Below are 127,896 nucleotides of genomic sequence, written 5' to 3'. Positions count from 1 at the left end.
GTTGTTGTCATACCGATCTTGTTATAAAGATCCAAATGTTAATCCAATAGGACTAACATTGATGCAAATTTCATCCCCATCGGAAGACATTGGTGTTAAAATTTGGTTTACTTGCCTGAAATCCTCCATAAAAATAAATTAATATAAAATATAATTTAAAATCTTCCGTTTCTACTCAGATATACAAAACTATATGTGACAGTTTTCTCAACTAATCTAGAGAAATTAAGATTATAGATTCATACAGTGAAAAATGTGCACTTTTAAATAGGATATTTAAAAATGGTCATAGTTCTAGCTCGTTTATAGCAATAGCTTAGGTATGTTAATAGTGCGAACCCGAAAAATTACCAATTCTTCAAAAGTAAAAACAAGTTAAAGTTGAATTTAATAATTTAAAATATGTATAATTTTTTAATTTTTAAAAGTTCTCTTAACAAAAATAAAATATATTGCATATTTTAGGGCACAACGTATAAATTAGATCATTTAGATTTTAATGCCTTTTAAGTCAATCCAATTAGAATTTTTTACCCCAGCCCACAGTCAATGAATGAATTTTATGCATTTGTTTTTATAAATTAAAACTAATTGAAACACTTTTATTGTGTAAATATTGCGGTCTAATTAAAATAAAAAAACGACAAATATTTACAAAGCATCAACACACTTAAGTTACTTCATTTATTAATAAAAAAAAATACAAACAACCTTAATTGTTAATATGCTAAACATCTAATTTTTGTGTTAAAAGCAGACACTTTACAAATCAACATTTTCTTTCAATTGCATTTAAATTAACTGAATTGAATGCAATGTAAAATAAAAATAAATGAAATATACTGCAATGAAATAAATATTTATAAAATATTTTTTAACAATAAAGAAGTAAAAAAAAGAAAACATAAAAATTACACAATTAAGTAGCAGTCATGTAAAAAAAAACAGAAACAATAACAACAAATATTATATATTAAATGAATAAATAGTAAGTAGTATTATTAATGAAATAAATACTAAAAATAAATAGAAAATAAATGTGTGTTTAAATGAACAAATTACTAAGCCACACGGATAGACGGACGGATAGACAGACAAACAAACAAACACGCAGTCGTACATAATACATACATGACTGATATATGAAATGTAATTTAAAAAAAAATTTACAAAAAGTACTTTTTTCGCTTAAAAGGTACTTAACTTAGGGACCGTACAAGAAATTAATAATTTTTTTATCTTATAAAGACAAAAGCTCTTTCGATCACTGTAGCTATAACTTGTCCTTAGAACTTTGGGGAGATTCATAAAGCTTTGAAAAAACAATTTGTTTATTAAAAAAATTTCAAGCTTTTAAAGAAATTTAGATTATTATTAAAATGTACCATAAAATGTACATTTTTAACAAATTTTGTATCTCTGATATATGTATATCAATCACACAAATACGTACAGACAAATTTAGATTTGCAAGTCTTCACTCATACGAAATTTAAAACACAACAACACCTGTGCCGCTGTTGTTGTCGATGTTACATCTCACATCAAAAGAAACGTTTTAAATTTCAACAAATAGGAATGTGTAGTCCGTTATTGGCGACCATATGATTCCCCTACATTTCGAATTTTAACTCAATACTAATATGTATATCTTAAAGGCCATTTATTGATCAAATATATACGATGTGTATCTGATTATACAAGAATATCATTCTACTGAATTCAAATTTAAACTGATTTTTTCAAATATTTAATGACCATAAAATTTAAAAAAATTCAATAGTCGAAAAGTTAATTTGCAACTTAGCTTTTAACACACATCGTAACACATCGAAATATTGGTCATAGACCCCCAAGAATGTATATATTCTGGGTCCTTATTAAATTCTAAGACGATCTAGCCATGTCTGTCAGTCTGTTGAAAGCACGATAGAGTCCGAACGGAATGAGCTAGAGGATTGAAATTTTCCAAAAATATTTTCTATAGGTAAGGTTTGTTTGGTAATGATCGTTTTCGGTTCACGTTTTCGGATAGCCCACATACAAGTAGATACCCGAGTATAGCGATGAAATTCGACATAAATAAGTTTAATATGATCCAAAATTTCCCTACCAAATTTTATGAGGAACCGTCCATATTTGACCCTACCCCCCATATAAGGTCCCTTTCATAAAGTGACTATAACGTTTATTACTGGCTTAAAAATACGAGTATAGTGATGAAATTTGACACAGATAAGTTTCAATGAAGCAAAAATCTCTCTATCAAAATTTATGTGGATTGGTTCATAATTTACCCTACCCCCCATATAAGCTCCACTTCAAAAAATGAATTTAACGATCATTACTGGCTTAAAAATACGAGTATAGCGATGAAATTTGACATAAGTAAGTCTCTTACGAGCCAAAACCTCTCTACCAAATTTTATGTGGATCGGTTCATAATTGACTCTACACCCCATATAAAGTCCCCTTCAGAAAATGACTTTAACGCACATTACTGGCTTAATAATACAAGTAAAGCGATGAAATTCTACCCAAGTAAGTTCCTTCCGAAGCAAAATCTCTTATCCAAATTGTATGTGGATTGGTCCATAATTGACCTTACCCCCCTATAAGATCCCCTTCAGATAATTAATTTAATGCTCGTTACTGCCTTAAAAGTACGAGTATAGAGATGAAATTCGATATAAGTAAGTTTCTTACGGTTCTCATAAAAGTAAGAACCTCTCATAAAAGTAAGAGGTTCTCATAAAAGTAAGAACCTCTCTACTTACTTTTATGAGAACCTGCATATGATTGACCCCTATATAAGCTACCCTTCAGAAAATGACTTTAAAGCTCATTACTGGCTTAAAAATACGAGACAAGCGATGAAATTTGACACACATATGTTATATACGAGTTAAAATCTCTTTACCAAATTTATTGAGGATCGGTCCAAAATTATTTTAACGATCAATGCTGGCTTAAAAATATGTAAACAGTTATGAAATCTGATATAAGAAACATTCATAGGAACGTAAATTTTGCTACCGAATTTCATGCGAAAAGTGTCGGGAAGTTATATTCGAAGTAAAGATGTTTTATATGAACCAAAATTAGTCTAAAAAAATTTATGAAACTTTATAAATGGGGTATTAATTATGAACTTATTTTTGTGGAATAAATCGAATTTTGAAAATTTAGATCGAATTTTGCGCCAACTAGACAGAAAGCTTCAGAAAGTAATTTTAAACAATTTGTTGTATTGTAATAGTTTCACTGTTACAAATCTCATCAAAAATGCATAAACACTCTATGGAGTTGTAGCGTAATTAAACCAAAGAAAGTAAGAGAAAAAAATAAAGTAAAATTTCATTAATTTTTGCCCAAACGAAAAAGAAACAAAAACGATTTTAATGATTTTTGACAAACTAATTTATTTGGGATTTTTTGCATTTTAACTCGTAACAAATTCAAATTAAACACTTAAGATTTTGTAATATAATTTAATGTACTTATGGATATTGAAATAAAAAAGTTAATGCATATGTAAAAGCAGCTTAGGGGGGAAAAAGTTTTAAAATATTTTTGTAAATTTGTAAGTTTTATATAATAAAATGTAAAAATTTATTGAGTTTCGGAAAGTTACCTTTTAATAGGAAATAAACAGTGAAATCTTTGAAAAAAACTTACATAGTTGGACTTGTATCTATAATATAAAATGTCTTTTTTACTACCACAAATAACTGCTTACTTGTCAGCTACAATGTAATTGATGCTTTTATAAGAAATGCAATTAGTTTAAGGGAAAAATAAAATTGTTTAAGCTTAAAATCGTAAGATAAATTTCACTCATTTGCTATATAATTTAAACTATTTTTCAATTTCATCATTTAGTTACTTCATCCACTGTTTTCGCAAATAAGACTGATTAGTGGTTTAAAGAAAAATCTACAAATTCATACTTAATATTTTGACTTGTATTGTAAAATTTCGTAGTTTTTTTATTTTCAATTAAAATTTTTAATAACTTTAACATTTCAACAACCGAACATTTCTTTGCCCCATACCACTGCTCATATGCGGGAATTCAATTGCAAATGAGATTTTATTGCAATAAAAAACACGATGGTCAGTTTTGATAAAAACTAAAAAAGAAATAAAATAAAAATTTAAATGAACGAAACACAGTAGTTGTGAAGTGTTTGTAGTAGCAATTGGCCAATTGAATATTAAACAATAAACAAGAAGAAAAAAAAAGTTATTCAAATAAATACAAAACGTACATAGTGCAGCAATTCGAAAACATGTATTTTTATTTTGTTCAGACGTTAATATAAAATGTCAGGGGTTCTCAAATAAATTTTATTTTCTTCCTTTTCACTTTTAGCCGTCATATTTTAAAATCCTTTACCGTTTCAAATAAATCAAACTTCATTTATATAATTTAAATTTTTTATTGTTAATTTTTACTACAATAAAACATTTTTTTTTCTTTTTTTATGTTCACTTTATTAATTATAATTATTAATTCTTAATAAATTGTGTTTTTTTTTCATCTTTGTTTTTAGTCTATATATCTTTTTTTAATTTATTATAAACTATTTAAAATATCAATAACATCTATGTAAATAAATTTGAAGAAATTCATATTTTTTTGATTTTAAATATATATATTTTTTAATATAATATCTGTCTCTGTTTATTATTTTTTCATATGGTTTTTCATTAAATATTAATAATTTCTTTGATCTCTGACTACCCGGTTTAACTAAAAACTAAATTACTTTAAAAGATTAAGAAACAAAATTAACAAACATTTTTTTAAAACAAAAAGTGGTTATAAGTTTTTGTTTTTTTTTTTTTTTTTTTTGTTATTTTTTTAAATAATTTTTATTAATTCTTTTTTATATAAGTTTTATAAATAGTATTCCTTTTCTTTCCTTTATATATAGATTCACTTTTTTATTTATAATAATTACAAAATTTTTACAAGTACGGGATTTATTTTTTAAGTTGGAATTAAAGGAGTTTTATAAAATGAATATTTTATATTAAAAATTATTAAAAATAAAATATTTCAAATTGTATATCAGTAAAGACACAAACCTTTTCAAGACCTTGATGTATATACTTCAACCTTTATATGTTGCTGCAGCATTCCGTTTTTTACTATTTATCGGGGACATCTGTTTCTCAAATGAAATATGTTTTTTACAGTCCAATCGAGATTTTCAGATCGTTAACGATCCGAATAAAAATTATCTTTACAGACCGAACGTTTGCGTTCGGTTAGAAGGTGCAACCAAAAGGGGCATTCAAACTGTATTCAGTGATCATTTCATTCGATTTCTGACATAATTAGACAAATTTTATGAAGTATATGTTAAGATTTTTACCATTATAGACCCTAATTTCGTTATATTGATAAAAATAAATATGTTAAAAAAGCGATAAGTCGGAAAATCAAATCATGTTGCAAAATTTTAACAAAAATCGCAGATTCAAGATTTTCAATTTCAAAATTTGTAAAAATCCCTACAGATTGGCATCTCACTTAAGAATATCCAGAGTCACTTATGTGCCGAGTGGCATGCAATTTTTAAAAATTCTTCTGACTGTTGATTTTTTAATGGATTAACATTTTAATAAATTTCGGGTGAAACTTATTGAGTAAAGGCTTAAACCTGTAACGATTTTAGTCCAATACTTATATTCTACACAGAGGGAAAAATAAATGTACACGCCTGGTACCAAATTGACACCAAACTGTTTATAATTTTTCAATAACATCTAGACAACGGATGTGTATAAAATTTAGATTTCGACAACGAATTGTTGCAATGTTGACAACGTTGCGACATAGTGTTGTCGTACGTATGTATATACTTTGACAACGGATGTTATTGAAAAATTATAAACTCTTTGGTGTCAATTTGGTACCTGGCGTGTATATTTCGTTATCCCTCTGTGTAGTAATGGCAACCGATTTAATTTATCATTATTTACTTGCAAGTGTTAATCACTTCAAATTGTCTCTCCCAGGTTGTGCCATAATTAAAAAAAAATAATATATTGTTTTCAGTTTTTTTCTAAACTAAATGTATTATTCTTTAAATGATAATTATTAATAGTTTTTGTTTTTAACTTAAAAACAAACAAAAAATAATATTTAAAAAATTAATTAACACACGCATACGTATAAATTAAACTAATAAAAATAATAATAAAAATTATAACTATAATAATGATAATAATAAAAATAAATTGTACATATTTCTGTTGTTGTTTAATTAACACTTAAATAAACAAGAAAATAAAAGAACAAACCCTCATTCTAAAGAGGAATATTATTAGAAATTTTCTCAATAGTAAATAAAATACAAAATAATCGTAATTTTTAATTAGTCAAATCAAAAATATTAATTAAATATAATTTCGAGTTAAATTCTTAGAGTTTTAAAGTTATTGTTTTTGTTGGTTAATTGTTAAATTTAATGTTTCTTAAACTTATTTCAATTCAGTTCTTTGTCCCGCTCTTAATTTTGCTCTCGCATTTAAATATTCAGGATTCACGTATTGTTTATCGTCATCATTTTCAGATTCGGATTGTAGGCGGGCACGTTCATACTTTTGAGCTCTTTCCATTATCACACGATTCAGTTCGCTTTTAAGGCCAAAGGTGGGTGAGTGTTGAGTCTGTTGTGGATTATTATCCTGCTGATGTTGCTGTTGTTTTTCTCTTTGTTTTTCGTAGGCTTTTTGCAATTCTGTTTTCTGATTTAGAACGCTAATGCCCCTGGAAAGGTGAGAGAGATAAGGAAACAATTAGTAGTGGTAAATATTTCCGAAAAATAGTTTGCAAATAAATGTAATTGTAATAATTAACAATTAAGTTGAACATTTGAAAGTAAAGTTAATAAATCTATTTTCAAATTAATTGTTAATTAAGCACAAATAATATTCTTTCTTATACGCAAATTTTCTAATGAACACAATTATATTTATTTATGTATTTTTTTTTAATTTTGCTTATTTGACACAATTATTTTGGTTTTGGTATTTGAATTTAAAAAACTATACTTACATTTTTGTATTAAATTTTAATTCTCGATGCAACTGTTTACGATCGGTTGACTGCAGACATGGATTTATCAATTTCTTTGGTAAAATCAAACCGTTCGCATCTGTTTGTACTCCCGGCGGTGGTGGTGGTGGCGTTGGCATCATCATTGTTGTTGCTTTTATTTGACAACCGTTCTCTAGCTCGTCCGTATCAATTCTACTTTGACTGGCAAAGTTCTGTGCGGCCAAACCTTCTTCTCCACTGTCTGTTCTCAGCTCACAATCTGCAAAAAAAGAGAACAAAAATTTAAAAGAAATTAACAAAAAAAAAATAAAATAACAATAATAAAAAATAAAACAGATTTTTTTAATAATCAGCTACCAATATGACAAATGATCTTAAAAATTTGTTCGGTTGATCGTTCTTTTCTTACGATTCTTTTTTTTTCAGATTTCACAAAACTGTAAAGTTATTTGAAGAACAATAAAAGAAGAAAGATCAAAAGAAATTAAATTTATGGCATTTTAAATAGAAAAACAACAAATTTGACAACGATCTAAAGAAGTGTAAAATTTTGTTATAAATCAATGAACTGTTTTTCATTTGTGGAGATCGTTGTTTTTTTCTACTCCAAGTATTGATTTCAAATGAATGATTTTTTTAGTATTTTTTAAAAGTATACTGGCCTGTCATAACTTGAATGTAGTGAGAGAGTGAGTTTATATAATGGGTTTTGAAATTTAAATTGATTTTTTAGTTCATTTATTGTTATTATGCCTAAAGGTTATAAACTTTGTTTTAGGAGAAATTGAGGTCTTTCCGCAATATCACCAATTAAATGTAATTTGATCAATAATTTGTAAGATACAAATTACCAGTTTAGTCTATCTATTGTAATAATTTAGCCCTTATAATATTTATGAGTAAATGAAGTATAACATCTTCATTTAAATTCATTTAAATAAATGAGTTGTATAATGTTTTAAACAAAAGTACCTTAAAAGTACTAGCAGTTGAAGTTTTCCCCCAATTGCATTTAATTAGTCTTAACTGTTAAATGCATTCTTGAATTTAAGAAAACGAAAAACAAAAATTATATTAATATACGGGTGCTTTAATTAAGTCCCCTTTTAAAATATTCATTATTACAATTACAGCTCATTACGTATGTAGTGAAAACAAGTGAGAGTGTTATATTCGGCTGTGCCGAATCTCATATACCCACCACCAAATCGTATGCCGTATAAGGAATGCTTCCCTATAAACATCAGGGCGATATTACTCATCAAAGAAGAGGACTTAATATAAAAAATATGGTTTTTTATAAAATTTTTCATAATTTTTTTAGACCGATTTTGGTTCATATAAAACATCTTTACATCGAATATCAATCACTATAGTGATATATATCCGAATGAAAGTGATATTTACTATAAATGTTTCTTATATCAAATTTCATAATTGTTCACGTATTCTAAGTCTGCAATGTAATTTTCTAATGGACGGATCCTCAAGAAATTTGGATCCTCAAGAGATTTTAACTCGTATAAGAGAGATTTTATTTCTAAGCTAGTAATGAGCTTTAAAGATATTTTCTGAAGGAGAGCTTATATGGGGGCAATCATATGCAGAATCTCATAAAAGTCAGTAGAGATGTTCTGGCTGGTAAGAAGCTTACTTATATCGAATTTAATCTCTATACTCGTATTTTTAAGATAGTAATTAGCGTTAAAGTCATTTTCTGAAGGGGGCCTTATATGGGGGGTAGAGTCAATTATGGACCGATCCACATAAAACTTGGTATAGAGTTTTTGGATTATAAGGGACTTAACTATGTCAAATTTCATTGTTATACTAGTATTTTTGAGCCAATAATGAGCGTTTTTCAAGGATACCTTATATGGGGGTAGAGTCAACTATGGACGGATCCACATAAAACTTGATTGAGAGATTTTGGCTCCATTGAAACTTATGTGTGTCGAATTTTATCATTATACTCGTATTTTTAAGCCAGTAATGAGCGTTAAAGCCATTTTCTGAAGGGGACCTTATATGGGGGGTAGGGTCAACTATGGACCGATATTCATAAAATTTAGTAGAGAGATTTTGGATCATATGAAACTTATTTGTGTCGAATATCATCGCTATACTCGTACTTTTAAAACAGTTATGCCCGTTAAAGCTGTTTTTCGGGGGTCTATTTGTATGGGGGCTATCCGGAAACGTGGACCGATATTAACCTCTATAATTTCAACTCTATCGTGCTGTCAACAGACATACGGATAGACATAGCTAGATTGTCTTAGAATTTAATAAGGACCCAGAATATATATACTGGGTCTATAACCAATATTTCGATGTGTTACAAACGGAATGACAAAATCAATATACTCCCTATCTTTTTTGATGATGGATATAAAAAGGCTAGAGGCTGGTTGTAAAATTATCACAATAAAATTAAAGGCGTAAAAGACAAATAAATTAAACCTTTTTGGAAAAATTTATTTAATTAAATTTTGTTTCATAATAAAATTTGGGGAACTTTTTTCAATAATAAATTTATGTAAAAAATTGAAAAATAGAGATTTCGTCTTTATACTTCTAAAACTTCTCAGAATCACTTTCTGACCCATAGTGTAATGTCCTGATTTCTATCAAAAAGATCCGAAACGATTTGCAAATTTCATTTAAAAGAAAAAATGCACTATAGATCGGAAAGACTATTGATGCGCTAAAATTATCTTCAAGATATAGGAAATTTAATTCTTCTCAAAAATTGTGATAACATATAAACATAATAAGAGGTTATTACGCCAAAAAACTGATTTTTATGACCTTTAACTTTCAATATTCAATATCGGAAAAGTCATCTTAACAACAACAGCTCACAGATGCTAGAATGTCAAATTTCTCTTTTGCAATATCCTTTGTTTCGCATTGTTCGAAAAACATAAGCTTTTAAAACTAGATTTACTTAACTTTTAAACTTCTCTTTTAAACTAACTCTACTCTAATACGTATACTAGATCTATATCATGACATTAATTCTCATTTATTTGTTAACATCTAATCCACTGTCAATTGATTTCCATGTTAGGGTGTCATGCCATGTCCAAAGATTGAAATCTTAATTGATAATAAACATTATCATTAAAATCTTTTATTATTAACATTAATATTTATTCACGATCATTCTTTTATTCATGAGTTTCGTTTGCTGCTGCGGTTGTAAATGTCGCTGTCAATAAATGAATGTGAATTTAATGAGAAGACAGTAGCTAATGGAGCAATAGTAACAACAGGAACAGACAGCTGCTGTCTCTTTTGCTAACTCAGCAACTTTAAATGTAGCAACAGCAACTTTTTTCAATAGAAAAATATTCTTTTCATGTTTAGTTTATTTTTTGGATAAGCTTTAAAGAACCCCAAAGAAAAACCAACCACAAGATATAAAAGGAAAAATTTAAACATTTGCTGTAACAACTGTCAATACCGATTTTATGATACCCTAACTTAAGCTTTATTAAGAAACGAACTTTTGCAGTTTATATCATTTCTAAGATCTGATCGTATAGATTTATATGTAACCCATAGATAATGGTGAAGAAAATTAATTTAAACTCCTCTTAAAAGAATAGTGAAAAAGAGGATAAATTGTTTAATTATGTATGTATTGTAGTTAGTTATTTATGCAGAAGAAAGTATTTTGTTTGAGTTGTCAGTTTTGTATGTAAAAGACAACATATTTTCAATTGTTGGTTGTTCGTTGTTGTCTTTATATTGTTGCTGTCTTAATAACTTCAAGAATGTTTTGTAGTTTTCTTTTTTAGTTGTTGTCGTTTTGTTTGTTTACAAGAGGTTATTATGTCAATTTTATCAGGGGTATTTAAGAAAATTTTATATTTTTTGTTGTTCATTGTATGTTTTTTTTTTGTAGTAGTTGTTGGTGCTGGCTGACTGCTACTGTTGGAGGCACGAAGCAATAGTATTGAAAAGAGAAAAACCACTTTCTTCTTTAGTTGTCATTATGTATGTTTTTTTTTTGTTGCTGAACTTTTTTTTTTGTTTTTGTATTTCATTTAATTTTTTTCATGTTGTTGTTTTTTAGTTATTTATGGGTTTTTTGTGTATTTTGTTTGTTAATTCAAAACATTTGTAAATACTTTCGAGTTTCGTCTGTGTTGTATTCAAAAGTATAATTTTTGCTAAATTGTCATATTAACCCCAATTCTATGGCTTAAGTCGTTAACTTATGAACGAAACAAATAACTTTACATTACACGGGTGTTTTCTTTTTTTTAACTTCTTATTCACTATTTCGGGTTTTTTTCAGTTGTTGGTTTAGACTTTAAGACGACTTTTGTGTAATTTTTTTTCTTGTTGTAGTTTTCTTCTTTAAAATTTAAGTCATAGGTGGTTAATGGCAATTAAGTTTATATTTTAGTTTTTTAAATTCTTAATCCAATTCTTTCAGTTATTGCTTTTAAAGAATGAAAGTAAAATTTGTCACATTAGATATGGTAAGTCTCTTGTATGGGTTATACTTGAACTCGATGTCAAATATGTATAAAATTGTATAACAGTTCGTTCTTCCTTTAAAATTTTTTTGTGTACTCGATTTTAGCGCTGTTAGAGTGGTGTTAAGATTGATCGATCCAAATCTGGCTATCCCGATAAGTGTGCTAATTCAGACAGCTGAGAAAAATGCTAGCAATCTGTTTACTGGTGAAAAATTGCCTTTAAAGGAGTTTTTTAATACACAAAACAAAATATTATGTTATCAACAAGTATACGAAAGGATTTTAATACCTCATCCTCCTTCTGATGGGATCATTAAAAGCCATTTCTGCCAAAAATACATAATATGAATGTTTTATCAAAAATCTGCCCCTAAAAATAAACTGTGGTTTAAAGCACAGTTATTTCATACGACTGTTCCTCTAGTTATCGGGTCAGTGGGCAATTTTCAAATGGGTTCTGTAATATCATTGCATTAGTCCTATCAATGAGCAGATTAAAACTATTATCCCTTGTTGTTGGTGGACTGACAACAAAAACAACAAGAAACAGTGAAGCACATGCCTTAAAACACTTATAAACCTTTTGCTTGTTTAAAATCTAATTTGCAGGGGGTTACCCTGTAATTCGATTCGAAAGGAAGTACGTTCGAATCAGTTACAATATCTTGCATGCAAATTACGTGATCATTTTTAAAAAATATTTGAAATACTTAAAACTAATGAAGTTTTTCCAACAAGCTTATGCGATTTACAAATGCGATTTTTAACTTTTAATTAAATTTATTTCTAATTTCACACTCACTTTCAAACATTTTAATACGATTCCTAATGTCCGTTGAAATACTGGAACGATTCATAATTATTTGAGTTGATTTTAAATTATATTTTTAATTATTTTTACAAGTGAATTTTTTATTGTTTTTTTTTTTTTTTTTATCTCAATTAGAAACACTTAATTGAAAATCAGTTACAAAATTAAAACACAAATGGAAACAAATCAATACACAAACAAGGCAACACAATCTAGACAATGAACAAAAAGATCTAAATTAAATAGTTGTTTTGTTTGTTTGTTTGTTTTTGATTGTTCAACGATGTGGCCACTTTCAATAAATTACAAACACTAAATTAAATACTCTTGTAACACATTTTTAATTCAATTTGGAAAATTCAACTGCTACAACAACAATAACAAGAACAGCAAAACAAACAACGTAATTTTTTATTACAAGATTGTTTCGTGTCCGAAAATAAAACAACAACAAAAATAAATAAATAAAAAAAAAACAAAAATCAATTGCAGAATAAAAACGCCTGAAAATAACACTTTGCAACTAAATAATGTGTTATTGCTGAGCTTTTTTTTTCTTCTTATTGTTGCAGCAATTGTTGTTCTGTTTCTAATGCATTTTTTTGTCTATAAATTTTTTTTGTTAATAGATTTTTTTATATTTCCTTTTAAAGCACGCGTCGCGTCATACGTTTTGTAACAACAAAATCTCGAAATTTTTTTTATTTACGAAATTTTTCAAATTGTAGTTGTACTTCACGGATGCCAAATATGTGAACTTACACACATGTGTTTTCCAAAACAACTAGATTCTGTTTGAGAAAAAAACCAAACACAAATACACAGCTACAAACACAGCAACAACGACAACATCCACAAAACAGAAACAACTGATATGTTCAGATATTTTGTGTAAATGTAGTGCAAAATGCAACAAAAACAACAATGAATATGACCAAATATGCAGGCGGCATGCGCCAGGTAATACCAAAAATAACAAATTGCAACAACAATGACAACAACACCAGCAGCAGCAGCAATAGCAAAGACAACAGCAGCAACACTTTTTTAACTAAAATATCCAGTCTTCTGACAACCAGCCTCCTCTCAGTTATTTTCTATTGAAATACCAGAGAAAAATTCATGTAAATTTTTGGTACTTTTTTTTACAATAGAATCCTGTTAAATATGCCACAACATTAAAAGCTACACAAGAATTTGTTAAAACATTTCGATAATGTACAAAACATATTTTGGTAATTTCGTTATGAAATTTAATTAAAAGAAAAATGCCTCTTTTTATTAATAAATTTCTAGTTAATTGTTGTTCAGTGGAAAATTTTACAAGGCAGCCTTTGATTTTAAGTAAAAAAAAGGATATTTCCAAGCAAAGTTTATACAGTAAAAAGTGAGCAATTTATGAAAGTAAAATAAATGCCAAATGATACCTTGTTATATGTACCTATGACCTTTTTAGCCATTCTATTAATAAAGGAATAATTAAGATCCTAAAAAGAAATTCAGAATCAGTTCAAGATAAATTTAATTTTATTCGAAATTCTTTGCAAACTAAATGTTGGTACTTTTTTATTTAATTTTATATTAACAAAAAAGTACATTTAACAATAAAAATTTTACAAATTTCGTAACAGTACATACTTAAAAAAAATCAGTACCTTTTCATAAGCTATAGTTCAAGGTACTTTTTCTTTTGTTTTATTTTACACAAATCCATTTGCAAACTGAATGCAACCAAATAAGTGAGAAATCAATAAATTGTTGGCAACGAAAACCAGAACAGAACAACAGCAATATACAAAAAAAGTACATAATACAAGGAAAAACAAACTAACTCATTCCAAAACCAAAAAATACAGCAAAGAAGTCTACAAGTGTACAAGGTAATGCTACCTTCAACACCACAACCACTAACACCGCCACCTAGATTCTTACCACTTGAATACACACAATTTCCTTAGATTTGATAATGTTGCACATTCTTACATTAACATACAAAATAAGCAAAAATAGTTGGAGACCCCTTAGCCCCTCGCTTGTTGGGCGATTTGTGTTAGTGTTATACATGTATTGCAGTTTTTGTTGTTGTTGTTTTTAGCATTTCCTTTTAGTATAAGCAAAAATTACATAAAAAAGTTCTTTTGCCTACAAATGTGGGTGTTGCATGTTATGCAAAAAAATGTATACAACAATAACAAAAACACCTACAAATATAGAGGAAACAGCACACAAATGTAACAACAAGACAACAACAACAAAATGTTGCACTTCCAAAGCAGCAAAACTAAAATAATCGTTGATGACCTACATTTTGTCTAACCGACATAATCGGTTAATCTTTTTCCTATACTCACTCATTCACTCACTCGGGCTATAAATGATACTCGAGTCGAGAATTCTCTATTATTGTGCCCACAATACAACAGCACTACTACATCACTACCCCTTGCTAAATGATACAGATACTCTCACACACTTACATACCCATATTTTTATACGTTTTTTTTTTCAGCTTGTTTTTAGTATAATTTCCTTTCTTTATGAATGAATGAATTTTCACTTTCATTTTCCTTGCTGACCCTGTGGGAAATGCACGAGCTAGTGGCGAATTGCAAAAGGAAATTAAGCACAATTATAATGCTTGAGTTGTTGCCTTGATTGAATTATCTAATTATAAAGTTAAAAAGTCTAAAAATACGCTGATTGAATTCTTTTCTTGTAATTTGATTTTTTTAACATCATTGATAGAAAAAGTTTAGAGTTTTTTAATATATTTACCGACAGCTAGAAGGCAATTAAGGCGATATCAGGTGATAGAAATAATCTAAGACCGTATTGGATTGTAAGAAAGCTTTAACTTAATACTCTACCAGAGGTAAAGTTTACATCATATGGGTACCAGCCCACTCGGTAGTAGTCGGCAACGAAAGGGCGAATGTTATAGCTTTAAAGGGAAGGGAGCTCGAGGCAATTAACCTGACAAACGCAAACCATTCGACGCAACAAAAGCTGAACTAAAAATATGGGTGAGAGAATCCCATAAGTCCTCTTGGAATAATGAAACAGTGGGTAGAACCACGAAGATCATATGGGTTTACCCTGATGATAGCAAGACGAAAAATATCCTCAAAATGAGTAAGTCTGAAGTTAGTATGATGGTACGTATTCTGAGCGGACACGCAGGATTACGAGCACATCTATGCAAAATTGTACGTGCGGATTCAGATGAATGTAGAGCATGTAGAGAGGACAGTGAAACTCTAGAGCACTTTCTTTGCCACTGCTAGGCATTCGCCGAAGTTAGATCCAAGTATCTTGGAAGTGATGTTATTCCGGAAATAACATTCCTGACTAACATTGATTGAAAGGAATTACGTTCAGGAAACTGAGTTTCTGAACACTGAAAAATAATTCAGCGAAATGTATACTACATACATCCATATGCATCAACCTAACATAACCTAGTGAAAAATTGAATTTTCAGAAAAATTATATTTAAAAAAAAAAAAAATATATATATATATATATATATGTGTATATATTTTTTTTTTGTAGAAAATTCAGTGAAAAATCAAAATTTCAGTTAACATTTTCAAAAATTGTGTAGTGAAATTTTTAAATTTTAAGTAAAAATCAGATTTTCAGTGAAAAATAAAATTTTAGTTAAAATCGACTTTTAGTGAGAAATTTAAGGATAAACGATTTTTTATTTTCTACAGGGAATATAACATTTTTAAATTTAGAATAATATACACTTGTACCCGGCAGTTCAAATTACATCTCTTTTGAAAAAAAGTCGATTTCACAACCGCCACCAATATAATTTTTAAAAATATATGGAAAACATAAAAAAATATTATTAGCATACACACCAACAAACTGCTACCTTTCGCTATTAACTTCACTAGTACTGCCATTTACTCCTTCAAATTAGTTACTTAAAAGCTCTACAAATAACTTAGTGGCTAAACTACATCCATGACCGGTAGGGTAGTCATGTGTAACTAACACATCCTTCCATACATTTACAATGTTAACGAGTTTTGTTTTGAAAAATATCCAGTCAAAGGATGTTTAGTGCTGTATATTGTCAATGATTTCACAAGTGTTTCTCTTTTGTTTTGTTTTAGTTTTTTTTAATTTATTGTTTAAGGAAAAACTGCATAAAATATGTGTGTATCTCTTACAACTATTTTTATATAATGTGCTTTTTTCTTGTTGCCACTTTTGTTCGCATGTTGCAAGTGTGTAATTCAATGCTGATGCAGCTACAAATTACTTTCTATAAATGTCCTTTACACGAAGGACCTTTCTCTGTAAGCTGTAATAAGAATAATAAAATGGCCAAGGCCATAACAAATTAAATTGCGCAGCTTGAAATGTAACACTTTGAAACCAATTAGTAGCTAGACAATGATCTGACTGACTGAGTTTTTAATGACATTATTTATTATTGCATACTGTGATGAAATACTTATTTCACAATAATGTGTCTGAAAGGAATGATAAATATTTGTAAAGATAAAAAAATTGGCACAAGACGCGTATTAAGTCGAAAATTCTTACAACGATTGTTTTAAAGTTTATGGCATAAATTTAAAGCCATTAAATAAGATATGAATTGTATCCGTATTTGTTACTTATTTTCACTCAATTTAACCTTAAACACAGGCATATTTGAGCATTATTTACAGCTTCAACTCTGGTCCTTCAAAATGCTCTCTATTTACCACCAATGAGCAACACAAAATAGGCCTCCTATACCATCAAGAAGAACCAGGACTTTTGACATTTTTGTTCAAAAGTGCAGCAGCATGACCTAGAAAAACTCTCAATACAAAAACTTTACAAAGTGAAAAACCTTGACCTAATTTCAAGCAGATTCCTGCAGTAAACATTTGCTACGAGAAGAGCAATCCATTAGATACATAAGTAAAACAGCAGCAAAAGAAAAAAATGCATTCAAACTGAATAAGAGAAATAAAAACTATATATTCGCACTGCTCAACAAAGAGCAGGGCGTGTGGCATAAAACTCTAAAACAGGAGGGAAACAGAAGGTTAGATGTTAAAAACTTACTTTTTCCATCAGTTAAACTAAGTGTGAAAATTGTGTGTGCAATTGCTGTTGATTGAACAAAAATCATGAAAATTGGAGCCAGTCATGTTGTGCAAAGATTCTGTTATCCTGGATGTAATTGGCTCCATGGCAAAATGGCTGCCATGGAAAAAACACAATAGAAACAACAATAATGCATTAAAAATTAAAATGAAAAAAAACAACAACACACCCAAAAGGTCAAGAGTAAAATAATAGAAAATAAAACTCAAACAATACAAAAAGATGTGGAAAATATGCAGGAGTTCAAATTTAAATAAAAACATAATTTTAATTCATAGAAAAAGTTATTGTCTATATCCATTGCATTTTAACCCTTTTGCTGAAAGGAATTTCAACTCTTTGATGTTTGTCTAAAATAACAGGCGCTCAAAATGTTGCCACATGTGAAAAGGTAAAAATTTCTGCATATTTTGTAAAACAGAATCTTTCCACTTTGAATTTAATTCATAGAAAAATATATTGTCTATATCTATTGCATTTTTAACCCTTTTGCTGAAAGTAGATTTAAAAGGAATTTCAACTCTTTGATGTTAGTCTAAAAACAACAGGCGTTCAGAATGTTGCCACATGAGAAAAGGTAAAAATTTCTGCATATTTTGTGAAACACAATTTTTCCTCTTGGAATTTTCATTTACACAATTCTTTTTCCGGGTTAACAAAACTTCAAAGAATTTCTCTAAGATGTTTTTGTTGTCGTATATATGAAATTACTGTCTGACCTGACCTTAAATTTGTCTCCTCTTATATTTGCTGTTATCCTATTTAAGAAATGCCAAAATTGGGGTTGAAAATATATGGATGTTAAAAAAATAATTTTCTTTGGCGCTATAGGACAAAAAAAAAGCTTTACAAAAGTTTATTAACTGTTTAGGGAAGGTTTTTGTTGCAACAAAGCTTGTTACAATAGGGGTTGTATGTTTAAAGGGAGATTTGAAATTAAGAAGGGTCTTTTAAGGGAGTTTTGTCAGCCTTCATTTTGAGACAAGATTTCCGGTTTTATATTAACAATATCTTTAATTACTAAAGATTTCTTGAAAAATACTTACAATTACTTGAATTAAAATCTGAAAATAGAAAAAGAAAAATAAAATTATGTAATTATAATTGTTGATAAAAATATAGTTAAAATTTATAGTTCTTATAACTAAAACTAAATTAACTAAATCTTTAGTTTTTGCTGTGTTTTTTTAAACAAAGGAAAAATTTCCGAGCTAAAAGCTAACATGAGTTAAATCACCACAATAGTACTAACTATTAGGCAAAATTAATAGAAACCAAAGTGTTTCCTGTGAAGGTTCAAATAATAATAATAATAATTTAAAACCAATAAAACGAAACAATTATGACAGACTTTTTTCTCATTGTAACTTGTCTTCAAATATATGATTTTCACCGTTTTGTTAAATGCATTAAAGAGACAAACCAAATAGACAAACAATTTCCATCCCATAGAAAGATATTTATTACATTATATACAACTATAGTAAAAAATAATTATGCCATAAGACATGTCATGAAAATTAAAACAGCAAAAAAATAAAACTTAAAATAAAATGGAAAAAGAAAAACTAGCAAACCAAGCAAACATCCATAAAAATAAAATTTTACTCAAAAAAAGAAAAAAGTACAACAACTACGGGTATGAGCACAAAAACATGCTACATAAAAATGTTTTGCAAATGACGACAAGCTAGTTATTGCAACATGTTGTCATCATCGTCAACATGGGCAACATCATCAGCCAACTAATGTAATGTAACAAATTCCATATGAATAAAAGACACAAACATATTACACTCGGCTATAAACTAAAAATAAAATGAAGAAACATTTTAATAGAAAAACTATAAAAAGCAACAATTTAATAGTAAAAATAATTAAGTGAATGGGTCGTCGGTCGCCCTAACAATTTATAATGCCACCTAGCCGGAAAATTAAATATAAAAGACTTAAACTGTTTCTTTCCTTTTTCTTTATATCGTAATGCACCTATAAAGGTAAACCCTATTTACAAAAGCCGGAGGCCATCAAAACTTAATGACTGTCAGTCAAATAATGCGTCATTTATACAAAATATATAGATATTCGCACAACTGCGATAAAAACACCAATAATATGCGAAATGTCTTTTTTTTTGCTGTTGTTTGTTTTTGGGGCCAAAAAAGAAATTCTATTGAATAAATATTGCCACAAATGACAAACAGGCTGACTATTTGTCAATATTTATTTTGTATCAATTAATTGTTTGCGTTTTTGTTAGAGGCGAATATGATGCCACAAAAAATGTTTACAAAAAATAAACTCAAACCCAAAATGTTTCTGCATGACAATGTAGAATTGTTTACTAAAGAGACATAAATAGTACACTCATGTATATGTACATCAAATGATATGGATATGACTACAGCGCAATAAATATTCACTCAAAACCCTCCTCCCTTATACTTTTAATGGAAAACTAACCCAGATTTAGACCATGTCACAAAAACCGCTATAAATCTACAGATTTAGGTTTTTGCAAAAGCCGCTAATAGACTATACTACAGACTAGACTATAGACTAGACTATAGACTAGACTATAGACTAGACTATAGACTAGACTATAGACTAGACTATAGACTAGACTATAGACTAGACTATAGACTAGACTATAGACTAGACTATAGACTAGACTATAGACTAGACTATAGACTAGACTAATATAGACTAGGACTATAGACTAGACTATAGAACGTAGACTATAGACTAGACTATAGGACTAGACTATCGACTAGGACTATAGACTTAGACTATGACTAGCTATAGACTAGACTATAGACTAGACTATTAGACTATGACTATAGACTAGGACTATAGGACTAGACTATAGACTAGACTATAGACTAGACTATAGGACTAGACTGATAGACTAGACTATAGACTAGACCTATAGACTAGACTATAGACTCGACTATAGACTAGACTATAGACTAGACATTTATAGACTAGACTATAGACTAGACTATAGACTAGACTAAGACTAGACTATAGACTAGACTATAGACTAGACTATAGACTAGACTATAGACTAGACTATAGACTAGACTATAGACTAGACTATATAGACTAGACTATAGACTAGACTATAGACTAGACTATAGACTATACTATAGACTAACTAGACTACTAGAGACAGACTATAGACTAGACTATAGACTAGACTATAGACTAGACTATAGACTAGACTATAGACTAGACTATAGACTAGACTATAGATAGACTATAGACTAGATATAGACTAGACTATAGACTAGACTATAGACTAGACTATAGACTAGATACTATAGACTAGACTATGACTAGACTATAGACTAGACTATAGACTAGACTAAGACTAGACTATAGACTAGACTATAGACTAGACTATAGACTAGACTATAGACTAGACTATAGACTAGACTATAGACTAGACTATAGACTAGACTATAGACTAGACTATAGACTATAGACTAGACTATAGACTAGACTATAGACTAGACTATAGACTAGACTATAGACTAGACTATAGACTAGACTATAGACTAGACTATAGACTAGACTATAGACTAGACTATAGACTAGACTATAGACTAGACTATAGACTAGACTATAGACTAGACTATAGACTAGACTATAGACTAGACTATAGGACTAGACTAGACTAGATATAGACTAGACTATAGACTAGACTATAGACTAGACTATAGACTAGACTATAGACTAGACTATAGACTAGGCTATAGACTAGACTATAGACTAGACGATAGACTAGACTATAGACTAGCTATAGACTAGACTATAGACTAGACTATAGACTAGACTATAGACTAGACTATAGACTAGACTATAGACTAGACTATAGACTAGACTATAGACTAGACTATAGACTAGACTATAGAATAGACTAGACTATAGACTAGACTATAGACTAGACTATAGACTAGACTATAGACTGACTATAGACTAGACTATAGACTAGACTATAGACTAACTAGCGAACTAGACTATAGACTAGACTATAGGACCTAGACTATAGACTAGACTATAGGACCTAGACTATAGACTAGACTATAGACTAGACTATTAGGACTTAGGACTATAGACTAGACTATAGCACTCGACTATAGACTAGACTATGACTAGAATATAGACTAGATAGACTAGACTATAGACTAGACTATAGGACTAGGACATAGCTAGATAACATGGTCCAGGATATATCAGATTAGGCAAAGAATTGCTTTAAATTGTAATGGAATTCACAAAAAATTAAAGCAACTTAATAGGCAATTTTCATACAATGTTCTCCAAGAGTTTATGACAAAGATTAACAAAATATTTCAAGTCATAAAATGTTCATTGAAAGCTAATGATGAATTGCATTAAAATTAATGCATTCATGTCAAATGCAAAAGAAATTTATATAAAAATTGTATGAATTTCAAACAGGCAACATTAATTTTAATATATCCCCACCAAGCCCCACTGTATTATCTTGCACCCTTGTTGCAACTCTTTCTAATCTGCAATGACATCTTTAAAATATAGTTGCAGGAAATGCGTTTTTTTTCAGTTTTAACGCGCGCTCATCATTGAAGACATCCATCAACATTTAATCACAAGATTGTGAGTTTTGTGAAGCGGCTTGTTTGTTTTTCTTTTTATATTTTCATTCGTCAACAATATCATCATTTTATTGCTGTTTTGCAGCAATTGTGGAAGAGTAACACAAGTATTTCTCCTGCTTTAGCCGGTCAACACGAGTTGGTTTAAAAACAAAAACACCAAAAAAAGTTGCCTTGAAAAACCTGCTGGGAATGCGTGTGCGGCAGTAGCTGCAGCAACAGCTGCCTGTAAACCAGCCAGCAGCAACAACATTTTGTAAATTGCGCAATAGTGCAACGAAATAAATATAAATGTGCAACCATTTGTGGTACAATATAATCTAATAAAAAACAAATATATATTTACTTATTTGCCACAGTAGATCTAAAAGAGATGTGGATTTATAAATCACTTTAGTTTTTTTTATTTCAAATAAAAAATGTAAAAAATTGAGTAGAAATTTACTAATTAGGAAAAAATTGTATATAAATCGTTTTTTTGCTTCAATTTTGTATTAATTTTAAAGTTAATTTTGTTGTGTGAAAAAAGTATTAAATTTTTAATGATGCAACTTTATTTTCTTTTGTGTTGCAGTTATTTTGCCACATGGTATCTTTTCAACGTAATATTTGTCATTCGTATCATTTATTCTGATATATTTATTTTTAGAATAGTCTATTAAATAGGTCCATGTGTTGTTCTGTATAAATCATTAAAAGCCCAGGATGTGCTTTATATTAATTTAATATTTATGTTATATTCGTTAAAATCTTAAAGATACGCCTTCTGTGGTGTTAACGAAAATATAGGATAAATTTAGGTTTTTCGGAAATTTTAAGATATTTTCCATACTCAAAGACCGACATTATCAGGGGCTTCAAAAAAATATATTCAACAAATTTACAGTTTGTCGACTTCGCTTTATGTAAGGATTTAAACTTTTAAATAAATCTAGTTGATTAATTGAATTTAATGCAAGGTCAGCATTTTATACATCAAAATATTTTTACGATGATTAATTAACTTCGAACTGATTAGATATGATTACTTTCTATATAAACAAATATAAAACTCAACCGATATTTTTCTGTAACAACTTCAACACTTAGTTACTGTTCATATACTCACAAAAGAAATTTCCAATACTGATTATTAGCTATTCGAGTGATTGGTATTTTTCGAACGTTATCAAATAATGATAATGATTTTGAATATATTGTTATTTCTTTAAATATAGATGTGATATCTAACCCGTTATAATTTTTTTTTAAATTTAAATTTGAAAGAAAAAATATTTTACTTTTCTCTTAACACCTTTTTATATTTAAATAAAATTATAAAACAAATAAATATAAAAATTTTGTATTTTTAGATAATGAATAATATTTAACTTTACTTTTTGGTTTTTGAATATTTAAATTGTGTGTGTTTTCGGTTAAAGAACTTTTTATCACAAAGATCGTCTGATGACTGAATACTACAGCGTAATTCAAATGAGCAAAATATTGCAAAATTTTGTATCTGCTATTTGACAGCATGTTTTTCTTCTTTATTATAGTAGATATGTTTTTTGTTGTTTTATCAAAAATTCAGCTTTTTATTCATAAAGTTTTAAAACAAACAATAACAACAACAACAACAAGAAATATGTGTGTAAAACCAAACAATACGTTATTTTTAAAAAACAATTCAAATGTATAAAAATGCTGTTGTGCTCCATTATTATTCCATTCATATGAATTCCTTCAAATTGTTTATATTAAAAAAAATACAAAATAAATAAAATAAAAACAGTTTTCAAAGAATTGTTTAAAAAAATTTAATAAAAACATAAAAAAGATGCTGCACGAGTTTAATTTTTGTTGATGTTAGATAATTTTAGATTTGTAAGGTTGTATGATTTGGATATGTGTCTGGTTTTTAGTAGTGAAGTGTATTTTTGTTTTATTAAGTAAACAAATTTAACTAAATAATCAAAAAATAAAATAGTTGTACACTTAGCGAAATTTATACATACATATGTATGTATATACCAACACACACAGAGAATGAAATACTAAATTTTAAAAAGGGTCCTTCGGAACAAACACAAACCTCTCTGCAAATAGTTCTTTGATACAAAAGTAAGCAGATCGGACGTGCCTGATCGCAAAACCATTCGACGGGTGAGAGAATCCCATAAGGCCTCTTGGAATAATAAAACGGTGGTTAGAACCACAAAGATTCTATGGGGTGAACCTGATGAGAGCAAGACGAGAAAACTCCTCAAAATGAGCAACTATGAAGTTAGTATTATAGTACGTATTCTGAATGGACACGCAGGATTACGAGCACATCTATACAAAATTTGACGTGCGTATTCAGGCGAATGTAGAGCATGCGAAGAGGACAGTGAAACTCTGGAGCACTTTCTTTGCCAATGTCAGGCATTCGTCGAAGTTAGATCCAAGTACCTTGGAAGTGATGTTATTCTGGAAATAACATTCCTGACTAACACTGATTGGAAAATTCTTAGGAATTACGTCCAAGAAACTGAGTTTCTTAACATTGAAAATAATATATTCAGTGAACAATTTTTTTCATCAAAAGGTGCGCACAACAGGCCCTAGTAGTAATTCTTCGGATTTGATGTAGTGTACATTCTCGTATCAACCTAACCTAAAGATATTTTAAGCCCTATACACTTTGTCCTTCATTGAATTATTTCATAAAATTTTGGAACAGAGAGAAAAAAATACATATGTATGTATAAGAGAAGAAAATAGGTAGATAGTTCCGTTAAAATGATCTTAAAATTTTTTTATTAAAATAATTATATTCTAAGACTTTTCTTTAAGTGTATAATATATATTATCTAATTTTTATGATTCCAAATGTGTTTTAGTTTTCTTCCATAAAGGGTCTAGTAGGGGAAACGATAATAAATTTATTTAAATTTTTTTAAAAAAATACGCATTTAGTTTTTCAAAAAGCAACCACATTTTCATGATTAAATTAAATATACAATTTTTTTGTTGATTATTTGTTTAAAGATTAATTTTATTTTATTGACCTTGAAGTAAGTTCATGAGACCGTTAATAATTGGGTTTACTTTATTTTATACTACATATTTAAATAATAATAATTATATTTTTATATAGTTTTGATAAGCAAGACTACAATAAATGCAAAATGAAAAACAAAATTATAAGATTTCATCAACCAACTGGCAAAGTTATATGTTTAACCATATAAGGAAATAAACGAGGAGTATAATTTGAGAAAAAGTTTACTAATGATATGATTTAAATTACGTTTGCTTTTTTTATCAAAATTATATAAAAATGTTTTATTAATTTTGAATGTAGATTTGTTTTTAACTGTCATTGTTTTTTTTTTTTTTTTTCTCTATTGTAGGAAATACTGTCATAAAATGCATGAATTTGATGAATAGGTAAGTGAGTTTTATTGTTTTCCATTGTAGTATTTGCACATTTGAAGATATTATAAATTTAAATGTTAAAATTATTCCTTTATTTTTCAACACATTCAATTTTGTATAACTTTTAAAATTGTGTATTGTTTGTAATTTGGTTTTACTGTTTTGTTTTCAAAAACTAGGAAGCTTTTATTGTTGTGGGTTAATGGGTCAAGTTTAGTCTTTTATAAAATTGATTTTAATAACTATGCTGAGAAAAAAGTATTTCAAAAATGTGTAAATATTAAAAGAAAACAAGTAAGAATTTATAGTCGACCATGGCCGATTTTTATAAGTGAATTTTGACCCTCAAGTAATTATCTGAAGGGGACTTTGTATGGAGGATAGGGTCAAATGAGGGCCGATCATTGCGAAGTATCATTAAAACTTACAATAGAACATTTAACACATTTATGAGCTCAAATGCCCAGTTAGGGGGTACGGTTATATGGGGGCAATACGAAATAATGGACCGATTTTAACCATTTTTAATAGTTTTCTTTCCTGGTTCAAAAAAGAGTATGTGCCAAATTTCGTCAAATTACTTTGAAAATTGCAACCTATAGAGTGCGCACAAGGTTTACAGACAGGCAGACAGACAGACAGACAGACAGACAGACAGACAGACAGACAGACAGACAGACAGACGGACGGATGGATGGATGGACGGACATATCTAAATCGACTCAGAAAGTGATTCCGAACCGATTGGTATACTTTAAGGTGGGTGTTACAAACATCAGCACTAACGCATAATACTCTCCCCATTATAGTGGTGTAGGGTATTATTATAGTGGATTTCCAACAATTTAAAGATCGTGTTTAAGGTTACATGTTATGAGATTTTTTGAAGTTCCAGCCGATATATTCAGAAAAATTATAATATTCAAAATTCTCAATACCAAATTTGTCAAGAATTTTCGACATTGATCTCACTGTTTTCCAGGCGATCGTCTCTATCATTCGCTCAAATAATTGTGAAATTATGTTAAAACGAAACGATATAGTAAAACTTTGGAAAATTTGTCAAAATGTTATGCATTTACGATTTAAACATTTTGTATATGTATTTTATTTATCACTCTGTATGGTTTTTAAAATTTATATATAAAATTCAATTGGTTATTTATTTTGATTGTCATCTCGTTAATTTTAAGATTAATATTCTTCTTTACAGTTTCATTAGTTTTTATTTTCATGTTTGAAATGTCTGCAAGCTGTATGAATATGAACCATGAAATATTAGGGAGCCCCTAAATGCATCTTTGTTATTATTTAATTTTAAGAATAATTTCTAAAAATTAAACCCTCTACTCTTTGGGCATTGTTAAGGTATCAAATGGATCAAAATTTCCGACAAATTTATATGTAAATATTAATTATGAGAATGTAGTTACACTGCAATAAGGATCGGCCTATTGTTGTCTCAAACATTTTGACTATGTCCATTAATACAAGTTTATTGTTTAAAACTAAAATCCAGTTTGAAAATATTTTTTTTTTTTCGAAACAATTAAAAAAAAATACACAACTGCTGCTGTTCACTGTTGCAAGTAAAACAAACTTGTTTGTTTACAAACAAACTGCATTAGACTATGTCTGCTGCAACTAAATCTACTACCTACAAAAATATTTATGTGCAACATACTAAAAAACAACAAAAATAAGATAAATATTAACAACAAACACAAATAGTCTTTGTTTAAACGATTTATGATAGACATGCGATTAGGGGACATAGAATTATTTGGAATCCAAATTCTTTTCTTATAAAAAGCTTAATTGAGTAGTTAATGAAGTTTTTTAATTGCTTGTCGCAATAGGGTTAAGTATATTTAACCCTATAAAACTATGTATATATACATATATGTATTTCAAACCATGGAGGTTCAATAAATATTGCAAAAAAGATGCTATCATGTGAGAATTGAAATTTCGGAAGAAATTTTACAAGAAAAAACTAAAATAAACTTTATAAATATTATTTTGTCTAGTATTTCCAAAAATGTAAATTATGTTGAAGATTGAAAAAATTCAATTCCCTTGTAATAATAGTAAATAAAACTAAATTATTTTATTTTTTGTATAGTCCAGGAGAAGTATTGGATTTTGTCCTGATTGAATCTATTTTTATGAACAGAGTAATAAAAAGGAAAATTTAAATTTATTTTACATCTAACCGTAAAAAATGGGTTAATAATAAAAAATCTAAAAAACCAAGAAGTAAAATCAATAGATATCTTCTGCTAAACATAAAACATGTTTTTATTTAGAACTAAAAAGATAATAAAACACTGCTACCAGTTAAAAAACACAAACTAGGAGAATCTGGATTAAAAAAACAAACAACTTTCATAAAAATAAACTTTATTTCCAATAGAAACATTCTAAATTTATAGGGAACCAATAAAAACTCAATAATAATATAAAAAATATAGAAGAATCCAGTCATATATTATACATAAATAAACAAACAAACCCAACACACATGCAACAGTTCCTTTTTTTGAAGTCAATATATCCACTATTGACTAGGGAAACAGCAAATGTTAGCAAGTTCACATGCGACAACAGATGGAGGGAAATAAACCTCAAAATGTATGTACTATATAATAGCTGAAGGCATGTGATTATGATGATGATGGCAAAGATAAAAATTGGAGAACTTAAATTGTTTGTATTGTTGTACTCTCGTATAATTCCCCTGTTCCCAGCATTATTGTACCACAAGTACACATACATACATCAATTTACACTCTGTACAGGGACAAAAAAAGGTAGAAATTCACATACAATTCATGTGTGTGGCATGCTTGGCACCTAGATACTTGTATACAGATACAAAAGATATTATAAATACCGATACAGATGTAGATACAAAGCTATAGATACATACATTTAAGTATAAGTTGTTTATCTTTTTTTACACAGTATTTTCCGAGGGTTGTAATAAATTTTAAATTGTGTGAGTTTTTTCTGTTAAATGTATATGTATTTTGTGATTTTTATTGTACATTATATGTACATATATTTGTTATTGGGATTTTTGCAAAAACAGTTTTATTTTGCCCGTGGTTGCTGTTTGAAAAAAGTTCATTAGTTTTTATTTAACTTTAATGCGAGCGTCTGTCTATTTGCCTGAAATCATTTTTCATTTTTATAAAATAAAACTAAATCCGATTATGTAAATTTCATTACTACAATTTATCAAATTTGATAGTTTCATATAGTTGTTGTTGTATTTAAATTTTTGTTTTGCTTAAATAACAATTTTTGCTGGATTGACGATTTATTATTTTGTTTAAAGTGTCATGGCTTAATTGAAATTTATAAGTGACATTCATGTGCAAAACAAAAATCACTCTATAGTAGGTATACAATATTAATCAATCAATATTAATCAATCAAATTAGGTTTTGACTATAATAATAAGGCGAAATAAAAAAGTACTGTTTTTAGATTTTGACCCAACTTTTAAAATCGATGTCTTCCTATTTTTGATGAATTTTGCACCAAGGTTAGTACTATTGGATAGTAGGCCAGAAACAACAAACGAAGAAATTGCGATCTGAACTCATTTGGACTATTTTTGCTAGGCCCAAGAAGTGAAAAGTTACACTCATTTCAATAAAACCCTATAAGACCAAAATGTCCAACTTTGACCCCCTATAAGTTCGGCAGTTCTTGACCAATAGAGCTGAAAATTTCTTTCTGGCTTACTAGCCAATAGTACCAACCTTGATGCAAATTTCATCAAAATCGATTTTTTGAGTTGGGTCGCTTGACATGAAATGTCCCATGTATATATATTTTACTCTAGTAACTAACATATTTTCCATTATATTCCTAAATATTACCATTGAAACTTCCTATGGCTTTCCCGAAGAATTCTAAGAGTCTCTTTGCTGGCATGGTGACGTCATATCATAATTTTTTTAATTACTCTTATCTTAAGGTATTCATATTTCGTTCTTTATTCCCTAATATTCTCATTCTTTTTATTTATATTTTTCCTCCCATTTATTTTATTTAACAATACAAAAAACAGCTGATAAGTAATATTTTTAGCGAAAGTGTTTATTGTTATTGTTTTTTTTTTCTGTTATTATTATTTTTGGGGTGGAATTTCTTTTTCTATAGTATATAACGTTCAAAGTATTCTCTTGTATGGCAGTTAATTAGACTTGCCCCAAAAATATATATAAAAAAGAGAGCAAAATCTGCAAATCTGTTTTAAACAAAACAGATAATTTAAATTAAATTTCGAAAATCAGTCAACAGAGTAATGTAAATTGTGTTAAAGGCAGTATCAGCACATCCAAGGAAACCTTTAAGGCTTAAATAATAGAAATAAACAAAATTTGATATTTTTGATCCAATTAACAAGATATTACTAAAACCAGAATTTGTAGAACTACACACTCTATTTAGTTCAAAATATTTAAAATTTTTTTTTGGCTTCATACTTTAATTTAACCCGCCTAATGTAAAAATATGGTATGTGCACTATTTCGCTGGGGGGATACAAAGTTTAAAAATAAATGTTATTTATACAGTATTTTCTTTTTATGGCTAAACCCACACTGTTTTCCTCAGAAAACCCAAAAACATTTTTTTTAATTTTTTTACATTTCTATTTTTTTTAACATTTCTTACGGGAAACAGTGTATGACTGTTATAGTTTAGTTTTTATTATTTTTTTCACATTTTCCTATCATAGTTGTTGTCGCCAGCGTCATAGCCCGTCACAATTGTTTTATTTACTGCCATAGCAAGTCTGTTTTTTTTATTTTGGTTCGTTTATAAACATGACCATATTTGAGCAAAAATTTGAAAAAAAAACCTCATGCCGAAAAACCCCAACTGCGAGCGAACACTTAAATTTTTGCCTTTTTTTATTCATACTGTTCATAAAGTACACAAACAATAGTATAAACAATTCAAAATGATTACACATGTAGTTTTAAGTTTTTTATAATTTTTTTCGTTTTATTTTTGTATATTTGGGACTATTAAAACCAAAATCTGCTCGCATACATAAAATAAACTCATTGAAAATGGTTTTATTGACTTTAAAGTAGATTTATTTTTTTTTGCTGTTTTAAATATTTTACATATTATTTAAATAGAAGAGAATTATGTATGAACGCATGGTTTTAAAAATGAAATGGATTAGAATAATTTTATGTAAATAAGTCTGTGGTTAACCCATATTTTTCTAAATTATTAAAATAAAACGATAAATAAAAGTATGACATAATTAAGTGAAATTGCAATTTAAGCGACAAGCCGCTATATTCTCTAGATATAAAGTATTAAAATTATTTTTCACTTTCTGGAGTTTTTATTTTAAAGCTGATAGAATGGACTTTCAGATGTCATACAACATTTTATATATAAAGTTGTCTTAAGGTACGTTCACACCTATCAAATATTTGACGTTTTTTATCAAATATTTGTTGGCTGTAATGTGAACACAAAATATTTTTGAAGAGCAAACAGAATATCAGCTGTTTTTCTTGAAACATTTTTATATGTCAACCTACAAATATTTTCTTAATGTGAACACAATGTGAACACCAAACATGAAACATTTTTGTTAAACGTTAAAAAAACTATTTAATAATATTTTTTACGATTTCATAGAAATTTCTGCCTAAAAACAAAAATTAAATACATTTTTATTTCATAATGTGCTTAAAATGAGTATTTCTATTTTGACGTTTTGTTTGAAGAAACAAAGCCAAACACAATTCAATACAAATAGTAAAAGTTTGTTTGCCCGGTGTTCACATTACAACAAATAATTTCTTTTTTTTTTTTCTTCGGGTTTTAATTAGGATGGCGGTACATTAAGCACTCATATTGCCAGGTTATCACACGTTTGTCCAGAGAAAACCCCACCAACCGACCTATACCTTCATATAGGAAGTTGGAGCATCCGGACTTAATTTCATCAAAAGTATTAATGGTCTCCACCAGAAAAAAGTTTTAGAGTTTTAATGGTCTCCACCAGTAAATATTTGAGTTTAAATGGTCTCCACCAGGTTATATCGTGAGTATTTTATGGTCTCCACCAGTTAAATACATAACCTCACTCTGAGGTAAAACGAAAGCACGCGTTTAATGAAGACAACGCATAACTTGAACAGTTATACGAAGTAGTGCATTAAATTAGTGCGGGGTGAGAAGTAATTCTGTCGAAAGCCCAGCAACAAGCACAAGCCTGACCGTCCTTAAGAAATAAAAACGATGACGCGAGAGTTGTTCCCCAACTCAGACCTGAATTACAACTCGACAAATAATTTCGTAAAACAATTTAATATTGTTTTTCATCAAAATTTTACAACAAAAAATACAAATTATATTTCAATACCTTGTGCAAGTGGAAAAGAGATAGATAGACTTGCACAAGGTATTGAAGTTACATTTCAATACCTTGTGCAAGTGGAAAAGAGATAGATAATGGATCTTTACTGTCATGTTGTTGCTATTTAGTATAGTCAATGTAGCGAAAAACCTTGGTTGTTTGGAACGGTTTATAGCGATTTCAAAAAAATCGCTATAAGCCCGGAAATAACCAAATTATAAATAATTTTCATTAAATTACATATCTATAAAATTTAAAATTATAGAGAATTGTTTATTATTAATATATTTTTATATCCATTAATATAATAAATAATTGTTTAAATAAATTGAGTAATAAAATATTCCCGTACATTGAGAATAATTAATATTTCAGAGAAGTTTCAATTGCCTGTTTTTAAAGATAGAATGACTTCATTGTTGAAATGTTAACATGATGTTTAATTTTATGATCGTGAGATCTTTCACGTTCATTTTTCTTTAAAGTAACGAAAAGGTTTCTTCATCAAATATCGTCGACATGTGCTTAAAGAGTCATGTTGCAAAAATTTTTTGCGATTGCAGACGGGTGAACTAAGTATGTTAGCTAATTTTTCGGGAAAATAATATAAGAAAGTTGAACTTCTTCGATATTGTTGCGGAATGCGTTATCGGCATAATATATGACTTGAACTCTTTGCGAAAGTACTGTGAATTTTACTGCATTGTTTTGACTATTTACGCATTTTCTGATGTTAATTTAATAATATTGGTCGACAAAATCAAGTTAAAATCTGTGTATCACGTCGGAATGGAATATTTATATATAAAATTACCTGGATTAACGTATTGAAAACGAATAAAGAGTCACCTCTGTTTCGGAAATATATTATTTTAGTCCTTCCAAACAAGAACACTTTTGTTTACAATTTGACAAACTTAAATCTGCGATAAGCTTGTCCTTGAATTATGAAATGTGGCCTAACTTCATACTCCGAGATAACAGTATCTCTTATTTAATTGTAATTTGGGAACCGTTGGACTAGACTGCAAACTAGACTATAGATGCATATATTATGTAGCATAACTATATATAGTATGTTGTTACCAACCAATAAATAACAAAACAAACAACAAAAATAATAATTATCATTAATTTACGCAATTGCTTGAATTTCAATTAAATGTCACAACTTTGTCTCAGATTTATATTTTATAAAAAATAAAATAAAACCAGTCATATAAGCGACTATTTACATTTTTGTATGAGATGATAACACTCATTTTCAGAAAATAAACAAAGAACAGCTGTCATTGACGCTGTTTGATCTTACATTTGGTTTGCAAGATCAAATAATTATTTTACCAAAATGACGTAAATTATTTGACTTTTGGTGTTCACATTGATGAAACAATGAGAAAATATTTATTTGCCAGCAAATCAATTTGTTTTATGAAAATCATCCGCATTGCTGTTTGTTAACATGAAATATTTTATGTTCAGATTCGACAAACAAAGTTTTTTCAATCGTGTTATATATTAATATTATACACTTTTATTATAAAAATTTAATTTTAAACCTAATAAAAATAGTTAAAATTAAAACAAATTGCCAAATTGTTTTTTTCTTGCATGAAAATATACGATATACTGTGGCTGCAAAACATGTGTGTGTTTGAACCAAATTATTTTTGCACTGTTTGATAAAACAATACCATCAAATATTTGTTCAAGTCTGAACATGAAATAAATATTGCATTTGTTTGACGCAACTTTATAAATATTTTATAACAAATATTTGGACCAAATATTTTACAGGTCTGAACGTAGCTTTAGTGTTGTTATTACATCTCAAAAAGGGACAACAATGGCGTTTTTTCAAACTTCAGGATACGATATATCAAGTCTCAGATGAGATAGAGAAACTTGGTCTCAATGTTTCAGGGTAATTTTTCGAATTTGGCCACCGTTTTAACCGGTTAAAACTTAGATAATTCAATTGAAATGTTTGTATTTAAAAAAAAAATTGTTCAGTTATTCATTATTTGCACTAATTCAATGCCATGATACCTATTTATATTTAAAATTAGATTTCTCGAGGTTTAAAATAAAATCATGCTTGGGAAAATTGAATCTGAAAAACTTGACGTAGTATCGTCTTCATTGTGGTTACTTGTTACGGCGAATTAAATGCATCATGATTTTAATGACTTAATTAATGTTTCATTCACATACGTGTATCATTTTGTTTTTGTTATTGTTAATTTTTAATTTCAATTTAAAAAGAAACAACTATACTGCAGTAAATAGCAGCAGTTTACTTACGTATGTACATATGTATGTATGCAGATTATTACTCCACATATTTTTATATACTTTTGTATATATATTTTTTAAATTAGGTTGTTACATTTTTGGTGTTTTTGTAGTTTACGCCACTTCTTGCAAATTAATGTGTGAACTGAGCTCATTTAATTGTTGAAAAGCAAAATACAACATTAAAACAAAACTGAAATTATTTTCTTCATTTTAGTTCAAAATTCCACTTGTTTTAAATCGACCCGTTTTTTTTTTAATTTAAAAATAAATGCAACTACGAGATAAATAGCTCTAATTAGTTGATTAAGTAGTTGGTAACATAAAATATAAAAGAAGAATGAAATGTGGGCCAATATAAACAAGTGATCTGACACTGAATTGCCAAAAGGTGCCTATCAAAATTTTAGATTCCTTCCCATTCGTTTCCTATCCTTAGAGAACTATTCTCGAGATTTTATACACTATTCTAGTATTCTAAATGTGTATATAGTAATATATACACATTCTGATTGATTTTAAAAATAGTGAAAACTCCACATTTTGGATGTTTGAAGATCTCCCGTACCAAATAAATAAAATTTTGTTATTCTCAATTCAAATAAAATTACCTAATTTAAACAAAAGTAAATTTTAATATTCTAAAAAAATACTGTGATGAAAGCGGAAATATATAAAAATTCGACCTAACGTCATATGACATTTAACTAACGGCAGTATTCACTACGCAATAATGGTACATACTTTACAACTACAACATGTTAATTCCTCCGCTAAAGTAAACATCTGATGAATAAGTATGAATGTAGAGTAACAAAAAAAAAACACTGAAAAAATAAAAATAAATGTACTATGTGTAAATTATGACAGCTCCATTACTATCTAAATATTATTGTAAGATGTACATACATACGTATTTTTGTACATTAATATAAACGTATAAAGTATGTAAATACGTATGTAAGTATGAACGTAAACATTTAGTTAATGTACAAACAAACTCGTTCGTTCAAAACCATATACATAAATGGTTCAAATGTAACAACATTTAGGTATTGCGAGAGATTTACACACATGCAGTGTGTATAATGAACCCAGTAATATTGGCTTGTTAGTCTAACTGCCAGTTAGTAAATTCGTCTGTTTGTCTATCTAACTGACGGTCTAATTTTGAGGCCGTCCGTCTACTGCTTGTCAGTCAATATAAAGAAATTTGCGTAACTGTGGCCTTGTTTATGGCTCTAATGTGCAACAGTAGTTTGGGTTTAAACAAAATTGGGAGAGTCTCCGGTTTTTTTGTATGTATGTGGTTAAAACAAAAAAAGTAAATGATAGCTAATGGGGCCTACACAAAGAAATTTTTTAAGTTAAAAAATATTGCAATTATAACAAAAATTTTTGTAAATGATCGGTATTTTAATGATAGCCGATACAAATGTATAATATTTCATTAATTAATTACTACTGAACTTTCAAAATTGCTTTTAGTTAAATTTAAAACGCAGTTTGAGAAATCCCATAAAGATAAGTTATTTAAATTATACTCATGGTAACGGTGGAAGTTGCACCAGCTCCGTGAGTAGTAAAAACAGTATATATCGTTTGATTTGTTTAAATATTACAGATATGTAATAATTTTGATAAGGAAAACTTTATATATAGTCTTAAAACAATATCACATCACCACAATATTTTAGAGATTATTCAAATGCTTAGTTTTAAAGTCAATTATATATATATATATTAGTTTAAATATAATTAGTATATTTCTAACATAAGTTTGAACATTATAGACGTTATTACGCCCACAGAAATCCGCATGATAATATTTAATTTTTTTTGATAAATAATTTCTTTCCTCGTTAGTCTATTCCCTTACAAATTTAAGGCTCTTACCTCCAATGTTATTAAGCCGAAATGTCTTCTCAATTGTATTCAATCATTGGCACAACTGACACATCACGTTGAATTGATATGGGTTCCAGGACATGAGGGCATCCGGGGAAATGACCAAAGGGTCGTCCCTAGTCTTAACCCTTGCGCAAAATGATATTCACATTCCCCTGACGACCCTATCAAAATTGATAGATGACTGGGCTTTGAGTGAGACGGAACTCAGGGGGATTGGACATATGTCGGAACGTGTATGGGCTACCAACGTTTATAGCTACTGTAGAAGCTGCTGGGACGAAGAAAAGTGGGAATCGGTACAATATCTATATGTGACTGCCCCAGGCCTTTGCAAGAGCACAGACCACTCTATCTTGGTAGAGCTATTTCTAGATCTGGACGTGCTCAGAGATGCGTCACTAGTAAACAGATCGGTTTTTATTAGAAGTACTGGAGGACCGAAACGAACCAAGTAGTCACGACATTAGGGAGGAAAACCATACTCCTCTATATTAGGGAATGGGCATTCTATAGGTATCACAATGTACCACTATTCGCTCCGAGTGAACTCGATTACTAGAGGAGCAACCCACGTAACGTAACCTAACCAAACCTACAAATCTACGTCAGTTTAGAGACTTAACTATGTCAGGTAACAAAATATTTGGACTGAATATACGAAAAAAAACTATATCTCATTTCAAAAACAATTTGACTCATACCACTTTCAAAATTAAAAGTTCAAAATATCCATTGTCCATATATACTGAATAATACCTACTAAAAAGTTAGGAATTAAGATTCCATTTTTGTCTTATATCGAAGTTTAAATAGAATATTAATTTAGGAGTTCGAAATTAAAAACTTTTGACATTCAAATGTTCGATATTTTATATCATAAAAGTATAATATGCAATTATAGCCTTTTGATAATTAACTTTCGAACATTGACCACTCTTATTTTTGATAAACATTGTACAAAATTTGATAAGACAACTCTGAAATTTTCAGATGTTGTTAAGCAAACTCTGTTTCATAAGCATTTTATGAAAGAAGTAAAGTATTTCGAAATTATTGGAATGAAACGATACAATTTGCAAAATGGAATAGGATAAGATAGGTATCGATATTTTGTTATTTTTACAGAAATAGATCCATTGCGTTTTTAAGAAAACCATTATCATATCCACTGTGTTCTCTAATCTATTTGGACTGTACACAAAAAATATGGAAAGTTTGTCGGAGTGGGGGACTATGGGGTTGGTAGGTAATTTCACATATGCATGTTGTTTATATTTTTTGTGGAGGTTTTTTCGTTTTGTTGTGTTTTGTTCTCTCTTTTCTTTTTGTTTTTGAGTCTTTTTTTCTTTTTGTTGTTTGTGAGCAAACTCGTGTCCAAAACATAAATGCGATGGAGTCCCAAACCAAAACAATAACAACAAATACAGGAAAATAACAAAAACACCAACTCATACGAAAAAACAGTGTAATAAAAATATGGTGAGAAACCTAAAATACAAAACAATGGCCAAATGTAAGAGAAATATGGAATACTACCGAAAATTCTGAATGCCTGGTAAAATAAGTTTCAAATTTTGACAAATAAAACCACAATGTCTTTTCGGATAATTTACGAGCTAAAAAAAAAAAAACAAAGTTGGTTTGTAATTTTTCTGTTTTCGAAAGTTGATTGAGTGAGAATGAATGAAATGATACTTTTGAAAAAAGCGTTAAAACATCAACGATTTAAGAAAGACATAAAGAAACGTTGAGAAATTGAAATTGAGAAATGAAGGAAGAACGAAATATGAATAAAACACATCTTTAAGAACAAACATAAAATAGGAGATTTTTATTTTTAGGGATTTTTATGTAAATACAACCAAAATTCGAAGAAAATAAACAGAAACATAAAAATAGGGATGTTTTTGGTAAAAACAGAAAATAGAACATATACAGTCATAAACACACACAAAAAAAGGATTTGCTGGATAAACATATGGAAAAGTGATGAAACGCAATACCAAAAAGGAGAAGAACTTTACAGTTGCTAAAGATTTTTGAAATGTAAAAAGGAGAAAAAGAAGAAGCAAACCAGTTTAAACAGATTTCATGTAAACAGAAGATAAACGAATGAATCTTTAACGACCATGTTTTCAAAGCATCTTCTTTAAACAGGCTCCGTCTGTTGGGTTTGATAAAACAGGATTTAAGTTTTAGGGTCTAGCAGGAGGTTCAAAGGGAGCGAGCTGCTTGCAGCCAGCCAGTTAGTCAGCCTGCTAAGTAGCAAAATTTTAACACTGTCTAGACATTTGATTGTTTATGGAACTCCAATGCGCACACAAAGATGCCATAAACAAAAATTGATTTTATTTTACACACAGGATACAATATAACCAGGATAAACTTACTTGATTTTTGCCAAAGGAGAGAATAAAGCGTATTCACAAGAATAAATCCTTAAGAAAGTGTGACGTTGTTGCAATTAACGAGAAAAAATAACAACAACTATGGCGTCCAATTGTTTTGATTCAGGTTTTATAGTAGATTTTTTTGTTATTATTATTTTTTGCTTTTATTTACAATAAAAATTTAAGTTGTTATTGTTTTCACTGCAAATATCACTTACTTTAATTATTATTATTTTGTAAATAATTAAAGTTTTAACAGAAAACTCAACTCTATATTAAATATTTTTAATGGAAAAATTTTAAGGCGGGAGAATTTTTGTAATAGGTATAATTTTTTATACACAATTTTGTAATTTTTTAAAACTTTTTTTACAATTCCCAATATCCGCTTTTTAAATTTTAAAAAGTTTCACTCTTGTTAATATTTAAATTTCAAGTTATAACATTATTTTTGTTGTTTTATTTAAAATCGCGTAGCCGTCAAATGTAACGTTTGAATTTAATGGATACGTTCACTTTTGCACGACGTTCACATAAGCAAAACGCTCAGCTAATGTGTTCACTTCGCTGTCTTAATATTTACTAAAAACTCATATTTCAACGTTTCCAAGTCTAGTGTCGTCGCACAAGTATACAATTCATTTCATTTCGTTCGATTCAGTACTTTTTTTCATTTCATATGTATTTCTGAAATTGTTTTCAAACCAAAATGTCTTGTGTATTTGAATGGACTTGAGTGAGTTTGTGTGTATCTTGCATTCAGTCATTCAGTTTGTATTTTTTTCCATAAATAAAACTCTCTTTTTGTGTTTTTGTCGACGTTTTTCTTTTTCTATCATTTTCTTTCTCTCGGTTATTTTGTTTTTGTTTTGATTTTTACTTTTTATCATTCATTTTGCTTGTTTTGTCAACGTCACTGTAATTTTGCTCACATGTTGAAAAAGAGAGAGTTTTTTCCGATTTACATTGAGCTGAATTTTAGCGACAGGCGATGAACTTTGCCTATGCTCGATTATAAAAAATATACGGACCCTTGGTTAGATGTTATCCTGTATACATTCAGCAATTCAAACATAATATTTTAATACATACTACAGTTTTTTAATTTTTTATTTTGAGCCGAGGTTAAAATCTATACATATATCTGTGGTCACAAGTCATAATTGTTTAAGTCTATATAAGAAGGGATTTAATATTGTATGCCACCGATATTGCCATCGCCTTGTCGCTTTAATTGTGTTCGATTTATCAAAAAACAAAGCGTTTTGGTGAGAGTATATTTTTTGTACTCGTTTTATTGTCTTTTTTAACTGCGTGCAAAATGTTTAGTTTTCATATTTGACATTGAGAGCGCTCATTAATTTTTAACGTCACTGTACATATCACGCTTTCCGCACAGACGACGTCAACACTATAAATTCGTTTGTTTACGATTTGACTGTATAATTAAGTAGGTAGTGCAGATGCTGGTTAAAACAGTGGTGGTTTTACTTTTTTGAAATGTTAATTTTTAGACAAAATGGTAAGATTAGTTACCTGAAATAACAATATTTGATAATGTAATGAAGATTTAATCACTTTAAGGAAAATAGTTTGTTTTTAACAACTACAATGAGATTATCATTATCAATAATTGTTTAAAAATGTTATAAGTTGATTTCTTATATAGAAATACAAATCCCATGATATTAGTATAATGTTCAGGAACTAGCAAGGATATCAATATTATCACTGTTTCCTTCTAATTTCTGCACTACTAATGCTAAGAAATTAAGTTCTTATTCATGTGAATTATTTTGATTTGTTGGAATAAATATTATATCCTTTGAAGGTCCTAAATAGTTGGGTACCAATTACAGGTCCCACCACTGTTTTTACTAAAACAACTTTTATCTGCGTCTTAATAATACATCACATCTTTGTCATACAGATTCACATATCGTAGGGAGAGTGAAACTGAGATGAAAGCGGATTTAGAAAACGTATCTGAGATAAACAAACAGAGAGAGAGTAAGAGAGCTTATGTTACATTCGTAATCAAGTGAAAAAATTAAATAAAAACAAATTAGAAAAACTAGTAGGTCAAATGCGATCATATAACACCCCACATGTGTTAGGGTTCTATAATGCCAAAGGATAATAACAGTCTGATTACATTTGGGAATATAATTTTGATTCTAGTTACTACTACTTCTGAGTTTTTGTTGAAGGCCCCGGCGGAGTTATACGTATTTCACTTTCGGATGTAAAAAATATTAAGTTCTTCAATATTTTAATCTTCAATCCTGACTAGTGTAGGGTAATACAAAACTAAGATAGCATAAAACAAAAGAGAATTAATCTGAGAGGTGGAAGATTAAAAAAGTAAACAAAAACAGAGTTGCTTAAGAGATGCCAGATGAGGAAATGAAAAACTATTAATGGCGAAATTTAAAAACAAAACAATAACAAACGGAAAAAATGAGAGTTAAAAATAAACTACAAGAGAATTTGTACTTTAATAACAGAGAAGGAATAAATTAAATATAACGAGAGATAGCCAATCAAGGGATGGTTAATAAAAATTAATATATAGTACTTTTATTTTCAGATTAGTACCTCAGCAAATGTTGTGTTTAAATAAGTTATAAATATGACTTCTTGGTACACAATTTTTTAAAACAAGTACTACTCGATTTTATATTCTTGAATCGACACCATACCTCTGTAATCGCTCATTATTTTTATAGAAAACTCTTTTTGATATGAAAATCCTAAAGATACACAAAATATCAAAAATCTTATTAAAATTTAATATATGTATGTAAGTTCTTAAATAAGATATCAGTTCTAAATTTTCCATCAAAAATAGATTTGTATATAAAAATCTTAAATTCGTCTTCAGTTACAAGAAAATAACGCTAGATTTTTAAAATTATACACAATTCGTGTTTAAAGTACTAATGTACTTTTTCAGTTCCATTTGTACCACCATAATAAGAGTAAAATAATGTACCACAATTAACATCCCCAACTCAGTCAAGTTGTTTGTATTTTTAATTTTATGGAATCAAAAGCAATAACAACAAAACCAACAAACTGAAAACACAATTTTTAATATAAAAAGCGCAAATTGTTTAAAGTTTTGTTTTTCACTCACGACACTTGAAAAGTTATGAACGCCTAATACAATTCCGGTCTAGATGATGCTCTTCCTGCTCTAGTTTAAGCGTTTAAATTGTATGCGCGCTCGCTCCTTCAATAAAATATCTATAAAATAAACTCATGACAACAACCACATACAAAATTCACTGTCAACCGTAATGACGTGCGAAGATGATGGTGAAGGTAAATAATCTTATGCACTTTATTTTAAACAAATTTAAATTTACGCTACTTTACCGCTTTCAAAAGTCAAGGAATAAATTGTTGTTGTTGTTGTTGTTATTTCTTTTGATGATTAAGGTTAAATAAAGCAAAAACTTTGCTTCAGCCGCTCAACCGTATCATGTTTACCGAGAGGTGGGTGTGTAGGTTTTATATTTTCATTAACCACAAAACAACACGCGATCATCAAAATCAACAACATCATCATCATCACCATCATCATCTGAGTTTTATTAACGTCATGAATAAATAATCATTTGTTCAGTATACTTACTTTTTTAAAGCGAAAATTTTGAGTCAAATAAACAACATACCATCATTGCAACTAAATATCAATTATAAATACTTAAAAATTCGATTGTGGTTAAAGAACATAAATAAATTCGATGTTTTCAACCGATTGTTGACATTCACAAAAATAATTATTAAAGAAAATAAAAGAATTGTGAATTATGTAAAAATATTTTAAGAAATAAACGGAATTGCGGCTTAATTTTAAAGGATTTAGGTGAAAAGGTAATGTTCAACATAAAATAAAGTTTGTACTTAGTTGCTTTTAAGATTTTTAATGCGTTTGCAGGAATAAAAGCAAGGAATCCAAATCTCCAATGAAATTCAAATCATCCAAAGGAATGTTTTGGAAAAACTAAAGGAAAATCTTTTTTACGACAAAAATAAAGGTCAGGCATGTAATGTATCCCAAAATCTGATGCAAGAAGTGTTTTATAATTATTTTTATCTGTAAACATTTATATTTTATAAAATTTTATTGTATACAAGTTCATGTATATTATCTTATATGTATATATGGACGTAAGTATATCCGTATCTCTGAGCATTCATATCTGCCGAAGATGACTGAAGGGGGTAATCAAATAAATCATGTAATAAATGAAAATTGCTGTTGACTTTGCCATCAACATAATTTTACACTTGAATGAAATCTTAAATCAACCATTAAAGTGTTTATTTAGACTACAGGTTTGTCACTATCGCCATCCATTATTTAAAAAAAAAAACTTACATTGACTGGGTCATCAACCTTTTGAAAATTTTTCATTTTATCGTACAATATTTTTTATTTTTTTTGTTTTTATAAGGTTTACATTTAGTTTTTGTTTTCTTTATTGCAGTTTCTAGTCTTGGTCTTTTCTTTAATATTTATAAGCTTCACATATTTTTTTATAGGTGGCCCTAATGCGGAGAGTAGTACCATAAAAAAAGAAAGGAAAAATAAATTAAACTTTACTGCAGATACAGTGGGCGAGATTAATGTAGTGGTAAATTAATTTTAAATGATTAGATATTGCAATTGTGAGTCTTATAACAATGAGATAAATAAAAAAACTTGTCTAGTCAGACTATGCCCTCTATTGCAAAGCTTTTTGATGTAACTTTTAATTGTAAATTCATATGTGGTTAAATAAATATGTATTTGTTTCGTTCCTTTCAACCCCATATTGCCCCTGGTCATTTTTATTTCTTTCATGTTTCACAAGTTTTACAAATTCCCCTTTTTTCTCCTACTTCTTCCTTTAAGGTTTTTTGCTTGTGTCAATAATGGAAAAATTATAGTAAAAAAAACTCTTTACAATTTCCTCCTTATTATATGGAGTTTTTGCCACTTCTTTTTTTACTGTATGTGACCGAACATGTGTAATTTTTATCACGTTTGCCAACTCTTTTTTTTGGGTAACATGGTACAACAAATTCACCAAGTGTTTAATTTTTTCATACTTCTACTGCAATCATACTTTTTATCCATCCATCCACAACAAGTTTCTATAGTCAGTCAAATAAATAAAATTCATTCTTTCTTCCTTCCTTCATTCAATTCACGCGCAAGTGCTAAAAACAATTTTGCGCAAAACTCTTGGCACTCTGTAGTGCCAGGCGAACAGAAATTCATGGAGGGCTTAATTCAAAATACCTCAAATATTTGTGTGTAGCAGCAGCGGGCGTACCAACGAACAAACAAACAAACTGAACGGTTGATATCATTTGATTTCGTTAAATTGTGAGAGTGTGGGCTTTATTATCAGTTGCTGTATTTGAGTATTTGCTGTTTGATTGGTTGTGCTTTTTTAGCTTGGAGCAGTCAGAAAAAAAGCTGATTGCTTTTCATTTACATTCCCATTCGTACGACGATGAGTACTTTTTTTCTTTTTATTGTATCTTGTGTATTCGCAGTCACCGTTACTGTTTTGTGGCGCTCTGTGCTGACGATTTACTTTGCGTCAAGCGTTTGCTTGTTCCCCTTTAATTTGAGTAGGGGAAAGTAGGGGGACTTTGATTTGTCAGTTTTGTCGCTGGGTTCATTTTTTACTCTGTATTTATTGGAGTAAGATAATTTTGTTTAGACAACTTAAATTTTGTCTATTTTGATGTCTCCCCTCCTCGTCTGCTGCCAGTATTTTATTAGATTTGCTATAGGTGCTGCATATAATTGAATTCCCGTTAAGCAAAAAATTAAATTTCAAGTTAATGGAATCAGAAATGCTTTAAAATTATGTCTCATATTAGAGGCAAACACAGATACACGTTTAAATTGGAAATTTAAGTGGAAATTTTCTAATGTTTGTTTCAAGACTAAAGTGAATTTCATTTAATTTAATAAGGATAGACATAAAAACAAATTTTTTATTAAAAATATTTGTGAAAAGTTCGAGATTAAATTCCCAATTAAACAATTAAAAACTGTTCGAGAAACTGAATTAAAATTTGTTAAAAAAAGTTCTGCAATCTTTTCGAAATTGGTCTCAAAAATTACCTTATTTTGAGCTGATTATGGGAAAAATAATTTTCAAAATTTTTTGGAGTATTTTTGGGTTTGAGAGTCATATTATTTTAGCTTTTTATCGAAATAGGTGTCAAAATTTTCGTAATTTTTACTTATACAGAAAAATATTTGGAAATTGGCATTTGGTTTAATCCATTTCTGTATTTTTTTTAACAAAAATTTTAATAATTTTTCCCGCGATAAGCTCAAAATTACGACATTTTTGAGACCCATTTCGAAAAGATAAACGCAACGCTTGAGGGGTACATATGTATGAGTACACAAGTTAAAATAAAGAAAATGTTTCGAATTTATTATGAATACATATTAAACAAGTAAATATTGGCTCTTGCCAACCTACTTTCTTGGACAGGAATCACAAGCAACCCACGCTTGCAACAAGAAATTTGGATATTTAAGAATATACATTTACATTCATACATACAAATGTACTTACTTACGTTTGATGCTACAAAGTCTGTTGTAAAAAAAATACCTAATAAAACAAAATAGGACCACTGCTCTAAATGTGTGAAAAATTAAAAAAATATATATATACGAAATATTCTAATAAAACTGTTTGCTTTCATTTCTGTTAACTTGGCTACAATTAAAGTTCGTGCAAAATGGCGTCATTTGTATGACATGAAGATCCGAAAAAAAATTTAACTTCGTCCTTTTGTGTGTCGTATTCATATATACTATCCATCGAATATGTAACATTAAGATGCGTAAGTAATGACCTTCGTAAAAAAAACTGGATGGAACATAAATTGCAGCATGAACTAAAAATATCCAGACGCCCACGATAAACGATGCTGTTTAAAGTTCGTACAATAACTAGGATTTTATATGGATATAAAAAAGAGCATGATGACTGAGAGCACATATTGAATATACAATTATGAGAATATATTGCTGCTAAATCATAGGGTATGATTCCCTATGCAAGACTGCGAAAAAAAGCCAAAAATAGTAAGCTTTGAGGATTTTTAGATTTGAATAAAAACATAAATTGACTCAATTATGGTTTTTATGTTTATTATTATTTTCATTATTTTGTAATTACACATACATATGTACATGTAGGGTCGTCTTGTATATTAAATACCCGAGCTTTTTGTAATATACACTCTTTCCGACCCATTTTAAGTCCAGTTCTAATGTCCATATTTCAGTATGACGACTATAATAAATCAAATAAATAATTTTACTCTCTTCTTTATTTGAGATTTTGACCCAAAAAATATAACCAAAATACACATGTATGATGTATGGCTTCATGTCAGCAACTTGTGTACGTGTAGATTTGTTGTTTTGCTTAAACCCCCCAATCTGTTCCATACTCAATTAATAAAGTTGATATGTTGGCTATCTACCATCGCGAATTGCTGGTCTCCTGTTTCAATGATATTTTCAAGGATTTTTTTATGGCTTGTGTTGCCAATGCCAAAATGGCACACAAACACTCACAGGCCAATTAATATCAAAACTTACTTACGCACATGTCGGCACAGGATTATTGCTCGAGGTTTTGTTTGGTTTCATTGACATCATCAAACCACTTACTGGTTTTTGCTCAATTTATTCCAAGGAAGTTAAAAGAGAATGAGTCGTTGGTGGAAGGTGGACGACATTGAAAATACGTTCAAATAAGGTTCAGGGTCGTTCTAAGCAAAATGTCAACGCCTGCCTGAAATGTTTATTTAATTTTTATTTCTTTTTTGTTTTAAACGTTCCCATCCATTGTAAGTACCTTAAATTGTATTAAAAAAAAGATTTTCCATTTATATGTCTGCAGAAAACAATTTATTGGTTCAATTGTTGTTATAGGTTCAACGTTAAGCTTTCGTTTTAAGTTGTAGTAAAAAAAAAGTAAAGCAGCTTGAAGGACGTTTATACACAATGTAATATGTATGAGCCTCGTCTCGTGTGGTGGTGATAGCTTTAGATGGAGTATCTTTCATGTTCATGATTCTATTTGAAGGTGTGTTTTGTTGTCTGTTTTTATTTGTCGGCAACTGAGAGTGTGTGCAATGTAATGTATCCATTTGCTGCAAGGCTGTAAGTCTTTTAAGTAAAATTTCGTGCAAAATCAATGACTCAACTCATGCTCATCATGAGTTTAAATAATTGCTAGAGATGTATTATATATATTTGTCGGAGAAGTTTTTACTATTGACCACTCAATTTACAATTCTGAATGCCTGTTGCTTGAACTTTGTAAATGTGACATGGAATAAGGTTAGGTTCTGTTTTCTACATCATATTGTGTTGAAAATAGATCAAGGGCAAGGTAAAATAAATAACTTGATGTTTATTTTATATAATTAATTTTCTATAATTGAATCGTAATTGTTATGAATTTTAGCAACATTTAACAATTTTAAAGGTTTTAATGGGGAAATCATTTACATATTAAAATACAAGTTTGGGAATTTTCCTGTTTTTGGATTTTTTTTTTTTTTTTGCCAAATTGTTTATTAATGGCTAATTTTGTATAATTACATATTCATATAAGTACATTTTTATTAGAATTATATCAAATTACCATATTTATATGAACTATTTGCAAAACTAATTCATTTAAATATCTTTAATAAAATTTTTTCTTCTTATATAAATTTTTTTAATAAGGTTTTATATTATTGCAAAATAAATTACATAAAATTACAATAAGTCTCTTTTATAAAAGCACAAAATAAAATCAGCATACTTTATTTATGACTACATTACAGTTACAATGAAACAATTTTCCTAAATGGAAAATAATAAAAGAACTAGACATTTATTAATCTCAACACACAAATCACTTTTAATGACAAACACGACTGCTATCATCAACCACCAACCAACTACTCCACTGATTTAATTAAAACTCATGAAAGAGACATCATTTATCCAGTACTAAATGCCGATCAACTAGCTAAACTATGAAATAATCTTTTAATTAAATCAAAATAAAGTGAACGAAAGTTTTCAAATGAGAGCAAGAGTATTTACTAGAGTCACACCGAAATTGGGTGAAAATCCAGCGAAAGCCGAAGTAAATCGATAATTTTTAAAGACACATTAGGTTTAATATTATAGAAAACTCAAAAAGTACCTTTTGAAGATCGAAAAAGTACCAATAAGTCCCATTTTATAAGTTCTCATTTAGTCCGAGCTCTACATGCTTAATTTCATGTTTCTAGGTTCAATATTACAGTGGGTTTGGGAGGCATATTATTTTAGCTTGTGATTGAAATAGTGTCAAAATTGTCGTAATTTTTAGCATATTCAGAAAAATATCGAAAAAATTGCAGGTCCATTTCAGAATTTTTTATATTAGAGTTGGTAAAGAGTTCGTGGATATAATTTATTTATATTTTCAAAGTTTAGATTTTATTGTTAGTTCCTTTTTCTTCAAATACTCAACGAAATTGAAACCGAATATTCGGCTGTAATCTATATTTACACACCAATATTAAAAGGATTTTATTAACAAAATTAAAAAAATCCATAAATAACTAAACGCAACAAAGTGGCTGTGAAAACCATGAACGAAGATACAATTAAAATACAATTGTACTTGAACAATTGCTTTCGGTTGTTTTGTGGCATGTGGAAGGAATAAAAACAACAACAGCACACACCCATCTATCAAATTGAAAGCGTGATACAATGTTTGAAACTTTGGCAAGAGGAATATAATTATACATAAATGTACGAACGAACAAGAGTAAAAGTTCAATTAAGGACACAACTTAAAAGGATCGGCCTTGTTATCATAAAAAGACGATTAAAATAAACTTAAATTGTTTCATATAAAGTATTTAGACAGATGCGTTGATGACAGACATACAATGTTGCAGGATAAAAAACATTGAACTTGAATTGCTTTTAGCAGAAATTAAAGATTTTATTAAATAATAACCCAATGGAAATATCACACTGATATTTTTCAACAAGGGAATCATTGGTTTTGCAAAGAATTCTTTTGAAGTAGTTGTTAATCTATAATAATGTTTAAGTTTTTATTTAAGTTATTCAGATTTAAAACACAAAAGAACCGAAAATCCCTTAGCAAGTTTCACAACAATTCCTATAGGGTTGTTCAAATTCAAACGAAACCAAGACTGGAGTTACTGGAGTTGATAAATTTAGCCTTAAGTTGTATACCATTATAATCATGCTCTTAATGCTGTAGTACAAGTACTACATGCCACACAGGTCATTGTTCGTTTTAAATGTATTTCAAAAATTCACAGAAAATCTAAAGAAGATGAGTAACAAACAATACATTGAGATAAAACGAAAATTTACGAAATACTGACAGAAGATTTCTTTAGAAGCTTAAAAAAAGCTTTAGGTATTCCTCTACTCTTTTAACCATTACAATTGTAAACAAAAGAATGGAGAAAATAATGTAACCTGACCCTGGTTGCATGTGTCGTACAGCTAACCATTACTATACTATATATTTATGTATAACCTCGTCCACAGCTACATCTAGGCTTAATAAAATGTCTCGTTTTGGAATTTGTTTTTGTTCTTGTAAAATATTATTATGTGCAAAAAAACACTCTCACATTCTACAATTTAGTTTTTATTATAATGATGAGGTTTGTTGTTGATGGTTATTTTCGCATAACAAATTTGTATGTATGTATGTATGTTGTATATATGTACAACAACAATAATCACAACAACATTGGAAAAAGCTTCCCCAGGCAGATGTATTTTTTTTTTGTGCTGAAAAATAAAATAAACACAGATACACAATACAACAAATATGTTGACGTTTAAATGAATGAATATGTAAGTACGGATATACATACAATACATACATACATATATCCATACTAAAGTTTTATATAGAAAATATTTTCTGGATTTCTGAAAATGTTTACAATAACGACAATAACATGTTTCCACAATTGCAGAGATTTTAAAGAATGAATGATTTTAATATCAATCTTATGGTAATTTAATTCTCGAACCCAAAAGTTCTTTCCAGTACATACAAAATTTTAACCTTATGTTAGGCATCTCAGATACTTTGAAAATTTAATTGTGATACTTTGGTCTGATTTGGTCTGACAGTGAATTCAGTCAGAAATAGCTAGATAATCTTAGAATTTAATAGCTATTTAGTAATGAAAGCAAATGGAAGTTTAATTTTTAATACATGAACTAAATTGTTACTAATTATGCTCAACTTTAAGTTAGTGAGTGCTAGTTGCCAAAAAATACAATACTATCGAATTATGATGTTGCTTTTGTTAAATATCAGTTCGAATTTATATATCTAGAAGAAATTTAAATTAAAATAATTAGTAAAAAATTTTAATTATTAAATATGCGGAACAATTTTTTACGAATGGGGCCACTTTTCTTCCAAATGAGTAATATTAAACGTTTTTTTAGATATTTTTTGCTACAAGTTATTACATAGAATATTGGTGGAAATAATACGAGAGAGATTGATGTCTTTTATGTGTTGTGAGTTCCTGTTGTATTAGTCTCCGATTAGTCTTCGAATATTAGAATTTAGACTTTATTTTAATATCAAAGATCAGAGGAAATAATTAAGACGTTTAAAACGTCCTGAGGACAAAAAGTTAAACACGATTTTTTCAAATTGCTATTTAGAATCGATTTCATTCCTTTACTTTACTTTCGAATAAAACAACAAACATAACCGACCAACACAGCAAACAAGACAGCAACTAAAAGACCAAAATTCCAACGAACGAACGATTGGATGGACGGGCAGCCAGATAGACGTAAAAAAACCTAATTGTCTGACCATTTTCCCTCCAAAAACCCTGTAGCCCTACTTCAAACCCATACAAATATATCTATACAGTGTTTTTCTACTCTCTACAGCAACTTGTAAAGTTTGTATAGTTGTCGTAGTTGTTGTTGAGTTCTTTTATATTTTTTGTTCATTGTTGTAGTAGTTTTGTTTTTGTTCTGCATGCACACTGTGGGAAAATTTTGGCCGTGGGAATTCTATGTGAAATTTCAACATTTTCTTAGGTGTTCAGGAACAGGCGAACAGAATTCATACACAAGTCATGAGAACAAATGCAAAATATTTATATTTTTTTGTTCAAGTATGTGTCGTTCTCTGCGCACCAACACAATTACACACTTTCGCACACAACATTTTTATATCCATACAACATTGTTTTATACAAGTACTTGTGAAATTTCTGTGGCACTCACTCATTCATTTACTACTCAACAGCAACATCATCACCATCATCATCATCACCACCACCACCATCGTCAGTCAGTCAGCAATAACAACCAGAAAAAACACATGGACAGACTAGCGAAGGGAACAACAAGCAACATAGAATATTCGTGCAACAAATCGACAGCAACAAAATACAAAAAAAAAACTATCTTCATAAACAACCACAACAACCAGATACAAGCGTCACTTTCATTGTCATTATGGTTCAAGCGAAACCGAGAACAGAGAAGAAGAGTGTAAAACTACTATAAGAAACTGTATCATCAACAGCATCGCCATCTATAGAAGCAACGTTTAGTTGCACTTTTCTTATCTACTTGAAAGAAGGGTTATTTGACCAACTATTTAATCCCATTTATACATTTTGTCATTCAACAGCAACCGTACGAGTATTGTCTTTATTCGATTGTTATATCCACATACATGTTGTACACACTCATTCACAAACGTAATATTTTATCATTTTTTGATTTATGATGCTAGGGACAAATTAAATCAGGATGTTCTTAAATTTAATATCATACGAAAGGATGTCCTTGTTTCATAAATACAGCAGGGGTTGTTAAATATTTTATGTCAGTATTTTTATACCGTTGCAATATGATGATGTTGTTTTCAAATTTTATACCTGATGTTTACATAAATTTGATATTCTGTTTTTTCTTTTATAACATCCTTTTATTTTACATCCTTTCTTAAATATTTTTCATTTCATTGTTACATTTTATGGGAATTTCTTTTTTAGCGGTCGTAAGAAATAGGGAGCAATTTTAATAGAATTGTTTTAATTTGAGGACACAATTAGGATATTAAAATATATATTTGTTACAACGGAATAAAAGTATAATAGGGATATTATAAAGCAGTTTTTAAAATTTAAATTTAATTTTAAAATTATTTAAATTTGAAATATCTATAGCAATTAGGAAGATATGTGTGTAATTTCTCTAAAATTCTCATTAACAAATGTGATTAGTACCCGAATAATAAAAATTGTCCTTTCTAATTCAAACTAATTTGTTAATCATTTAAGAATCTATCGAATTGTGGATTTTATATGGACTACTCGCGTCACAATAACGACAATATAATTCGAAATTCCCACAGTTATTCCCACATGTTACTATAATATCATTTGATCATCATAAAATCCTTCGAATGTAAACATTTAATTTTTGTACCTTATGTTAAAACTAATAAAAATTTAAATATTTACTAGGATCCGTCAGATAATATAAGTTCCTTCAGGGGTCGTGAATCCAAAAATGAAAACTGTATTAGTTTAATTGAGTTTCTATTAAGATCCTAAATAAGCTGATGCCTTTTGGAGTTTCGGTTCTTGTAATGTCCAAAATATATGTTAGCTCACCACGTTTTCATCTAAAAAAAAAGAAATCAATCGGATAATTTAAACTTGAAGTAAAGTAGTAGGATCAAGAGAACAAAACCTACACATATATATTTATCATTTCGATGTTTCCGTAGCATAATTGATAGCAAGAATAATATTGCAACTCAATACAATTGGCAACTACCAAACCCTCATTGTACAGATGCCACTATGACAATGAATTCTTTCAGCTTCGTTCGGATGGTTGAGTGTATATATGTATATTTTAAACATCAATAAAAACTATATATGTATAAATAAATAGATTTTTACATTAAATATTTACAACATTTTATTGATCCTTTGTTTACACACGTTTTCCATATTATTTTCCAATTTTGTACTTCACGTAGTACGAAAATTAAAAAAAAAAAAACATCTTTGTTGCATGAAAAACGTGTCAATCTATTTAAAACCAACTTATAATAGTATTCTAAAAGGGCTAAAAATGAAGCATTCAACCTTTTGTGATGCAAGTTCTAAATACAGCAAGTGCTGTGCAGTAAACGTGGAGTATGATGAGTCTGTCTTCTTTCGTTTTCTTCTGTTCAACATGTTGATGCTACAATTTCAATGGCAGATAACAATATGTTGCGGTTGATTGTGTTCAACATGTCGTTCTTCTTTATGCTTCTTGGTAAAACAATTTTGTGTCTGCCTTGCTGCTTTGCTTTACTACTACTACTACTACTACTCAAGTGGCACTGTTGGGCTGAAAACAATGTATTGTGAAGAAATGTTCGCACGTTCATGCCTCAGACAAATAAAAAGGGCCCATATTTGCAACAGAGTTTTTGTTGATGGCTGGGTATCTTTGTTTCTGCAGCAGAAAGGGATACTCATTTTTCTTAATATCTACTTACTTGCATTTGCTGTATTCCTGTTGAATTTTCTAATCGCTGAAACCTTCAGCCCTATTGATGCCTCAAGGCATATTTATTTGTTAAATGCAACACCATCAACATGACCCTATAAAAATTAATAGCAATCGGTTCCTAATTCATGCTAAAGTTTTGTTAGCTGAAAAAGTAGAACTTGCAACTTGTATGCTGCAGAAGCTCTTATTTATACAACAATTCTGTGAAATTCAACTGTTTTTTTTTTTTTTAGTTTTTATTATTTCTCTCGAACAATAGATTGTTCTTCAAGTTTACAGAACAATAGCAGTGTGGCACATACGCTTTGGCCAAGTGTTAAAAACAACAACAGTCACAGCAACTGATGATTATTCTACACAAAGTATGAATTGACAAAGACCATGACGCTGACGATGATGGTGTTGCTGTTTATTGTTGCTGTTGTCGTTTTTATATGGTAGAACCATTATATTGTATTCACTTTCATAGAATTCTATACTTGTTCGTGCCATTAAAAAAGGGCTTTTGTTTGTTGCATGATGTCTGTCTGTCTTTTGCTTTTTTTGTTCATATTTTGTATGTGCCTGTGTTCGTGTATCTTTTTATTTTTTTTCATTATTTCTCTTTTATTTCGAATGTTGCAAATGTTGGTCTCTGACGTTGTGCTTGATTTTCTGTTTGCCCATTCAAAAATGTTTTATTGAAAATCTGTGCTACATGATGATGTCATCATTTTTATCCAAATGTTGCCTTTTGGTGGTGTTTTGTTGTTTCGCTGTTAACAGCTTCTGTTTGTGGTGCTTGCAACAAATGTTAAGCCATAAAGTGTAAGTAAGTAAGGTGCTTGTGTAATCAAAAACACAAGTGTAGTTCTAAAACAATCATTAATTATGAAAAGTTAAGTAAAGTTGAATAAACAGAGTCAAGTAAGTGGAGTGTTGAGAAGATGATTATAAGTGGCAAGTAAAAGAAATTTAAGTTTATTGAAAAGAGAAAATATTTCATGAACGATGTAAGGGAATGGTAAATAATATTTATTCCACTTCTTATTAAATAACGATTCATTCTAAAGAAGTTGAAGACCAGAAATTATATTTTTATTAAATTTGTTATTTGTGGTTAAGTAGACTTATTACTTGAGTAAAATGAATCTCAACTCTTAAATAGTACAAATGTTGGAGTTCTCTCCAAAATTCACTTGCTTTACTAGTAGTTGCAACAGTTTCGCTGTTATTAGAAACTCGTTTGAATCGAGTCCTTTTGGAACAGAGTCCCAACTAGTTACAGGAATTAAATGAATAAAATTAATTATTTATAAAAAAGTATTTATTCTTTGAATAAATCATTGTTGGATATTCATCTAGAGAATCCATTTACTTGAGATTATATTCCTCGATTTTAAACAAATATTTAACATTAGCTATTTACTAGTTTTTGTATTTTTGGGAGCTTTCTTTCCTTTCTGTCCCTTTTTCTTATTCATTTGTTTGGCTGCTAATTCTTCAGCTTCTCTCTAAGAAAATGGATAATTTTAGATACGGAAACTAAGCGGAAATCCTACTCACCAATCTTTTTAGTTCCTTTTCCCTCTCCTCACGTTCGATTCGCAAACGCATTGCTTCTTCCTCCTCATGAAATCGTTCTATTTCTTGGGACAAAAATTTACGCTGTTCCCGCAACTTATCAATTTGTAGACGTTTATATGTCAATTTATTCTCCATGGCATCATATTCTTTATCAAATTTATCTTGTAATTCATTTATACGATTTTTATACACCTCTATGGAGGAGTAACAATAATCCAAACAATTGCCATCTATGAATGTTTCCATCTCCAGCAATTGCTTATAACGGACAATATCACTTTGATATTTTTCCAAATTACTATCCATTCGATATTGGTTTTGTTCGACAATATTACGAAACCAGTTTAATTGAAAACGCACTTCAATGGGATCCCAAACTAAAAGAAAAATCAAATTTAACTTGGAGATTTTAAGGGCTTAAGGGCGAAACATACTGTGGCTGTTTATAATTCTATTTTCCAAATGAGTTTTAATAAATTTTTCTTCTGAATCACGTTTGGGATTGGAAAGAAAATATTCCTTGTGTATAAGCTGTTTCAAATATTTGGTATTTTCATAAAGTTCATCTTCCACATAATCCGTGGTATGTAGCACCTTTTTGGCTTCACTTAAATGCGATTATTTTTAAAAGCTAAACTTTAAATAAAATGGAACTTCTATCAAAAACTTACTCAATTGGCTTCTCTATATGTTGATAAATATCAATATCCTCTTTTCCCATATTCGAGAACAAACCATCGAATATTTTCTCTATAAATAACTGCAACTGTTCCAAATCCTTTTGAAATTTGTAGATATGCAAACATTTCTCTTCTGTTCTTAACAAAACATCTACCCATACAAAATTTTTAAGTCTACGACGTGTAAGAAAGTCATTCCAATTCCAACTGAAGATGCTATGTGCCAATTCATCACTTGGTTTGACTGCATTTTCATTACACACAATCATTTTAGAAAATATACGAAATTGTTTTTTCACATTCGACTCTAAATGTGAAATTGCAAATTTCTTGAAATACTCATAACTGCGTCGTTCTCCGAGTATTTGTAATGCAACTTGAGGTTTTAAATTTTTATAACGTTTAGATTGAGTTAGAATATCTCCGACCAAGTGAGTATCATAGAGTGCTTTTAATGATGGTCGCTCATAGACTCCTGCTACGATTTTATGTTCTTTTTCTACATTATCAAGTGGTTTATATAAAGGAAGTTTGCTAGTAGGTCCTAAAACGGGATGTTCTTCTTGAACTGGCCGATTTTTGAGCATGGGCCTTTTGAATACGGTTCTTTATTTAGTTGTTGTCTCTATTCGATTTATAATATTTAAAAATAATTTTTTAAAAATATATTCTTTCTACTCTTTCTTCTATTTTTATTTTGTTTGACATTAATATTTCGATATTAGAGAAGAGTTAATTTTCTAGAGGAGTTCAAGTATACCTTTTGTAGAGATTTTTATCATGGTCTTTAAATTAATTTAACTTTTCTGAATCCAACATTTGATTACAACTATTAAAACATAAACTTTAAATGTCAAATAATCCTTAGCTATGTTCATTATATGTCGATCGGATCAGTTAGTTGGAAATATCGTTCTAAACTTTCGTAAACTTTCTCATCTCTAGATATTTGGTAATTTGTATGTGTTTTTTTATATTTAATATATTTGTAAATATTTTTTAATTTGAAATTCTTGTTAAACAATCCACGAATCTTTATAAAATGCAATCAATTGAAACATTATATAATAAAGATCATAATAAAACTGAAAACCAGAAATCCTCTCGTTTAAAAAAGCTTAAACCAGAAGTAGCTCTCGAATTATGCAAGCACCGACCCAGCTATGAGTATGTCAAAGCAATTGCTATAGAACATTTGGAGAAAAGTCTGAATGATCAGTTACAGCTGTTAATATCGGTTGATAAATGTGACTACAACGATATGGATAAACTTTCCAAGAACATATTTAGTTGGAGTAAAAAAGATTTCTTGGAAAGAAGAGCTCTGGAAAATTGTGTATGGATTGATGTGTTCAAGAAACATACTAATAGAGATTGTTTGGAAAAATTTAAAATTAAAACAGATTTGAGAGAAATGCTTAATCTGCTAAATCTATTATTTAAAGGAGATTCAGAGATCTCAATATGCAAGACATTAAGGTAGGTTTTACATAATATGTAAAATTTCTTTCATATTATGAAACATTTTAGAGAGGCAGAAAACAACTTTAATATTTTTGTAATACTACAAGAAGAAAATAAAAAATTAACGGAAGAGTTGCAAGACTATGATTTCCGTTATAAGGCACGTCTATTTAATAGGCGTCAGACTAAACAGCAACTTATTTTATGGGATTTAGAAGCAACCATGCTAAATGCTCAAAGTATTTGATTTATTTTGTATATAATAATATTATTTTAATAAAAAACTTATTCTTATTTAAGCCTGGGGACCAATTAAAATGCGTTATCAAATAAATTGGTATCAATACCTAACGGAACAGGCTGAAGTGCAGAAAACATTAAAGGATAATGCAATACAACATAAAATTGATCAGTATAAATTCAAAATGTTGATAGAGAAAATGTCTGCCGATAATATAAGTGATGTATATTATACTCTTGCTGAGGTATAAATAGCAAAATATTAAAAACTAATATTAAAATTAAAAAAAAATTATCATTCTCTCCCCAGCAACATAAACATGATCTTGATGCTTTGCAAAACCGTTTTGATTCTGAACTTGATAAAATTGATAATGAAATAAGTTATGTTCGTTTGCAAATTGCAAAATTAATAGAACAGCAAAGGATACTAAGCGAACAAATTGAAGAGTTTCACGAACAAATCAGAAAGCGTCTGGAAAAAGAAGAATATGAACGCCAGCAACAGGAATTGGAACGTTTAAGATTGGTAAAGTTTATGTGGAAATAAAAAGAGGAGTATACTTTAAGTTTTTTTCATTTATAGGAGGAAGAAATACGCTTAAATAAGCTGAAAGAGGAGAAAAGTCGTAAAAAGAAAAGTGGTTTAAAAGCCAAAGCTTCCGCGAAAGTTTGAAATTCAAATTGTAATTTATAAAATACATTTCAAACTTTTCTTTTGCGAACCAAAAAATTACAATTTTTTTATATTTTACTATTTTTTTTATTTAATTATCAATCGGTACCACTGTTCATTTTACTATACTAACAGTTTGATAAGATTTCCAAAAGTATTGCCTATCTTTGGGATATATTTAAATATTTACGGAAATGATGCCAGATTTTTTGTTTAAGTAACTTTTCTTATTGGAAAATATTTTGAATGATGGTATTATTCATTCGCCGTCTCAAGAAACCCTCCTTCTGCCAAAGAATTGCTTCCGTGTGTATACAGACGGATCCAAGACGACACAGGGAGTTGATGGTGGCATCTTTATTGGTATTAAAATCTCTTTCCGACTAAATGATGGCTGTAGTATCTTTCAAGCTGAATTATCAAAGATAAAGAGGGCGTCGAATTGGCTAAGATACTATCGAATATCTAATAGGGATATCAGAATTTATACCGATGCTATAGGAGCTGCTATTAAATACCTACTTGATGTGTTTTCCACATCTGGAATAGTCCATGAATGTCGGACGTCTCTCAACGAGATGGCGAGACATTCGAACATCACTATAAAAGGCAGATTAACGAGTACTGCTACTCTACTGCTCGTGACCGATGGTAGCGATGGAGCGCTGTGGCCCCATTATTCTTGGTCTTCATAGACTACAACTAGGTAAGCTGGTATCGGTTGTTACTGGTCATTGTAGGTTTGGAAACCACGCTAAACGTATTGGTCTTCCTTTCAATGACTTCTGTAGGAGTTGTCAGAATGAGTAGGAAGAGGAGAAAATATCTCATTGTCATTGGCCTACTTTGGCGATCTACTTCGATCATTAATTTATCAGATTGGGTGTGCATCTTGAATTCCCACTTAACAGGACAGAATCCTTCATTAACGTATCTTAACCTTGCAGTGCAATCCTGCCTGCTCTTTTTGATGACTTTACTTTCCTTACTCTTCCTCTATATTCTCTCTTTTCTACTTTTTTCCTATTTTTCTATAATACCGCCATAGAATTTAGATAAAATTAAAAAGATTTAAGAAAAAACAAATTTGAAATAAAAACGTTTCTGATCTGTCTATATTGGTCATAACTCTCTTACAAGTTCCACTACAGACTTATCGTTATTAACTCATTACTTAATATTGAGATTAAATTTGACTTGTATATAAACAAGTGAAAGGTTCATGCTTTGAACTAGCTTTCTGACTGTCGCTCTGTAGTCTACGTAGTCACGAGGGTAGTCGTGGGCTAGGGATAACGCTAAGTTGTAGGTTAATTACCTAGTTCGGAACTGTATCCCCGAACTGCTGGGTAGCATATAGGTGAAGGGTATTTAAGGTTCGGCATAGCCGAATGTGGTTATCTATACTAAACTGTATATAAATTACTTTCAATATTTTTATATTATTTGCTTATCTCTTAAATTAATAGTCAAACAAATTAAATAGTTTATTTACTTTTCTAATTATTTATAAATAATTTTATTTTTTTCTAAACTAACACACAGAACTTTATGGTTGTTTCTTATTATTTAAAGAAAATAAAACTCTTAAATTTGAAATTATAAAAATATATTTATTGAGGTGCCACTTGCTAACTAATTTCATTACAGTCTCCGCGCACTATAGTAATACATTTCCATTTTCCATTACAAAGACATTACCAATTAACCAGCTACTGCCACAGGTTGAGTTTGTTGTAAGGATGTTTTGGCGCACGATAAAATGTTCTATGAATAAATTAAATAATTTTCAACAACATTTTACAAGTTGACACTAAATAATTTATGAATGTTTCATTTATAAAATACCTTAATAGTTTGATCACAATCTTTAAGAGAATCTTCCAATTTTTTAATTAAAATTTCACCCAAAGCTTTAACATCACCATCACTTGGTTTCTTAGTATTTGTCACTGACTTTTCGTCACGTCTCAAACGTGCCATTTCTATTGCCTAAAAATTATATTTTTATAACATCATTTACAAGTAAATTGAAATGTTTACTTATTTATAATCACCTGTATTAAACAGCAAATACTTAATAGTATAAGTAAAATTTTTATAAAAGGACTCATTTTTTTTAAAGAATTATTTAATATTATAAATAAACAAATAATAAATCTTATTTCAATGAAATCATTTACTGAACTAATTGCAAATTCAATTAATACCTTTTAAAAAATTAATGCTGCAAATCAGCGTTGATAACATTTTGAACTGATTTTCGCGGAATTTTGAATCATATAAGAGTTTCCATAGAGCTTTAAAATGTATAATGTACAAAAAAAAACGTTAACGGTTTAAGTCCTGAAATTAAGTTTTCAAAAGTAAACATTTATTTCTCCTAACATTTTTGACATGAATGTTTTCTGATCATAATTTATGAAAACTATTTCAATTCATGATAATTATCGTGAAGTTTATAGTACATGTGTCAGGTTTGGCTTCACTTTATAAAATGTTTTAAATTTTAAAAACTTTTATAATAATCTTCTTTTAAAAATAATTATCTGTATGTGTAAAGGATACAAAATATTTAAAAATAAAACACAAATATTTAAAATTGGACTAATAAATCTTTTGATTGTGGGTTCAAGTACATTTCATAACGGTACTTTAGTATTATACTTCCTGCAATGGGCGTCGCTTAGGATTTTAAACGCACAAATACAATATTTTTCTGAACAAATTCTTATCAATAAAAAACGTGCCAATTCTGAAACCGCCAGATTAATTTACATAAAAATATAATTAAAATATTAAACTTATCAAACATATGTCTGGCTTATATAACATTGTTTATTTTAAAGTAGACTTTTCAAATTAGGGTGACCAAGCGAACAAGTTAACTTTTTTATTTAATTAAAAAAATATATAAAGCTTTAGATCAAACTTTAAGTTTAATATCGACAGTGTGTTGATGACTCCCCGAAAACGGTCATTTTAAGTGACAATCCGTATGAAAAACTATTCACTTTCTTTTAGATAATTTTTTTAACTGTTTTTAATAGTTATTATGGAATTATGATCTTTGAATATTTTTTGTTTTAAGGAAAATATTTATTTATGACTTTTCTTAAATCTTCCTATTAGATAAGAGTTTATGTAAAAAGTCGGCAACTCTCTAAAAAGCTATTTCTCTTTACAAAGTTGATATGAAATATTACTACATTATCATAAAAATTTTATTATTTACATTATTATATTTGTACATATTATGTATGTATGTGTATTTTTTGCATACCCTACAACCAAAATTTAAGTTAGATATTTAAAATTTTGAATAGTAGTTTTCTTCTAACTTATTTATTTAATTTTACATTAAATCTGGTTTTAACCATTAACTTAATTTAAAATGATTCTTAAATTAAAGTTTTTCATTCTAGCTTTATATCTGTAAATATCGGAGAAATATGTATATATTTATATTTGCAGTAGGGTTTTACGTGATTTGTCTAAATGAATCAGCGACTTTTTGAACTTTTAAATTGATTGTCAATTACAAGTAATATAAAAAAGTTGTAGTAGTAGATATGGGTGTTTCAATAAAATATTGAAAAACAAAAATTGTTTCACAAGGTGATAGGACCTATATATGCCTTAAGATCTTTATGAATCACGTCTTTTAGTACCGCGATTACAGCACTGAAATTATTTAGTGATTTATTGGTAGTAAACTGATTTTTCATAAGAGTGTGGGGTCAATAATAGACAAATCCTCATACAAGTAGGTAGATACGTTATGGTTTAGTGCTGTTAAAGTATTGATTCTCATCAAACTTGTAATATTGAATTTTAGCGCTACACTTGTACTTTTAGCCAAATTATGAGCGTTAAAGTCTTTATCTAAGGACTAGAATATGATTCTCATAAATTTTGTTAGAGATATTTTGTCGAATTTCAGAGCTATACTGGTATTATTAAGCAAATTATGAGCTTTAAAGTCATTATCTGAAAAGGACTAGGATATGATCCTCATTAATTTTGTTAGAGAAGTTTTGGATCTTATAAAAGTTGTTTATGTTGAATTTCATTGCGATTTTTGTTCAATCAGCAGATTTATTGGTGTGTTAACTGTTTACAGGGAGAAGAACGTATGGACAAACAAACCGTATCAACGGAGAATAATTGTGGAAAAAAATTAGCTGCTAGGTGTTCCCGTTCGTATTATATCATGCTCTCAACAGACAGACGGACATCTAATGGTGGGTCTAGAAGCAATATATCAAACTGTCCTTCTAATGGTGGGTATAAAAATTAAACATTATTTTATGGTGATTTCCATGGGTATATCCCAAAAACTTGGAATTTGGAATTTGAATTAAACATTTTACAAAAAAAAAAAGAAAAAAGAATTAAAATAGTTTGGGAAACATCATAGTTATATCAAAACAGAGTATTTTTTGTTAAGATATTTAGAATCATTTAATAGACTCAGGAAGTGATTATGATACCATACAATTTCTAAGTTGAATTTTTAAGATAAGACTGAAGAATCTCAAATATATTTTTCTAAAAATAAGTAATAATATTAATAAATCCAATTATAAAGACAAAATTTTGACTCGTACAACAAATACATAAAATCGGAATACATACATACATACATACATACATATGTATAAAGTTTTAATTCTCATCTCATATTTTTCATTTTAGGAAAAAAATCCATACACCGAACTTTTGAACCCAAATTTATAAGAACGTGACGTGGAAATACTTTCGATCTGAATAGTTTTAACAATATCGAAATGCAATCAGTGGATTTTTAATGCTGCAGCCCATACAAATATTTGTAGTTGTATACATTTCTCTGCGTGTTTTAGTGTGTGTGTGTGAATATTTGATAAATTTTTAAATACTACATTTACTAATCTTACGTCAACTATAAGTTCAATACGTTATCGCATCTAGAAAAATGAAATACATATTCAAACCACCATATATATGTATAAACATTTGTTTAACAAAAACAAATAATAAAGTAAAGTCAGACGACTTAGAAAAAAGTTGACATTTTAAATAAAAAATTTCAAAAAATTACAGTTGAAAATATCAGCTTAAACAGTGAAGTTCATATTAACAGAACAAAACAAATTTTTAAAAAATGGCCGCCGTTACTAAATTGTTCTTGGTTCTTGTAGCCTTCATCTGCTGCATGCAAGTAAGTTTTTTTTTCAAAGAAAGTAATATCCTTAAAGTCCTGAGTATAAAGTGTAAATTTATTTAAAAAAAGTGAATTAATTTAAAGCTCTGTAATGGAAAATTTAAAACAACTAACTCTTTGCCGTCTAACTGGAAATAATAAGTAGAAACGTTTCTATAAAACTAGATGGACTTTAAGGACTGATTTATTAAATATAATTCTGTGATTTAAGATTGTAATGTTTTTTTGATATGTATTTGTAGTTGGTTGAGATGGCCCGTTTGCGCCGTGATGCCCCTGAATCCAACCCCATCGACGAATTGAGCGCTCTTTTCCAAAAGGCCACCAAGGACTTCACCCAAACTGTTGAAGAAAGCACTGTCTTGAAGGAAATCAAAGAAAAATTCAGCAACCTTAACTCCGTAAGTATAATAGAATTACAAGTAACAGATTGATTATAACAATTAAAAAAAAACCATTAAAAATATTGTCGTGTACTGCTTCAATGACAAACATTAAAAGTTGTTAAAATTAATTAAAATATATAATTAAATTATAAATAAATGTATATCAGTGTTACTTCAAAGTGCTTTACATTAGTTAATAATAAAATCATTTTCCATATTTTCAGGATGATGTTAAGAAAGCTGTAGAAGAAGCCGGCAAGAGCACCAAGGAAAACTTGGACAAATTCCAAGATTTCTTCAAGAACGTCGTTGACGCTGTCGCCAAGGAAATGAAACACGATTAAATATTATATATTTATGATAATAAAAAAATAGAAATACAAAAATAAATATTTTTTTATACAAAACCATAAAAACAACAAATTATTGAAATAAGAAATATTGAGTATAATTTTAACTGATACTAATGATTATAGTTTTTGGTTTTATTAGGGATTACTGTGATAGACTATTTATTTGTTAAAACAAGACTTACGTAAGGGCAACCAAATATTGGCAAAATTATGTGCATGGTTCAGAATTTAGAACGACACGTATTTTTATTATTCTGTTCAAAAGATCCGAATTTTTAATTACGGCAGTCTTCTAGTAAATCAGCGATATATTTGAATGCATTTCAATTCTTTCAGGAATCTATTCTTTTCAATAACAAAACTTTTAAATAAATATTTCAACAACTATGTATTACCTTAGTAACACCCCTCATTGGTAACGCATATTTAAACAGTAAAACCGTTAAACAAATAATATTATATATTGAACTCAATAAATAATATTAGAAATACACATCAATATCTAACTACAAAAATATTTGCCATTTTAAATAATTAATTTATTTTTTAAAATTAATAGTGCCAAAAAATAATATGAAAATGACTTCTAATAGTGGTAACTCTGAGGAAGATTGGTTAATATTTGAAATTCTTTGTGGCATTTCAACTTCGCCCTCTCAAGCAGTACTTCCTTCTGCAAACAATTTGGTAAGTTGCTGTTTGCCGTGTCTATACTATTCCATGATCTAAAACCATTTAAGATTGATATATACATATTCTTCTCCGTATCTAAATGAAAGAGTGAGTTCCGGTGATTGTTAACTAAAAGTGATAAATTGTTAATAAAGTGTTCATAAATATTCACATTTATACGAAAAATTATAAAAAGCACAAACTTTTATGAAATAACGATAAATTAAAAACTTTTTTGTAATACGCCAATTTTGAAACTGTTTGTGTGCGTTTAATTTTTATTTGTATTCAAAAAAAAGGTTACTTTGTCTAGAATCGTATAGATTTTTTTCTTTGATTTTTTGCAATTCATCGGCAATTTGTTGCTTATCAACAGCAAACGTTTAAATAACTTCGATTATTATTATGATTATTATATTTTATGTTGTTTTGTATACTTAAATATGTAAATGTGAAATTGTTTTTTAGTTTACGTTGTTACTATATGTTCACTGACAACAACATAAATTTAATCATCACAGTGTTTTAGAAATTTTTCTAAACAAAACAAATTTCTTTACAATTATATTGAAATGTATTGAGTACTTAAATAATTGACTAGTTATCAGTTTCATTTTACATTATAGGTACCTAGATCACATTACATATAATAAATTTTCCAATAATATAACATTGTGTAAAATAAACGCTAATGTATTCGACACAAACTTTATCCAAATACTCGAAACCATGTCTGTTTTAATAATATAAGTTTTGAATCCCGAAGACATCTGGGATCTTATATCTGCGGATCTTCCTTTTCAAGGTTATGTGTTAAAGACAAATTTTTAATATTTTTGTTTAATAAAAAACACTGTTAGAATGTAAAAGCTTACTCAAACAATTACCACAACATCCGTTTCCTTATTTTTATATATTTTCATAACATCGTTCTGTCTGCTATTTATGGCTGAAAAGAACAACCTTTTCTTACCTTACCTTACTAAAGTAAGTAATTTTTGTATATTTTTTGTATATTCATAATTACATTAGGTCTACTCTGTCAATATTTTCACTTGAAAACTTTTACTGAACAAAAAAAAAAAGAAAAAAATTGTATATCCTTTTTGTTTTCATTTAGACTAGAACTACGCGAACGAGTGTTTTATGCTGCCAAGTGAATGACCTAAATTGTAGGAAACTAATAAACAAAATGCTAAATAAAGCGTTGCCATTGAGCTCAATTTTTTTACATACTTACATTGTATTGTGTGATTTTCCTAGGTTACCATCAAAACTGTCGAAAAGTTTTGCCAACCCAACCCAGTTCTAGACCACTACAACATAACAAGTCAAACACACAAATATGCATATAATACACATGCCTTCGAAATACCATACTACTTACCATACATACTTGTATAAAACTAAATATCCAGATACTTACAAACATAACTATAGTTTTTTGTTATGAAGTTGTAAATTCCAAAACTTAATTTTTATTACTGCTATTGTTATTGTTATTCATTGGTATGTGTATGTGTGTGTTTATAACTGTGTATCTAATAGATTGGTCGGTTGGTAGGCTTTATTGTATGCATTTATAGTTTCATGGTAATTTCCTGCTCCTTTCTCCATTTGGGGTTTATGTTGGATTATTTGTTTAGCTAATAGTTAGTTGATTTTTGTAGATGGTCGTCAAAGGGTTTCGTTTATTTCTTGCACTTACTTTTTCTACTTAATTGAAAATATTTATTGAACCGGAAGTTAATTTGTGTGAAGAAATTTGTTAAGGGCTCGTGATTTTGTGTGAAGTATTGTATTGTGTTTAAAAGATGCCTTTGGATAGTGATCATAATCACCATTTACATCATCATCACCATCATGATCATGTTACTGGATTATCTCCACACCATCATCATCATAATTTGGTAAAAAATAAATTAGTTTTATCTCTGGAATAGAAAAAATTATGAAATATGTTAAAGTTATCCTTCGTATATTACAAACGATGGAATACTTAAAGAGAAATTTCTTAAATGAAGTACTTTTTATGGATATCTTAATTTTCTAAAAATTTTAAAATCTTAAACATTTTTCCAAACAAATTCTCAATATCAAGAAATTGTGAATATATCCACCATTTAAAGAACATTGCTCACTCGATCTTTCTGATTATTGATTATTTTTAAAATAAGAAAAATATAAATAATATTTCCAAAATCTCGGAAATCTCTGCAAAGTAAGATATCATTTCTAAAGCAAAATTATACAATTAGCCTTATACAAAATATCATATAATAATAAATATGATGCGTATATTAATAGTTACAGAGATTGAACCCACCGATTTAAATATCGTAACCTCGGAATTATACTGGAAAATGGAAATTTACTGTTATTGAAAACATTATTGTACAACTTTTTTATATTAAAGAGACCACATGTGTTTCCTTATATGAATGATGTATCTAGATTTAAGTTTTTACTTTACCCGTTAAATATGAGTCTACCATAATACATAAATTTCATTATCTTTATATCAACAGTTGGATAGTAACTGTGGCAACAGTACCGCCTTAACAGTGACAGAACATCATCATAACATTGACCTGGTTACCACTTTGCGCAGTGAATTGGCAGCATTGTCCTATAAAAAAGAAAGACTAACAAGTGAGGTAAATAGTTTCAAATTTTTGATATATTACACTTTATATTATAAATATAACTTTAGTTAGCCGATGCCAAAACTAATCTCTGCGCAAAAGACACAGAATGTGAAAATCTTCGAGCTCAAGCAGCTCGACAATCAGCTCTCATATCATCTCTACAAAGTCGTCTGCAGGCGGCTGAAAATCGTGAGCAATCAGTACAATCGCGATGCGATACAACCATTCAAACAATTCAAAGAGAAAAACGTTCTGCAGATGAAAGGAGTAAAGAGTTGCTGGCTAAAATACAACAATTGGAAAATCATTTGTCAAATGAAGAATCCCAAAAAGAACAGGCGCGAAATCAACTAAATGAGTTTATCAGACGCTTAAGTATATGTTTTGGCATGGAGGGATGTGAAAATGCCCACCTTACCACCGATTGTGTAATCACCAGAGCTGAAGAGCTAATGACTGAATTGCAACGTACCAAAGCCAAAGTTAATTCCACCTGTGATACCTTGAGTAGTTGTGAAAATGAACTGCTAAATTTGAAATCACTTGCGAACATAGAAAAACAACGTCTAACTGCCCAATTGGAAAGTACTAGCAATCATGAGCACGAGTTGGAAGCCAGATGCAGGCAATATGAGCGGGATTTACAAATGCAAAGGGATCGTTTAAGTGAATCTGAAATAAACTCGGAAAAATTAAAGGACGAATTAAGAGGTTTTGAATCTAGATGTCATCGTCTACAGGCCAATTTAGATCGTGTACAAAATGATCGTTTACAATTCCTTCGTTGTTTGGCAAATCATTTAAATCTTGCCGAACCCTGTGAGACATTGATAAAGGACAAATTGCGGGAATTGTTGAGTGAAAACAAGAATATGCATGAGGTAATTATCACCTTAAGATCAGTTATTGGAATTTATATTAAAATGGTTTTCTTGCAGCAAATTCACACTTTACGTAATCAAATCTCTTGTGAGCATGTCAAACTTAAAGAGACTCAGGAAACTACACAATGTCGCTTGAGAAATGAAGAAGCTCAAAAATGTCAGCTAGAAGAGCGCTTGGAAAAATTTCATGCTGAGATACATTCACTACGTAAAGATCATATGGGCCTGTCAGAATATTTGCAACGTTTAGCTAGAGCTTTACAGTGGAGTGAATGTTCTTCACCACCTGCTTTGGGTAATGATACCAATATTATGGCTGAGAGTCTATTAGAAAGAGCAGAACGTTTGGCGAACGTTGTAGAAGATCATCATCAACACGATCATCACCATCATCAACATCAGCATCGCAGTGCAGATAAGGTACATAATTTAGGAAATAATGTGGTTTTCCTTGTCATGTTTATGCTTCTCTTTTTTCCAGAGTTGCTGTGATCATTATCATCATACCCACACGAAATTAAGAAGAGAAAGATCTTGTCATGATATACCGCTAAAAGAGAACACCAGCACAATGTATAATCTTCAAAGAAAAGTACGAGTGCTAAAAGAACAAGTGCAACGTAGAGATTTACATTTGGAGTTACTTAAACGAAAACTGGCCATTATAGAAGATGGAGCTAGAGGCAAATGTTTACTGCAGGGAGAACGTGATGAAGCAATGTGTCGGGCTAAAAAAGCAAATAAAGTTATAGATAAACTTACAGCACAGTTGGCTGATGCTCGTTCCCAAATAGCAGAAGTTAAAGCGCAATTGGCAGAAGCTGTGGAATATAAAATTACTGCTTTGGAAAGAGCTCGTAAAATAGATGACCTCACCACTCAAATATGTGATTTAGAGGAAGAAAAAACTAGACTTTTGTCACAAGTAAGTGCCTTGAAAGAAAGACTTAAATCGTCCAGTGAATCCAATCAAAATAGAAGATGTCGCGATGAGACTCTGATAAATGTAAGTTGAAAACATATTTATATTATGCTGAAAATGTATTATTGTTTATTTTAGTCCTTGCGTGATGACTTAACTCATTTACAAAGTCAACTCTCAGACACTAATCATCGATTATCGCATTTACAAAATTTCCGCACTTCTGTGGCCAGAACATTGCATTTACGTGATTTGCCCGAAACAGATTTGTTGCAACGTTTACAGGCTCTTTGCTCAGCCCATCAAGAATTCACTATGCTATCAAAACGTTATGAAAGTGCTTCCCCAGTGGGTGACCATCCTTGTCCCCGTTATGATGATCCCATACCTTCTTCTAATCACTGTCGCCCGCCTCGATATGTCGTAACACCAGAACCAATTCCTGCGCCCTCCAGCAATCATGATCATAATCATATGCACAATCATAATATAAGACATGGTCACAATCATAGCCATGGTCATAATCATCCTCATCGTTACCATTAAACGCACCAACATTGTATTAATAAACAGAATGGGCACCCTCACTCACACCCACCTTTTTAGTGCTATAAGAAATTTTTAAATTTAAAAATACTGTTACATTACATGGAGGTAGTGAAGAGCCATCTAACGGTGAGTAGTAAAACATTAATTTATTTCAACAGAATTTGTATTTTTTATTCACAGTATTGTTCAACAGTAGTGTTTAATAACATAAAGTTGCATTGTTAAGTTGAACTATTTAACAGAATTATTTTGTACAGAGCTGTTAAAGTACAGTTATAGACAGGTTAAAGTACAGTTATAGAAATATTATGATTACAGGTCAGTAATTAAAAAAGTAGGAAAAATTTGATTTTTTAACGATTTTTTATTTTATTTTTTATTCATTTTTTCTTTAAATTCTTCTCAAAAAAATAGTTATCAATGTGGAGATTTTTTGATTTTTTGTGGAAACTTTTTTTGATAAATTTGAAATTATCGATAAAAAAGTTATCAAAATGGAGAGTTTTTGCTTTTTTATAAAAAACATCGATAAAAATTTAAATAAACTAGTAAATTTTATTGAAGACACAAACCATTTACAATGTACTACTAATTCTCTATCAGTTAATTTGGAGCCTTTTCCGATATTTTTTGCGTTTTAACAAATTACACAACAAGGATAAAAAGGCTTGTTTGTTGAAAGGACATTTGTTAGTTAAAATTGACATTCTCGCCAGTAAAATCATTCTGGAACAATTTGTAAGGGAAATTTCGGATTTTTCTTCTGTTGACTTGTCTACAAGTCTACTACAAGTCTATGCATAGTCTGTTGATTAGTATATTGACTAAACTGTTCATACTATTATTTGGACTAATTTATGAAATAGTAAATATGCCATGGATAAGTCTATGCATTAGCCTATTGGCTAATATACTAGTACATAAACTAGTCTTTTTAGGATAGTCTATAAACTACTTGGAAAAATGTTTGATATAGTAAAAGTATTTAACATGTCGTAGGTTGTGTGATTCGACTATTTGTTGCAATTATAGAACCCTGCTTGTTAGTTGATTAGATATAACAAGTGCTGATTTTTTCAGTTCAAAATAAATCCATTTACTGCTATATTGACTAAGTAAACAACAACAACAACAAAATAAACTAGTAGCGAATCCGGTAAAAATATAAAAATAAATAAAAAAGAGTTTATTGAACTGTAAAGCGAGAACTAAACATAAAAATGGACAAGTTCACAAAACAAACAAGTAAGAAAATATATATGGCCGACATTATGATACCGTACACCAGTTACGAATATTAAATATGATTTATTTTCATAATAAAGCAATTTGAATTTTGTTGAATTGTACTTTGGTTATTGACAAAAAAGTAATTTTCTTAAATAAACTTTATATAGTGGCTAGGGGCAAATATGAAAATATTCTCACCTAACTTACAGAGGAGTGTGACTCTGATCATACGCCCGTTGTAGTTTAGCAGACCAGAGTCTCTATTGGGAATCGAACACACAACCCCCAAACTGACAAGCACTCTACATTATATTTATTTGTGCTGAATTTCGTCGCGATATTGCTGTTTATATGTGGATTGTGGAAATTCTACTCATTTTCTAGGGTAATTAAGGCTTATATAAAACTTTGTTGTACCGCTTTGTAGAGAAATACTACTTTATTTAACACAGTTATGAGCTCTTTTCGGGGGGTTCAGTTGTATGGGGCTAGGTGAAATAATGGACCAATTTTAACAATTTTCAAAAGGCTTCCTTGGCGTATGTGCCAAATTTTAACAAATTATCTTGAAAATTGCGACCTGTAGAGTTTGCGCGCACTCTTTTTGGATACAGAGAAGAGCATAGGGTATAAATTAGGGTGATCGACTCGATTTTTCAACCGGTTTTAAAACCGGTTTTTTCTGCTTTACCAGTGTCGGTTTTTTCTTAATGTTGATTTTTCGAATATCGAATAACCCGGTTTTTTCACTTTTTAAAAACCTGGTTCGGATACTTTTATTTGCTTTGTATTCAAAGATCATTTAAATGAAATTTTTAAGTAAATAATAATACAGCTAAATTTTAAAATTATTTGAGTCGAGGAACTAGCGTATATTTTTCTAAAGCTCCTTTGGTTAAACTTTTTTGATTTTCCTAATTAATTAAAAAAATTTATTTGTAAAATTGATAACTGTTTGATAAAATTTTATCAATCTTAAGATTATATTCAATTTACAATAATTAATTTACGGGTGAAATTTTATGGAAGTGTTGTCCTAAACAGGGCTTTTGAAATAAGCTAGGATTACATAGTACCTTATGTTTAACAGAAGTGTCCCACTTTTTTCCTAATTTTTTTATATTAATGAAATAATGTAAATCAGACGACTAGATCTATAGTTATAATCTTTTAAACTGTTAAAAATCATTTCTGGCCATGTTTTATTAATCAAATTTAAACATAAACATTAAGTTTTTCAAATTAAAATATTTTTTTTATTTATAATGAAAAACCGGTTAACCGGTTTTTTCTGAATTTGAAAAATATCAACCGGTTTTTTTTAAATGTCAACTATTCGAACTATTCGAAAACCGGTTTTTGGAAAATGTAGAATAATCGATCACCCTAGTATAAATACACAAGCAAGGATACTTAAATTGGGTTAAATTAAGTAAACAAAATTATTTATAATCCTTCTCTCAACAATTAAAAGATTGCAATTATTGTAAAAAATATTTTGATTGAAAGTTCGTGCTTGAAATCTTGTTCTATGTACACGTGTATTTCCAAATAGGTCATAAGCTTTTTGCGGTCCCTTTTAAAAACTAAATATTGTTTTACTAACAATCATTGAACTTACAATCGCTAAAACAAAAGCAACAAAGTACAAAATGTTTAACAGTTTTAAAATTGTCAACACAAATCACAAAACAACTGTACTTTGAGTAATATTTTGGCACTTTTATTTCCAATTTTACAGCTTAATGTTATTTAAATGTATTATTTCATAATTTTCGATTCATAATTTTCGATTCATATGAAAGAAATGTATCTTAAATGTATTTAAGTAAAATCTTTAAACTTTCTTCTTTAGATTTACAGTCTTCTTGTCTCATGCCACAACCAAAACTACATTTATATTATAAATAGAATAAATCTAAAATAACACTCTCACTCCAATTCACGATTTTCAATTGTGTCCATTTCAGTTTTAAACAAAAACATCTCAATAAATTCATCATACAATTTATCCTTTTCGCTTAATTCCTTTTCTTTGGCAATTTCATCTAAAATCTCTAATAAATCTTGTTGCTGCTCCACCACTTCCTCTGACATGGTGTCCCACAATGTTTGTGATAGACGTTGAAACTGCTGCATAAACTCCAAATATAAATTATCAAATTCGGTTAAATTTTTGCCAGCATAATAGAAATCATTCGATATTAAATGAAATTCAAATTTCGGATGTTGTGGTTGTAATTGCAGGCGCAAACGTTCAATCTGTAAATTGTTATAACGGAAGTAACGTAAAAGTTTCCTCTGTTCGGAATAGTTGCTGGGGCATGTCAAGGTTTGTTCTACCATGCGTAAATATTCAGTTGTAATGGGTGCGATGGCTTGTTGTAGCAGCGGTGACATGGATTTGGTAAGATTTCGATAGACATGTGTGGTAACTTGGAGTGCTTGTTTTGTGGTGTTTAAAACTAAATTTTCAATTTGTTCAATAAATTCCTTAAAGTGTTTATCGTGTATGGATGTTGTTGTTATTGGTGTGATTGTAGATGCTGTAGCTGTTGCTGCAACCACTGTTACGGAAACCTATAAATCCATATTGTAATATATGGAGTGAATTTCTATGTATCACTTACTTACTTGGAATACCATAATAATGAACCATATAAATTTCATCTTCATCTTCACTTTCTTATGCTCTAAGTTCTGGTTAAAAGTTCTTATTTATGATTGTTGTTGTCTGCTATTTAAGTTCCTTCTACTTATATTGTTGTTGTTTTTGCTTTTGTCTTTTGATGTGTCTGTATCGTTGTTGTTCTTCTGACTATTTTTGTATTTTATCCGGTCTGTTGTTTTGTTTGGCTGACAAGTGTGTTCTAAGTTCTTCTAGTATAAATTTAAGACTAAACTCATGTTTAAGTTTTAAAAGGCATTTATGACCATCCTGTCCTGTCTGTCATTTGCAATTTGTTGTTCTTTGAGTCGAAATTGGTTAAGACAACTTTTAGCAAAACGATTTCAACAGTGTTGCACAAACTGTGGATTGAAGATGTTGCCACAAACTTCATGTAGTTGTAATGTTACACCTGTCGTAATATTTATTATATTTTGTAAACATTTATCAAATGTCAGCAGGGACGTTTATAAAAGAAACTTTCGATGGCAAAAAAAGCGAGCAATGAAATAAAAATATAAAAAAATAGTTATTAAGACCACCCATAAAATTTAAGATATTTCTAATAATTTTATTCTTCCTATTTGTAGCTTCCTTTTGATTAGGTGTAAATGTAATAATTTTTCAAAAATGGGGTAACTCTAGTAAACATGTTACCCTAATTGTTTGATTGTTCTTATTTTAGTCTTATCTGGACCATTTAGTAATTGATTTGTCTTAGTTTGTAATAGCACAATCTTTAAACTTATATCTATAAAGATATCTTGATGAAAGCTTAAATAAATATGTATATTTATTATTGGCCACACCCTGTATATGTTATATGAATCAAGTATTTATGCAGTTTCTTTTTTTGCATCATTTGTTGATCAAATGATTTTAAATCTAAATAAATTCAATAATAAAATAAGATAATTACAATATAAAAAGCAACATTAATACTTACAATTTAAAATGGTACTCAAGTATGTGTGAATTTATGTAGAAATGCATTCATTAACTTACATAAATAGTTGCATACTCCATATAAAATCATAAACATGTCTGATGTATAAATATTTCAAGACCTTAAATGATTAAAACAACTATATGTATAAGAGGAATTAATAAATTAAAAAAATATCTCTTTTTTATTTTTTAACCAATTTATAATTTTACACTCAATGAACAATGTTGCTTTTATTATTGTCCTATAATATAAAATAATTAATAAGTTTGTTAAAAAAAGAGAAATAATCATCACACAATTCAACCAAAGGGCACATCCGTTCAATTAATGTTGGAACTATAACAGAAAAAAGTGCATAAATACTCATGTGATATAATAAATGAGATACATACTCGTACATACATATGTATGTACATTTAACATCATTTAAATACGCGTATATAAATGTGAACGCATTATCATCATTAACCCGTATATTGTATCTAGATACAATGTCAGTATATTTGTACATCAGTATGTGAGTGTAATTGTAAGAATTCTTTGCTTTTGTTGTAGTCTTTTAATTGTCAACACTTTATTATTGAAGTCGGGCAATTAATCAAAAGGTTTAATTTTAATTAAGAACGCACATAAAATATCAGTGTAGTAACTTCCAGGGGAATAAGGGATAAACACAGATGGCGATAAATATTATGGGTTAAGTATGGAATACTAAATTGTATATTGTATATTTGTTAAATTTGGTTATTATTTAATAATTTCTAACTTTAATATTATTTGTATTAACCAGTTTTAAACACAGATTATTATCCTAATATTTGGCCTGTCAATGGGACATATGTACCTATATTATTGCATGATATTTTAAAGGGTTAGTGATTAACATTCAAGAATGTTAGACTTTTATTTAATATGTATTTAAGATTTAAATTTTAACCTATAACTCAGTTATTTAACTGATTTTAATTTCATCTTTTTCTTTTCTCTACTTGATAACTTGTACGACAATGCGTATGATTGATTTTAAATAAAATCACAATTAGTTTTTTTTTTTCTTGATTTACAAAATAATAGCGTGAATTTTTTACTATTTTCTTTATATATATATAATGCAATCCTTAAAATTTCGTTTATAAATATATTAAAGCTGTATTTAATAATACGCGTTTGTATGCTATTCCCTGCAGCTTAAAAATAACAAACTATTTCCCATATTTAAAAATCGATTAAAAAAGCAATCAAAAACCTATAAAATTAATCTTTTATTTTTATTAAAGAAGGATTTCATTACAGTACTTGTGATATTAAAATGGCAAAATCGTCGGTCCTTAAGTAGTTATAAGAATTACAGGGTTACAGTTGATCAATATATTTATCTGTGTGAATGAATTTTAAATAGTTTAATGAATTCATTTAATGACAATGAAATATACTATTAATATTTTGTATATAAATTCTTGTTAATTATAAAGTGCTCTTAATTATATATGGGCAATTTCGTGTCAAGTGACCCAATTTTTAAAATCAATGTCGTTCGATTTTGATGAAATTTGCACCAATGCTAGTACTATTGAAAAAAAAAAACTTGGAAACAACGAAGAAATATCTATCTGAACTCTTTGGACAATTTTTGCTAGGACCAATATGTTAAAAGTTACACTCATTTGAATAAAACCCTGTATGACCAAAATATCCAACTTTAATTTCGGTAGTTCTTGGCCGTTACAGTTGAAAATTAGTTTCTGGCCTACTAACCAATAGTACTAACCTTGGTGCAAATTTCATCAAAATCGATTTTTTGAGTTGGGCCACTTGACATGAAAATGCCCATATGTATATACAGTATTGTAATTTAAAAAACAACATGTTATTTTTTAGGAATTGGATAAAACATACATACTTTGATTAAAAAAAACAGGAAGTAGAAAAATATATTTGAAACAGATACAGATTTTATAATTAAACCCATGATTTTTATAAACGCTCGCTTAGTCCACATTTCATTCAAGTAGAAACATTGAAAAAATCCAAAAAATATATAACTAGCCGTTTTAGCCATTTCTGTTCGATCTTTTTCCATTGTAATCATTAATAAATATTCAAAATCGTTCATATTAAAAAGTAGCAAAAAAATTGACAAACTGAAAAATTGTATATACATACATAGCTAAGTGAAAATTGGTAAAGGGATTCGGTTTAGGGTCTCAATTAAGGGGCTAAAAGTCACCATGTACGCATAGAGAGATATTGATGGTCAAAGGTACCAAATTTTATTTTTATACTTTTCACCTTCGTGCGAATATAGATTTTTTACCTACTTGGTTGTTGTTAAGATTATTATTTGTCTTTCTTTTAATTTTTAAAATAATTATAGTTTTATTAATGATATTTTAAAAATGCGCTTAATTTAATATGCAACTCAAGTTGAGTTTTTTCTTCGTTTGTATATATAAATTAACATTTGTATATTCCCTTATAATGTTTGCATTGACAAGTTATAAATACATATATACATATCGATATGGATGTATGTACATAAGTACATGCATAATAAAATACATTATTCATATACATATGTAAGTATGTTTTAATAAAGAGTGCAACAATTGGTTTTTATTAAAATTTGATGACATTGATAAAAATTATTTTTTATTAATATTTTCTAACTACTTTTCAGATTTACAAATTAATTAAACAAATGCAATTATGCATAGATTGAGAATATTTTACTATTCCCCTACAGTTAATTGAAATTATATCAGCTATGTTTACGAAGGATACTCCCAATTCAGCTAAACTGCATTTAGCACTTTTGTCTATTTGAGAGACTAATGTTCATCAAATTAATGTATGCATTTTATGAAGAACATATTGTAACAACATGTGTATATGACAAGTATATCCCACGCATCAAACTTGGCAAATAGACAATACATTACAAATAGTAACGCTATTCATGGCACAAAATAATTAAATGAATTATTCTTTATAGAAATGTTTGTAATTTTATAAAATTCATTGAATCCTATTACTGTTGAAATACATATGCATTTAACTCTACTTATAACACTTTTAATTTGTGCAGTAATATAAACTCGTCCATACATGGACTCAAACAAACATTAATTTTTTACATCACTATGTTTCTTGCATACAAATTTGTTTATTTGTTTGTTTATATATACAAATATTTAAAATTGTTTTATGTTTTTTGGTCGGTTTTACAAACCACAGAAAAACCCCTCATGGTCAGCAATTACTTAGTACGAGTAGTAAGTTGTTTTAGTAAATATGCTCTTCTACTAGTTAGTAGACATTTAAAAAAAGTTTTATTTTAATTGTTTTTATATAATGTAGACAATGTATGTCTGAAATTTAAAATGTTTTTAAAAAGTACAACATTTTTATGCAGCAGCAATTAAATATATCTGGCATGTGGAACCAGTACCTGCCTGCGGTTCAACATAAATTGGTAGCAGCAGTAGTTAATTAAATCTTTCAAGTTATGTTGAACTCACACAAATACACGCAAATAACTAGGCTAAATTGGTATTTAGATGCTCGTGTCATAAAACTCTATTTATTTTGTTATTTTTTTTTATTAATAATTTTATTAATAAAACAAAGAAAATAACGATGACAGATAATTGTATTTCTGTTTTATTTTTCAAGCGTTACATAGTTATTCAAACAGAAATGTTGCACATGCGTAAAATACTTTATTTATGGTGAGTCATTACTTTTGTATTTTAAAGTGCAACATGTCAGAAACATGTAATTCGAATTCTATCTATTATGTATGCGAGAAAGAATTGTTGAATGTAACAATAAAATAGGGTATTTTGGTATAGAGAGTTATTTAAATTAAATGTTCTCATAGGCCCGGATGCCCATATGCCATCTAAAGTATGCTAGAAGAAAGGATTGCAAACACTGTTTTTCGAGACAATACGACCTCAGTCTATACTGGTGGTTGAAAATCTGTTAAAGCCACTGCCTCAAAATAGTTTGATCTTCATCATATTGGACATTCTACACGCTGAAATATGGATGTGAGAAACATCCCAGAAATAAACCTCGAGACTCCTAAATTTCTTACCTTAAAGATAATACTCTGTTGAATTGATATAGGTTTCAGGACATGTGAGAATTCATAAAATTAAAATGCCTTCGAATGCGCAACTAACGATCCGTCAAAGGAATTATAGTCTCATTCTAATTTAGTTCGTTAAAAAATAATTGTAAATCAAAATATATAAAAAACAGTTTTGCAATACTTTTTATGTGATTCTTTGCATCAAAGAAACTTCTTGTTATGTTACACTTGCGGTCAAATTTGCAAAAATATCATTCCCATGCAACAGACTTGCATTGAATATTTAATTTATTTTTATTATAAACCCTTTTCTATGAGCAATTAGACTGCTTCAAATAAATTGTATAAAAATATATGTTTTAATTTTAAAATATATGTATATATTATCAAAATAAAGATTAGATTAAAGGTCCAGCAATTCTACTATATGCGCCTATTCAACAACATTATTGAAAATGGGCCGATGTGCTTAGCAGTAAGATGCTACTGACTGGAGCTCTGACAGTGGTGTGGTCTTGTCCTTACGACTTTTAAAATACTAAATAATTTGTAATAAAAATAAAAATTTGTAATAAATTTTAATTTTTTAATTCAGAATCTGTAAATCTGTTAAATTTCTATGATCAAATCTATATAAAAATCAAAGTAGTTTCTCTTATATAAGTAGTTTCTCTTATAAGGACCTAAAATACCAACTGTTAAAGGTATAAACAACTCAAATTTTTTCCATAAAATCTTAAACCACTCTAATGAACACACATATGTATCTATCTCTATAAAAACTTATACTCTCAAAGCAGCATAAAGTATGTTTCTACATTGAAATGCGTCTTCTACATCTTGATGTTGCAAGAAGCAACTAACATATAATGAGATGCACATCAAAAGTAAACAAAATCTAAATAAAAGAAAATGAAAAGAAAACTAAACGAAATGTAACGATAAAAATGCTTTCCAAAACATTGAATTCTTCCTTCTTTAACTTTAGAGGTTCTCAAACAAATGTGGGTAAAACCACATGTTACATTGTGGTTACAATTACTTCATCTGCAAAACAAATCAAAATATACACAATAGATGGATGGTTGGATGCATGAATACATGTTTGCCCTACTACCCAGACTCTCTTCTGTTGGTTAGGTTATATAATCAAAAGAAGAAAAACCAAGTGCATTTCCTAATATGTACATACGAACTACAAGTTTGGTAGCCTGTCTTCATCTTTGGTTTGTGTGCCAGCAGTGGCAGCAACAAGAAATTCAAATCAAATCAAGTAAATGATAAACAATTTATTCGTACCATTCAAATTCTATTTAAATGAAATTGAATTGAAAATGTGTGTTGTGCTCACATGGAATAAATGATTGATAAGATTGACATTAACTTCTGTATTATTTACATTTGAAAATTTTGCAATGTACAATATATAAACACATGTTTGTGCGTGCTAACACTTCACACGTAAGAAGTCAGATGCATTATATGAGAAATTTCAGTATTTTTTTCAGAAATTCTGAATTTTACTCTGGAAACGCCAAATAGGTTTCAGTTCAAGTTTACACGTTTTATTATATTGATATACATATATAAGTATATATTATATACATATGCGAATGGGTCATCGTTTGTCGATGTGGCCCTTAAACGACGATTTTTCACAACCGCTTATCCTTAGATGTTACCTCAATTGGTCTTCCAAAATGTTAATATTTTACTCATGTAACTGGGCTTTAATATTGCATTTGTTGAATCATAAAAACGTAAATATTTTTTAATAGCAGGTCTAATGTACAAAATAATTAGCTTAAATGACTGGACTACTAGTTTTTAATTAAAAACAAATTAAGCATATTAAAAAGAAACTTTTACAAGTTAGAATGTAGACTATAGACTTCTAGAAGATTTTTTTGTTTGTTATATTTAATATCCAAATGAGAAGATTGTTAAGTGAAAAATTGAGGGAAATGTGATGCTTAAGAAATAAAATTCTAAGAAAAAAAAACGTTTATTTCATTAACATTCATAAACAAAAAGGAAATGTATGAAAACCGAAAAAAATTAAAGCAATTATCGTCAACATTGTGTTGAATTATATGTGCTATAGATGTGAGTTTATGCCAAAAAAAAAAATACAGTGGGACGATTAGAAATTTTTTTTGTTTTCAACAAAAATAATTCAAAGTTGTTTCTTGCGAACCCAAATTAGGTAACCAAAATTTTTGTTGGGTCGGTCCATCAGATATCCTTAATGTTCAAAATACGTTCCACACATTTTGGTGTATGAATGTTAGCAAGAAGTCGAAGTGCTTTAGTGCATGAACACCTGCAGTGTTAGCCTTATTTCAGGGTGAGCTGATTAGATGACTCACCACCACCGGTGGCAATTTTTGTACATGGTTTCGTTGATCCATTTACAAGCACTTTACTCAAGTTTTTGAGCTATCTAATTTCTGATCATTGCTCCATCATCACTTCCGTTTACAACCACGCAGATGGAATGGACTCTGTTAAGTCAGCAACAGCATCTTGAGACGTTTTCGGTAGAATACATCAAATAAGCCGGGGACTTGTTCCTACTTGTTCTGGTATGTGAGTAAACCTTGACATTTATATATATATACAATCACTTGTATAAGATGCCTTTCATCCTTCACCATTCAACCTAGTACACTTCTCATTCCTCCGACACACTCACTCTAGGTACTGGTGGGTAATATCCGCATGCCCCTACATCCATCACATAACCTTAACACAACTCATTTTCACCGCTTAGTTCCACAGTCACTCGTCTGCGCGGCAACTGTTGTTTCGGCAACAGCACCGTTACAAGTTATCCCGATTTAAAGACTTTACCGTGCTTCAGTCTCTTAACCGACATTCTCTTCCCGCGAATTTGGGTTTAAACAAAAGCCACCAAGTGCGTCACGAAGACACCTCTTTAATAACCCGGACGAGAACTCGTGGTACCAGATTATGTAGTTTTCTGATTCGACCCCATGTCTCGGCAGACTGGAGGTACTGGTAGCAACAATTTTCCCCGGAATTGAAACCAAGGTTACATTCCTCCGGAGGTATGAATGTTTGCAAGTTGAAAACAGGACCCAATCTAGAAACGAATCAATATAGTTGTACTAGTATCTGTTAATAAAACAATTTATTACGAAGAAATGGTTTTCTAACAAGTAGATAAATTTACAAACTTACTATACAGCATTATACATCCAAGTATATATAATTGCATTTTCGCTAAATGTGCATGTGTTTGCTTTCACATTCAGGGATCCAGAACTCCCGTCTAGTGTTCACTTCAGTTTAATGAACTTTTGACTGAAACCTCTAAAAACATAAAAAAATAAAAGACGGCAAAGTTAAGTTTCTTTTTAAGAAGGAGAAGACAAAAAAACTGGAAACCAGAAACAACCAACCATTCAACCAACTCTTTTTCAAACACATGAGCGATAGACCTTAAAAATATTTTTATGTTTGTTGCAGAAACACTGCCAACAGCCAAGAGAAAAGAACTTAAAGAAAACTCATTGCATAAAAGAATATCTGTAGAGGGAGGGAAGAGGACAACGTTGCAGGCCTTAACAAACAATTGATATTACATAGTTTTAGATTGAGGATGCCACATAAATGAAATTGAATTTAAAGGATATTTTCACAAGATTCTATGAATTTGGGAAAAAAATTCGAACAGTTTTATGATAAAAATCTTGTTGTTGTAATTTATTCTCCTTCATTAAATCTTTTTGCTTTAGTAATAATTTTTACAAAAAAGTTTTATGATTTAAATTATTAAATTGGAACAAAATCAGTTTTTTATTCATCTGGCAATACTGTTTTAGTTAAAATCTGTTCATGGTTGCTCGTACATACGAAGGCAGAATAAAAAGTAGTTTTAAGTTATTCACTACCAAAAAAGTTCACAATAAATGTTTGTGGCTTAAAATATCTTATATTTTTAGAGAAAAATATACCTTTATCGTAAAGTCCGATTATTTCTTTGTTATCGGTTGAATTCAAATACGATCTGTTTCCTCCATCTATCTGTCTGTTTAAAATGCAAATACCTATGTACAGAAAATTACTTTAACTTTCTTATTTGCCTTTAAAACTACTATGATTTCTAATAGACTTTTCGTTTTGCCTATATATTATGAAACATGCTAACATTGAAACTTATGCCATATTGGCATGAACTGGCAACATGTATTTGCTTATTTATTTGTATGTTTATTTTATTCCTTTTCCTAAGTAAACTTCATAGATCACTGATCTTTTTCTCCCTCTTCTCAAAAGAACAAATTCGAAACGCAAATATGAGTGTAGTTGTAGTTAAATCAGTTAGTAGTTGTGTATTTTGCTGTTTGACTTGCTGCTGTTGACTTTCATAGTAAATAAGAATTCATTTGTATGTGCCTCCATCGGTCGCATGTGTGTGAGTGTCAAGGGGGCAACATCTTCTCATATGGTGGATGAGCACCATATATTTTATAGGAGCACCATATATTTTATAGGATATTTTATTAGGATATTTTATCTGATTGTAACGTGAAAATTTCTAAATTAACTATGTTTCACAGGAACTTCAAAATAAACAAATTTGACCATAAAAACAATTTTGTTAACTTTAGATTTATTGTATCTCCTGATATGCTAACATTCTTACAAGAATGAACCCCCTTAATGTTTTGTGTTTTATGTTTCTTTTGCAGTTTTTTTGTTATTTCTCCACTCTGTCTACTCCGACAACTCAGTGATGTTTTATGTTTTGGCCCTTTCTTTCAATCTTCAACTCCACGGTATTTTATAATACTGATGATGCCTTAGCAATGATCTCCAAGAACTTGTGTGTCATAAAAATTATGCATGTATGTATTTGTTTGTTTGTTGTATTCCATAAAAGTGGAAAAAATCTTGAAGTTACATGTAGACTTAGACATTTTTTTGCAACAGGTTTTTTTTTGCATCATGCCATAAAATTAATGAATTCTGCAGCATTAAATTATGCTGTTTGGTAAAATTTTTAATTTGAAAAAATAACGACTATAAAATTTTACTACTGGTTAAGTGATCTTTATAAGGAAATTAATATTTTAACTAGTCTTTTTCAGAATTTAAAAAATTATTGAATGAAAATTGTTATGAATAGAAAAAATCCTCAAAACATGTGTAAAAAAGTCGGTGAACTATCAAAAAATCTTGCAAAACAATTTTTTTATAATAAATAATACAAATTTAGTTGATAAAATTTAATTTTATTATAATAATAAAAAATAACCAATTCTTTTATTTTTTATTTGCAGGTTCAAATCAAGTATCAGTAATATGTGGATGTCTTTGAATGGAATAAAATAATGATATCTGTACTCATAATCATAAAGTAATCATAGGAGATATAAATAAAACTAATTTTTGTAATTAAACATGCATGTAAAACTATGAAATTAATAATTTTTATTTGGAAACATACGTGAGCATTGAAATACCGTAAGAACTAGTCTAGAGACTAATCCAGGTTCTATTATATTATCAAATTTATGAAATAATATAGCGACTAGTCCATAAACTAATCTATTGATTGTTATACTGATTAGTCTATTGATTAGTCTATGGTCCGCTTATGGGATAATCTATTGACTTGTCTTTGTACCAGCCTGTTTAATAGCCTATGTGCTGAAACAAGGATATGGACCAATCTATCAAGTAGTCTATTTTCTATAGAGAGTACTATAGACTACTCTATTGACTAATCGAAGGCCTCTTTAACATACTTTTATATAAACATGATACAAATGTCATGAGGGAAACATGGAATTTTCAAAAATGCTGAAAAAGTACCAAAGTTTTCATCCCTGTTGGTAACGATCGCGATAATTTCCTATGTTTTTTTTAAGTCCATTTTTAGACATATCCAACCATGATGATCTTTTAACTATAAAGAAATAAAACATTTTTTATTTTTGATTTTAGGAAATATTATTTATTATTTATAATTTGTATTGATATAATAAATGTTATTTTTTGAACTTAATTTAAGGTTTTGAATTTCAACATAAATTTTTTCTTTGTTTCTTTCTGTACACGTAAAGTTTTTTTTTTAACAACAATTAAATTTTAGTTAGAAGTTTAATTATATAAGTTTATAGTTTAATATATAATGTGACCTTTTATTTTGTTACAATAGATGTTTTATAGCTTAGTAAATAAATTGACTTATTGGATTATAAAAATAAAAATAAAGATAATAATTATAATAATATTCTTAAAAAACGACTATCAATTGCGTTAATCTGACTTAATTATAATTGTTAGTATATTTTAAAAACATTTTGTGAAAAATCTAAATTATATCAACTTAAAAAATAATTCATGGCTTTTGCACAACTTTTTTCAAGGGTCGATAAACTTAATCTTCTATACTTAACTTAAGACTAAACAAATCAAAAGTTGTGTATTAACTAGTTGTTTGTTTTCTTTATATATTTTTTATTTTTTTTTGCTAAATTTCAATATTTAACAAAACTAAAAATGAAGTAAAAAAAAAAAACAACTTAAAACAAATAATATTAATTTGTATTTATATCACAGATAAATATTTTCTTCTCTCAATTGAATCAAAAACGCAAAGAAAAACATGGATAATAATTTATACAAAAAAACACATACATCGATACAAACATATGTAAATGTATTTGTTGAAATCGTTTGATTAAAACTAATTAATTTAATTGTACTTAAAAACTATTAAATATAAATGTCCTTTAGATTTGACGATTTAAAATTACAATCGTTCAATCTTCTTATTATTTATTTTTACTATTTTAACGTTGACTCATGGCGGCAAAGGCCTGCATACTATAGTATCGTTCCGTATCATCTTTGGTCACACTGGTGACATGATGAAATTGACATGGATGGGAAATTTGTGCTTTGGGTGGCAAAGGTGCTGGTTTAGTGCGTTTTTGCTTTTGTTTTTTACGTCCGGGCATAGAAAGCGCTATATTTTCGGGATCACTTACCAAACGTTCCATATGCTGCCATAACTCTCGAGCCGATTCAGTGGAATCAAAACTAAAACCAATCATTTGTTGATGATTGCTGGATAAGCACATGGTATGAAATGAGGGACCAGCCACACGATAGTTTGATAAGTTATCAATACGGTCGGACCACAAAGCGAAACACGAACCACGTTCAGCCAAGACTAAGGTAACCCGAGGTATGGATCTAGCGCGAGCACTGCCACGATCATACAACACTACGGGTATACCAGTGAATACCAAATGCCAATCGTTATCTTTGCCTGTACCCTCATAGAGATTGGCCAACGAAGAACTAACAAAGATTTCTGTACCCAAACCACCGAAAAAACTTTCAACTTGTCCCCTTTCGTAGTCCGACAACATGGTATTGCTGGCCGTATCCGTGCTAATTGTATCGGTATCACCTTCCGAATTAAGAAACATGGAATTGTGATTAGTAACACCATTTTGTGAGCCATGGGACCATTCGGAGTTTAAAATCATATCATGATTTTCAGAGGAGTTTGTACCTTCCGATGATTCCGAGGGAGGCGCTGAGTCTTCTATAGAGCCCAAACGTCGTCTAGGAGCCATATAAGCCATCTGTAATTAAAAAGAAAATAAAATCAAAAGAATTATTACCAAGTTCTTAGCTAATGAAAATCATGTTATTTAAATAATAAAAACTAAAATACATAAATAAGTATTTATTGTTAGAAGAAGACAATTGTGTTTTATTTTTTGTGAAACCATGATGCAATCAATTTCCGCTCTAGAAAATTCTTATGCGTGTTCTTAGCTAATTTGCGAATAAATATTTAAAATGTTGCATGTTTAAAAATTCTTAAATTGTGTTAAATAATTCCTATAGAAACAAAGAGTCTGTTAGAAAAGAGACAAATATTTTATAAACAATTAACGTATAAACGGTAATTTGTATCAAATTGATATTTATACTACTAAATAAAAATTTTTGTATTAAACCATTCAAAGTCGTGGCTTCTTAAAAATTGTAGTAATAAATCGTTGTATTTTTTAAATTGCCTTGTTGTTTATACACTTACAAAATTATGAATATTTTAAGAAACTGTCATTCAATTATTTTTTAATTTCTTTTTTCAATTTATATAAATTATACAAGCAATTAATTTAGATGTTTTTGCGTAATATGTATTTGATTTAACAATTTATTTAATTTGCATTTTTTTAAGAAAACGAAATATACAAATAGTTACTTTAGCATTCAATTATAATTGTGCACTGATGTCATATTTATTACGAGTTATTCAGAGAGAAAATAAAAAAATTATACAAAATTTCTCATGTAAATTATTCCATCATTCAATTTTTTAAAATATGTAACTTTGTTGAAAAAAAAAATCAAAGTCAAGTTCAAGTAAAATTTAATTGAATAAAATGAATTCACTCAAATTTTGTTATTTAAAGAAATTTGCATAATTGTCTGCGTTTGTTTTTTTATAATTGTTAAAAGTTTTTTTCCCATCATAGTCACCAGGGATGGGAAGAATTTTATTACTAAGAGTTTAATATATAAATGACAATAAAACAAAAATCTCTAAATCCTTCCCTACAAACCCCCACAAAGAAAAACAATCGGTTCAGAATCACAAAACCAAGCTTATTGAAAATGTTTGAAATCGGTCCATTTTTTCACCTAGCCTCAACCAGACACCCCGAGCTCACTATTATCCTAAATTTTTTATAGCTTTCGCGATAATTCAAATTCAATAAAATAAACCGCGTATTTGTCTGTATGTCGTTTAGATAGAATTATTAAAATTTTAAGTGAAATTCCCCAAAAATATATGACAAACAATGAACGATTTAAAATGATATGTGTTTCAAATATAAAATATCTTATATTTTTTTCATTTATTTAATTGTTTTTAATTTGAGACAAATGCAACTGAAATATAAAATCAGCAAAACAATTAAATTTAATTTTGTGAAATAAAAAACAGAAGCCACAAAATTAATAAATTAAAAAGATAAATAAATAAATTTTTATTGACTATTACTTCTAAAATGTTTAACATCTTTAAAATAAAAACTTTTAATTTATAAATATTTTTTGTTTTAAAATATTTATAAGTAAAATTGACCTTGACAAACATGTCATGACTAGACTCAAAGTGTTAGATTTATGTCTATTGTCGTTAATACTAACAATAATTACACCGGTCTATTAAAATGAATTATTCATAAATAAACTGTTTTTGTTTTATATTTTTGTTTCTAATAACCTCAATTATGGTGTCTACAAATGAAAATGAAAGTTTTGTCTATATTTTTCTATGTTCAAAATACAAATCGGTGTGTGAGTATGTTTATGGGTAACAAATACATTTCGTTCCTAATATGGCTAAAAGCAACTAACTTAATTTGTCCGTACAAAATTTTAAATTATTTTTTTTTTTTTTTATTTATTCATACCTTCTTTGTGTAGTAGCTTAAGTTTTTTTGCTTTTGTTTAATACTCATAAAAAGTAGTCCATCATATAATGCCCCTATATTTGGCATAATAATTCATTCACATGCTTAATGGTTTTATTATTTTATTTATTTATTTTTTTTGTTTACACATTATAATTTTGTTTCTTTTTTTTTTTTGCAATTTTTTTTTTTGTTAATTTTTCTTAATAATAGAAAGTTTAAATTTTGTGGTGTTAAACACCTTCGCATGATCATGTAATTATAAATAGATTTGCAGGTGAACTTAATTTGTTTGTTACACCTTTATAAAGTGTAATGTTTTTACTCGTTTTTCGGTTTTTGTTTCGAGTAATGATTTGAATGTGAAACTAATTCATTTAATTAAATGTAATGAAGATTATTGTTATTATTTTTATATTTTGAAAGAGATATTCACACATGACTTCTTAAAAAGTATAATAAAAGTTGTTAAAGAGATATAAAGTAACAGTTCAAATAAAAAAGTATCAAGATCCAACGGCCAGTCATTATCTAGTCTAAATAGTTTTGTTTGGTATTTAAAAATGGTGATAAAATCCAAGTCAAATTTTAGTAATAAACATTGAATAGTCTAGTCTATAGTATAGTCTACAATCTAGTCTATAGTCTATATTATTTAAATTATGAAATTAATATTTTCAAACATTTTGCATAAAATAAAGGAAATTTACAAAAATTTTAATTCAAATCAGGGGATAAATAGTGAATGACTGTTTAGGTGCAGTTGCATGCAGAACCCTATGAAGGTACGTCTGTTAAATCTAAAAATTGCAATTAGTTATTTATTTTATCATACGCAAATGTTCATATTTAAGGCGATGTATTTAAGGCGATACCTGAATGCAATTTTGTGGACATTATATACATATATGTATATAACCCATGTTGGTGGTTCGGATAGAAACCAGTATGTATTTACAACATTTTTTATATGAATTTAATTTTTATGAATAAAACAATAAAAAAAACTAATTTTGTAGTAATTTTTACTTGGAACCAAGCAGGAGGATTAAAAGGAGCAAAATTACCAATTATGGGGACTTTTTTAAACATTAGAACTAGTAATTAACTGGTTCTAAAGAACCCAATTTGGTCCAAGTGTACTAGTATATATTTTGAAAGAGATATTCCCACATGATTTCTTAAAAAGTATAATAAAAGTTGTTAAGTTGTTGTCTAGTCTATATTCTAGTCTATAGTCTAGTCTATAGTCTAGTCTATAGTCTAGTCTATAGTCTAGTCTATAGTCTAGTCTATAGCCTAGTCTATAGTCTAGTCTATAGTCTAGTCTATAGTCTAGTCTATAGTCTAGTCTATAGTCTAGTCTATAGTCTAGTCTATAGTCTAGTCTATAGACTAGTCTATAGTCTAGTCTATAGTCTAGTCTATAGTCTAGTCTATAGACTAGTCTATAGTCTAGTCTATAGTCTAGTCTATAGTCTAGTCTATAGTCTAGTCTATAGTCTAGTCTATAGTCTAGTCTATAGTCTAGTCTATAGTCTAGTCTATAGTCTAGTCTATAGTCTAGTCTATAGTCTAGTCTATAGTCTAGTCTATAGTCTAGTCTATAGTCTAGTCTATAGTCTAGTCTATAGTCTAGTCTATAGTCTAGTCTATAGTCTAGTCTATAGTCTAGTCTATAGTCTAGTCTATAGTCTAGTCTATAGTCTAGTCTATAGTCTAGTCTAGTCTAGTCTATAGTCTAGTCTATAGTCTAGTCTATAGTCTAGTCTATAGTCTAGTCTATAGTCTAGTCTATAGTCTAGTCTATAGTCTAGTCTATAGTCTAGTCTATAGTCTAGTCTATAGTCTAGTCTATAATTTAGTCTACAGTCTAGTCTATAATTTAGTCTATAGTATAGTCTATAGTCTAGTCTATACTCTTGTATATAGTCTCGTATATAGTCTAGTCTAGTCTATAAAATTTATTTCGGACTATATTTTAGTATATACTTTAGTCTAGATTTAAATTAAGTTGTTTGGGTTTTAATTTTTGTCAAGATATAAATATGTATATTCAAGTTGGATTTTCCTTTGTGTGTTTTTTGTTGACCTTGAATTCTTGTTATTCGCAATTGGCATTTATTTGATAATATTTATATTTGTGCTGAATACGATTTATTAAAGATTATTCCAATTTATATGCGTGATGACACTTTTACACTGCAGCAGACAAACAAGTACGACGAGCATTTATTGCCAATTCATGTTTGACAAATATTTAAGAGTTTAATCAATATTCTATAGAAGTTTTATAGACCAAGTATTGGTTGTCATGTTCGTATATAATATTTATCAGCATGACGAGGGTTGGATGATACATGTATGTGTGATATTTCATACACAATGAAACTCTCGGCCTAACATGGTATAAAAAGTACTGATTATAAAAGTTAGGTTTTGATTTCAAACTTTTTCTTACACCCCTCGTTTGGGATACATTTCTTTAATCAACACAGGTATCAATATTAATTTAATTGCACAATTTTTCATGGTTTTACTAAAATTAATTTCAATTCTATAAATTTAAAACCATGAAATCCGCAAATATACTATATATGTATGTATGTATGTATATACAAAAAGTGTTCTAACTAACTATAAACCAATAAAGAATAAAGTGTATTCGCAATTCGTTTTAAGTTAAATTTTAAAGTCGTAAAAATCAAACTCTTACGTCCGCAGTAGACTAACATTTATGTGAGTTTATTTATTTTTTATATTCATGTATTTTTTTTATATGTACATAATACATATTTTTTATTATTTTTGTTTTAATGTCATTACAATTTGTGTGCTTTATTTTGAAATGACATTGAACTTGAATTCATGATTCTAGAAATTTATACGCATGTCTGATTTTTTTCATAAAAAATCTATTTTTATAATGATATAAAATGACGGCTTGACTTTGCGAACAAAACTTTTAGAAACCGCTTTTGTGTAAATGCAATAAAATATATAAAATAAAAGAGTAATTGGATATAAATTATTAAATTTAGTTTAATCTGCAAACAATTTAAGATTTAAAGTAGTTATTTAAAAATAAGTCATATGTGTGGGGTTTAAATTTTGTGAAAAGAAATTAATTTTTTAAGGTTGTTTCGCTTTTCTTTTAGAAACATTATGCTTAAGACAAGATCTTTTAATTTAATTTAGTTTTTAATCACAGGAGTTATACACAAGAGAATTCATGATACTATAATATATCGTCAACTGTAATGCAAAATGCTGTTACATTTAAACAATATTGATAAAATTAAAATTTATGTTAAAAACTTAGTATTTTTACTAGAAAAACTTTATTCTTTTTAGGTGACGATATAAATATTTAATACCACTTTGACAGTGAGTTGTTATTCATTTAAAACTAACAACTATTAAAATGACACACATAGTATATTGAGGGCTGTTCCCTTAAGTGAAGTGTTCATTTTTTTTTGCAACAGTTTGGAAAAGAAATCCTTAAAAATTAAATGGAAAGAATATGGCGAAAAACTTCATGATATATAAAGCATTGTTGTTGATTTCTGTAACATGAAAAATAAACATTTTTATTCAGATACATTTTATATAGAAACATTAGTATGGTCTCATTTCTTTGTTGACAACATTTATTAACATATTGTTATTATATGAAATCTTTGTAAAATATATCAACACACATACACATTAAAATTGTCCTTTTTATTTTCAATATCAGTTCATAACTAACCACCATAATGTGACCGATATTTGGTTATGCCCCTAATGAGCATATAAAAAAAAATAATGTAACAATAGATACAAAAGTATATATGAAAACACTCAGTTCAATGCATATGTATATACTCATATGTATGTATGTGGTTCTTAAAAACTATCCTTGTATTAACCCTGCAATTTAAATGGTAAAAATTACCAACTTTGTTTTATGGAATTTATAATAAAAAATCTGATTTTTAGTGAAAAATCTGATATTTAGTAAAAGAAAATCTGATTTTTTATAGAAATTCTGCTTTCTATTTTGTGTAAAGAAAATAGGATTTTTAGTGATATAATGGATTTTTAATAAAAAAAATTTTGTAGTGGAAAATTTGATTTTTATAGAAAGTAGAGAAGACATATTATAAATTCAAGAACCACTTCTCTGAATTACATGGTCCTTTTTGTTATGTCTGAGAGTATTCAGTGTGTAAGTTGTATGTTCATATGTACATATGTATGTATATATGTATTGCTTTCATACAACCACAAAATTGTTAAACTGGTGATGATAGAGGAAAATAGGCCAAAGGCATAAACAATGTTTTTTTTTTTTTTTTTTTTTTTTTTTTTTGTGAACAGACCTTTAAAAGAAATAAATAATTATAATGAAAAGTTTATAAACAGCGAGATATACGAAAGTTAATATAAAGTATTCATTTTTAGAAAGGATATTTATTCAGTTATATCGACCCTTTATTAAAAAGTTAAGCAAAGGCATTTAATTAATAATTAAATAAAAACAACTGATACAGAACTAGTCGCGTGATTCTTACCTAGAGAGGGTAAATTGATAGGACATCTTACTGGAAAAAACCTTAACGTGCTTTGACACAGTCTCACAATTGAAATATAATTAATTTTAAACTAAAAACGAATTAATTTATTTATGTGAGCTTATTGCTAAAAAGAAATATCACAAAATAAGTGCTCAACAATATTTAACTTGCGCACTTAAATTCACCCACTCTGAACACACGCACTTTCATTTCATTTCCCCATCCTTTCAAACACACTCAAGCAAGAAAGTCGAGAAAAAAACAGAAATATTTAACAATATATAGCCAGCCATCTTTAAACCAACACAAATAACAAACATTTCCGTTACTATTATCAAGTCTGGCACAAATTAAAACGACAAGAACAACAACATGGAATTTACACACAAAAAAAAAGAAACATTTGTTAAATGGCCTAAAAAAGAAATAAATGAAGTACCACAACATAAAAAATTGTACTTGAATTCGACAATTTCAAGTAAAAATGTATGAAATCATGAATTTTTGGTTAATTTTTTTTTTTCATGTTCTTGTTGCGACACTTTTTGTTCTACTTTTTTCTTACAAAAGATTTTGCCTTTTTTCACAGTTGAACAGCATCCTGACACGAGACATCTTCTATACGATGAGGAAAAGTAACAAATTTGTTATTGTTAGTGTAGCAGTTACTGTTGTTGACTATTTTGTAAAATCATTGACAACAACCCTACTGAGCAGGAAAAGGGGGGGGGAGGAGAATGTAGAAGAATAAATGAATCTTATCGCCTACTTTTTTATGCTGACAATATGAAGTGAATTGTTGTCAAAGTAGTAAAAATGGTGAAGAGGGAAAGAAGATGATGGCACAAATGTTGACAGTTAAATACAATGTTGAGTTTATTTTTGTTCATTACTTCTTTCTCAGATTTTTTTTCTGTTTTTTGTTCTTATGTCCTTTATCAATATGAAAATATTGAAATATTGATATTTATATATTTATACATGTTGTTTTTGTTGTTGTTGTTATAAACATTTATCGATATAACTGTCGTTATGGGTTTCCTTAAGGAAATATCTTCTAAAATATACATATTATTATATTATTTCCATTAGGGAATAGTTACATAAATACATATTTACATTACGTCACCTGAAATGGAAATTGACTTTTCTAACATTTTATACGTTTTATAAAATAAGCAAAAACAATAAAGTCAACAAAAATTTTACGAATCTCCAAACTTTAAAAAATATCCCAAATAAATAACACCCAGATTTATAACATTCCATTACTTATCCCTTTGCACTTTATGTAACGATATGATGTTATTGTGAATCAAAAGAAGGAAAGGAACAAGTTGATTTTTTAAATTGACATTAATGGAGTAGAATAATCAATGAAATGGATAGATAGACACAGAAACTACAATGTTTCTAAAGCAACACTTGTTATACCCTACATCAATCTAGTGGTGAAGGTATTATGCGTTGTTATTGAAAATACTGATCCCATACCCACCTCAGGGTCACTTTTTGAGTCGAATAAGCCATTTCCGCCAGAATTTAAAAAACAAATGGTAAAATCGGCCCACTTATAGCCCCCATACAATTGTCCACTAGGAAAATCGATAGAGACTACCCAGAAATCATACATTGAAATATGGTGAAAAACGTCTTCTCTTTATTTATAATTGAGGTATTAATACTATTATGAATAAAATTCGGCAAAAATAAGTTTTATATAAAACATAAGACCACTATCAAATTTTATGAGAGTTCGCTCATACATGACCTTAGTCCTCAGATAAACCTTGTTTCAGAAAACCCCTTAAATATCTGTTTAGATTCTCAAAAAAAACACACAATTTTCAGTTTAATAAATAACAAGTACTTAAAATTACTTATATGTAAAACATTTAAATAATTGTTATGAATGAAAAACATCATAATATCTAGTTAAAGTGGTTTTATATTTTCAACACCATTTTATACCCTGGGAAATTAAGTGATTAACGAAAACAAAAAAGAAAAACTACAACATCCGCTGAGACAACATAATAATTGTAAGATTTTTTTTTCCAACTTTGTAATTTAATATTAATACACATTTTTACATTTATAAAGTTTGAAACAATTATTTAAAAGGTATTCAAGGGAGACAATACAAAGGTATGTAATTATAATATTTGCAATAAATAACAAATTGCATTGAAAAGTTTACAGAAAAAAATGAAAAACAATCCCTAAATTAAATATTACAAATATTTTATAAATTTCTTTAATTGAGCTTAATGTAAATCTGGAAAAAGATATAATTTTCAATGTCAGTTAAGCAATAAATGTACAAACATAAATTTTTCTAATTATTATGTAGTAATTTGTAAACAAATTACAATAAAAATATACTGTTTTTGCAGCATTTAGAATGTAATTGAATCATTATAATTTCTGAGAAAATGCCAACTGCAACAAAAAAACAAAACAAAGCAAATCTTTGTTAAAAACTTATTTACTTTTAAAAATACTTTTTTTTCCTCTGGATTTATTTTAAAATCCAGCTATAACACATGTGAACTAAAGAATATACATTATGTATTTTTTACAAAAGGAAAAAATCACTTAGTAAATATAACGAGTACATGTTAATTATGGGAAAATGAAAAACAAATTCAACCAAGTATTTATCATTTGCAAGAATACAACTGTTACACGTACTTACTACTCTGGTAACCAACCTTCCAATAACAATTTGAAAATAAATACATTTTAAAGTGCATAATTATTAGTTTTATTCCCATTCCCAAAATATGTTTGAAAAATTCCCACACTAAATTTTCTCATTTATTTAAATATGAAAGATTAATGTACCTTGAAAATTTCAAGTTTATTTTATGGCAAATAAGTATTTTAGTTTTCAGAATTTTTTTAATTATAGTACTTAAAACAAATTAGCAATATAATTTTTGGCAGATTGATAGTTGAAATGACAGATTTGTCATACAGGGAAGAAACTGGGGATAATTTAGAATCATAATACATTTGCACCACTGTTCTATTGGATAGTAGGCCAAACACAAATTTTCAGCGCTATCGGTCCAAAACTGCCGGACTTAGAGGGGGTCAAAGTTGGACATTTTGTTCATAAATGGTATTTCTTAAATGTTTCCATTTTTATTTTATTTATTTTTTTTTTTTTTTCAAAAAATCCCCATTTTTGGTTTTTTTTTTTTTTTTGTTGCTCAAACGAAAGCTTAGACAATTTACTTTAAGGTCTTTATAGTCCCATAATGGTATACGAGTAGGATATCTATCAAAAAATATTTTTTAACTTAAGAATAAGAAGCGTGTTTACACCAATTCTAATTTTTGCATCAATAATCTGGAGTTCTTTGGATAAATAGTGTAAAATATAAGGTTTCCAACACTCTCTTTGTAAGCGAGAGTGGTAAGTAGTTCTTTAAATCCCTATTTGTATGCGAGCATGGTAAGTACTTGCTTCCAATGACTTCACCGTGTTAAAATAATGAGTTAGAATGCCAATAAGTAAGTACTGAAGAGTGGTTTTATTAGCTTTTTACTTTACCTCGGTATATCCTCCTTTCAACAGAAACTAAACTATAAATATTTTTTTATTTTAGAAAATTTTCGGTACATTTTTTATTAACATAAAATTATAAATCGTTTTTGACTGATCTTTATATGTACATACATATGTATGTATGTATCTTCGACGACACTCCCAATTATTTAAAAACATCGGTATTTTTATAGCTTTTCGTCTACATACAATTTAAAATCTTAATTATTTGACCATTGGTCATCACTTTATGCATTTTAAATAATTGTATGTATTTAATAATTAAATTTATTTGTATAATGATTAGATAAAAAGTTTTCTAGCAAAATATTTGTGTGCAATACATGCGTTAACTATTATTTAAAAATGCAAGTTTGCATGTAAACTTGAAATTAACAAATAAAAAGTTGTCTACTCATTCTCTCTCTCTCTTTTGGAGATTCCAAGAGAGTAAAACAAAACAGACCTGATAAATTTAATAACAAAGAATATAAAGAAATTGGGGCTTGTCAGTTGGTACGTAAAGGAGTTGTCACTCGGTACCTAACTCTAAGTATGTATTGGTAGAATTTTGTATTAGTATTGGAGCTCCAACCACTTTCACCACACTTTCCAACATACATACTTGCATAAATCGTACATAAAATTTTAGGAAAAATAAATAACATTTAAATTTCTACATTCGCAGATTTTTTAATTTATTTTGCCCACATCTAATCAGTAAACATTTAAAAATATGTTTTTCGGACTTAAAATCTCTTTTTTTGCAAAAAAATAAGTTTATTTTAAATAATTTTTTCATTTTCAATACCAAAATATACAACTTTGTTTTGTCAATTTAATTTCAACACACAAAAATTAATTGTCAAAAAATTAAAAAAATATTTTTTTAGTTTGTGAAAAATAAAAATATTTCGGATTGTTAAATGCGATAAAATTGTGTAAAATCTTGATAAATTAATCATTTGATTAGAATTAATTGAGAATTTTACGAAAAAATTTAAGTCTAGGTAGAACATGAAATACACTTCATGGCTTTTCAAAATTTAATTTATATTCTGATTCTGTGTGAGAGAAAAGATCGCTTAAATGATAACAGTTTTCGAAAGTTAACTTAATTATACAATAATTTTGAAAGAATTTAAATCTCGAAAAATAATGGAAAATTTAATGCAAAAAATAAAAAATAATAGTTTTTATTATAAAACGTCATTGTTTCATTTCAAATAATTTATCAATCGCTATCAAAACGCCAATGTAGGCCATTGCGATTATATATTTTAAAACTATTAAGAACCGATTTTAAACATTTTTTCTGTTATCACTTTACAATTGTTATTAGACAACAATATAGGGTGCAATATTATTTAAACAAAGTATTAATCTATTCAACAACAATTCTCAACGCGATAACGAATTCATACTCTTAGTTTTAATTAATAGTCAGAGACTGATATACGCGATCAGTTTATTTCCAGCCTTACTAACAATTAGACGCTCTTAATTCATCAAAAAATTTATACAAAAAATATTTGTAGATCACAATAAAAATGTTATTATTTTTATTGTTAATTATACTAACAAGTGTTTTATATTTCTTGATAAGACATCACTTTTCTTTGTGGCAACGTTTGGGCATTGAATATGATGAACCCATAATACCCTATGGTTGCTTACTCAAAGTTAAGCGTAAGGAAAGATCATTTGGTTTGGTATTGGCTGATCTCTATGAAAAATATACCAAGAAATTTGTGGGCATTTATATGTTTGTAAAACCAGCCATTCTACTGAGAGATGCTGCGTTGGTGCGTCAAATAATGACAACAGATTTTGCCAGTTTCCATGATCGTGGTGTTTATGTCGATGAGAAAAATGATCCAATGTCAGCGAATTTATTCACACTTAAAGGACAAACCTGGCGTTCTTTGAGAGCCAAATTAACACCTTCATTTACTTCGGGAAAACTTAAGGGTATGTTTGATACGGTCGATGATGTGGCCGATAAATTAGTGCAGCATTTGAAGGGTCAGTTGGTTGATGGTAAAGCACACACATTGGAAATGAAAAGTTTAAATACTACGTAAGTTTCTATCAAATAACGCAATTTCAATTTATTGTTCATCTTTTACTTTTTTTGATAGATACGCCATTGATATTATTGGTTCTGTTATATTTGGTCTAGACATAGACAGTTTTACCAACCCTAAAAATGAGTTTAGACAAATAAGTGATAGGCTCTTCGCTTCATCTGGAGTGTTATTAAATATACGTAACGTAATGAGTTTTGTCTGTCCACCGTAAGTTTAAAGCCCAAAACTAAAAAAAGTTGGTCATATATGTATATAAACCCTTTTTAGAATAGCACGCTTTTTATCTGCCCTCGGTGTCAGAGATGATATAATATATAGTTTAAGAGATATTGTTAAGAGAACCATAGAGTTCCGTGAAAAACATGGAGTGGTAAGAAAAGATTTGCTACAACTATTGATACAACTGCGTAATACGGGTAAAATTAGCGATGATAATGATGGTTTATGGCAAGTTGAAACGGCAGCAGAAAATCTAAAATCCATGTCGATTGAAATGATTGCTGCACAATCGTTCCTGTTCTATATAGCGGGTTCCGAGACCACGGCAGCAACAACATCATTTACCATTTACGAGTTTGCCATGAATCCAGTGATATTTAAAAAAGCTCAAACCGAAATAGATGAATGTTATAAGAAGCATGGTCTGAAGCCAGAGGATAAGCTAACATATGAAGCTATACAAGATATGAAATATTTGGATTTGTGTGTTATGGGTAATTTTCTAAAAAATATCATGAACAATTTACTATGACTTATGATCCTTTACAGAAACCACTCGTAAATACCCTGGTCTACCATTTTTGAATCGAGAATGCACTCAGGATTTTACAGTGCCCGGCACAAATTTCACCATTAAAAAAGGTACCGGCATTATTATTTCACTTTTGGGTATACATCGCGATGCTGAATATTTTCCCAATCCTATTGACTATAAGCCAGAACGCTTTTCTGAGGATGTAATGGATTACAATCCTGTAGCTTTTATGCCATTTGGGGAAGGTCCACGTCATTGTATAGGTAATTTAAGTTAATGATTTTATATTATTTTATATATTAATTTTTGGTATTCTTTATGTTTTAGCTCAGCGTATGGGTATTATAAATGTGAAGGTGGCTTTAGCTAAAATATTAGCTAATTTCAATATCGAACCTATGAAACGTAAAGAAGTGGAATATAAATTTCATACATCACCAGTATTAGTACCAGTTGATGGGTTGAAAGTTGCACTATCAAAGAGATGGTAATAGGAGTTTGTACAGTTCTAGATATAAAGGCAGAGGAGTCACCCTAAATCAATCATATATTTTTATATTAAAAAAAATCTAAATATTTATTAATTTTATATTTTATTCATTTAATTAATATTTAATAGAATAATATTTGGATTAACAATAACAGTGTTTGTTCATCTTCTCCTTGTTAATATATTGTCTGATAAAATCATATGTACTTACATTATGTTCACGAACCATTTTAATTTGTTAATTTATCGCGAGTGAATTATTTGATTTTAATTCAAATGTTTTACAATTAATAATTTTTACAGTTAAATTTTCTAAAAAATTTAAAATATTTATATGTTTTACAAAAATATATATATAATTAAATGTAAACACAAAATAACTATTTTACCAATACATTGTTTCAGTGTCAAGTTACAATTTCAAAAATTCACTAAAGACTGAACATGGATTAACAACTTAAAGTATTATGATATTTCTTTGAGTTTCACATTTCCCAAAGACGCGCTTAAGTATCAGATCAGATTTCCACAAAAAATCTCTACATAATAAGAAACAAATGAAATTATGAGTTAGTTGTCAACAGTAGCTGTTCTCACAACCACGATAATATTTTGTCATATGTAATGACAATCAGTGTTGCCATTGTGGTTAAATTTTTCCTGACCCTAGCCTTAACCTTTACTTGTTTTCTCTTTTTATAAGTGGTATTTGAAAAATTAATGTTTGGTTGATAGTGTGTCAATACGAAGTTCGTGGGTTCGACTCCCACCAGAAACTTTGCTAAAGTAGCGCACTACAGACCCTATTGTGGCCTAAGGTGTATTACATCGAATCTGAAGTAACATACATATATAATCCTTTTAAACTAGCCAATGATAATGTCGAAGTAAGTGTCAAAACAAGAATTTTTTTAAGTAAAAAAACTCAAAATAAAATTGGTCCTCTGGCAACACCATGTAATAAAGTATGCAGATACAAATACGGGTTTATGTGACAATATCAGTGTGTGAAAAAACCGGAAGGATAAATTACTCATACCACGATAAGTAGATAAATAAATAAACATACACCGACATACAGGTATAGTATTGCTGTCATTAAGATTGATTGGTATCTTTTGGATTTTTTCCATGTTTTCGTAAAAATGTGAACAGTGAAGCAACTGATAATAGTAGTGATTAAAAAACAGATGTAAACAAACATTAAAGCAAACAACTGATAATAATTTAAAAACTTAGGGACTACTGGTCAGGAATGTCTCTCTTGACCAGGCAGTCGGCATACTAAGCTTAAACATTAAATGGACTTAATAAATAACAAAATAATGCAATTTGTATTCGGTAACTGGGTAAAAAGAAAAAAAACTGAGAGAGGACAGAAATAATTATCAGTTTTTTTCTTTTATGTTTTGTATTTTGAAGTCAAGTCTTTAAAAGACGATGAAGAAGCCTAATCTTGTATTGCCAAAAAAGACGAAAACAACAAATTAAAAAATGAGAGAAAAAAATAATGATCTTTCGACAGAAAATGCTGAGAAAGAATTTATTTTTTAAGGAAAGAAGAAACAGTGTTGTTCAATGTTAATTTGTAGAAAAACGCTTAAAATTCTAAGAACGTTTTGGAACAAACTTAATCATTTTTAAAGGATCTAGAATTTTCGTGAACAAATCGTCATAAATACGAAGTTGCTTGTACATATCTCTGCTAGTAATATATTGAATTTGAAAATTAATATTGTTGAAATTATATATATGTTCATATATGTATATTTGAACTATATATAGTAGGTCGACAGATTGCACGTTGAGATGACATAGCAAATATTATAAATAAAGAGGTCTTCGTGCTGTAGCGTCTCAAATGTGGTCAAAACGGAAACTCCATGATATGACATCTAGAAAATCGGATGTGATGGATAAATTTGGTGGTCTATGTTATTATCCATAGATATTTTTACAAAGGTTGTCTAAAATTTGCTTAGGACCTTGTAAATTCTACTTTTCATAAAATTTGTCTGAAAGTCTTAACTATTTAACAGAAACAATAAAAATTCTAAGATTATATTGCAATTTATAATTCTTTTAAGAAAGTTAAGAAAAAAAGCGTTTTTTGCCAAACCAGCTTGACAACACTGAGACAAAGAAAAACATACCTTAGCTACAATTGCCTAAGGCTCTGGACAAAAATACCAAACTGTCTGACAAACAGGCAGACAGACGGACGGATGAACTGACAGACGATTATAAATATTTCTTCATTTTTTCATTATTGTTGATGTTGTTGTATTTCTTTTCTATATACCATCAGACATGGCAGCAGCAAGTGGAAGTAGATGGATGACTTGGTATATAAAATATATGTACTGATCGTACTCTTACACGTACATACATACTTAATAAATAACTGAAACTGACGGATAATATGGCAGGCGGCAACTTTCGTTTTCTGTGAAAAATGGCAAATTATATTTTTATTTCTGAAACAGTCTGTCAGTACAGCTTATAACGATCAGTTCGGAAATCGAAATAGCAACAAATTAAAATAGAAACGCGTGCTCAATACTCCCCAATGAATCGTTTACGACTTGATTGATATTAAAAAAAAAACAACAATAGAAAATCTATAAAATTTCTAAGATGTGGTTACTCATACCGATACTGATCTATGCCGTAATATTTCTCTCAGTGCGACATGTATATAACTATTGGCGTCGAAAGGGGTTTCCCCATGAGAAATCCGATTTGTCTTGGCCGTTTCTCAAACAAATTTACAAACGTGAGTTTCATTGTGTCGATGCCATCAGTGAGGCCTACCGTGCCGGTAAGGAGCGATTTGTGGGCATATATTTTCTGTTTCACCCCACTTTGCTTATAAGAGATCTTTCATTGGCCCGTGAGCTTTTGGAGAATTCATCGGGCCATTTTAATGATTCTAAATGGGATTATGTACGTGGTTATCGTAAGTATAATCTAATGGACAAAATATCACCCATATTTTCTGCGGCTCGTTTAGAGGCCATGTTATCTAATATTGAGAAGGTCGGGGATTATGCATTGAACTATATGGATGTTGTTGCGGATTGTAATCCATCGGATGGTATTGATATGCAAGAAATTATGAGAATGTAAGTTTGCATAGTGACATACATACTTTAGTTAGTTTAAATGCTTATATCTTAAAAAAAAATTATTAATAAATTTAAATTAACATTTAAGCTGATAAGAAACTGTATTTTTATGTGCTTATGTGTGGGTTTTCTTAAATCTGTTTTAAAATTAATTTATATTATGCATTAATTGAATTAATTTTGTTTTTTAATACATTTTATTTTATTTTTTTATTTTAGTTATTCTGTGAGTATTATCGCCAATTTAATCTATGGCTCAGAGATTGATCTTTTCAAACAAACAGATTCAATATTTCAACAATATTTAAATTATTCCATACGTCAATCAGCTGTTAATTCATAGTAAGTATTTTATTTTATTTAATTTTTTTGTCTTATTAATTGTGCAACAAGTTGTATGTGTAATATATTGTTAAATCCAGATAAGAACTAATCGCGTATCAATGTTTGTAATAATAATGACTTTGCAAAAAAAAATGTTATTGTAAAATGTAAATTAATAACATTTAATTTGCTCATTTTAAATTAAATTCCTAACTGTATTTGATTATTCAAAATTAAAGTAAAAGAGTTTAAGATTTCACTATGTTTAACATGTGAATTATTATTGAATTATGTTTTAAATTAAAATTTTATTTCAAGAATCTGCTGATCATTGATAATGAGAATATTTTTATCAGCATTATAAAGCATTTTAATTTTTTTTAATATTCGTTTAGCACCTACAATCGCATTCCGAAAAATACCTCCCTTACCTATCGCCTACGAGACGTCGTACGTGAAAACGTAGAACGACGTGAAGAGGGCGGTACGATACGCAAAGATATTTTACAAGTTCTAGTTAAATTTCGTAATGGCAATGATATTGAACAAAAAGAAAAACTCAGCTGGCACATTGAGAATCTATTTGAAAGGGAAAAACTCTTATCAATTAAAAAATTTACACAAATTACCGAACATCTGCTGGAGAATGGTATGAATACAATGGCCTCAACGGGTGTATTTGCATTGTATGAGATTTTGCAACAACCAGAACTCAAACATAAAATAATAGATGAATTACGTACTCACATACAACTGAATAATGACAAGAAACCACAAATAACATATGAAAATTTAAAACAATTGAAACTAATGGATTTATGTTTACAAGGTAAGAGATTTAATGGCTTAAAAAATTCACAATATCATAACTAAAATCTTTTCAAAATTATTTAACAGAAACTGTACGTAAATATCCCAGTGTAGCATATATTGAACGTATTTGCCGCAAGGATTTTCAATTGCCCGCAAGTAAACACACACTCAGTGAGGGCAAATCATTTATTATACCTTTATTGGCCATACAAAGAGATGAGAAATACTTTGAGGATCCTTTAAGCTTTAAACCACAGCGTTTCTTACAGGACAGTAATGGCAATAAGGGACAATGCTTGCTTAGTTTTGGTTTGGGAGCTAAAACCTGTATAGGTAGGTGGTAATTTCTTTGGATTGGTCAATATTTCTGAAAATAATTTATTTCTTATTTTTAGCTCAACATTTTGTTAACCTGGTGGTTAAATGTATATTGGTCAAGCTGTTCTTTAATTTCCATATGGAAACGATTCCGTCGGAGAATTTTGAAATCTGTTATAATAAAACACCTTTCATACAATCAAAAGAGGGTTTTAGAGTTAAATTAAGATCCACGAAAATAAAATTTGATTTATAGATTTAATAAATTGATACACTTTCAATTTCTTTAAGGTTTTTGGCTTATTACCGATCGAATAAGCATATAAGCAAACAATAAGACGAAAGTTATTAAAATATAATTTTTTAAACAAAAAATCGTCCATAAATTTAGTTTCATATTGAGAGACCTATAATTAATTTTATTGAATTTACTATGTATTTTGTTTAATTAAAATAACTTCCAAAATGTTCTGTCTATTAAAACGATATTGTATGCATATTTTAGCAGCTTCATTTGTTAGAACAATAATAGAAAAGAAAACAATCTCAGAAATAATTACATACATATACTACATGTATATGTATGTACGTACGTACATACGTATACAGTGGTAGACACAAAGTAGTCTTACGATAACAGATCTTAAATTTAATCCTTTGGTCCACTATTACATACAAGTGTGTTTGTTCTGCTTTTACTTGCAGATGACTAGTTGAGATACATGTCTGAAACTTTGAGATCTAACACTAAAGACGGTTTTTGTCAATGTGGATCCAGTTTTATAATTATAGAGATCGAAATCTCATATTTGTATACAGTTTTGATGATGCACTCTAATCTTAGACTTTAGTTTTGAAACTTTTTACCATAACTGTAAAATATGCAAATATTTTGTTTATATTAAGTTGAATATGTAGAAATACAATCATGCATAATATTGACATAAATTTTATACGATACACTCATGTGTGTGTGAATACCACCATCACCAAATATCGCATCGCATCACATCTGTATCTGTTTTTTACATGATTATCTAAATAAAATTTATGAAAACACAATTGTTGCCAAAATTAATGAGCTACAAGTAAATTTATGTTCTGCTAGATTCAAATGAAATGTAAATTCTTGCCACACAAAAAGAAAAAACACACACACACAATGCCACAGATATATTCACTTATAATTTATGTACTTAAGTAAAACTTGGCTTGAAAATATTTAGAACAATAGTGAAGTGAGAGTTATGAATTTGAAGAATTCTTAATAAATTATGTTCAGTTTGTTATGATAAATTTTCATTCATATATGGACTTAAATTACACCTTAAATCGTTATTATTATTATTATTTTTAATTACATGATATAATATACTTTTTCACAACTACTGCATACCGCCAACATTATACAGAAGAACTTGGCCATTTAACCCAGCAAAAACTTACACAATAGCTTTTAAAATTATTATTTTAACACGGGGATGACATTGAGGTAAGTACTTAACATGCTCGCTTACAACGAAGTTAAGTAAGTAGTTTGTTTTTCAAAAAAATATATTTTTATTCGTTTTTGTTAAAAACAAAGTAAAAAGTAAGTACTTATTTAATGTATTATTTGTAAGTACATTACCTTTCTATGTAATGCACGCGTATGTAGTAGTCAGTGATAAGTAAGTTATTGCTGGGAATATCTTCATAAATTTTAAATAATTGTAAATACAATATAACTTTTATTATGTTTACATATTATACAAAAAATAGTAACTGGTCTCATTAAACTGCCATTTTCAAAATGTCCTTAATTGTCCTTTAGTAACCGTTGACCCTTAAAATTGCGTATGTATATACCACACTCATAATTGGTATTTTCTCCTTATGTATTGGGTTCACCATTAATATTGACCCCAAAAAAATTTCACATTTTCCTAGGTAAATTTATAATTACGCATAAATTGCAATAAATCTGCATGTGTTTAAGTAATTAATTAAAAAATCATTAATTATCAACAAACAAATATGATTAACGGATTTAAAGCCACACATAGTTTTTTTAATGTAAATTCATGCATTTTGAGGGCAGGATTTTCTATATCTGTATATCCCTGCAGTATGGGATGTCACACCGGAAATAGTGATTTTTCCAGTCACAGGATTAGTTATATGATTACTTATTTTAATATAGGCTTTTTTAGGAGAAAATCAGTACATTCGTAACATATGACCCCTTGCATAGATATAGTGGGAATACATTGTCTCTTTGTCGAACTGTTGGGATGTATTGAAACAGCAAATATGTATGTATGACCATGCGGTATGAGTTTATTGGGTCAACTAAAATAATGACATTATAGGAATAATTTGAATAAATGGTTTTGTTGTTTATTTATAAAGACCACAAAAACCTACAAAAATACTGACAAAAAATTAAAATTTTTAACAACATGTATAAAATTAGGATGATTTTACAAACATAAAAATAAATTGTATGAAAAATTTTAATACTTAAATTGAAGATTTTATATAGTTCCCCACCCTATGCAAAAACCATTATTAAGTTAACAATGGTTTATAAAATCAGTTTTTATATTGAAAAAGTGTGTAGTAAACTAATGCTAACTTTAATAATCGTTTTTGCATTAGGCAGTTAGTCTATAAAATTAAATTAAAACTACGTATTTTGGAAGTGATCACTAAAAGGGAGAAATTTTCTAATAGTTTATACATATATTGCAGGATTCCTTAGAAATAATATAAAAATACAATTCGCTACCAACCTAATGTACGTGTGTATTAGGTCTACAAAAACAAATGCGTAAAGAGAATATCCTGTTTATGATGTTGTTATGGTTTCAGTTGGGTCACTGTGAGTACATAAATTTATTAGACACATATTTCTTCATACTGTCCAAAACATTTAATAATATTATAATAACTACATGTTGATTTTGGTACTAGGTACCTAAAATTTGAAATATGTATAATAAATTATATAGTTAGGAGTTTACAAAGTCACTGGATCTCTTCCCCATCGCTATTGAAGACCTTAATTATTGAGTATTCAAAACTAACCGTACCTTACACGCTTGGGGCAATTTTAAAAAGTTCAGGTAAGTGATCAGGTGACGACAGTATTTTAAATGTGTAAATCTGAAATGCAACATAAATTGTATTAATACCCTACACCACTTTAGTGGGTAATCAAACTACTGGTCGCAATTTTGATGATGAAATTTGGAACATGATCTTCTATGGTACCGGAGACGAAGCCTATTGAAAATGGTTAACATCGGCCCATTACTTCACCTAGCCCCCATACAACAGAACCCGGCGAATAGGACTTGTAAACCTCACAATTTTGATAAGATAATTCAATGAAATTTGGAACATGATCTTCTATGGTACCGGACAAGGCCTATTAAAATGGTTAATATCGGTCCATTATTTCATCTAGCCCCCATACAACTAAACCCGACGAATAGGGCTTTTAAGTTCATAATTATGTTTAATATACTCGTATCTCGACAAAAAGTTACAAAACCAAGTTCTATACTAGCCTTGATGACTCTCATGAATTTTATAATTATAGGGTCTCATTTGACCATAGCCCCTATACAAAGCCCCCTTCAAAATTTGGCTAAATGTCCACAATTTTATTCAACAATAAATGGCTTAAGTATATCTGAGGCAAGGTACAATTCAACTTAAATGCTTTATTATCACATTTTATTTTTGTAACAGGGTATTATATGGTCGGTCTCGCCCGACTATAATTTCTTACTTGTTTTTTATTGCAACACAAATTTATTTACTTTTAACATGTTTTCATTTATTTGCATTTATTTTAAACATAATACTTATGCAGATACAAATTTATTACTTTAGATATACTCATTTGTAAAAAAATACAACAATAGCAAAAAAACTAGTTTTAACACTATTTAAAACCTTTTGCAACTAAAAAAAGTTTTAATCCATAGTAAAAGCATCCTAATAAATTACTGCAGGCGGAACAAATACAGGTGAAGCCATGTAGATATAAAAGTAATTCAACTTTTAACTATTTTCTACTTATAAACACCACTTAACTCTAAAATACTACAGGATTCATTGTAATAGAAAAAATAGAAAAAACATGATATAGAGAGAGATAGCAACTAGTAACAGAGGAAGGATCCATTACTATATATTAAACAAAATTTGATTGTAAAAAATTTTTTTTCCTTTAGAATCCTTATGCCGTAAAATTCTCTTGTTTATACGACAATATGAAACTAGTCCCAAAGAATATTTGTACTGATTACGTATTCCTTCCCCAATAGTTGACCTACTTAATGATTCATACTCACATGTATGAAAAGTTGCAAAAAAAAGGTATACAAATTCGAAATTCATATTCTCTAGTTGTATTCAGATGCTAAAGTGCGAGAACCATTCTTTTTTGTATTTTGAAACTATATAAACTTTTATTGTTTTAACTAAAATTTTCCCTTAAGGCAACTTGGGTGTGAATTTTTATGTCTGTCTCTACTATGTCTGTCGGTATGTTTAAATAAGCTTTTTTCCGACTGGATACTGATACAGTAAAATATATGTATATGAGTTTGTCTTTTGTATAATTGTAATGGATATTGTTGTTGTTGTTTGAAACTTTCCAAAGTGTAGAGACCCAGGATGTTATGAATTTATGTATTTTGAATAGTAAATTAAGTAGGAAAGAGTACACACAGACAGACACGCACAAATACAAATATTAAAACTTACTTTACACTTTGAAAAAAGTGTTACAATTTTTGGTCAAAAGGATTAAAAAACAAGCATACAAGTTTCTACAGAACTAAAAAGGAGTATTTTCTTAAATTTAAACAAAATTTATAAAGATATTTTCTCTTTAGAACAACTTTATAAACAGTTTAATTCCTTTAATTTTCTGCTCTTTACTGATAAAAGTTTTTTGGCAAAAGTGTTAATTTTGTTGAATGTTTTTCTTATAACTAGCATATTAATTATTAAATAAACAACAGATGAAAAGTTTCATAATATTATTACAAAACACTTACCATTTTGCTACCGTTTAAATGTAAAAGTTTCTGGTTCGTTTTTCTTTTGAAAACAATATTCAACCGCAAATAAGGTTTAAGTCAAAAATCTGGAAAATAAAAGAAGAAAATATTAAACAAAAGATTGTTAACAAAATGAGAAAAATTTTTGAACAAAAGGTGTTAAATGGAATGGTTTTAGAGAATCGTTTCTGTTTTTATTATAAAACAGACTTTTAACATGAAAATCCATAAATTTAATTAAATATTTTAAAGCTTATTTTTAACAATTATTTTCCTTACAAGTTAAAATATTAAAATATTTTTAAGCAGATGGCAAATTTCTATATTTAAGGTGAAACCTACTTTCCAAAAATTTCACTTTTTTACGGCCCCTAAATATGGATCATAAATAACTACTTCGCCTTTTTAATCGGATTGAGAAAATATACAGATCTAATAGGTGAGAGGTTAAAAATATCGTTTGGAAAACTTCGTTCTATAAAACGATAATAGTTTCAAAGAATTTCAATTTTCTTGTATGACAAATATCTTTGTTTGCCTGAGACGAGATTGGATCTGCATTTGATAAAAAGACTCCATCCGCGAACTACACTTTTTCGGTACGTGGTCAAAGAGAGGTCGTTTACATTTGTTTCATGTTCCACTTAGGTTTTAAAATCTTAGAAAACTTAAAAGTTAAAAATTGTTTAATATTGTTATACCCTACACCACTTTAGTGTGTAGTAATAATATTGGTCCTATACCTACCTTGCCCGTCAGTCTGTCTGTCCGTCCATGTTAACCTTGATGAAAATTGGTTCATGATCTTCTATTGTCCCAGGGACGAAGCCTATTGAAAATGCTTAAGATCCGTCAAAATTCAAGTCAAATGTCCACAATTTTATTCAACAATAAATGGCTTAAGTATATCTGAGGCAAGGTACAATTCAACTTAAATGCTTTATTATGAAAACTAAATCACATTTTATTTTTCTAACAGGTGTAGGGTATTATATGGTCGGCCTCGCCCGACTATAATTTCTTACTTGTTTTTAAAATCGTTTTGCTTCATCATCATATGTTGACCCACATGAATTGCATTTTCAAAAACAAACCAAAGAGAAAAATCATCAAACTATTAATTTTTTTACAAAATATGTATTGTTTTAAAGTTTGTTTTTTGTTTATTTATTTCCTAAACATTTTGTTTTATTTATCATGACTTTAAAAACATTTTAAAGTTCTTTTGTTTCATTTTATTGGTAAAAAAATACAGGGTGTATTCAACATTAATGGATAAATTTTGGCAATTTATAACTGGTTCCACATATAAGTTGTTCTTTCAGGGTATAAATTTGTTTTTTATGATTAAGATTAAAGACTAACAAAATTAAGATTCAACTACACTAATAAAACTTAAACTGTTTTAAGCTCCTTGCAGACTAACACACATAAATATAGTTTACGTTAGTATTGAGTTTGCCCATGACTGCTATACTATAGACTCATCTCCAGATCCCGCAAATAACCAATAATAACTTCAACATTTGCAACACCCTCTCCACTTTTGTTTATGTTTTGTTATTGTGAAAAAAATACATTGTATGCACTTTTTGTTTTTGGTGTGCATCCATGACACAATTTTGTAAAAAAAATACAAAAATACCAGAAAAAAAGCATAAAGCTCTATGCAACATTTGTTGTGCTGTACCAAGAATCTAAACAATATAAAGTGAAAATTTCAAGCAGCTGCAATGGTATCTGCTGTTTTCGATTGGCGCGCATTATACGACACAACTGTCATAAACAAATTCTGTTAAACATTTTTTTGAAATTGTTATAGCTTCTTTGTGGGTGAAGATTGGTTTGATAGTTAATTTTAAACCAAAAAAACAAAATTAAATGTTCTCTGTTTATAAACAAATCAATGTGTTTATATTACAGAAAATCAAAATAATCATTAAAAAGTCTTAAAATGTTGATCAGCCCAATAGTCATTAAACATTAAGCAATCTTAGACACTAGTCCATTAATATTTGGCTCATTTCTTTCTTCATTGCGGTAAAATTTATTAACTGTTTGTTTATACATATTGTTTGATTTTGGCGGTTAACACCACCCATGTGGAGTTTAAGTTTAAATACTTTTTATTTGCTTTTTAGATATGTTTCATTTTTTGTCCATTTGTTTTATATTTTACTGTAAATGCTTTCATAAATCATCTTTAATGTAGTTTTATTTGCATAACATCACATTTAATTTGATTTATAATTCAATAATGTGTTTATTAACTGCCAAACTGTAAACAACAATTTGGTTGAAGAAAAAGTTATTAATAATTTTGCAATTTATTTAGTAGAAAATATTTGTTTATTATTTATTTATTTATATTTCACATTAGACAGCCATGCCACCAAAGAAACAAAGCGGGTTCCTGTTAAGAGCCGTATTGCTTCAGAAGTTTGGAAATGATAAAAGCTTTAATATGAATTTGCTTTAACGTTTTTAATAAAATATTTTCAAGACCTTTAAAAACTAATATTTTCATAATATCTCATTAATTAAGGGAATGTAACTTAATATGTTTTAAGACCGTTTTACTACTCCTACAGTCGGTCGTTTTCGATTTAAATATAAATTTTCATAAAGTCTTTTTGTTTATTATACATTTTATCCAACTTAATTAAGTTGTCTAATCCCTAAAATATCTTTGGGATATGAAATCTATAATGTCTTTTCCTTTATATATAAAATTACTTTCAGATATACATAATATTTATCTCTTGTTCTACTCCAGCTTATCAATAAAATGAAGCTGTTGCCATAAATATAAATCTTGTGTCTTTAACTAAAATTAATTTTTACAAGAGGGGGAAATCACTAGACAATATTTTATCTGTTAAAATACATACTTATGTATGTATATGTGAAAATTTAAATACAAATATTGTGCATATGAAAATATTGTTGTCATAGTAGTAAAATGAGACCAAAATATATATTTATTTTTTTACTAATTATTGTCAAGACAATCTAAAACACAATGGAGGTGGGAATAGACAGAATCTATGAGTACACCATCACACCAATCATACCGACACTAAAGATATTCCATTTCTATCTTTATCTTATTTTTTTTGTCATGTTCATATTTTACATGATTATCTCAATCCCCTTGACACTGAAGTAAAACATGACAACGACAAACAAGATTTTGCTATATCTTTGGTTTTGTATCTGTGTATTTTATGGATGTCTATATAATAATTTTCTACTATAATTAGAAATTATTATTATTTTATTTGTAGGGAACTGAAGTTGAGACTGGGGAAACAAATTTAAATACAAAACATTAATGACTTGAAAATGCTTTTTTATACTTGTTTAATTTTTCAAATTATTACTAAATATAGAGAAAATTTATTTAAGAATCTTTAAGCTATAAATATGAATAACAACAAAAACACAACTGAAATGTTTTTTTTTTAACGTAAAATCAGAATGAACTTTTGTTTTTGTTTAATTTCAAATTTTTCCACTTGGTTGATTTTAAGAGGAAACTGTACAATAAGGAAGTTCCGCATTTATTTTAAGAGTTTTTGTGTTGTTTTTCAGTTGTTTTTATTTTTTAATTTATGCAAAATGTTTAAGACTAAAATTATGTAGACGTTTATTCATTATATAACTATGTATCTGTAAAAGACATGTTGTTTATGAAAGATAATTGTTGGCAAATTATGCAAATTTTTATAAAAAAAAGTAAATTTGTAACAAACAATAAAAAAATTATTTTTATTTATGAGATGCTTGAGCAGTGTAACCTCTTATAGAAATAGAAAATCACCGGAAAAGTTTTTTCATAGAAATGTTATGGCTGGACCAAAAGTACCTTAAAATTGGGTTAATTTCTATTTCATGGATTTATCACAATATAGAAATTCTCTGGAAGTATGGTCTTAGAGAAAATTTTGCCTGAAAATATAATCCCTTTCAATTCTAAATTTTCATTGTATAGGTCCCTCTAAAACGGAGATCTCTCCTTATTTCAAAAAGTTTCCTACAAACTCCACTCCTCTCAATAAAATTATTACTGGGCCAAAACTTTTCCTACTCTTGTCTGTAATTAAAACTGCCTCAAAACAATACTCAAATGTAGTCAAGTACTATGTATTTCATACACTTTCACATGTTCTCAAAGCTAGAAATAAATACAAATACCTATGTACATACGTAAATATGTGAAGTATTCCCATTTCCTTAGGTCTTAATTATGTATCAACTTCATCTGATCATGAATACGACCTAAAAACCTAAAAGTTATAAATACAGAATCTATCTAAAATAAGTGGTGAATGTGTGAATGTTTTTTTACAATAAAAACAAAAAGAAGTCTCTTTATACAATGAAAAATTGAATCAAAAATATTGCAAAACATAAAAAACACACATACGAGGAGAGTAACAGTAACAGTTCATTAGACAAAATAAAAGCAAAGAAAAAAAAAAGTTTTCACACACAAACCCCCCAGATGAAGGAAAATATAAGAAAAGCTCAATGAAGTTTCATTTCATAAAATTTTCTTCTACATGATTTATTTTCAGATTGTCTCAGCACTTTTCGAGAACAATAACAACAACAAAAACGAGAACGAGAACTACAGACATAAGAACAGCAGCAGCCAACATCTCTGAAGTCTACTTAAGAAAACCATTGTATCTGTATTTGGCCAAAGGGCGTCCCGTCCCTTTTTTGTAGTAATTTTCATTTCTAGCTGTTTCTTGTAACAAAAACAACAACAATTTATTATAATAATAGTTACAACCACAACAATACAAAGAAAATGAAAATAAGGAAGTTTTCTTTGTAATATTTAAATATATTCCAGAATGTAGGTAATGAATACAATTGCCAAGACATTTTCAAATCTTTTAAAGCCTAGTATAAATACATATTTAAGTCCCTTAATGTAAAAATAATCATTATTGTTATTGCAAAAGTTTAAAGTAACGATGAAATTTATTTACCAAAATGTTTGATGACAAAAAATCTTATTACAACAATAGAATTTATGTAATTTTTAATATTCCATAAAAAAGTTCAATAAATTGTTTTCCAACGGTGGATTAACAAAATTTTTATGTTTTTTTTTAGTGACTGAAAAGAACATCGAATCAATTATGCTATGTCCATCTGAATGTTTGTTGAATTCAATTTTCTGAAGACCCCAAATATCTTCGGGACCCAAATCTTCAACCATTCTGTTAGACGTGTTTTCGAGAAGTTTCCTATTTAATATCAGCAAAATACATTTTGGGACATTTTCGAGAACTTATAAAAGGAGACATTTTGGGACTCGCAACCCAGAAGGTACTTTTTGAATTTTCTGCACAGAGGGAAAAATAAATATACACGCCTGGTCCCAAATTAACACCAAATTTGTCAATAACATCCATTGTCTAGTATATACATACATACAACAACAACATGTAATGTAGACCACGCAACTTTGTCAACATTGCAAAAATTCGTTGTCGCAATCTAAACTTTATGCACATCCGTTGTCTAAAAAGCTCAAAATGCGTTGCCAATAGTGAGTTTACCACGTTTGTTAACATTTAGACAACATGTTGTTGTTCTATGTATGTATATACTTGACACGGATGTTATTGAAAAATTTTGTTTCTTTTCTCCTCTGTGTATAATATTGAGCCTAGAAACTATAATTAAACATTCAAAGTCCTTTTTGGTACTTTTTGTTATAAAAATTGTATTTTTTGAATCTTTTATAATATTGAGCCTAAAAACGAAAAATTAAAGACGCACTATACCGCTAAAATCCAAATTGGTACATTTTCGTCATTCAAGTAGTACTTTTATGCATTAATTAACCTAGAAACATAAAATCATATATGTATGTATATAGAACCCTGATGTTATGAACATTTATAAGAGCAAACTTTTTCGTACTTTTTCGTTCTTTACTCGGTACTTTTTAAATCTTCTTTTAATACTAAATATAGAATTAAACACGCAGCTGATTGATTGAATGAAAATCTATAAAAAGGGAACTTTCTGGTACTTCTTGGTCTTACAAATGGTATTTTTTTCATACTGACTGTATTTTTTAACACAATTTGGTAAAGGGTATATAAGATTCGGCTCAGACGAATATAAAACTCCTACTTGTTTTTTAATCTACTATTTTTACATAAAAAATTACAAAAACAATTTTTCAATAAAAATTTCAAAATCCCAACTGCCAAAGCTTTAAAAACTCACAAAAATGGATTTTGTTTTTTTTTAATAACATTGCTTTTATAATTATAAAAAAGTTTCCATCTATTTAAAAAAAGTGCAAGCAAAGTTAATACACCTTTTCACATTTGCCGAAAATCAGGGTATTATGTATTGCATTCGCATATTGTACATAAATGCAAAAAAGTCACATCACAAACCAAAAAATTTAAAAAAAGATGCAACAACATGTCGCGCACATTAATCATGACAGCAGCAAAATCCCATCATATTCATCTAAGAGCAACTGCAACAATAACTATAATACAACAGACAACAAACATCAACAACAGAATACCAGCCAACATTATTGTATTGCATTCAACAACTGTTGAAAACTTTATAAACATTTTCAACAGTCAAAAAAATTGTGAACAAACTGAGCAAAGAGTTTATTTTCGTTCAAAAACTACTTTCAGCAGCAACATAATTTCAATAAAATAAACCAAAATGTTAAATAAAAATTTTCTTCACAAAAATATAAAAACAAAAATTGTAACACGAGAATACTTCATGACTTTTGAAGTTTTAGAGTTTTTTTATTTTCTTTCTTTTTCTGCAGTTTAACATGATGAATTGTTATGAAAGCAGCAATTTGTTGATATTTTTTCATTGTGTCTTTCTTTAGCTGACAAATTTAAATAAATATTAAAATTTCTTTTAATGTTTTTTCAGTGTTATAAGCACGATTTTATTTAAAAAAAGAAATTAAAGAAAATATATTTCTCGTTCCTTTCTGAAAAGAGCAGCTGTATTTTATTTTATACATTGTGCAACCATATGAAAAGGCATCATAAAAGTCAGTTCAAGTTTCATGTTTGTTTCAACATCATTAAACATTTTCAGCTTTTTTTGTTGTTGAAGTGACCAAGAAGATTATAAATTGATTTAAACATTTTGGAAAATATGAAATAATTTGTCATTATTAAGGTTGACAAAGGTTTTTCTTAAAAAGAGCTAAGCCCTGAAACTCCATTTACCAAATTTCTTGAAATACGCTAAAGATTTCTGTTAGGTCGGCTAGCGCTGTCCTATTAAACTCCACAGAATCAGAGCTACGGTATTGGCTAAGAGGTCAATATAAACCTCTAACGGTTTAACATAAAAATCTAATCAAAATATCAAATTTAATACTCTAAAAATAATCTTTAATTATTGTGTAGAATGTAATGAACATGATTTAAATATTTTTACGCTTTTTTTTAAATATCCTTATTTGATTGGCTTAAAACTTCCAGTTTATTTAATAATTATAATTAAATTTACTATATTTAATTATTATTATTTTTTTTATTTTTTTTATTTGCAATATTTAAATCTGTCATATACATTTATAATTTATCTGTCAAATGTTGACATAATATTTAATAAATTCATAACAATCAATACATATGTATATGAATACATACAGACATTAATATGTATGTATATATGTATGTATGTATTAAAATTTTAAAACTCAGAAATTCATTAAAAATAACTATTTTGTTAGACATTATATAAATGTGTATTTGTTAAGCAACTTGTAATGTTTTTTGTATGAATTCTTACACATGAAGAAAAACGTTTCTTGGCAAGATTTAAATTAAAACTTAAAGGCCTTATTTATAACAATTTATCAAAGGTTTATAGGACAAAATTTTTTCTATAAACCTTTGATAAGTTGTTATGAATAAGGCAGTAAATGTTTAAAAATTTGGCCCATTGTGGTACCTTTATAGTTACCATTTCCCTTATGCTGATGATTCACACATAAAGGGAAAATGTTTACCCTCCCCAGTTTCGTTAAGTATGTGATTCCTGTGGACCTCGTGAGAACCACTGGTTGGTAAAATAAAACTGACAAGTGACACTTCCCTTAGACAGTCCAGATCATGGAAAAGAGCACTACCAAGATGATTAATACATCTTGTAAGGCTGGACAATCACATAGAAGGTGTTGTACCGATTACTCCTCATCTAAAAAACTTCTACAATAGCTGTGATCTTAACTATTGCTTAAAACAAAAAATCTTTAAAAGAGTAATAGTTTCTTTATCTTATATACACAGTTGTAAAAAGAAAAAGTACCAGAAAGTCGTCTTTTATAGATTTTAATATCATCAAAATAAAAAACTCAAAAATATCTTTTGAGGAACGAAAACATATCTTTTATAGGTTCTCACTTACTCCGGGCTCTACATGCTAAATTTAATGTTTCTAGGTTTAATATTATAGAAATTTGATAGATAATGTGCCTTTTGAAGAACGAAAAAGTACGAAAATGTCCCCTTTTATAGGTAATCGTTTACCCCGAGTTCCGCATTTTTCTAGAAAATAACAGCACACATCTTCATTCGTAACGTGTTGCAAGGAGCAAGGAATTTACATTTATTATGAAATTTTCAGAGGTTGTCTTCTGGAAAGCATATCGATAGAATAATTGAAGATTCGAATCTCGAAAATATCTGGGGTCTTTTCTAAACTGATTTCAACATAAACACAGACAGACGGCACTATAAGGACTCGGAATATATGTACTTTATAGGGCCGGAAAATTATATTATAGAAATTACAAACTAAATGGCAAAGTTATATATTCCCTTTTCGCGCAGGTAAAGAAATTATCAGAAGAGGGGCCCATAAATGGATCAGTTATAAGAGTCGCTAGAAAATGAAAAGTATAATTTATGATTCAAATATAAGTCCATAAATGACTATTTTAATCATATAAAGTCTTTATAAATGATTTCAACAAGTTTTGTAATCTTCAACAATTTCTTCGAGTGTACTTTTTATATAAAATCATCCAATAAATATTTATTATTTATTAAAAACAAATTTATTTTGTCCACACAGCATGAAACCACATATTTTAACTTCTATTTAGAGAAAATTAAAAAAAAAAGTATCGACAACAAACCAAAACCAAAAAATATATTTTATAATAAATAAATCAAAATATTTTAATTAAATTATGCATGAAATCAAATTAGGTTTTTTATGTTTTACTGATTTTCGACATGTGATTTAATGTATTAGATTTAAAAATTTCACACATTAAATAGATAGAAGAGGAAAGATACATTTTTTAATTTTATATTTTCTTCAAACAACAAATTACTATAAACTATTTTTTATATATACCCTACACTAAGTAGTGGTACACTTTTTAGTTTAAGGAACAAAATTATTATAATTTCTTAAAAATTGCTGTTATATGGTAATTTTGAATTTCAGATTTGCAATTTTATTTTAATTTGTTATCAAGAAATTTAATTCTAAATAAAGATCTGAGTTTGATGTGGTTGACTATCACTAGTCTAAAGAAATAATCGCTACCATTAGTAGAACAGAATAGTTGGTTCAAAATTCAAAATACGTAAAGCTCAACTTAAAGTCTACCTTAAACCATTATTAAGTTTTCAACTACTTTTTATAAGATTATGTTTTGTTTTTTCTTTTATCACTTTGACACTAACACCTCAAAACATAACACACCCAAAAATTAAAAAAAAAATAGTTTTGATTTTTTGCCGGCATCTTTCTTTTCTTTTTTATTTCACCTCTGTATTCAATACTATAAAAACTCAAGATGTTTATAAAGCAAAACAGAAAAAAATAATTTAAAATTATTTTGGAAAATATATAGACGGAGAAGACCAGAAGATATAAAAAAAACAACTTTAATTAGTTGCATACTTTCACTGAATAGACTTAACTCAAAAAAACATAAACAAACAAACCCAAAAACTATTAGATCTGAAAAACTGAAAAGTATTTGTTCATAGTTGTGGTCGGACTTTGTTGTGTTGTGTTGTGTTTAAGTTCATTCATAATAAAATGTTGAAAAACTCAAATTATCATTGAAGCGTATCTTGAGAGATTTTCAGATTTTGTTTTGATTATTTTTTTGTGTATATGTATGAACTTGGTTTCGATTTCATGTTTAATATTTGATAAATATTTATAAATAAACAAAAAACTTTATTGTCAATAATTTTATTGCTGACATTTCGTGTGTTTGTGTTTTATTGAGAAGAGACACGAATTATAGCAAGTATTACCTAAGATACATTACTAAGATCAATGTACAACTATAAAATCTTTACTTTCCGCAAGATCCGTTTTCTCTTTATTAAAACCTAATAATAATTAAAATAATGTCGGCAACAGAATTTTCAAAATTTTCAATTCTAACTAAAATTTGTCATCAAAAATATTACAACTTCCTGAAAGCTTAAGAACTGAAATGTTGCAAGTTTATAATAGTTAAAACCTTTTGTCTGATAACTTTCATTATTTAGAGTGGAAGGTTTAATAGAGTTCAATGCTTTTATTGCAGCAATTATTTGTTTATTACCCTCTTAAAATGATCTCGAATATCTTTAGTATAAATTGGCCCCCAAAATAATTATTTTTTATTTCTTATAAATGTCATTAAACTTTTTTTATATACATTATTACCACAATTAAATACTTTTGGGTTTGTCTAATTCTTGTATAAATAAGGTAAACAATAATAATGGTCAAGTTTTATTAGATATGCTGTGATGCTTTAACTGTACCGTAAATAAAACTTTATCAAAAATATTTCAATGGTCACGAGTGTTGTTAAGAAATAAGGGAGCTATATTCGGCAGTGTAGAATAGTAAGTATTAGAAAACGCTTTAAAAGTGGGTTTTAATGTTAATATGTACTTCATCGAGTTCAGTACATTTTAACAGCTTTATAGGTTATATGTTAAAAAATCGATTCGAATCTTTCAGTGGGTTTGACCTATTTTGCCAATTTCCAATGATAAGCATTACATCACCACAGGTCTTACTCTCTGGTTCTCATCGTGCCTACACTGCCGTACAGATATACTTCACATTTTACTAGGACTCATAATCTATGAAATATATATCGATTGTGTTGTAAAGTGAATGAATCCTAGGGATATACTAACCACTAACGTAGGGCACGTAAATAATCTAATCCAATACAATACCGTCAAAAGTTCAAGGGTGTGCAAAAAGCTATTAACCCATAAATGCAAAAATGACTTTCAATGTGAAGTTATAAAAAGAAGACGAAAATTAAAATGTTTTGAAATTTATTACACAAAGAATTTTGATTTCAAAAGATTTCATTTCTAGCAATAAAAGAGAAACCTTGTATGAGTATATACATACATACTAACATATCTATGTCTGTAAATATGTATATGTATCTACATACAATTATTTATCTTAAGGTTAGAAATTTGCAAATAAAAATTGCAAACTCAAACATGATAAATATGACAAGTTTTTTTTAATTAAAATCTTTTAATTGATTAAATTTAAAATTTCAAGTTGTTTTTTTAACAATTAATAACGTTAATCAATTTTCCTTAAATCTGCCAAGTTGGTTGGTTATCCAAAGAAAAAAATTCCTTAAAAAAAAACTTTCGTTAAATTGAACAAGAAAAAAAATTATGAAAACAAGTTCTTCAAAAACAAAATCTCACCTGACCAAAAAAAAAATTAATGAAGAGCAAAACAAAATAAAGATACATACAGCTTCCGCAATTTTTTTTAAGCAACAAATATTTATTCTTTCTTGGTTTGAAGCAAAATATTCACATGACAAACGACTGCGATGGGAAACCTTAGGGGAATTTAACTATCTAATGTGTAAAAAAAAACTTGCAATAACTATAAAAAAAGTTAAACGTTGCTAAGGTTTATAATTGTTTATCATATCCGATTTGTTTCATTATTATTAGACCCAGACTATTAGCAATTCGAAAAAAGTGAATGCAAAAACTTTATAAAGTTTTTTTAATATATGGTCAATTTGACCCAACTCTAAACATCGATTTTGATGAAACTTGCACCAAGGATAGTACTATTGGATAGTAGGCCAGACACAAATTTTCAACTCTATCGGTCCAGAATTACCGAGGTTAGAGGGTCAAAAGGTCAAAAGTTACACTTAACCCTGTATGACCAAAATGTCCAACTTTGACCCCCTCTAACTCCGGCAGTTCTTGCCCCGATAGAAATTTATGTCTGGCCTATTATCCAATTGTACCAACATTGGTGCAAATTTCATACAAATCGGAGGTCATCGATTTTAAAAGTTGGGTCACTTGACACGAAATTTCCCATATGTATCTCGAAAACTGCAGAATCAGAAGAATACTGAAATTAAGTTTACCCAAAAAGTTTGTTAGCAATTCTGTATAGAAATATAATTATGTACATTCTGTAACGAATGAGCTTTCGTATCGAAAATTACAAATTTAAAGAAATTAAGACAAAGTTATCGATTAACCGAGCAGGGTAACGATAACCATACACCCGTCTCTGGTGTAAATCGAACCCACAACCCTGATTAGCTAGCACACTACCAACTATCCTATCGGGGCACCCCACCAAAATCTGGTTTATTTCAACTTCATTAAGCTATCAAAGAGGTCTTTATACTAAGGATAGGATCAAATATAGACCCGTTTACGTCCTACAGTGTTTTTAACAGATCGTCTTAGAATCTAATAAGAACACAGAATATACATATAAAGTTCATATTCAAGAATTCTATTCGATTTGACACTTCTGATTTGCCTTAATGCGAATACACTTAAAAACTGCATGTGTGCTTAATAAACAAAAAAAAAAACTTAAATACCGGTTACTTTACAATCAGCAATAAAAAAACAACATGGACTTAACATGTCCACAACCAAGATGACGATGATGTGGGTAATCTTGGTGCAGAATACCAAAGACAAACACACACAACATAATGCGCTTCTTTTTTTGGACAGAAATCAACAAATTGCGAAAAAAAAAGGAAGGAAAGAAAGAAAATCCAAGAAATTTGCAAGAAACTGGCCTTTTACACACTTTAAACGATTGGAAGAGCAAAATATTCATCTAACAAACGCGAATTCTTTAAAACCAGTTCTAAGGAATTTAATGTGTGATTTTGTTTATAAAAAAATTAACAAACAAATACGGACATTAAATCATGATTTTGTTAAAAAAAAAAAAAACAAATTTGTTGGTTATTTACTTTTTTTACATTTTCTCTGAACAACTTGAAAATAAAAACGAAATTTCTTGATTTAAACACGTTCTTGTGAAAACCTCACGTTTTTATTATTTTCTCATTTAGTCGATATTTTATGACTATTTTTCATTTTTATTTCATTTTTTTTATACAATTTTTCACTTCTTTTAGTTGAAAAATTTTCTTTCGCGTGGTGGAATGGAATGGAATTTGAATATATATTTTTGTTTCTCCTTTTCTAAACCATAAAAATGTCAATATTATGTAAATTTTGTCAGTTTTCATTATTTGTACGATTTATACTGTGTTTTACGTTATTTTTATTTTGGCGCTTTTATATCTTTGTGTAAATTTGCATGAATTTTTTTTTAAAGATACCAACGAGTATCCATTTAAATATTCCTTTGATTTTATTTCTTGTATGGAAATAATCCTTTACTTCGGCACGTTTTATAAGCAGGAGTAGAAGGTGGTTATTTTGTTATGTTCATAACAACAATTTATTGATGTTCAAATAAGTTTTTTCTTTGAATACCATATTGAAAACATTTATGTAAATGTTGGACTAAAACGAAACCATGATACCCTACTCTAATGTTAAAGTGTCATAATATTAATTATTATTGTGTACAAATCATCCTTATATTTTGAATAATACTTAACTTTTTTATTTCAAAGTTTTTAAAACTGGACCGTAGCTAGGAGCTAAAGACCGCTATTTATAATAAATACTAAAAAGTGTAGCATACTTTTCAGTCTTTTCAACTCTTAAATGTCACTCAAATTTCACCGTCATTAAAGACAATCAATTTTTGTCAGCAATATAAGAAATGACTCAATTTAATACTAAAAAAAATACATTCATTTTTTACGTTCATGTGACTCCTTTTGCCCCCGTATTTTTGCCTATAAAAATAAAACATGAATGAATAAATATTTTTTCTAAGCGCGTATTTCCGACCCACACACAACAATCAACTTCTTTGTTTACGGTAGTAGTACTATATACATACATATAGTATTATTATCGTTATTATTGTATTGTATTCCATGACGATATTTTTTATATTGTCTTGCAATAAAATATCAGATAATTTTTTTATTACTTTCTTCTTTTTGCTAATATTGGCAAAATTGTAGAATAATGAAAAAAAAAAGAACACCAAATTACTACGAACGATAAGAAAATATACTTTTTTTCTTTCCATTTAATTTCTATTGTTCATCGTTGATTATCACTTAAAGGAATGAATGGCTATTGGAAATGTATTCCTTGTTATGGGTTTAGAAATTATGACAACAATGTTTGCTAAAAGTTTGTTTAATTTTAAGGTGTGTTCTTCATTTCTTTTTCATTCACTTTTAGCCGTTACTATTACTATAAAATGTTGCATTGTTCTATATTTTTTTGTTGCAAAAAAGGTATGAAAATTATTTCTAATGATTTGCTATTTTTATTAAATGTTTTATAGGTGTGGTTGCCATAATTTTCTCTTTATTTATTGCCTCGTTAGAACTGATTTTATTTTTCATTTAAGGTTTAATTGACCATTTTAGTAATTTGGCTAAAGTATTTTTTAATACTGGCGCTCAACAAATACGACACACTGTAAATGAAAGAGTTGTAATGGATTCATTTGTAAATGAAACCACCACCATCATTTTCGGTCAATAAATAATTATTTTGTAATGGTTGTTGTAATGAAGGTTTATTAGGTTATTTAATGGTAATTTAGGGATTTTAAGGAAAATTAGAAATTATGGTTGCGACATTTTATTATTCAACAAATCTTCTATTTGCAGCAATTTGTTTCTTTAAAAAACATTTTCGAAATATTTTTCCTTTAAAGTAAATATTTGAAGGAAAAAAATAAGATTTAAAAAAAATCTTCATGTAAATTTTTTTAAATATTTGTCTTTAATAAAAATTGTTGAAATATTTTCTTTTTTAAAACAAGTAAGTGTTATATTCGGCTATGCCGAATCTTATATACCCACCATCAAACCGTATGCCATTAATGTGCGTTAAAGTCATTTCCTGAAGGGAACCTTATATGGGGGTAAGGTATAATAATGAACCGATTCCCATAAAATTCTGTACAGAGATTATGGCTTATAAGAAATTTATTTGTGTCGAACTTCATCTCGCCAGTAATGAGCGTTAAAGTTATTTTCTGAAGGGAACCTTATATTGGGGTAAAGTCAATTATGGACCGATCCTCATAAAATTTGATAGAGAGATTTTAACTCGTAAGAGTTAAAAAAATAAACTCTTTTTTTTAAGCCAGTAATGGGCGTTAAAGTAATTTTTTGCAGGGGACCTTATATGAGGGGTAGGGTCAATTATGAACCGATCTTTATAAAATTTGGTAGAGAGAATTTTTCTCATATAAAACATATTTAGGTCAAATTTCATCGCTATAATCGCATTTTTAAAAGAGTTATAACGGGGGCCACGTGGACTGATATTACCCATTTTCAATACCAAACAAACCTTAGCTATAGGATATATTTGTATAATTTAAACTCTGTAGCTCTTTTCGCTCGGACTCTATCGTGCTTTCAACAGACAGACAGACGGGCAGACATGGCTATATCGTCTTAGAATTTAATAAAATAATTGTCATTTTCCGAGAATGCTTTTATGATTCGATGATAATTATTCTATTCTTACCTTTGTGTCAAATTTAAATCTGCAAAGAAAAAAACAATTACAGAAATTAATAAAAGAGCTCAAAAATAAATTCTAAGCTGGAGTCAAGAATTTCCAAAAATATTTTAATTCATATTATTTGATCAATCAAAATGTCCGTCTGACATAAAAATCTATTAAAACATGTTAAGGACCCTGAGAATTTAATTGGCCTCAAATATACTAGATTTCCTTAATTATGAAACAAAAATTCACAAACACTCTAAAAAAAGCTAAACCGGTAAAAACATTTTAATCAAAATATATAAAAATAGTTGTTCACATGTTTTGTTAGAATGTAAATAAGATTTGGCACTACCGCATATTATACTTTTATATAAATGTTGTTTTTTTATTTTAATTTTATATTCTAGACATTAAATATTTGTCTTAATTACCATCATGATTTTTTAGTAAAAATGAAAGTTATTTCTTAAATAACATGCTAAACAAAAAAACTTTAAAAACAACGAGAAAAAAACTTTCATTTTCCAAACACTCCAAAATGGATGTGTAAAAAGAAAAACACATATTTTTGCCATATTAAAATAACTTAAGTTATAAAAGTCTAAATTTGTTAACAAAAAAATAACATAACAACATTTATGTGTTTGATTTCAGCAGGAGAAGTACGTGAAAAATACAATGCCTGTTTAAGAAAGTGTAATGTTGTTGCAAATATGTGTATGTTGCCACAAGCAGCCAGCATACTATATATTTCTTAATAAGTAATTGTCATTTTCCGATAAACAGCTTATAAAAATGTTAAAATAAAACCTCTGGTTTGTTAGAGTTTCTTTGGCAAACATATACAAATTAACATAAAACATGGAGTTTGTTTTGAACAAACACAACACCACAACTTTGAAGTTAGTCTGTCTAACATGTCTCGTTGTGTGTCTAACCAAACTACTCGAACAGGTAAAAATCTTGGAAATCTGTAACCTCAAGTCTTAATTTTATCACCAACACCAAATAAGTATTACGATACAAAATGCAACAAAATATTGCAACAACAACAACAATAAACTTAAATTAGATTTCTTAATAAGTTTAGTGCGGTGTTTTTTGTATCCAACACCAAACAACAACTTAATCGGTTTGAAATATATAGAGTTGAGTTGTTGACATAAATGGCTTAACTTGACGTTCAAGTGGCGTTACATTGTCAGTTCTACTTACAAACAAATTTTGATGCGATTTGTATTAAAACAAATAAGAGAAAAACACCAAAAAATTTTAATTGAAAACAAAGTTCAAGACTTCAAGTAGAATTATGTACCAAAAAAAAAAACTGTTAAAAGACAAGCATCTAAATGAATGAGTCAATAAGTCAAGTCAGTAAACAAGAAGTGGTTAAGTGAGTAACTAAAAGTCTCTGTAATATTAGACACTTTAAACATTTTTTGGTGGGTTGTTAGTTAACCAGCAAAAACTGTAATGACTTGAGCTTATACTTACATTCCAACTACTACATTTGTAAGTACTTATTTATGTATTTATTTGTAAGTACTACGTGTTAAGTACTTGTCTCCAATGACATAACTGTTTAAAATAATGATTTAAAATTCTAATAAATCATTAGTGAAAAGCGGCTTTTTTAGCTTTTTAACTCATTACCAAGGCAAGGATTTTCATGCGCTAAAAAATTTAAAATATGCAAGATATGCATTTATAACAAAATATGCAACATCAAATCGATGCCATTTTGTTGCAAATTCTTCGATTCGCAAAGATAAATTGTCAAAAGTGATTTTGAGTTATCGACTACAAACATGCAATTGCATAGAAATCCTTGCCTTGCTTATTACTTTTCAATATAAGTTTTTGCTGGGTACTTTAAATTTTTAAGTTTTTTCCTACTCACAAAGGGAGGATTTTTGTTCATAATTGATAAATTATTAACAAGAAAATTGATTTTTCCTTAAATGTTAACATGAAATTTGTAACGTAATCGTTGGAATTTTTTTTTTCAATAAATTGTTTTGACTAAGGATATGCGCATTATGTCTTTAGTATGCAAAATAATGAAATATGTATGTATACATGTCTGTCATTAAATTGTTTTGTTTTTTATAAATTTTTAAAGTGAAAGTCAAAAAAAGAAATTGTAAGAAAATTAAGTTTACAGGTGATGGTGGTATGTCAATCTTAAGTCATTGCTTTTAAAGTAGTGTTTGCTATATAAGACACAAATTTAGAATACCGTTAAATTACTTACAATTTAGTACCCTACGCTTAGCTACATCAACATGGTACAGATATGATTGTGTTTGTATTGATATCCAAAAATTAAAATTTAACACCCATTCTTAAATCGGCCGCTCATACAATTAATTGTCTATAGATTGCAAAAAACAGATATACTTAATATTTATTAAAGATCATTAGACTCAAATTACATATAAAACCGTTTCCTAAGATCAATTTAAAGTTTAGAATAAGTTTTTCGATAGAATCAGTAATTAGTCAATGTCTCATAGATAACCTAAGTAATGATTTATTATAATTCCCCTTTTCTAACTAGACCAATCACAGTCAACCAAAAAGTAAAAGTTATTTCTTCTACTCACTCACGTTCTCACTTTTCTTCTAAATGTCTAAAGAAAACTAAGAAAATTTGTTTTTAATCATGTGATTATTATAACTACCAACATATCATGTCTACATCCGGTATATTTACAGTCTACACTTAACACTTGTTTAACTCTACTGACCTGATTAACAACAAAATTTTAATAAAATTAGAAATAAAAGTAAAAACAAACACAAAAAATGTTTTTCCATCATATGGTCAAATATTTGTTTAGATTTAGAGGAAAACAAATCTTTCATTTTCACGCACTAAAATACAAATTTTCAGTAGTTTTGGATTTTTTGTGTGTGTTTCACAAATAATTTCAAACAAATTGAATTTTCATGTTATAACTAACAATAA

The 127,896-nt window shown here is 28.6% G+C and overlaps 9 protein-coding genes across 10 annotated transcripts; 5 read left to right on the top strand and 4 right to left on the bottom strand.

The window, feature by feature from the left end:
* Positions 1 to 6,071: 6,071 nt before the first annotated feature.
* LOC119600011 (protein FAM107B) lies at positions 6,072 to 13,223 on the bottom strand. 2 transcript variants are annotated; one of them, XM_037950006.1, is made up of 4 exons: positions 13,145 to 13,223; positions 12,374 to 12,414; positions 7,073 to 7,334; positions 6,072 to 6,784 (listed from the first exon to the last, which is right to left on the bottom strand). In XM_037950006.1, the coding sequence occupies exons 2-4, from the start codon at positions 12,381 to 12,383 to the stop codon at positions 6,496 to 6,498; spliced, it is 561 nt and encodes a 186-aa protein (XP_037805934.1). In that variant the 5' UTR covers positions 12,384 to 12,414; positions 13,145 to 13,223; the 3' UTR covers positions 6,072 to 6,495. The 2 variants fall into 2 exon arrangements, with proteins under 2 accessions (XP_037805934.1, XP_037805933.1); XM_037950005.1 differs by lacking the exon at positions 13,145 to 13,223 and having other exon boundaries at positions 12,374 to 12,812.
* A 41,038-nt stretch (positions 13,224 to 54,261) lies between these two features.
* LOC119600008 (E3 ubiquitin-protein ligase BRE1A-like) lies at positions 54,262 to 56,123 on the bottom strand. Its single transcript, XM_037950003.1, has 4 exons — positions 55,444 to 56,123; positions 55,207 to 55,379; positions 54,752 to 55,149; positions 54,262 to 54,699 (listed from the first exon to the last, which is right to left on the bottom strand). The coding sequence occupies exons 1-4, from the start codon at positions 56,037 to 56,039 to the stop codon at positions 54,607 to 54,609; spliced, it is 1,260 nt and encodes a 419-aa protein (XP_037805931.1). The 5' UTR covers positions 56,040 to 56,123; the 3' UTR covers positions 54,262 to 54,606.
* Positions 56,124 to 56,456: 333 nt separating this feature from the next.
* Positions 56,457 to 57,883, top strand: LOC119600009. Its single transcript, XM_037950004.1, has 5 exons — positions 56,457 to 56,931; positions 56,983 to 57,155; positions 57,217 to 57,401; positions 57,467 to 57,685; positions 57,743 to 57,883. Exons 1-5 carry the CDS (start codon positions 56,495 to 56,497, stop codon positions 57,830 to 57,832), a joined length of 1,104 nt encoding a protein of 367 aa, XP_037805932.1. The 5' UTR covers positions 56,457 to 56,494; the 3' UTR covers positions 57,833 to 57,883.
* A 4,963-nt stretch (positions 57,884 to 62,846) lies between these two features.
* LOC119600025 lies at positions 62,847 to 63,814 on the top strand. Its single transcript, XM_037950023.1, has 3 exons — positions 62,847 to 63,035; positions 63,281 to 63,439; positions 63,649 to 63,814. The coding sequence occupies exons 1-3, from the start codon at positions 62,979 to 62,981 to the stop codon at positions 63,766 to 63,768; spliced, it is 336 nt and encodes a 111-aa protein (XP_037805951.1). The 5' UTR covers positions 62,847 to 62,978; the 3' UTR covers positions 63,769 to 63,814.
* Positions 63,815 to 64,356: 542 nt separating this feature from the next.
* On the top strand, positions 64,357 to 69,471 carry LOC119599999 (coiled-coil domain-containing protein 170). Its single transcript, XM_037949992.1, has 7 exons — positions 64,357 to 64,464; positions 66,264 to 66,359; positions 66,978 to 67,106; positions 67,163 to 67,978; positions 68,036 to 68,401; positions 68,463 to 68,987; positions 69,042 to 69,471. Exons 1-7 carry the CDS (start codon positions 64,357 to 64,359, stop codon positions 69,447 to 69,449), a joined length of 2,448 nt encoding a protein of 815 aa, XP_037805920.1. The 3' UTR covers positions 69,450 to 69,471.
* Positions 69,472 to 72,560: 3,089 nt separating this feature from the next.
* On the bottom strand, positions 72,561 to 73,555 carry LOC119600021. Its single transcript, XM_037950018.1, has 2 exons — positions 73,317 to 73,555; positions 72,561 to 73,262 (listed from the first exon to the last, which is right to left on the bottom strand). The coding sequence occupies exons 1-2, from the start codon at positions 73,356 to 73,358 to the stop codon at positions 72,615 to 72,617; spliced, it is 690 nt and encodes a 229-aa protein (XP_037805946.1). The 5' UTR covers positions 73,359 to 73,555; the 3' UTR covers positions 72,561 to 72,614.
* Positions 73,556 to 84,364: 10,809 nt separating this feature from the next.
* On the bottom strand, positions 84,365 to 124,974 carry LOC119599997. The gene is made up of 3 exons (XM_037949990.1): positions 124,941 to 124,974; positions 108,970 to 109,058; positions 84,365 to 86,026 (listed from the first exon to the last, which is right to left on the bottom strand). Exons 2-3 carry the CDS (start codon positions 108,970 to 108,972, stop codon positions 85,223 to 85,225), a joined length of 807 nt encoding a protein of 268 aa, XP_037805918.1. The 5' UTR covers positions 108,973 to 109,058; positions 124,941 to 124,974; the 3' UTR covers positions 84,365 to 85,222.
* On the top strand, positions 97,455 to 99,723 carry LOC119599995 (cytochrome P450 6d1). The gene is made up of 5 exons (XM_037949988.1): positions 97,455 to 98,075; positions 98,137 to 98,292; positions 98,353 to 98,798; positions 98,854 to 99,102; positions 99,167 to 99,723. Exons 1-5 carry the CDS (start codon positions 97,546 to 97,548, stop codon positions 99,328 to 99,330), a joined length of 1,545 nt encoding a protein of 514 aa, XP_037805916.1. The 5' UTR covers positions 97,455 to 97,545; the 3' UTR covers positions 99,331 to 99,723.
* Positions 101,795 to 104,325, top strand: LOC119599996 (probable cytochrome P450 310a1). The gene is made up of 5 exons (XM_037949989.1): positions 101,795 to 102,454; positions 102,677 to 102,799; positions 103,177 to 103,610; positions 103,679 to 103,927; positions 103,990 to 104,325. Exons 1-5 carry the CDS (start codon positions 101,967 to 101,969, stop codon positions 104,166 to 104,168), a joined length of 1,473 nt encoding a protein of 490 aa, XP_037805917.1. The 5' UTR covers positions 101,795 to 101,966; the 3' UTR covers positions 104,169 to 104,325.
* Positions 124,975 to 127,896: the final 2,922 nt, after the last annotated feature.

Source organism: Lucilia sericata, unplaced genomic scaffold, assembly GCF_015586225.1.
Source record: "Lucilia sericata isolate MDLA Ls3-8-SP2 unplaced genomic scaffold, ASM1558622v1 Contig000100F_arrow, whole genome shotgun sequence".
In the NCBI taxonomy this organism is placed as follows: Eukaryota; Metazoa; Arthropoda; class Insecta; order Diptera; family Calliphoridae; genus Lucilia; species Lucilia sericata.
This window is presented reverse-complemented; position numbering and strand designations above follow the sequence as displayed.

Bases quoted from the DNA above. Each gene is read 5' to 3' on its own strand.
- LOC119600008 (XM_037950003.1), bottom strand. From the start codon at position 56,039: ATGCTCAAAAATCGGCCAGTTCAAGAAGAACATCCCGTTTTAGGACCT. The intron at 55,150-55,206 runs GTATGTTTCGCC...TTTTTCTTTTAG, and splicing joins TAGAATTATAAACAGCCACA to TTTGGGATCCCATTGAAGTG. The intron at 54,700-54,751 runs GTGAGTAGGATT...CCATTTTCTTAG, and splicing joins AAAAGGAACTAAAAAGATTG to AGAGAAGCTGAAGAATTAGC.
- LOC119599996 (XM_037949989.1), top strand. From the start codon at position 101,967: ATGTGGTTACTCATACCGATACTGATCTATGCCGTAATATTTCTCTCA. The intron at 102,455-102,676 runs GTAAGTTTGCAT...TTTTTATTTTAG, and splicing joins ATGCAAGAAATTATGAGAAT to TTATTCTGTGAGTATTATCG. The intron at 103,611-103,678 runs GTAAGAGATTTA...ATTATTTAACAG, and splicing joins AATGGATTTATGTTTACAAG to AAACTGTACGTAAATATCCC.
- LOC119599995 (XM_037949988.1), top strand. From the start codon at position 97,546: ATGTTATTATTTTTATTGTTAATTATACTAACAAGTGTTTTATATTTC. The intron at 98,076-98,136 runs GTAAGTTTCTAT...TTTTTTTGATAG, and splicing joins ATGAAAAGTTTAAATACTAC to ATACGCCATTGATATTATTG. The intron at 98,293-98,352 runs GTAAGTTTAAAG...AACCCTTTTTAG, and splicing joins ATGAGTTTTGTCTGTCCACC to AATAGCACGCTTTTTATCTG.
- LOC119600021 (XM_037950018.1), bottom strand. From the start codon at position 73,358: ATGAAGATGAAATTTATATGGTTCATTATTATGGTATTCCAA. The intron at 73,263-73,316 runs GTAAGTAAGTGA...ATGGATTTATAG, and splicing joins TCATTATTATGGTATTCCAA to GTTTCCGTAACAGTGGTTGC.
- LOC119600025 (XM_037950023.1), top strand. From the start codon at position 62,979: ATGGCCGCCGTTACTAAATTGTTCTTGGTTCTTGTAGCCTTCATCTGC. The intron at 63,036-63,280 runs GTAAGTTTTTTT...ATGTATTTGTAG, and splicing joins CCTTCATCTGCTGCATGCAA to TTGGTTGAGATGGCCCGTTT. The intron at 63,440-63,648 runs GTAAGTATAATA...CCATATTTTCAG, and splicing joins AATTCAGCAACCTTAACTCC to GATGATGTTAAGAAAGCTGT.
- LOC119600009 (XM_037950004.1), top strand. From the start codon at position 56,495: ATGCAATCAATTGAAACATTATATAATAAAGATCATAATAAAACTGAA. The intron at 56,932-56,982 runs GTAGGTTTTACA...GAAACATTTTAG, and splicing joins TCAATATGCAAGACATTAAG to AGAGGCAGAAAACAACTTTA. The intron at 57,156-57,216 runs GTATTTGATTTA...TTCTTATTTAAG, and splicing joins AACCATGCTAAATGCTCAAA to CCTGGGGACCAATTAAAATG.
- LOC119600011 (XM_037950005.1), bottom strand. From the start codon at position 12,428: ATGAATCGTTCCAGTATTTCAACGGACATTAGGAATCGTATTAAAATG. The intron at 7,335-12,373 runs GTGAGTGTGAAA...CTTTTTTTGCAG, and splicing joins TCGTATTAAAATGTTTGAAA to ATTGTGAGCTGAGAACAGAC. The intron at 6,785-7,072 runs GTAAGTATAGTT...TCACCTTTCCAG, and splicing joins TTAAAATTTAATACAAAAAT to GGGCATTAGCGTTCTAAATC.
- LOC119599999 (XM_037949992.1), top strand. From the start codon at position 64,357: ATGACTTCTAATAGTGGTAACTCTGAGGAAGATTGGTTAATATTTGAA. The intron at 66,360-66,977 runs GTAAAAAATAAA...TTATATCAACAG, and splicing joins ACCATCATCATCATAATTTG to TTGGATAGTAACTGTGGCAA. The intron at 68,988-69,041 runs GTAAGTTGAAAA...TGTTTATTTTAG, and splicing joins GCGATGAGACTCTGATAAAT to TCCTTGCGTGATGACTTAAC.